This window comes from Dipodomys spectabilis, unplaced genomic scaffold, assembly GCF_019054845.1.
Source record: "Dipodomys spectabilis isolate Male_0828 unplaced genomic scaffold, ASM1905484v1 ptg000020l, whole genome shotgun sequence".
NCBI lineage: Eukaryota > Metazoa > Chordata > Mammalia > Rodentia > Heteromyidae > Dipodomys > Dipodomys spectabilis.
In genome coordinates this window covers 1,295,399-1,439,577 of record NW_024870697.1, presented here as the reverse complement: position 1 = coordinate 1,439,577, position 144,179 = coordinate 1,295,399, and the positions used below count along the sequence as shown (strand labels likewise).

The following is a 144,179-nucleotide window of genomic DNA, read 5'->3' as shown; positions in this document are numbered from 1 at the left end:
AAACTGTTGGAAGATTCATCTTCTTTTTTTGCTATTCTCTCGCCTTTCTTTGTAGAAAGGTTCTCGCTATGAAGTGCCAAGTGGTCTGGACCTTTCAAGCCTTGTCTCACTGACAGAAGTGATGGGATTAGGGACAAGTATTCCCATGATTGGCTTTTAGGAATTTCACAATAAAGCAATACCAGTACATATAAAGAAACATTTGAGTGTTGTGTATTCACTTCTTCAATTGCCAAAATTAAATTCATTGTCAAAACATCAAATTACTTACATTATAATGTATGCAGCACAACTGGCATCACTAACACCTCCATAAATCAAATGCAAACTAAAGCTCTACTTCAAAAACCAACATATAAGGAAGTTTTGGAAATACAAGAAGATACACAATAAATCTAAATCTTTAACACTGGCAATGAGCAATGATAGCTGAATTTTTAACCAGGCTTGAAAAGTTCAGGTGTCCACTAAGTATGTGATTAGGGTTGCAGAGCTGACCTTGGGATCAAGATTGGAGGTAAAATTCAAAGGCAGCTAAGGTTGCTCCAGTAGTGTAGCACGATACAGTGTGACCCTCCCTGATAATGGTAAAGCATAGAGTAGAAGCTAAGTCAGTAAAATATATGGGAAGAATTCTCCACTGAGAATAATTGTAGGGGGTGATCATCACTCTTGCGTTGAAAATGTAGAGCCCATCATTCTATTTTAAGCTCTAGCATATTTCTGATCTGAAGACAATTATAACACACCAATATGCCATGAGTGCTAAGCAGTTCAGGTGTATATTACTGTAATGTATGTAAAACCTTTAGAGGTATGGAATGGCAACAATGAGATGTACAAGTCGTTATGTCGAAAACGAACTTACAACTTTGGTGCGGGGAGGGGGGATCATTGGGTGGGGGGTGGTGGTGGATGGGAAGGGATGGGAAAAGGACACAAAGGAGGAGGCTACAATGCTTGATGAGAAATGTACTCATTATCTTGCCCATGTAATTGTAACCCCTCTGTACAGTATTTACACAATAAAAAAGAAAAGAAAAAAAATAAATAAATAAGAAAAAAATAATTATCAGAAGAAAAAATACTCCTGAATTATACTTTCTTCCTAGAAGATCACAGGATGACTGCTGATGTGTGGTATCTTTCCAGGTGCTCCTATATGGTTGTGAATCTTCTCTGAGGAAGTGTTTTTCCATAGTTTATTTTGAGGTGTTCAGAATATCAGCACTGTCACTAACCGCAACCATTGAACAGCAAAGATGATGGGATACATGGTCAAAAAATGAGAAATCACAGGAAGTTATAGGAAAGAAGACACCAGAGGACCCAAAGCCTCATTGCCAGCTTCTGGATCCCCAAATCCTGCTTAACATGCTTTATATACATTCCACTATAGGGGTGGGGGGGTGAGTGGCTACAGGTATGTCCACAAAATAAGGCATCAATCTAGCTTGTGGTTATAACTATTAAGATTAGGTACTGTTTGTATGTATAGTGATAATTGAATCCCTTATTTTTAGGGTACAGAAGGGACCATTACAACCGCAGCACAGACATCCATCTTGTCTTCAAAATCTTAAACTTTTAGTGTCCAACAGCTCTAAATTAAATACTCTTGAGGTAATAACCCCTGTCTTCCCTTGATTGTTTGACCCTTCCAGAGCATAGCTCTGCTTTTCATTGCTAATTGAGATGGCTTCCTAATATATCCCTTTTAAGATCTAACAACTTGACTCTAAAATCTCTCACAAGTACTGTTACAGATGTATTATTTTGAAAAGGATATTTTTCTAGGGTAGGTTCACTTCTTTAAATTCTATTTTATTTAAAATTACTGTACAGAGTGGTTACTGTTACATGAGTAAGGTACATTAATTGATGAATATTGTTACCCACTCCATTGTTGTTCTCCAATTCCTTCGATCCCTACACACCTCCCACCACCCCAAAGTTGTAAATTCATTGCCAATATAGTTTCTTGTGAATGTCATTTTTGCAATGGGTCACTCTTCGTACTTCATTCATCATTATGTTATTTCCCTTTCTTTCTCCAAATCAAATAATGTATATACAAGATGGAAGGTACCAGAATCAAGACAGAGATTGCCAGGGATAAACCAATGGAAAAAGACAAATAAAATAAAATAAGATCTAGATACACTACTTTAATGACATCAAGGTTGACATCTGAAAAAGAAAAAAGTCTTGTTTCTATGTCTTGGAATACATTTCAATTAGCATCATTTTTTATGATCAAATGTACATAGCTCTGTAGCGAGCAATTCCACTCCTGGGCATTTTTAGAAATGATCTCAAGCTAAAACGCACTAAATCTACCAGCACAACTCTTACTATAGCTAAGATATGGAACCAATCCAGATGCCCCTCGATAGATGAATTGATCAAGAAAATGTGGTATATATGCACAATGGAGCTTCATGTTTCTATCAGAAAGAATGACACAGCTCCTTTCTTAAGAAAATAGAAAGACTTGGAAAAAATCATATTAAGTGAACGAAGCCAGACTCAAAGAAACATAGGCTCTATAGTTTCCCTCATTTTTATTAAGTAATATATGCTTAGGATATTCCTGGCAGATAGGTTAACTTTTTAAACTCTTAATATTCCATTTTTTCTCTCCCTCTTCCTCTCTCATTCGATTTGTGTGTGTGTATGTGTGTGTGTGTGTGTGTGTGTGTGTGTGTGTGTGTGTTTGTGTGTGCAGTGATGAACCTTGACTCGGAGCCTCAAAATCTTGCTTGTTTTTTTTCACTTTTGACTGACTGAGTCTGCACTATTTGAACCAAGGTTTCACTCTGTCTTTGATTGAACAATTGAACATAAATGTCTCCTGCATTGCTACCCCAGCAATCTGTGAACCATGATCTTCCAATCTCAGCCTCGAGAGAGGACATACTGGCATCCAGTTATATTGCCAAGTGTCATTTCCTTTGTTTTGTTTTGTTTTTGTACATCCAAAATTTGTAAGGAAAATAGTTTATAATCAAAACTATTCACATAAAATGTGTTGCTTAAAGATTACCTTAATAATTTTTTCCTTTTGCATCCACATTATGTAACTTGATTTTTTGAACTCTATTGTTGCAGTCAAGTCACTTATATATAATTAGAATCTTTTGTCTTGGTTTTATAGTGTGTTAGGTATTTCAAAACAGAATTTATCAAGGTTTAACTGTGCACTACTCAAGCAGGACTTTTATGATTATTCAATGTCCTGTAAATCATAAGTTTATTACTTCTCGTGGCATTATTTGAGAACAATTAGTTTCCTATAATACCTCCACATATTTTAGACCTCAATGCCATGCACTCTTCTGCCAAATATGCAAGGGCATCCTTTGTAATTTTCCATGCATTTTCACTGTTCTTCTCTCTACTCTCCAGTGTTAAATCCTGTGATGGTCATGTTGATTTTCTCCCCTGTTATATTAACTATTGCATCTTGGGAACTACAGGTATGCACTAATGAACTTCTGTCCATTCTCCTTGTGCTCTGGCTTGTAACCCTCTCATCCTGAAGGGCCAGAAATTGGGGATATGTTCTTCATTCTTTATCTCAGACATCTATCTTTACTTTCTAGCCATACATTCATTGAATTCTTTGTGTAAAATATAATGCTTTGAAAATGATTATTGCATTTTCATGGCTTTATTATTTAGCATTAGGGAAGAACATAGGTCAGTAATTGTAACTTAGATAAAAGAAGATTGCAATCATGCCTCAAAAGATATTGTTCATTGGATAATTTTTACTTCAAGGTCTGCCTGCCTGCTTCCTTTTCGTTGTATTGTTTATTTTTCAATGCAGCCTTTTCTTCTGGAAAATATTTTTGGGCCTAGAGAGAATAAACTCCTACTGTAATTTGTCATTAATTATATTCCAACATCATTTCACAGATTGTTCTGAGTTTCTTCAGGGTCTCTATAGAAGTGCTTTACATTCTTAGATATGTTTTAACAGCGATGCATCCAATGATAAATACACATTGTTTAAGTCACCATTATGATGACTGGAAAAAACCATGCTGCAATCTCACTATATGGCAGTTTTATTGTTTTAAATTCTTTTAGATTAAAGTTGATGCTGGAGAACGAACAAGCTGTGTACAATTTTATATTTTCCTAATTAATTTTAGTATACCTTCCAATATTATGAAAAGTTAAAACATTACTACTACTTACATAGTTTTAGGATTTCTAAAATGGTCAGAGTAAAAGTTTCATTCATTCACAATTTTAAGTCAATAGAGTGTCCATTATGACCAAGTGACTCATTTAAAATTTTTTATTTGTGGTTCTTAAAAGTTGTTCTGGGGAATCAAATCCAGTGCTTCATTTGTCTTAGTCTACTGTGTGCCTCTGAGCCTGTTGTGAACTGTGGTTTTAGTTTCACTCAACTGGAATTAAGAAAATTTTCACTAGGAAAGAATTATTACTTGGTTACTTTCTCCAATATCTTTCGCATACATAAAAGTAATATAATTCTATACTGACAGAAATTGGTGTTCCTATTTGGAGTAACTGTTTATTTTTTGTCGCCCCACTCTTCACTAAGTCTTGCCACTTTCCTATCGCCCGTCCCATAAAACATGACTGGATCCACTGGAAACCAACTTCCAGTCAGCCTCCTCATTCAAAAGTCCAAACTTAACTAACCTACCCACTGGTAGTCTTGCTTTAAACTTTCAAAGGCCTGACTGCAACCAGACTACTTCCTGAAAGCCCTCCTCTGCTACAGGGAAAGCCTTCTTCAACTCCACCCTTTCTGGGAATCCCTGCTCTGTACCACCAGAAACTAGGCCACATCCATATCTACTCCATGTCCCTCCTTGCTCCACCAAGAACCCAGCCTACATCGGGATCCTCCCTCGAATCCTCACTTCGTCCACCAGATACCCAGCCCCTAACTACTCTATTTCCTCATAAAACCATTGGTCCCATAACTTAGTACCTCCAAGCTCCCCCCTTCCCTTTCATACCCCACCTCCACCCAGACTTCTCCCTCCAGCCCCTTCTGGTTTCATCAGAAACTCTTCCCCCCTCTGTCTGCTTCTAAGTGGCCTAACGTGTCAAACTCAGCCCCGAACCTACCTCTTCCCACAAAGCCCATCATGCTACACAAAAACCCTCCACCTCCGAATAACTGCCCTTGAAGCCCAGCCTTGGTTGGCCAGAAGCTTCTCACATAGCCCATCTCCTTCCTGGAAAACCAGCCCTGCTTCATAAGAAGTCTCTCCACCTCCCATACCTACTCTCTCAATACCTTGCATTGCTCCCCAGATAAATCCGACCCTATTGGATCCTCCCTCAGATCCACACACTACTCCAACAGATACCCTGCCCATAATTATCTTACACCTTTGTAGACCTTCCACTCCTTCTCAAAGCCCCTCCTCCAATTAGCCCCATAGCTCTAAGCCCTCACCGGCTCTAAAAAAACCCCACTAACAAACCGCCACCACACTATCCCATCTCATGACACCCACATTGCTCAACTGGAAACCACTGCACCAGTTGACCTCCCTCTGGAAGCCTCACCATGCTCAACTGTAAATCCCTGTCCCTCCGTAGTCCCTTTTTGAAGGTTGCCTTGCACTACTGGAAACCCTGTCCAAAGTCCTTGTCCGGCCTTGTAACACTGAAATCCCCACCCAACCTTACTCCTCTTTTTGAAGTGGTGACTGGCTACACCAGAAACCCGTCTTAACTTGTCTAGTCCATTGGATCCTATCCCTGCTTTAATAAAGCCCTGGTCCTGAAAAGCTTCTCTATACATTGTGAATACATCCTGCTCTGCCAGAAACCCCACCTTCTCCCTAACACACTTCCCAAAGGCCTGCCATTCTCCACCAGAAACCATGCCCCTTACTAGCCCACTTCTTCCTAGCACTGCCCTGCCCTCTTAAAGCCAGACTCTGAAAAGCCTCTCCCTCATAGCTCCGTATTCTTGCACCAGAAACTCCACCTTCTGTCAGCCTCTTGCCTCCATTGCGTTCCCTGCCTTATGGGAAATCCCACCATACATATCCTACTAGGGCTCACAGTGCTTCACCAGAACCCCTCCTCTAAGTAACCTCCTCCTTTGTAGCCTTGCTCTTCCTTTTCAAAGCTCTTCCCCAAACAGCCTTCCCCAGTGACCCAGTCTTCTTCCACTGAAAACCCGTCTACCTGCCAGCCTCCATCCTAAAGTCCCACCTACTCCACAAATCTAGTCCTTCCTGTCCCCTCCCTACTATCTCAAAGTCCTACGCAGACTGGCCTTCAGCCTCAAAGCCCCGCCCTGCTCCACCACAGGGACTGTGCCAATACCAACTCCTCCATTGAACCAGACAGGGCTCCACCAGAAACCCCACACCACCTCATAAATTTTATTAAATACCTTAGTCTAGTTGGGGGATCTGTTACCAAGCAGATACACATTGTGTGAAAATGTATGAAGATGATTCCTCTAATTGGAAAACATTCTTTGAAGTATTAGTAACATTTCATGAGTGATCATTTTATTTCTGGAAAATTCGTGCACATTTGTGCCCATTAACTTAAAAAAATATTAGTTATTTTAAATCCTCTGGCTTTGTTGAGGAAAGAGTTAGTGTGTATAAAAATGACTTTCAACTCATCTCTCTAATGGATAATTTTGGAGTTGCTTCCCTTACTATATACTGGAGTTTATAGAAACAGAAATTGTCTACCAGAATCAATGATTTTCCTCCTTCCACTAAAGTGCCCTTTGGAAAAGATTGAAGTGAGATTACTCAGGTAAAATTCCAGAAATAAAGACGCATTTTGAGATCATACCAAAATTTTTATGAAGACCCCAACCATTAGACATACATTCTTATTGGTCCAACAGTGTAAGCCAGACCAGTATTTTACAAAAGCTTTGTATGTGGTATGCTATGGCTTATTCAGGCTTGATACAAAATGTCTCTGCCCAGAATTCAATGATGACATTTATAGCTAAAATTAGTTAAAGTCATTATTAACATCTAATGCATGGTGAGGTTTTTGTTTATACTTCTCTTTTTCCCTTTCTTTTTCCCTCCTTATTTCTTTTATTTATTCCTTCCTTCCTTTCTTTCTTTCTTTCTTTCTCTTTCTTTCTTTCTTTCTTTCTTTCTTTCTTTCTTTCTTTCTTTCTTTCTTTCTTTCTTTCTTTCTTTCTTTCTTTCTTTCTTTCTTTCTTTCTTTCTTTCTTCCTTCCTTCCTTCCTTCCTTCCTTCTTTCCTTCCTTTCTTTCTTCCTTCCTTTTTCTTTCCTCTTTTAGGAAATGAGTATGAATTTAGATATTTTGTTTGCTGAACAAGTATTCTACAATTAGAACATTCTTTTTTGATTTAGTTACTTTGCTCATAGGTTATCAATTTTGCTGAGGGCAAAACAGAGGCTAAGTTCCTCATTTCTGTCTGCCAAGTAGCTGGGATCACAAATGCGTTCCAGCATGCCAGGATTTAGGATGATGACTCTTATTACTTTCCTTGCACACTGGTTCCGAATTGTGATGCTCTCAAGTTTTACCTCTTCAATTAGTGATGTGAGTTCCAGCAGCCTGCCCTCAGTATAAATGGTCTAAATGATTATAGGCAATTTCACTTTCATCTCTTTTTCTTTGCCAGTCCAGGGACTGTTATAGTTTTATTTCTAGAAAATTTTTGTTTATACATGCACATTAATTGTAAAATGTTACTTTTTCCTCCTTTTTTCCTTTTTTATTTTTCTTGGTCATGCGGCTTGAATTCTGGGTCTGGGCATTGTCCCTGGGCTCAGTGCCACTTCCGATTTTCTGGTAGTTAATTGGAGGTAAGAGTGTCACAGATTTCCTGCCAGGGATAGCTTTGAACTACCATCCTCAAATCTCAGCTCCTGAGTAGCTAAGATTACAAGAATGAGCCACTGGCACAAAAAGTTCTATGATTTAGTTGAGGGAGTAGCATGAGTGTGTTGAAAGGTAACTTTCAAGTCATCTCTCTAAATATTTTTTTCATTTTCATAATATTTATTTCAGTGATTAATAACCGAAGCTCCCAAAGTAACAATATGATCCTTCATTTTCTCCTTCCCATAGATACTATAGGAAGAGAATGAGTGAAATTTAAGTCTAAGACAATATGTACTTGAAATTATAAAAAAAATATTTTGATGATACACAAAGAGCCAGATAACACAACCTGCTTTTCATTTTCCAAAGAAAGGAATGTCATACAAGTATGTTTATTGGCAGGCTTTTTTCATCTGAAAAACAAAGAAAAAAACAATATCCTAAACGATCAGAAAACATGTAAATGTAATATAGCATTAGAGACTTGAAGACATGAATTGGTTCAGGTAAAATATTCTTTGAGAAAGGTATCTGTTCAATTAATTTATTCATTGCAAATTTTTTATTTTTATTTACATGTTAATATATAAATACATACAAGTGCGTGTGTGTGTGTGTGTGTGTGTGTATGTGTGTGTGTGTGTGTGTGTGTGTGTGTGTGTATCAGCAGTATCTGTCCAGTAAACTGTCTGGTTATGTATGGTTAGGTAATTTCATCATGTCAAGTTCATCAAAAGGATGGACTTCCATAAACCTTAACAACCCTGCAACACCACTGCACATGCAAACTTAAGTGTTCATCATTGATCATTGTAAGCTAGACCTGTGTTTTACCAAAGCTTTGTTTTTTTTTTTTTTTGTAGGTCGTGGGGCTTGAACTCTGGGCCTGGGCGCTGTCCCTCAGCTCTTCAGCTCAAGGCGAGCACTCTACCACTTGAGCTACAGCGCCACTTCCGGTTTTCTGGTGGTTTATTGGAGATAGGAGTCTCACGGTATTTCCTGCCCGAGTTGGCTTTGAACCGCGATCCTCAGATCTCAGCCTCCTTAGTAGCTAGGATTACAGGCGTGAGCCACCAGCGCCCGGCAAGTGTGCTATTTTTAATTTAGACTTGACGCAAAATATGTTTGGCCCTAGAAATAAATGATGGCATTTATTACTATGATAATTTAGTGTAAATCTTTACATTGAACACATGGTCAGTATGTTGTTCTTTCTTTCCTTTTCTTATTTTATCTTTAGGAAATTGATTTGAGTTTTGATGTTGTGTTTGCCAGACAGGTACTCCACCACTGGAGCCACTCCATCAATCCTTTCTCATTTAAGTTACTTTACTCTTAGAGTAGCAATTTTTGCACCCATCCCAGAAAGCAGGGATTATGATTGCATTCCAATATCCCTACCTAGTATGTTGATATGAGTGTTTCGTTTCCATCGTAGACTGATTCAGAACTGTGATCCTCTCAAATTCTACCACTTTATTTTATGGTGTGAGCTCCAGTTCTGCCTACTTCTAAAAGATATGACAGAAATAAATGATTACAGGTAATTTGAGTTAGTCATTGATTAATATAGGTGATTTGATATAAACATGAAGGTAAGGTTGAAAGTATCACAGTAATCAGATATTTTGCTAAGTAATTTTGTTTCACATTAAAAACACATCTCGACCAAAATTAAGGAATTACTTTTGCTGTCTGTCAACTTGTATGTCATTTTGGAAAATAAACTTCATGTCTTCCATGTGTGATAAAGGACTTTGAGTGGTCTGATGTGTTAGTTCACATCTATAATCCTGGTTAGCAATCAGAAATAAATGGATCACAATTTGAACATAAACTAACCAAAAAATTAGGAAGTCCCAGTCTCAACAAATTAGTGGATCATGTTGAAGCATGCCATTAATCTCAGCACAACAAGAGGCTAAGTCTCTGCCAAGTACCTGTGCCACTTAGGTAACTGGATCAAATAGAGACAGTCACCTCTCCTGATGCAGAAAAGGGGATGAGATTGCCCAAGAGGATGGAGGAGTCTGCCACACTTTCCCAGGTTGGACCTCACAGAATGCAGTGAGCATGCTTACTTTACTCCCCTAAATGCCTTAATATTCCATGCTGCTGAGTGTTCATTATTTGATTCCATTGATCTGTGGTAGAGGTATAAGGGAACATTAAATTAAAGTTCACATTCACTAATTGAGCTGCTCTTCCCAGCCTGTGAGTTCAACTCAGCAAGTGTTCTTTATTTGAGAGTTGAGAATACTGAGGTAGGGGAGAGAGGGAGGATGAGTGAAAGAAAGGAGAGAGATATATAAGGAAACATTAAATTAAAGTTCACATTCACTAATTGAGCTGCTCTTCCCAGCCTGTGAGTTCAACTCAGCAAGTGTTCTTTATTGAGAGTTGAGAATACTGAGGTAGGGGAGAGAGGGAGGATGAGTGAAAGAAAGGAGAGAGATAGAGAGAGACAGAAAGAGAGAGAGAGAAGGAAGGAAGGAAGGAAGGAAGGAAGGAAGGAAGGAAGGAAGGAAGGAAGGAAGGAAGGAAGGAAGGAAGGAAGGAAGGAAGGAAGGAAAAGAAAAAGAAAGAAGAGAAAGAGAGAAAGAAAATGATTGAGAATGAATTTTTTAGAGTCTTGAGCCACATGGCAGAGGTCCTACCTGTATTTAATATTAGGTCTGCCCCAGGCCATGCAGACCCTATGCAGATGCATTTTCACTTCTTGGCTAAGTTTCCACCCTTTATGTGTTATCTAGTTATGTGGCACACCTGGAGGAAGCCACCTTCCCCTCCCGCTAAGTCACGACCTGGTCAGCCTCTGATCACACTTTCCATCTGACCGGAGGTGAGTCCCAAGCCCTGAAGTCACATCTAAATACAGTATGGCTAGTCTTTCCCCCCACCTGGCCTCACCTCATCTGATCCTTTGCCTAGATACATCCTGGCCCGAGGTTGGGTCACCCTATTTTTTGTACATATGTTTCCACCAGGTATGGCATGGACAGCAGTTCAGTAAATAAACTACTTTACCTGGCTTAATACCGTGTGGTGTTCTCGTCATTGGCTACCTAATGAAATTCAACAAATTAGTATGCTTTACACTTCAGAATTTCTAGTTATGAATCCATGGATATTTTTGTGACACATGTGAGTTCAGTACTTAGAAAACACGTGCATTAACTCATCATTTAACAGTATAATTCTGTTGGGAATCTTTAATAACAGCTTAATTAACCATAAAGTCTATTTTGTTTGCTTTCCTTTATTTTGTGTTTTGCTTAAAGTAATAAAAGAGTTGTTGGGACAATCTGAAAGGATCTCTGGTTTTATATTTTCTAATCACCCTGGGCTACAACCAGTGTGCTGCCACCTCAGATGATGGTGCTTTGAAATCCTGGAAAATAGGTGCACATCATAAGGGCCAATGGCTACGGGATTTCTCAGATTTTTTTTAATTTTTATTATTTGTGAACATACTGTACAGAGGGGTTACAATTACATGGGCAAGATAAGGAGTACATTTGTTATCAAGCATTGCAGCCTCCTCCTATGTTTATCCTTCACATCCCTTCCGAGCCTCCACTTGTGCCACCCCACCGAATATCCCCCCCCCCCCTCCGCACCAAAGTTGTAAAGTTCGTTTTCTACATGACAACTTGTATTTCTCATTGTTCCAACGGGTCCACCTGTATCCTTAAACGACTTGTTTTTCCCCACCTCCACAACAAATTATACCGACATCAAATATAGTGAAATCAGGGGTTAAACTGTGGGGGAGGGACAAACAAAGCAACTAAGAAATAATTTTATAAATGCATTAGAAACAAATGAATGAAAGAAAAATACTTTTAAATACATATCTAAGGGTTCATTTTCCAAACATCACATTATCTGAACTTTTCTGTTTGACTTATACATATACTAGATATTGCAAATAAGGGAAGCCAAGGGACCTATGTTACTTTGGGCTTGGCTTAATTCACTTAATATAATTTTTTCCAAGCCTTTCCATTTCCTAACAAATACGGCAATGTCATTCTTTCTGATGGAGGCATACGATTCCATTGTGTATATATACCACATTTTCTTGATCCATTCATCTACTGAGGGGCATCTGGGTTGGTTCCAGATCTTAGCTCTGGTAAATAATGCTGCAATAAACATAGTTGTGCAGGTAGCTTTAGTGTGGTCTTGTTTGTAAACATTTGGGTAATTGCCCAAAAGTGGGATTGCTGGGTCATAGGGGAGCTCTATGTGAAGTCTTTTGAGGAACCTCCATACTGCTTTCTAAAGTGGATGAACAAGTTTACACTCCCACCAACAATGAAGTAAGGTTCCCTTCTGTCCACATCCCCTTCAGGATCTGTTGTTGTTAGAGTTCTGGATTTTTGCTATTCTAACTGGAGTGAGGTAGTATCTCAATGTTGTTTTGATTTGCATTTCTTTTATGGCTAAGGAAATTGAGCATGTCTTCATGTGTCTATCGGCCATCATTCTTTCTTCTTCAGAGAAGTCTTTAGCCCACTTATTTATTGGGCAGTTGTTTCTTTGAGGATTGGTTGTTGGGGGATTTAATTTTTTGAGTTCCAAGTATATTTTAGATATGAGACCCTTGTCCATTGTATGACTAGTGAATCTATTCTTCCAATCCGTGGGCTTTCTATTGATCTTGCTAGCTATGTCATTATCCTTGCAGAAGCTCTGCAACTTCATGTAATCCCATTTGTCCAACCTTTCTTTGATTTGTTGTGTTTCCGGGTCTCTATTCAGAAAATTTTGGCCTGAGCAAAGGACACCTAGGGTTTCTCCTATTCCATCCTATAATGTTTTCAGAGTGTCTGCTTTGACTTCGAGGTCTTTGATCCATTTGGAGTTGATTCTGCTGCAGGGTGATATATAAGGATCTAGCTTTAGTTTTCTACAAGTAGTTAACCAATTTTGCCAGCACCATTTACTGAAGAGGCTGTCTTTCTTCCATTCTATTGTTTTTAGCTCCCTTATCGAATATTAGATGGCTATAGGACTGTAGGTTCATTTCTGGGTTTTCAATTCTATTCCATTGGTCCTGAGGTCTGTTCTTATGCCAGTTCCAAGCTGTTTTGATTAGTATGGCTTTGTAGTAGAGTTTGAAATTTGTTATTGATATTCCTCCAGCAGTGTTCTTTCCGTTGAGGAGCATTTTACGTATTCGGAGTCTTTTATTGTTCCATATAAATTTTTGGATTGCCTCTTTTATTTCCTTGAAGAATGAGGTTGGAATTTTGATAGGTATGACATTGAATTTGTAGATAGCTTTGGGAAGTATTGCCATTTTCACGATGTTAATCTTTCCAATCCAGGAGCATGGGAGGTTTTGCCATTTTTTAAGTTCTGTTTTGATTTCCTTTTTCAAGATATAATGTTTTCGTCATAGAGGTCCTTCACTTCTTTGGTTAAGTTAGTTCCTAGGTATTTAATTTTTTGGGGGCTGTTACAAATGGAGTTGCTTTCCTAATTTCAGCCACTCTTTCCTCATTGTTGGCATACAGAAAAGCCATTGATTTTGGGGGATTAATTTTATACCCTGATATTTGCCAAAGTTTTGAATCAGCCTGAGTAATTTGGGAGTGGAGTCTATGAGATTCTTTAAATTCAAGATCATGTCATCTGCAAACAGGAGTTTTATTTCTTCTTTCCCTATTTGGATCCCCTTTATGTTTGCATCTTGTCTTATAGCTGTAGCTAGGCATTCTAATACTAGGTTGAAGAGAAGTGGAGAGAGTGGACATCCTTTCCTGTTCCTGAGTTAAGAGGAAATGGCTTTAGTTTTTCACCATTAAGTATAATGCTGGCTGTAGGTCTGTCATATACAGCCTTTATTGTATTGAGGAATGTCCCATGGGTTCCTAATTTTTCCAAAACCTTCATCATAAAGGGATGTTGGATCTTGTCGAGCGCTTTTTCTGCATCTAATGAGATAACCATGTGGTTCGTATCCTTGCTCTCTTGATGTGATGAATAATATTAATTGATTTGCGTATATTGAACCAGCTTTGCATCCGTGAAATGAATCTTGTTTGATCGTGGTGTATGATTTTTTGGATGAATTCTGGAAGTCGATTGGCCAAAATTTTGTTGAGAAGTTTTGCATCAATGTTCATCAAAGAAATGGGTCTATAGTTCTCTTTCTTTGATGAGTCCCTGCCTGGTTTTGGTATGAGGGTTATGATGGCTTCATAGAATGTGTTCAGTAGTGAACTTTCTCTTTCAATTACATTGAAGAGTTGGAAGAGTATTGGTGTGAGTTCTGCTTTGAAGCCCTTGTAAAATTCCGCTGTAAAACCATCTGGTCCTGGACTTTTCTTAGCTGGGAGGTCTCTTATTGCTGTTTCTATTTCAAAGCTTGATATGGGCCTGTTAAGATGGTTGAATTCATCTTGGTTTAGTTTTGGCATGTCAATATTTGCTAGGAAAAGGTCCGTTTCTCTCATGATCTCAAACTTATTAGCATAAAGTTTTGAGAAGTATTCCCTTATAATGTTCTGAATCTTGGTTGTTTCTGTGGTGATGTTTCCATTCTCATCTCTGAGTTTATTTGGGTGTGGTCTCTTCTTTTTTGATAAGATTTGCTAAGGGTCTGTCAGTTTTGTTAATTTTTTCAAATAACAAACTCTTTGGATTTTTTTTGGGGAGGGAGAGAATTTCTTTTATATCATTTTTTTTTGTGAGCATACTGTACATAAGGGTTACAATTACATGGGCAGGATAATGCGTACATTTCTTATCAAGCATTGCAGCCTACTCCTTTGTTTATCCTTCACATCCCTTCCTAGCCTCCATCCACCCCAAACCCAATCCTGCTCCCCCCCACCCCGCACCAACGTTGTAAAGTGCGTTTAAAGCTCGTTTTCAACATGACACGTTGTACTTCTCATTGTTGCAACAGGTCCACCTGTATCCTTAAACGACTTGTTTTTCCCCATCTCCTCCACAAGTTATACTGACATCAAATACAGTGAAAGCAGGTGTTATACTGTGGGGGAAGGACATACAAAGCAACAAAGAAATAATCTTATAAATGCGTTAGAAACAACTGCATGAAAGAAAAAAACATTAAAATACATATCTAAGGGTTCATTTTCTATCATCACATTATCTGACTTTTTGCGCTTGACTCATACATATACTAGATATTGCAAACAAGGGAAACCATGGGACCTATGTTTCCTTGGGCTTGGCTTAATTCACATAATATAATTTTTTTCAAGCCTTTCAATTTCCTAACAAATGGGGCAGTGTCATTCTTTCTGATGGACCCATAGAATTCCATTATGTATATATAGCACATTTTCTTGATCTATTCATCTACTGAGGGGCATCTGGGTTGGTTCCAGATCTTAGCTCTGGTAAATAATGCTGCAATAAACATAGTTGTGCTGATAGCTTTAGTGTGGTCTTGTTTGTAAACATTTGGGTAAATGCTCAAAAGTGGAATTGCAGGGACATAGGGGAGTTCTATGCGGAGTCTTTTGAGGAACCTCCATACTGCTTTCCAAAGTGGTTGAACAAGCTTACATTCCCACCAACAATGAAGTAAGGTTCCCTTCTGTCCACATCCCCTCCAGGATCTGTTGTTGTTAGAGTTCTTGATTTTTGCCATTCTAACTGGTGTGAGGTGGTTATCTCAATGTTGTTTTGATTTGCATTTCATTTATGGCTAGGGATGTTGAGCATTTCTTCATGTGTCTATTGGCCATCCTTCTTTCTTCTCCAAAGAAATTTCTCTTAAGTCATTAGTCCACTTATTTATTGGGCAGGTGTTTATTTAAGGATTTGTTCTTGGGGGATTTAATTTTTTGAGTTCCTAGTATATTTTAGATATGAGATCCTTGTATATTGTATGGCTAGTGAAGATCTTCTCCCATTCCGTTGGCTTTCTATTGATCTTGCTAGCTATGTCCTTTGCCATGCAGGAAGCTCTGCAACTTCTTGTAATCCCATTTGTCCAACCATTCTTTGATTTGTTGTGTTTCCAGTTTTCTCTTCAGAAAATTTTGGCCTGAGCCAAGGAGACCTAGGGTTTCTCCTATTTCATCCTGCAATATTTTCAGTGTCTGATTTGACTTCGAGGTCTTTGATCCATGTAGAGTTGATTCTGGTGCAGGGTGATATATAAGGATCTAGCTTTAGTTTTCTACAAATAGTTAACCAATTTTGCCAGCACCATTTACTGAAGAGGCTGTCTTTCTTCCATTCTATTGTTTTTAGCTCCCTTATCGAAGATTAGATGGCTATAGGTTTGTAGGATTATTTCAATTCTATTCCATTGTTCCTGAGGTCTGTGCCAATACCAAGCTGTTTTGATTACTATGGCTTTATAGTAGAGTTTGAAATTTGGTATTGATATTCCTCCAGCAGTGTTCTTTCCGTTGAGGAGCGTTTTACCTATTCGGGGTCTTTATTGTTCCATATGAACTTTTGGATTGCCTCTTCTATTTCCTTGAAGAATGGGGTTGGAATTTTGATAGGTATTGCGTTGAATTTGTAGATACTCTTGGGAAGTATTGCCATTTTCCTAATTTCAACCACTCTTTTCTCATTATTGGCATACAGAAAAGCCATTGATTTTTGGGGGTTAATTTTATACCCTGATACTTTGCCAAAGTTTATCAGCTTGAATAATTTGGGAGTGGGGTCTATGGGATTCTTTAAATACAAGATCAGGTCATCTGCCAAGAGGGAGAGTTTTATTTCTTCTTTCCCTATTTGGATCCCCTTTATGTCTGCATCTTGTCTTATTGCTGTAGCTAGGCATGCTATTACTGGATTGAAGAGAAATGGAGAGAGTGGACATCCTTGTTTTGTTCCTGAGATAAGAGGAAATGGCTTTAGCTTTTCACCATTAAGGATAATGCTGGCTGTAGCTTTGTTATATACAGCCTTTATTGTATTGAGGAATGTTCCATGGATTCCTAATTTTTCCAAAACCTTCAACATAAAGGAGTGTTGGATCTTGTCGAATGCTTTTTCTACACCGATTGAGATAACCATGTGGTTCTTATCCTTGCTCCTGTTGATGTGATGAATAATATTAATTGATTTGCGTGTATTGAACCAGCTTTGCATCCCTGAAATGAATCCTGTTTGATCGTGGTGTATGATTTTTCGGATGAATTTTTGAAGTTGGTTGGCCAAGATTTTGTTGAAAAGTTTTGCATCAATGTTCATCAATGAAATGGGTCTATGGTTCTCTTTCTTTGATGAGTCCCTGCCTGGTTTTGGGATGAGGGATATGATGGCTTCATAGAATGTGTTCGGTACTGAACTTTCTCTTTCAATTTCATTGAAGAGTTGGAGGAGTATTGATGTGAGCTCTGCTTTGAAGGCCTTGTAAAATTCTGGTGTAAAACCATCTGGTCCTGGACTTTTCTTAGCTGGTAGTTCTCTTATTGTTGTTTCTATTTCAATGCTTGATATGGGCCTGTTAAGCTGGTTTAACTCATCTTGGTTTAGTTTTGGCATGTCAATATTTGCTAGGAAAAGGTTCATTTCTGTCAAGTTCTCAAACTTATTAGCATAAAGTTTGAGAAGTATTCCCTTATAATGTTCTGAATCTTGGTTGTTTCCGTGGTAATGTTTCCATTCTCATCTCTAAGTTTATTTATTTGGGTGTGTTCTCTTCTTTTTCTGATAAGATTTGCTAAGGGTCTGTCAATTTTGTTAATTTTTTTGAAGAACCAACTCTTTGTTTTGTTGAATTTTTCTATAGCTTTTTTTGGATTCTAATTCATTTAATTCTGATTTAATTTTAATTATTTCTTTCCGTCTACTGCATAGGGGTTTATCTTCCTTCTCTTTCTCAAGGAGGTTTAGATGTGTCATTAAATTGTTGGTTTCAGATCTCTCCAATTTGTTGATGTGGGAGCTCAGTGCTATAAATTTGCCTCTGGGTACTGCCTTTGCTGTTTCCCAGAGGACCTGGTAATTTGTGTGTTCATTTTTGTTGAATAGCATGAACATTTGAATTTCCTTTCTAATCTCTTCCATGACCCAGTCTTGATTCAGCAGTGTGTTGTTCAGACTCCATGTATTACTGGACTTTCTTTGGTTGCTTTTGGGGTTGAGTTCTAATTTTCTTCCCTTGTGGTCCAAGAGAATGCAACGTTTAATTTCAATGTTTCTGAATTTGGACATGTTTGTTTTGTGGCCTAAAATGTGGTCTATTTTAGAAAATGTTCCATGTGCTGCTGAGAAAAAATGTGTATTCTGTTGCTGCTGGGTGAAATATTCGGTAGATATCTCTTAAATCTAGTTGATCTACTCAGCTGTTTGGATTTGCGTTTTTTCTGTTGAGTTTTTGCGGAGTTGATCTATCTAGTGGGAAAGTGGTGTGTTAAAATCCCCCAAAATTAATGTCTTTCGATCGATATGGGATTTGAGGGAAAGTAGTGTTTCTTGGATAAATTTGGTTGCTGTATTTTTTGTCGAATAGATATTTAGAATTGTGATATCCTCCTGTAGGAGAGATACCTTAATTAGTATGTAGCGACTTTCTTCATCTCTTCTCCCAAATTTTAATTTGAAGGCTTTTTATCTGATATTAGAATCGCAACACCCGCTTGTTTATGGGGGCCATTTGCTTGGTAAATTTTGTTCCAGCCTTTAACATTGAAAATGTGTTTGTTTTTATGGCCAAGATGTGATTCTTAAAGGTAGCAGATAGAAGGATCTTGTTTTTTAATCCAACTAGACAGTCTATGTTGCTTAATTGGAGAGTTAAATACGTTAATGTTGATAGAAAGGACTGAGAGGTATTTGGGAATCCCTGCCATGTTATCAAACTTCTTGGGGGCTGCGAAAACTGGGTTCATCCTATGGTTCTTGGATTCTCAGTTTGGGTGTAGTTTCTTGGCCTATATTGTGGTCTTGTTGGTTTTCTATGTGTAGGACATCTTTAAGAATCTTTTGTAGGGCTGGTTTTGTGGAGATGTATTGTGTCAATTTTTCTTTGCTATGGAAGGTTTTTATTTGGCCTTCAGTTATGAAGGAGAGTTTAGCTGGGTACAGTATTCTTGGTTGTTAATTGTTTTAAGGCATGGCATACATCATTACAGGCTCTTCTTGCTTTGATTGTCTCTGCTGAGAAATCTGAGGTGATTCTAATTGGTTTCCCTTCATAGGTGATTAATCTTTTCTCCTTGACAGCTTTAAAGGATCTTTTCCTTGGTCTGAGTTGATCCTGTTTGAATTATAATGTGATGGTGGGATGTCCTATTCTGGTCTGGTCTATTTGGCGTTCTAAAAACTTCTTGTATCTGAATAGGCCTATCTTTTTGCATGTTTGGGAAGTTCTCTGCTAGGATGGTGTTAAACAAATTTCCTAGACCATTAACTTCTCTTTCTAGGTGCTCCTCTACACCCATTATCCTTAGATTAGGCCTTCTGATGGTGCCTTGCAAGTGTTGGATAGATCTATCATATTTCTTGGACTTGTCTTGGATGGCCTTTATTTACCTTTCACATCCCTTCCCAGCTTCCCCCCCACCCCCCACTCAATCCTACCCCCCTCCCCGCTCCCGCACCAATGTTGTAAAGCTCCTTTTCTTTTTTTTAATTAATATTTTCATTTTTATTGTAAAGATACTTTACAGAAGGATTACAGTTTCTTTTTTTTATTTTTTATGAACACACTGTACAGAGAGGTTACAATTATATGGGCAGGTTAATGCGTACATTTCTTATCAAGCATTGCAGCCTCCTCCTTTGTTTACCCTTCACATCCCTTCCCAGCCTTCCCCCCTATTCCCCACTCAATCCTACCGCCTTCCCCCCACCCCTCGCACCAATATTGTAAAGCTCCTTTTCGACATGACTACTTATACTTCTCATTGTTGCAACAGGCCAACCTGTATCCTTTAACGACTTGTTTTTCCCCATCTCCTCCACAAGTTATACTGACATCAAATATAGTGAAAATAGATGTTATACTGTGGGGGAGGGACATACAAAGCAACAAAGAGCTAATCTTATAAATGCGTTTGAAACAAATGCATGAAAGAAAAAACATTAAAATACATATCTAAGGGTTCATTTTCCTAACATCACATTATCTGACCTTTTCCGCTTGACTCATACATATACTAGATATTGCAAATAAGGGAAACCATGGGACCTATGTTTCTTTGGGCCTGGCTTACTTCACTTAATATAATTTTTTCCAAGTTTTTCCATTTCCTAACAAATGGGGCAATGTCATTCTTCCTGATGGAGGCATGGAATAGAAAACAATTTTTTTCAAAAAAGGTAAAAATTAAAAAAAGTTTTAGAGAAGAAAAAAAACTTTTTTTAATAAAAGGTACCAAGAAAACAAAAAACAAAACAAAAAAAAGAAGAAGAAAAAAAAAAGTTCTTTAATTTTTTTGGGAGGGGTGGGAAACATCCTGTATCTCCCTTGTGTCTGTAACCAGCCTCTTGTTGGAATCTCTCGTCTGCTTGTGGTCCTGTGGCTTGGTTGATTTCTTAAGTCATTTTTTTCGAACAGGCAGAAAAATGCTCTGTTTTACCCAGGATTTTGCAATCCTCCACCCAGGTTAGTTCAATGGGAGGGAGGTCTGCTTTGAGTATCACAAAAGAGGGAGATGGCTTTTTCCTCAAGTTTGGAGATGCTGTGATGAGGCTAGGATCTGGGTAGAGTTGAGGCCTTTCATCAAACAGTAGCTTTTCCCGGGGGCTAGTTTGTGAGAAACTCACAGAGCCCAGCCTGGAGCCACTCTCAGGGTTTCTGTTTACTGAATTTCAATTGATTGTCAAGACTGCTAAAGGGAGGGGCAGCCTCTGGCTCTGATTACCCAGTGAAGAAAGCCACTCCTAGGGCTGGCGCCAGAGCTGGGTGACTTTTCCCTGAGTGTAGCTGAGTCTGGCAGGTCATTTTAGGCTCTTGTGACCTGCTAAATGACTCTAGTTTTATTCCCAGGCCTGAGTTGGAGCTAGCAGCTCCGCCGAGCTTTGTCGGTATCCAAGATGGAAATCTCTCGTACGAGGAGCGAGGAGTGGTGGCCTTCCCTCCTCTGCTCCCTGAGAAGGAGTGAGGACGTCAGGCTTCTATTGACGCCGAGTCTTGGTTCCTGGGTCGTCTCTGGTCTGTGAACTTCAGGATGAAGATGTTTGCTCCTTGTTGGTTTTTGCTGGTGTTGATTAGAATCCACTTGCCCACTGCGTCTGGCTCCTTTGGCCCGTGCTCTCTCTGTTTCAGATATGGCGGTACGGCCACTGTTGCCACCATTCCCGCTGCTGCGGCAGCTGCTGGCAAGAGCTCAGATCTGTCTCCTGGCCTGGATTTTCCTTCTCTGGCCTAAGTCTCTGTTCTGTGATGGCACACTTTGTGTGATTCTCTGGCTTAGGACTCTTCACTGGAAATCTAAACCTGCTTTCTATGCGAGAGCTTGTTTAGCCTCTAGCTTCTCCTCTGCCATCTTCCCAGAACCCCGAGTCTCTCGGATTTTTTAAAAATATAATTGTTACTAATTATACAGTGAGGTTACCATTTCACAATTCATGTAATGTATACATTTGTCTTGTAGACAACTCCATACTTTCCTGAGCTTTCTCGCAGTTTCTGCTTTTTGTTGTTGTTGATTGTTTTTGTTTTTGACCTTCTGCTTGAACTCAGGATTGGGTGCTGCCCTTGATGTTTTTTTGGGGGTGGTCTAGTCATGGGGCTTGAACTCTGGGCCTGGGCACTCTCCCTCGCTCTTCAGCTCAAGGCTAGTGCTCTACCACTTGAGACACAGCACCACTTCTTGTTTTTTTCTTTTTGCTTATGAGGTGCTGATGAATCTAACCCAGAGCCTCATGCATGCAAGACAAGCACTCTACCACTGAGCTACCTTCCCAGCCCCCACCTCTGACTTTTTGTAAGCAAGGCTACTCTACCTCTGGATCCCCAGCCCCATTTATTGCTTTTTGGTTGTTAATTGGAGAGAAGAGTCTCAGAGATTTTCTCACTCCAGCTGGCTTTGAACTGTGATCATCAGCCTCCAGAGTAGCTAGGATTAGGCGTGACTCCCCAGTGTCCAGCTAATAAAGAGTTGGTTTCAAGCTTTCCTGGTTGTGTTACAATTTTCCTCACCTCTTGGCACTACTACTACATATTGCCTGGCTCAAATCTAAATTGGTGGAACATGCTTGTATTTGAGGAAGGCAGGAATAGGAAACTATAGGCCATAGAGACATATAAGCTAAACAAATAATTTGGAATATCGCATAAAGACAAATAAGTTTACTGCAAGTTGACTGTGTCCTGTCTTTACTGTTAATTCTGCTTGACCTGTGAATGATGTCATACATATCCAAATAGCCATTGGCAGAAATAAGGTTTCTCATCCTATCTTAAAAACAAAACAAAAACCAACCAAAAATATTATGTATGAGTCCAGCAATTTCCTCTAATTAGGGACCAATCTGCCCTAGTTTATGAAAAAATGTCCTTTATTCAATTGCTGCTCCTTTTTCTAACCACAAATATAATGAAATCTGTAGTAGACTGTAGAATTGTATACCAGAGCTGTCATTTCAATTCACAAGAAATTCAAACATATATATGTTTATTTTTTTTTGTTTATTTTTCTTCCTGGGCTGGCTTTGAACTGCAATTCTCAGGTCTTAGCCTTGTGAGTAGCCAGGATTACACGCATGAGCCACTGGCACCTGGTTTCACATAGACTTTTTTTATTTTGAAAATAATATACAGAGAATTTACAATTATATGGACAAGGTATTGAATACATTTCTTATCAAGCATTGTTGTCCCATCCTTTGTTTCCCCTTCCAATACTTTGTTATCTCAATCACACACCTCCCCACTCCCCACCACCACTCTCCACCCCTCCTGGCCAAAGTTGTAAAGTTCGTTTTTCGACATAATGACTTGTACATCTCATTGTTGCAATGAGTCCACCTGTATCCTTATTTAAAAATGTGTTTTTTCATTCCCTTCCACAAATTATATCAACACCAAATACAGTGAAAGCAGGGGTTATACTGTTGGGGAGGGACATACAAAACAACAAATAAATCATCTTATGAATATGTTTGAAACAATCGCAAGAAAGAAAAAAAATATTTGAATTCTTCTCTTAGGGTTTATTTCATCCAACATCAACTTATCTGATCTTTTCTGCATGTCCAAGACATATACCAGTTATTTCAAATAAGGGAAACCATGGGACTTATGTTTCTTGGGCCTGGATTATTTCACTTAATATAATTTTTTCCAAGTTTTTCCATTTCCTAACAAATGGGGCAATGCAATTCTTTCTGATGGAGGCATAGAATTCCATTGTGTATCGAGACCACATTTTCTTGATTCATTCATCTGTGAGGGGCGTCTGGGTTGGTTTCATATCTTAGCTATGGTAAGTAATGTTGTAATAAACATAGTTGTGCTGGTAGCTTTAGTATGGTTTTGTTTGTGATCATTTGGGTAAATGCCCAAAAGTGGGATTGCTGGGTCATAGGAAGCTCTATGTGGACTCTTTTAATGAACCTCCATACTATTTTCCAAAGTGGTTGAACAAGTTTACACTCCCACCAACAATGAAGTAAGGTTCCATTCTGTCCACATCCCCTCCAGCATCTGTGGTTATTAGAGTTCTTGATTATAGCCATTCTATCTGGGGAGAGGTGGCACCTAAATTTTGTTTTGATTTGCATTTCTTTCATGGCCAGGGAGGTTGAGCATTTCTTCATGTGTTTACTGGCCATCCTTCTTTCCTCTTCAGAGAAGTTTGTCTTTAAGGCTTTAGCCCACTTATTTATTGGGCAGTTGTTTCTTTAAGGATTTGTTGTTGGGGGATTTAATTTTTTGAGTTTCGGGCATATTTTAGATATGAGACCCTTGTCCGTTGTATGGCTAGTGAAGATCTTCTCCTAATCTGTGGTTGATCTATTGATCTTGTTAGCTATGTCCTATGCCATGCAGAAGCTCTGCAATTTCATGCAATCCTATTTTTGTAACCTTTCTTTGATTCGTTGTGTTTCTGGGTGTCTTTTGAGAAAGTTTCGGCCTGTTCCAAGGAGACATAGGTAGTCTCTTATTCACGGACTCCACTCCCAAATTACTCATGGTGATTCAAACCTTTGGCAAAGCAGCAGGGTATAAAATTAACCCTCAAAAATCAATGGCTTTTCTGTATGCCAACAATGAGAAAAGCGTGGCTGAACTTAGGATAGCAACTCCATTCATAATAGCTCCACAAAAAATAAAATACCTAGGAATTAACCTAACCAAAGAAGTAAAGAACCTCTATGATGAAAACATTAAAAAACCTGTTAATGGAATTCAAAACAGAACGTAGAAACCGGAAAAACCTCCCATTCTCCTCAATTGGAAGGATCAACATCATGAAAATGGGAATAATTCCCAAGGCTATCTACAAGTTCAATGCGGTACCAATCAATATTCCAACTTCATTCTTCAAGGAAATAGAAGAAATAATCTAAAAATTCATATGGAACAATAGAAGACCCCAAATAGCAAAAATTATCCTTAACAGAAAGAACAGTGCTGGAGGAATATCAATACCAAATTTCAAACTCTACTACAAAGCCATAGTAATCCAAACAGCTTGGTACTGGCAAAATAACAGACCGCAGGACAAATGGAATAAAACTGAAATCCCAGAAATGAACTACAGACATATAGCCATCTAAACTTCGATAAGGTAGCTAAAAAAATGAATGGAAGAAAGACAGCCTCTTCAGTAAATGGTGCTGGCAAAATTGGGTAACTACTTGTAGAAAACTAAAGCTAGATCCTTATATATCACCCTGCACCACAATCAACTCCAAATGGTCCAAAGACCTTGGAGTCAAAGCAGACATTCAAGTAGTCATTTTATAATGATGAACTGCTTAGTGCCTCTGGCTCACATATATAATCCAAACTATAGTTAGGAATAAAGGTATAAGAAACAAACACTGAGTGTTTGTTGTTCCTGATGCTTTGCATTGGCATGTTTTAATGTTGTTTTTTTCTTATACTACAATGCTCTTATTTTTATTTTTACCTAGGTGGGGGAGATAGGTGCTAGCCAGTTTTGAACCTTCTTTGGTTGAGAGGGAGCCATGTGGAAATTCTTGCCTTGTATGGCATGTAATTGAAATCCTCCTACTTTCACGTCCCCATGGACCTGGGTGATAGAAGTATTCCATCACACACAGCCAGGGGTTGGGGATCATTGCAGGTAAAACTTCACTGGTCTTGAAATGATGTCCCAAATAGCTAGCTTTATTGGCATATGCCTTCAAAACCTTTTTGTATTCCGTTTCACTTTGAAGTAGTGTTTGTACATACTTAGAGATAAAATGATAACACACTCCATCTTTGATATATAGAATAGTCAATATAATTAGCAAGTTTATCTCCTAAAACATTGCAGCTAATATATTTTGGTAACCTCCTGACTCTGCTAATCATTTTTTTGAATATACCATAAACATGAATACATTGATAATGTGCACTGGAAGATTGGATGTTGATAGATATAGACAAGTTAGACTATGTTTAGTAAATATATATATTTATCTATTGCTGCTCTAAAGAACATTATCATATATTCATCATAACAATACCACCATATATTCACCATGACAATAATTTTCCTGCAGCGTAGAATTTTCCATTTCATAATCTGCCATCTTTTTATCTTTTTACATTCTCATAAGTATGAATTTTTTTCTTGTTTCTTATAATGTTTTGAAATTATTAAGATGGAATTAACAAATTCGTAGGGTCTCCTAAAATTAGCTCATTTTGTTTGGTTATGTGTTGCTAAATCTTTAAAACTAAGGTTTCCTGAAAGTTATGCTATCAGACTATATCACTAAATTGTATTGTAATTACAACTTATTATTGTATTTTGATATAGGGTTTTGCTGTTGCTGTATTATGATATAGAGAGTTGTGAAGCCGGACTGAAACTTGGAACCCCACTGCCTCCAGTAACAATGCTTTATCACCAGGTTCTGGAGGCTCATAATTATAACTCTAGCTAATCAGGAGGTTGATACTTGATATGTAGTTCAGACAGCCTGAGCAGGAAATTTTATGAGCCTCTCCTCTCCAGTTCACTAAAAAAAGCTTGCAGTTAAACTGTAGTACAATTGGTAGAGCACTAAGGTCAAGGGAAAGATGCTTGGGATTGTCATATAGTCCCTGAGTTCAAGCCCTAAGACACAAATATGCACAGACACACATTCATACACACACACACACACACACACACACACACACACACACACACACACACACACACACACAAACATGTACACGCACGCACAAAGTCCCAGGCAATGTTTTATCTTAAATTCTTATCCAGAGATTGCACAACAGCCTACTTATTTGTAAAGGTTTTTCCTTGATTATTTTGATGGAGGAGGATAGTTCATGGGACACAGACGACAAGACTTTAGTGAGGAATAGTTTATAAACGACTAGCTTATAAAAAGTGCAGGAGCACAGTTTTTATCTTTAACTCTTACATTCCTTCAACTATACTATTTTTAAAAAAAATAATCATTGAATTAAAAAAATGCAGCACCTCTTCCCTTTTCCCCTTCCCCTCTGTCATAAAATGTGACAAAAGATTCAAAAATACTTTTTTTTTTCTTACAAGAAAATACACCTGTAAAAATGTCTGACTATATGTGTAATGTTTGTTTTCCAATACTTGTTTGATTTTCCCACCGCTAAGAACTTGCCTTTTTTCCTGATGACAGCACACTGGGGCTTCAAGGGCAAATAAGATTAGGAAACAAAAACCTAACATTGTCTTAGGAAGTAGCTGTCAAAAATAGATGCAATAAGCACATGGCAGACCGAGGGGGCCCTGAGAGGCAAAATGATTTGTGCAGGATGAAAGGAATAGTGACAAATAAGTACTGGATCTGACCTAGGAAGTATTCCTTGAGGCTGAAACATACCTGTATCTAGGCCTAGCTGAGGATATTGGGATTTGACAATGTCCACATGTGTATAAAGTGATGTGGGAGGGGAGATTTCAGCCTCCAGTTTGTCTTTGGCATGGTCTTATGTGAGCAAGCAGCTTAGATCATTGGGCCCTGAGAGATGATACTACCTCCCTCACAATGGAATAGAATATAGAAGTCTGAGAGCCACGCAACTGTAAACTACAGTCAGCTCAAGCCAGCTCACTTGGCCTGTGGCTCAGGAACAAGAAAGATGTTCCTGTGTTGTTTCAAGTCAAGAGACTCAGGTCTCAGGCATGAGAAATGTGAGTGCCTCACTCGATGCTGCAGACATTGGATCAGTGTCAAACCACGAATCCAATGTCTCAGGACTTTTTAATAAGAAGAAACCAAGGAAATCACAAGGCAATTCAGGCCAGGAATAACTATGACAAAAAACCTATTTAATCTCATCCTAGCCCACACTAGAAACTTTTTCTTATGTGTTTTTATATGTGTAGCCAGAAAATATTTGCTGTGCACTTTTCAATCCACTCTATTACAATTACTCAGTTTGAAGTGTACTCCCATTTCCATGTTTCATAGATCCATTCTTTTTTACCACTTCAGTGTGACAATGAGTCAGCCCAAACTCTGAATGTGCGTTATAATATATGGAGCCTGGACTCAGGCTTTCTGGAAATTCTGGTAATGGACCTGGTCCCTGCCTACCAGAAAGGTGATCCCTTCTATGTTGGAAACTTCCTCCACAACTACACAGATAGGAGGACAATGGAGGAGTTGCTGGATATTCTGTTTAAAAAGTGATTGTTCCTGGGCTGGGAAGATGGCTCAGTGGTAGAAAGCTTGCCTTGCATGCATGAGGCCCTGGGTTCGATTCCTGAGCACCACATAAGCAGAAAACAAGCCGGAAGTTGTGCTGTGGCTTAAGTTGTAGAGCACAAGAGCTGAGGGACAGGGTCTAGGCCCAGAGTTCAAGCCCCATGACCGGACACACACAAAAAAAGTGAGTGTTCCTAAGCCAGGCACCAGTAATTTACGCCTGTAATTCTAGATACTCAGGAGGCAAAGGTCTGAGGTTCACGGTTCATAGCCAGCCCTGGCAGAGCTATGATACAGGGCTATGATACTCTTATCTCCAATAAACCACTAGAAAACCAGAAGTGGTGCTGTGGTTCAAGCGGTAGAGTGCTCGCCTTGAGCTGAAGGGCTGAGGGATAGTACCCAAGCCCAGAGTTCAAGCCCCATGACCAACAAATAAAGTGAGTGTTCCTCCTTCAAACCCAGGGCTGATGAGACCCCCTGGCAGAGTATTAGAATACTCAGTACATCTCTGAGACAGTTTCACTTGGGTCTTATCAAAGGAGCTTGGCTTGAGACAAAGAAGTTCAGTCCTTGGCTAATTCTTTAGGACTTGGCTGCCAGAACATTTCATTTGCCTCATAAGCTAGTGGAGCCTTAACAATTTGCTTGCTGAGAGACTAAGATTTAAGGAAGGAGCCAGTGGCACCCAATGTTCACGCTCACCTAGGAAATCACTATCTTGGAGGCCTTTGAAGGAATATAGACAGAAGAAAGGAGGCAACTTTAACTTTAATTGGGGGCTTGAGTGCTGTCCTATTTCTAGCACACTACCAATTGAGCCCCAGGTCCAATTCTGGCCTTTGGCTGGTTAATTGAAGGTAAGTATATTTAGGTTTTTACAAACTAGACTGGATTCAAACTGTGATCATCAGATCTCACCCTCCTGATTAGTAGGATTAGAGGCATGAGCCATTGGGCATTTATTTGGACAGATGCACATAAGAATCTTCACAGAATTACCATAAAGTTGTATAGACATATCTCCACTTTTGTCTGTCATGTTTACATTACCATGTGGGACTTAGCGAGTCCCATGTGTGTCCTGTTAGTTCAGAAAAGGAGAAGCATAGATTTAACTTCCTTCTCTCCTCCCATTGGTACAGATCTTTCTACCTTAACTGGGAGGAAGATGAACAAGTGAAGAAGTAAGTGGACGCTGGCACAAAGAGATGTTCTATCCTTGAAAACTTGGTATCTTTGAGGTTTCTGAATCAAAATCAACTTTCTTCTTTGCACACCAGTTGTGATTTTTCACCAGGGGTTTGAGGCTTGGCACTTCAGTGGACAGCAGATTAAAGAGTTGTGGTTTTGGTTGTGCTTTTGGACTCTCATGGATGACAGGGAGGGCTGTGTATAGCAAATCAGATCCAGTGGGGATACAAATTTCTCTTCCTATTACAGGGAGAATTTTAGAGGATTATGTTTGAGAAATTACTAGAAGTGGGTTGTGAGGAGCATCCTGCTTGCAGGAGTCTCTTTCCACTTCCTAACATGGGATAGGGAGGGTGGGCTTTCATTTTCCTTGTCATCAATCTGCCCACAACCTTGTTTGTTTCATCCTCCCTATGTGGATGGACTTCTTCACTGATGATTTCTATGAGCCCAAGAACAATGACACCCTGAAAGAACTTACACAGTATGTCAAGCTCAACATGCCCTCTCAGACCTGCTCTTCTGCTTACATATTTTTCTGGACCAGCTGGAGGAACCCATGAGACCAAGAAAAAGAGGAAGAAGTCCTTGTTTAGATGCCTCAGAGCTTATGAGTAGGGATGGAACCTGAGTCTTTAGGGATGTGCCTGATTGGCCAAGAGCCCTTAGTTCTCCCCAGCTTGGCAAAATGTCCTTTTATGGATATTCTTTGCCAGGTAATGTCTGTTCTCCTTTTGAAATAACTTGGAAGTAGCCACTCGTTAGAAACAGCCTACCTCCTAATCAGTGTTCAGTCCCAACTCAAATTCTAATGCTTCTCCCATTAGATCCTCTTGGAAGTTTAGTGACACCTTAACTACTAGGGTCTACTGAAAGACTCCTGTACCTATTTTCATTCTCAGGTTTGCATCACTGTAGAGAAGCTCCTGTAGAACTCCAGATAAAGAACCCATCAGTGATGTCGTCTATGGTGACTGATGGAGATCAGAAGCCATTGCTGATCTCCAGAAATCATGTGAAGGTAGAGGGTTTTTTTTCAATTTGTAGAAAGGCCCAAGTCGGTTTTGAGTCCTGTGGACATCCCACTGATTCTGAACCCCACATGTGATGCAGGTGTATCTACACATACCACCAAGGAAGAAGACGATACAGAATGTCTTCCATTGATGTTCACAATCCAGCTAGATCAGCTCTAAATCAGTAAAACAACAACAACAACAACAACAAAAACAAGTCTTGGTGTGCAGGGTAAATGTGTGCTAATGGAAAATGACCCCAGTATATGTTTAAGAAAACCAATAAGTGGCGTCTAAAATCTAGATTCAGTTGAGGAAAGGGAATCTTTCCTCACAGAATACCTAGATCAGTCTCTCCTCTTGAAAGGGATCCAATTTCCAATGGATAAATTAGAATCTGTCCCTCCCTGGACTCAGGAAGAAAATCCTGTATTTAATGAGAAAGTAGATCCCTTTAAAGACTCTGAGGCAGATTTCTGCCTGAAGGCAACTTAGAGGCCAATCTAGATTTTGAGATTCCTTCTCCCCATCCTGAGAAAATCCTTATTTTTCTTTTTGTCCTGACTTTTGTAAAAAGTTCATTCTATTTATTTTTCTAACTTTATTAAAATGTCAATGTTTTTAACATATTCTAGAATTCATGAATCCTAAATATATTTCTTTTTAAACCTACAATCTGAAGCATAGTGCATACCTGTTCTGGAGGTGGGGAAGCAGAGTGACAGGGGGCTGTAGAAGAGTGCTTACTTGATATAATGTGAGCTGTTAAATGCAAAAAGAGTGGTAAGGAAGCCAGGCCATGCCTGCATGGGGTGATAAGGTGGCTAAAAAAGCTCTAGGACATAGCAGATCAGATGTCCTAGAAAGCTATTCTGTCAATTGGGACAAATACCACAATACTTATAGTGGTATGTGTGACTCTGTTCCAACAATGAGTTCAAATCTGTATACATTTTCATTGTATTCATTTTCTTTGGGCAAATATGGAAGAAAATTTTGGCTCCAATAATATAAAAAGTCTACTTTGGGCTGAAAATATTTGACAAAATATATTGGAGGTATGTATGCTTGAAAGTAAAAGATATCATCAATAGAAGAAAGAAGGCTTACATAGATGAACTAACAAAAAATCAGGAAATATTTCCACAATTAAATCAGTTATATGTAAATACATATTATATTCTTTATGTATATATAGTATATTATTTAATATATAAGATTAAATATGATTTTTCAAACTAAAAAGGCATTTAAAGTTTTAGAATTGAGTGTTTTTTTGCACAAAACATTAGTGTAAATGTTATTGGAGAAAGTAGTGATATAATTTGATTATAATTATATGAATATATATTTGTTTGTTTCTAGATATAACACTGATTATAAATAAATATTATATACATATATTTGTACATATCTGTCTATATGGTGAATGTAATGAAAGAGAATATAATGAAACTGACTATAGTATGTATAAAAAAGTTGAGTCCATGAGACTCAGACCTGTAATCCTACTGATGTAGGAAGCTGGGTTTTGAGTTTTAGTATCTCTTATCCCCAAGCCTTACATTTTTCAGAAGAGGCATGGGCCCTCCAGTGTAGCAAACAGACACATATGCCATGGGATCACACTCCCTGACCCCCAGAGGAAAGTCTTGAGCTGAAGAGTTGAGGGACAATGCCCAGACCTAGAGTTCAAGCCCCACAACTGTCAAAAAATAATAATAGTAATAATATTAATTTCATTGTTACTATTAAGGTGTTCATGCATATTTTATATTGTTATTGGTTAAATATTTAAACTTAATGAATAAAAATATATTAAATAAGATTCCATGAAAAAACAAAAAACAGTTTTTTAGTAATTGTTTGAGAAAAAGTTATAGTCATTAATTTTAGGAAACTAAATTTCTATTTTCCTATGAAGCAATGATTTAAGTTTACTAATCTAGTTATTTTAGGGAACATAATTGGCATGAAAAACAACTAACTGTACATCTTGTTTCTTGAAAGGGTGATGTTTAAACATTGTCTTTCATTCAAATGAATACTTAGGTTTACTTTTCAAAATTATTGCAATTTTATCTCCTTTCAGAATAAGTCCCCTGCAATTAAATGTATCAGTATATTCAGGTATTTAAAAGCTAAAATTTCTATGTTTGGTACGTAACTCTACATATTCAGAATGACATGATTTTTGTATTCGTAAATGTCTAAATTCTGGGATTTTTGCTTCATTCATATAAATTATCTCATGAGGTTGTTGCAAAGGCTCCAGTAACCAGTGTGGTCAAAAACATTTCCTGAATTCTAAATTTTAAATCTAATCATTTTTAGCCTTTGATTATATCATTTATTGTCTCTTCAGAGCAATTAAGCTAAACTAAATACTACTTTTAAAACATTTTGCTCACATTGTAAATAATATCAACACAGTTCACAAAGAGACGGATTATTTGACTCATCCTATTTGGTAAAGTTAGTGTGAAGAATGTAGAGCACATAAGATTCTTATACTCAATAAATATTTTTGGTTAATTTAAATTAAGTTAAATATCTGAATTTCTAATTTGGAGGTTAATCACATTGAAACAGGAAAATAACTTTTAAAAAATAATTATTTTGGGACCATTTTTCTTCTTAAAATATGAAGCAAAAATATCTCTAAGAAATATATTTTTTTCAATAAAATGTTTCAACCCTTAGTAAAGTGCTCTTTACTTTAATATAAAGTCTGTCTCAAAATAGAAATTCTGCATCTAATCTAATGTATGTTTTTATGCACAAAATTCTGTGACTTCTAGTCTTATGTGATTTTAATTATATTTTATAGTTGTGACATGATCCCTACTTATATTTATTACAAACTTCTGTAATAATACAAACCATGCTGGTACACACTAACTTACGTAAGATAATATTCAAACAAAATTATCTTTTTTTCCTGTCTCCAACAGGGAAGGATGGTGTATATTAAATGTATATTAAATGAAAGTATATTAAATGAAAGCACTCTAACAAAGAGTCTTTATGGAATGGAAATTTGCAACATGAGGATGGGAACATGAGCACTTTCTATTTGGCTGAACAGGAATTTTTGTTTCTAGAGTACTTTCTTACCTTTTAATCACGCAGGGAAAGCCATAAAATTTGAAATTCTTATGAAGGAATTGCATTACTAAAAGATGTGGCAACCATGCTCAAAAGCTCGATCTTATCACTAATTCTTTGTGCTTGCTGGCTGATCTGTTTCTCTATCATATGTTTCATATTATTAAACATATTAGTAATTCATCAGTAAGTACATTACAAGAGATTCCCGAAAATCACAGCTCTTGCGGAAAAAGATTGTATTAATCTCCAATTAATCTCCAATTTCTCCCTTTGGCCTTCAATTTGCCAATTAAGTTTCAAAACAATCATGTAAGATGTTAGTTTATTTTTCTCTTTTTATTTAGAGATTAAGCAAATGTTCTTTTTGCAGTAAAAAGTGATGACAGTGGTATCAGAGCTGTGGTAAGGGCACTTTCTCCTTAACAAGTAATGTTCTATGGACTGTAAATATAGAAGCCACACTAAAATTCTTTACACACACACGCACACACACACACACACACACAAACACACACACACAAACACACACACACAAACAAGCACACACACACACACACCGCTGCCACCCAGACACATCAGAGACATGTTCCATTACCTTGTAATGATAGTTGATAGATGTTTGCTGCATTGCTTTATCTCAGCTTCAAGATATTGCCTGGACCCTAATCTTTCCCTGAGATCAAGTCCCTAATTCTTAGTATACCGTGTGTCTGTGCATTCACAATAGGTTCCTGGCTGCTTCAGGTAAATTAATACCCTGAATACACTATCCTCGAACTTCACATCCAAGTCAAACTCCATGAGTTTATACACCGTTGCAAAATACTAAAATTTATTTGATGTAGAAACCAAGAGAACACCCACCTTGTTACTTTAGTAGCAATTGACATCATGAAAATAGAAGAATATTGATCAAGAATTGAGGTAAGAGAATGGGAGTATGTCTAAAATGTAAAATACTGGATGTGTGTTACAGATATAAAATCATCATCTATGGGCTTATTTATTGAAAACGTCATCATATATTGAAAGCACTATTTACAAATACAGTTTTCCAGTTACTTTGTTTCCCTATCACTTCTGATCACAAATCCACTCATGAATTTTTATAGTATCTTTGAATAAATGACACGATTTGCATGTATGTATCATCTTAAGGAAATACAGTATGCTTTTACATCTTTCTTTCTATATGACAAGCCCTTATTTTTTGTTTCCCTGTTTGCTGAATAAATGTATTCCTGGAAACAGGATATTCACATCAAATCTGGGTGTAATTTTTATTTTTTAAATTTGAAATATAAACTTTGTTGTGACTAGTCATTTTCTAAAGATGAGTGATATTCATGAACACTAATATGTTGGTGCCTTTAAGTAAATTGAGACTTGATGTACTATGATACTTCTTGTGTCTAATTGACATAACCATTAGATGATTCATGTATAAACATGTGCATTGCACTTTTTTATTTTTTATATATAAAATAGTCCCTAAGGATATACTTTAAAGTGATAAGGGGGGGGATTCTCCATGTTCCATACTTTATATTTATTTCAGTAAAAGTACTAGAAATAAATGATGTTTTCTGGAACAATATAAAAGAACATATTTTTTTTAGAACATATTTCTAAAGATAATAGATTTATTGTTTAAAGAATAGAAAAGAGTAAAATATGTTTCTTGCTTGAGACTGCATCAATTACATATGAATGTAGCTCAAGATGAGATTCAGAGATAAATTCATATTAATATTACTGAGATTTATATCACAATATAAGCAATATAGGTAAATTAAGGAACGGGTCATTCTAAGCCCTAGATACCTAATGGATGAAGAATGGTATTGAAAATAGCACAGGAAAACAATTCAACATTCAGATGTTATGATTTTATAATACTAATTTGAAAAAATGGAGCATTTGCCTTTCTGAAGAAGAATGTTTAGCCAGTAATTTCAGTCAAAGGCATCAGTTGTAATCAGTCTAAAGTCTTTTTCTCCAAGATGTCCAAGAGTACTATACTCATACTCTGAAGAGTAAATCAGAGTTAATTAGCTTTGCTTAATATTAATTTACTTGTAGCGAATAGGTTAAAATGTCTGCACTCTTTCTTTCAATGTTATAACTTACATTTGTTTTACATAGACTCAAGACCCCCCGAAGACCACCAGAGACCTAGACCAATGGAAATAACAAAGGCGTCTTTTATTTGCAAGCTCCAGGCTGGTACTCTGTGTAATCGGTAACCCATGACATTAAGAGACCCCAAGCACAGAAACAGCACAGTTTTTAGAGTATTGAACAAACAACTTGAAGGAAGTTGTACATGAGAAATTACATGATTAATTAAAATTTAAACAAACTAAGCTATACATAGGTAATTGGCTAATATTATTGAGGTATTATTGACAGGAAGTGTCTGGCTAGTGGGTCACAGTGTCCTGCATGGCCACCCAAAGTTTGGTCAATGCATTTGGAGAAAATTCCTGTGGCTTTCCCAAGGAGTGTTTATGTCTCAGTTGTCCAGGAATTGTTTTACTTTTTGTGTCATTTCTGGGTCCAACCCATGGTTATTTTCATAATTCATACCTCACAAGATGGTTGCTAGCCTGTAATGGAGTTACTTAGGCCTTCATTGTGCCTCTTTAAGCTTTAAGCTCTTCACATTTCATATTATTACTGTCTCTTCATACATACTTTGAAATCACTATTTCAAAGTAACACAAACAGAAAAACAAAAATAACTTGATACAACCATCACACATCCTCAATTATGTGAAAAAATCCACAATATAATAAATGACCCAGAGGAATAGGGAAAACAGTAGCAGAATAACAACAGAAAATTATCCTAGATTTCTCTAATGAAACAGAGATTTAGAGTCTTAGAAGGTATTCCGTTCTAGAGTGTCACACCAAGTTAGGTATAATTTAATATAGATATACAATTCAAAAGAAGATATTATACTGTCTTCACAAGAAAACAGAAGTCTATGAAAAGTTACCCAGCCAGGAAGGTGACTGCTGTGACTGTGTTGGCCAACATTAAAAAACACAACTGCAGTGTGGAAATGAAAGGGCCCCATGGGAAAAAAAATCATGAACAGAGACAGTCACATATAAACACAAACATAATTCACCTTATCACTGAATAGTCGGAACTGTCGTTGGAACCACTAGTATTAATTTGACAACATCTCTCACAACTGATCACTTCTCCTACACTTAATGGTCTAGACAAAAACCTAATACCAGAAAAACAAATCACAACAGAAGACCAATGCAACACCTGGCAAATCATCCAAGAAAATAGATAGTCACCTATTAAGATCATAGATTTCACCAAATGAAAACCAAGAAGTACTTCAAATGGACAGAACAAATCAGAAAAATATGAGAAAACTCATGCCAAGTTAATATAATTCACATAGTAAATAAACAGGCATTAGAACAATCAATTACCTAGAAGATAGTTTTCAAAATACATTACAAATTCTGCTGAAAAACGTGATTAATGAAAAGATACAAAATCTCTACAAGGAAATTTGTGAACAAGATGAGACCAAGCAAAGATCAGCAAAATAATTCATGGATACTCCAAACACAAAGAAAAATATATTCTGAGAAGGCAAGAGAGTCCAAGCGAAAATTGGATGCATAGTTGAAAGATATGAGAGAAGACACAGCTAAAACACATACCTCCCAAGCCCCCACCCAATAAAAAGTTGTAAAGAAAATCCATACAAGACCTAAAATAAAGCTTTAATAAAGAGATAGAAGCCCTAAAACAATAGCCAATTGTAAGACAGGGAAATCAAAGAGATAGGCTCTCACAGATAAGAGAAGCCTTTAGAACACCAAACAGAGTATACCAGAACAGAACAAACCACCATCACATCATAATCCATTAGAGGATAATTAGACATCAATGAAGGGATTCTTAAATCTGTCAGGAGAAAAGACTGATTATTTATAAAGGATATAGAGTCAGAATAAATACAAATTTCTTTGCTGATATGGTAAAACGGGGAGCCTCGCATGATATATGACAAACATTAAAGGCAAACAACTACCAACCGTGAATATGGTCCCAAGCCAAACTCTCCTTTACATTAAAAGGATATATAAAAATATTTCATGACAAAGAAATCTTGAAACAATGTATCTCCACCAAATCAGCAGGATAGAAGTTAATCAAATATATCCTACATAGAGAAGATCATGAAGAACAGGAACTGGTTATATAAAATGCTCCCTACCATTGAACAAGGTAAATATATTAAGAGTAGATGAGACACAGAGCCTAACAGCAGGTGAATAACATAGCAGGACTTATGAGATATTTCACAGTCTTAACTCTCAATATCAATGGACTTAACTTTCCAATTAGCAAACAGACTAAATAGAAGTATAATAAAACAAGACGCATGCCTGCAGTATCTACAAGAGACACATTTTATTGACAAAAACAAACACATACTCAAACTGAAAGGCTGGAAGGAAAATTTTCAAGCAAATGAACACCATAAACAGGCCGCAGTAGAACTACTAACATAAGATAAAATAGAATTCAAAATAAAATTACTAGGAAGAGACATTATATATTGATAATTGCACATCTCCATTAGGTGGATATATCAAGTCTAAATATCAATGCCCTGAATCCTGGAGCACCCCATTTCATCAACCAAATACTACTTAAACTAAAAACACATCTCAACACATCATTGAAATTCATGGATAGGTCATCCAGAAAAAAACTCAACCAAGAAACTGAAGACTTAAATAACTACTTTGAACACCTAGCCCTAACAGACATCTACAGAATACACATTCACCATCAGTATACACATTCTTCGCAGCAGCTCATGGAAGAGTCTTCAAAATAGAACATATCCTATGTCAATAGAAATTCTATCCAAATTGAAAGAAAAATTATTTGAATTCCCATATCTTGTCAGACCACAATAGAATAAACTTAGAATTAAAAAGCTAAAGCAAAAAAAAAATCCCAAACCCATGAAGACTGAACAACACATTGCTGAATGCCCAGTGAGGCACTGAATACATTAGAATGAAAATCTGAAAGTTTCTGAAATTTAACAAATTGAACAGACAAAATACCAACACCTCTGGAAAACAGTAAGTGCAGTACTTAGAGGAAAATTTATAGCTCTAAGTGCCTACATCAAACAATTGGGGAAATCTGAAGTCTGTATTTTAATTATATACCTCAAAATTCTTGAAAACAGGATCAAACCCAAACCCAAAGCAGAAGACAGAAACAAAAAAAATAAGAAATAGCTAAATAAAGACAAACTAAAACATAAAAAGATCGACAAAACAGAATTGGTTGTTTCAATAAATTAACAGACTTGACAGACCCTTACCAAATCTAAGAAGAGAAATTACATAGATAGAAAGATAAATAGAAAGCCCACAGATTGGGAGAAGTTCGTTACTTGCTCTGCAACAGGCAATGTCCTTACATCTCAAATATATTTAGAGCCCCAAAAGTTAACTCCCCCCAAAAACAAATCTTCAAAGAAACAACCCTCTTAATAAGTGGGCTAAAGATTTAAAGAGAGACTTCTCTGAAGAAGAAATATGAATGGCCAACTGAAACATGAAGAAATATGCAACATTTCTGGCCATAGAAATACAAATAAAAGCAACATTGAGATTCCACCTCCCCTAGTTTGATGACCATTATGAAGAACACTAATAATAACAGATGCTGGTCTTGTGGGAATATAGCCAAAAAGGAATGTTACTGTACTAGTGGTTGAAAAGTAAACTTGTTCAAATACTCTATAAAAAAGTATACAAGTTCCTCAGAAGTTATTCACTATGACCCAGCAATCCCACCCCTGGGCATTTACCCAAATGACCACAGACAAGGCCGCACTAAAGTTACCATCACAACTATGTCAATTGTAGCATTATTTATCACAGCTATGATATGGAACCAACACAGATGCACCTCAGTAGATTAATCGATCAAGAAAATGTCATATATATTCACAACAAAATTCTATGCTTCCGTCAGAAAGAATGACATTGCCTCATTTGTAAGGAAATGGAAAGACTTGGAAAACATAATACAAACAAGCCACACCCAAAGAATCATAGGCTACATGTTTTCACTCATCTAAAAAAACTAGAATATGTCTAGGATATTTTTATAAAAGATCACAACAGCTCAATAGCTATATGCATGTCACCATAGAAAATGATGCTTATTGAAATGAGCTCCAAGAAATGGATACAAGATGATTGTATAGTGAACTGCTTTTAGTTATTTCTATTTACTTTTCCCCCTTTGGTATATTCCCTGTAGTCACTGTTTTTGATTTCTGTACCTTTTGTCTTATACATAAGGTTATCTGATTTGGGGAAGGGAAGGGAAATCACAGAAATGGTCAGACAAAGGTTAACCAGAGCAAAAGTGATATACACTAAAAACTATGTTAGAAATGAACTTTACAACTTTGGGGAAATGGGATATCAGGGTTGGGGGAAGCAGGAAAAAATGAGGAAGTGGTAACACTGTCAAAAAAAAGTACTTATTACTTATGTAACTGTAACCCACCCCTTGGAATATCACCTTCATAATTAAAAAAAAAAAAAACATAAGAGAGCCGACAGGAAGCTGTGCCTGACTTCTCTGCCATGCTCCCTAGGTCAATGGGTGCTATTCAGTCCACTTCTTCTGGTGGGAAATCCACTTCTTGTCAGTTGTGGGGCTTGAACTCTGGGCCTGGGCACTGTCCCCGAGCTCCTCAGCTCAAGGCTAGCGATCTACCACTTGAGTCACAGCACCACTTCCGGTTTTCTGGTGATTCTTTGGAGATAAGAGTCTCACAGATGTTCCTGCCCAGGCTGTCTATAAACCATGGTCCTTATATCTCAGCCCCCTGTGTACTTAGGGTTATTGCCCTGAGCCACCAGCACCTGGCTTAAGTGTAATTCTGAATCTCTCTCTCTCTCTCTCTCTCTCTCTCTCTCTCTCTCTCTCGATCTCTCTATTTCTCTCTCTCTCTTAAGAACTTATTTAATGGGTGCTGGAGGAGGTGGCCCAGCATCCCCATGTGGCTGGAACCAATGTGGCCCTCTCTTTCTGGAGGTGGGCTATGGGTCGGGAGTTGTCTCGCTCAGTCTGTTGTTCCAGGTCCATGAGGTAAGCCCCTCTGTGCTCTGACTAGACGGTGACGGTTATTCATTATCCATCTAACATTACTGGACTCAGTATTGTGTTCAATGACATTTTCTAGCAAAAGTTTCTGGGTAAAATTATGATACGTAGTTACGGAATGAAAAAGTAATGCCATCTTAAGACAGTCATTTAGGGCTCTGGGAATGTGGCTTCACAGTATGGTGATTGATTAGCATGCATGAAAACTTCGGTTCAATTCCTCAGTACCACATAAACGGAAAAAGAATCACTGGAAATGGTGTTGTGTCTCAAGTGGTAGAATGTTAGCCTTGAACGACAACAACAAAAAAAAAAGCTGAGGAATAATTCCCTATCCCTGAGTTTAAGCCCCAGTACTGGCAAAACAACAACAACAACAACAAATATTTTGCCAGTACTGGCAAAATAAACAACTCATACTTGGAATATATAATTGCTCCTTCCATACTGATATCTGACAGTAGTCCCTAATTCATGTACTTTACCTATATTAGTATACAATTTTGGGAAAAAAAAAAAAAAAAAAAACTTTTGTTCATTAAGTCACGGCAATTAATGCCAGGAATGTGCTTAGATGTCAGGTGAAGATTAATTCTGGAAATTCAAAGATTCCAGGGTTTTGAGTGGTCACTGCTAATCACAAACAGAAGGGTAGTATAAGTGAGATTTGGAAATCTTTTTGGTAAGTCATGGCACCAAAAAGGCAGAGGCTAATTAATAGTTTTTACAGAAGAGAAGGAATAACTCTAGATGGAAGGAATAAATGGTAATAACTAAATTATACGACAAAATGTTCTAGGGAACCATTCTTGGTTATTAAAGAACTATTCATCAACTAGGCTTATTCCTCATTGCCTTTAGCATTCTAGTAATCAGGCTAATTCTTAATCTCTGCGTGATAAGTTGTATACCCTTCTATGCTGTACTTTCGTACCTGAACTCCTTTGCTTTCTAAAATTCTCTGTCTTTTATATTTCTCTATGAATAATTTCTGATACCAAGTCGACAAATGCAGACAGCAGAGTGAATCATTAATGTAACAACATGGAATAGGAGGATAAATTTATTGCTACCTAGATTTTTCTGAAAAGTTGCAATATCATCATTTGATTCATATTTCCATTCTTTGTCTACATAGTGTCAATAAGTGCATATAAATGCAAATATAAGACTGATGCTGGGGTTCACACCTGTAATCCTAGCTACTCAGAAATTTGAGACCACAGGATTGTGGTTGAAAACCAGCCTGGTCAGGAAAGTCCATGAGACTCTTCTCTTTAATTAACCACATGAAACCCAGAAGTGGTGCTGTACCAAATGTAGCAGAGTGCTCAACTTGAGCTGAAGAACTGAGAGACAAGGTCCAGTATCAGAGTTAAAGACCCACGACCAACAAAAAAGTGCAAATATGACTTTAAGTTTCCCCAAGAGGAACGACAAAGTCAATAGTAATATTCCCAAGTAGAAAAAATAATTCCAAAATGATTCATTGCACCTACTTTTGTTGAGTTATTTAAGTTATGGTTTCTTTGCTGGACATATTCTCTTCTATTAAAAATTGTCAAATATTAGCTTTACAATAAACTTCATCTAATATTTTTTGGTTCAAAAGAGAAATCCGTACAGTTGAAGTGACTTGGGTTTATTACTATCTCAGTTCAAAGCCAACCCAGGCATGAGAGTCTGTCTAACTCTTATCTGTAATTAAACACTAAAAAAGCCAGAAGTAGAGTTTAGGCTCAAGCAAGATAGCCCTAGCTTTGGGGGCAGGTGGGCAGGAAAGACAACCGTATAGGGACAGTGTCCACCCTCTGGGTTCAAGCCCCCAAACCAGCACAAACTAAACAAACAAACAAACAAATGAAAAAAACCACATGTTTCCTTGTGACCATCCTTAAAGCACTGGTTTGAGAAGAGGCTCCTTTTGCTGATCGTACTCACTGGATCCAGCTTTTTGGAATCCTTATTTGGAGACCTCAGGACCAGACTAAAGAATTAGGTAACTGACTCCTGAAAGAGAAGAATCATCTCAGGAGTTAAATATCCGTGCATAAGTCTCTTTAAAACCCCCATATCTTTGTTTCTTTGCAGGAGAACACTTTTTAAACAAAGTTATTTCCAATTATTCTATGCAGGCCTTCAAATGGCATATTGTCTCCTTTTGTTATACTCTCAACTAGAAGTATACAGACAAGTTTTATATAAGTAAAGGACACACTTGAAAAAGTCAGGGACAGAGTTTCCTTCAGGCCTTGGATTCTTTTCTTGTACCCTAAAAAGGATAGCACAAATTACCCTGAACTTTGTCATTTTTTTATGTTCAATTCCTCTCTTGGGATCAGTTTCCAATTGCAAATAACAGTTCCTTCCACTTACTTCCAGTAATAATATATGGTGCTGCTCCAGGTAAAAATAAATGTTTTCTGGCTTCATTGAAATAGCACATGTATATCTTTGGACTTGCGTTTCAGAGATAACTTCATAACGAGAAAATACGGAATTTGCATGGCTTATAAAACCTTATTCATGTACATATGGCCATATAAGATGACGTTAAGTGAAATGGAACCCAAGATAGGGACACAAATTGCTTTATCTTTCTTGCTATTTTTTTAATGTATCTAACATGTTGTATGTGATTTTTTTTGTTTCTCTTCTATTTTCTTCCTCTATGTTATATAACCCCTGTTTTTACTGTATTTATTGTCAGCTACCTGCATCTTGCATATACATTTTTCTAATGAGGGGAGGGGAAGGGAAATAACAAAATGCTTAAACAAGTATACAGTATGACCTATTGTAACAATGAGTTGTACAAGGAACTATGTAGAAAATTAGCTTTACAACTTGAAGAGGGAAGAAGGGAATTGGATTGGTGGGGAGGAAAAGGATTGTAGGAGAAAAACAGAAGAGGAGGTAACAATACTTGATAGATAATGTACTCATTAACTTTCTTATGTAACTCTAACCCCACTTTAAACCATTTTTACAATAAAAAAAAAAACATGGAAAAAACATCCTGGACTACTTTAAGTTCAAATTTCCTAAGTGCTCTGTAATTAAGACCAATTTTATGTGGGAAGAATGTTCTCAGAAACATTTTTTGTGAGTGTGTGTTGTGCATTTTTTCCCAAGTGTACATAAGTTAGCAGTAGGAGAAACAATAGGAATAATAGGAGAAAAAGAAGTTTTGTGCTTAAGTATAATGGTTCAATACACTATAGAAGACTCTTCAAGTAAGACAACTTGAAAGAATAAATCCAAGGCCAGTATATAGATCAATGGGAATGATATAGAGAAAACATTACTACTAAGTGGAACATGAAGGATGAGGCCACTCTTGTTTTCTACTAGATCTAAATCATGGTAGATAATCATGCAAATTTGTAAAAGTAGAACAGAAGAGTAATTCTGGTTCCAAAACAAGTCAGATATAAGACCATGGACAACTAGAAAAAAAGGCCATGTTTAGAGAGCAGGAAATATAGTTGCAATGAACTGGTGATAAGATCACATGTCTTTTCTTATTTTAGTTTATTTTTGATGGTGTGGGTCTTGAACTCTGGGCCTGGGCGATGTCCCTGCCCTCTTCAGCTCAAGGCTAGAGCTCTACCATTTGAGCCACAGTGTCAATTCCTGTTTTCTGGTGGTTAATTGGAGATAAGTGCCTCAGAAAACTTTCGTACTGGTGCTCAATCTGAACTGCAATCCTCAGATCTCAACCTCCTGAGTAACTAGAATTATAGGTTTGAGCCACCAGTACCAGGCTTAAGATCACATTTCTAGCACTGTACACTCAGGATATGTAATATGTATGTTCATCTATCTTTGTATGAATTCTTGAGTTAAAATCCAAGCTACAGGTTACACTTTACATTCACAAAAATGTTTGTAGTTTAAAACCATACTCCTGGAAAAAATAAAAACTAAGAATGTAAAAGAGTCTGGATAGTTCAGTTTTCATCCAGCCTCGGCAGAACAGTCTTTGCAACACTACCTATAATTAACCAGCCAAAAGCTGCATTGGATGAATGGCTCAAGGGATGAGATACTAGTTATGAGCAAGAGTGCTGAATAATAGCCTGAGGATTTTGCATACATACATACAAACATTTACATACTCACAGAAGCACTAATTTGTGCAAACACACATATGAAACAACTCTCACAATGTGTAGAAAAGTTAGAAAATAATAGAAAATATGTCCTGAGTAAGACTAGAATCAAGTGATAATTTTCAACATGAGAAAGTCGTCAAGTGAACTTTCCCCCCAAAAGCTTGAGACTATTACATAGGTAGTGACCAGAGATAGTAAAAGAGCCAAGTAATAATTATTTAAGTGATCGGATCCATGGAAGAATGAATCAGGTGTATCTGAAAATGTTCATGTCCTGTGTCAAATGTTAGAACATTTTTGAAAATTGTACAGAAACAGTTTGAGCAGTCAGTCTAGTGGATAAGATCATTGGAGAAGTTCAGAATTACTAGTATGTTTCTCGATTAAATAAGCCAACAATCTATGGCAGGGCAATGTGATACAAGTCTGTCATTCTAGCACTCAGACTAATACAGTAGATTAGAGAGTGGATTAAATAGTAATACCTTCCCTGGACTAGGTAGTATAATTTTGCCTCAATAAAACAAACCAAAGAACAAGAAAGGAATTCACAGTTGGAAGTTTGGGCTAATTTTGTCATTACGTTTTGAGAAGTCAAGTTTCCTATTGAAATGCAACTCATATATCATCCTCAGTCATGTTTTAAATGCTCTCTTCATTACAGAATACTTCTAGATGCAAAATAGGTCATGATTGCGAACCAAAAATTTGAAAAATTTAGCATCATTCTGTTGGATTCCAAAGAATAATGAAATATTACAAAAGTTTAAGCCTGGAGAAACAGCAAAGTTATCTAATGTAGGACTTTGTAGACCTTACTAAATTAGAATTTAGATTTAAAATAAATATCTTTTGCTTATAATTTCATATTCTATAGGATACTACAAAATACTTTTTAAGTAGAAGGTTTAATTTACAAATTCAAAAATGATTCTGCCATTCTATTTGTCTAGAATATTCTTTCAAGAGAGTTGTAATTAGGATTTAGTTAATAGATAATTCCAACAGTTAATGTATAACATGATAATGTGAATAATTTAGAAAGAGTTCAGAATAAATGGATGCTATTATTTTATAAATTTAGAAAAAGAGCAATGTTTTGAGACATTGGTGTAACATGGTATGAAGAGAGTTACTGTTTGAAATCCGTTTTCTTCTACCTGTACATAACATAGGAAGAAATTTCCTTAATTATATACCTCTGTATTCAATGAGAAAAATGCTAGGTTTGGGGTTTGTTTTCATTTTGTTTTTGTTATTTTGTTTGTCCTAGGGCTTGACAACTGGGCCTGGGCACTGACCCTGAGCCTGTTTTTTGCTCAAGGATACTGCTCTACCAATTGAACCTCAGTGCTACTTGTGTCTGGCTTTTCCTGCACAGTTTATTGGAGATAAGAATCTAAGGAACCTTCCTGCCTGGGTGGGCTTTGAATCATAATATACAGATCTTTGCCTCCGGATTATCTGTGGTAGACGAAAAGATATGTATAAATAATATTTTCAGGTTTTCTGATCTCAAGAATACCACTTGAGGGAAAACGATACAGCAAAGTTTAGTGTAGTGTTCTTTCAACAATAAAAAGGGCATAACATTAACAGAAGTGTAGAATTTGTTCACAATAGTGATAAGCTAGTCATGCTGTGAATTTAGGGAATTTTAAGATGCACCTTACAAGGTGGAAACTGTTGGGCTAGAATGACTTTACTGCGTAAAATGTTGGGATTGATTGTCATTGAAATAATAGCTTACTATGATGAACAAATGTTTAATCTAGAGGAATTAATTATTATAGATACTTCATAGTTTTATCTTCTACCAGAATGTGGCTAGTTTCTCTGTTGACCTTTAAATATGTAATGTCTCATTGGAAACTTCATCTATTGCAGAATTAAATAAAATGCATACAGGCACTGTTGTAAATGTCTCTGGTATGGCATGCTCAGAATTTGAAAATGAGTAGTTAGTAGAACACATATATTCTGTCCTCTTAACAAATATTCAGTTTTAAAAATTAGGAGTTTCTAGAGAAGTGAACTATTTTCTATTTAGTATGAGACAATCCTAAAATAATGTTTTTTTAAATAATGGCAAGTATATTCTGAAAATTTTGTATAGTTTGATAACATTCAAGTTGATGACGCTCTGAAAAAGAAAGGGGCAATTAATTCAAATTAGAAGCCAAGTATTGTTAATTTTTTAAAAAATGTAATACACATAGAATATAATTTACTATAGAAATACAGTGAAATTATTTTTATGTAGCTTATTTTTAAATTTAATTTTATTGTCAAGGTGATATATAGAAGGGGTTGCAGTAATTGTAAGGTAGTGAATATCTAACAAGTCGAACTCTGTATTCCCTCCCTCATTTTTCTCACACTTTTATTTCACCCCAATACCCCTCACAAGTTGTAATGTGAATATCCTACATGTTGTCTTGTGAATATTGCTATTGCATTGGTTTGCCCTTTATCCTTTGTCTCGCCATTTTGTTGTTCTTCTTCCCTTGCCAAATTAAGATAAATGTGTATATAATACACAGGATACTGAAATCAAATACAGCAGGGAATAAACCATAGGGGAAAACCCAAAAGAAAAAAGAAATCACATAGTACAGTAAAAACAACAACCACAAAGAAAAACCTCTGTTTCCATGTCTAGGAGTTCATTTTGCTCAGCATCCTCTTAAATGGTTATATATACATAGCTATTGAGCCATTCTGCTCATTCGCTAGGACTATCTTAGACATTACCTAATTATTACACATGAGGAAAACCATGGAATCTGTTTCTTTGTGTCTTGCTAATTTTTCTTAGTAGGATTTTTCCAAGTCTTTCTATTTCCTTATGAATTGGAAGCATAGAATTCCACCGTGTGTGTGTTTAATGGATTCGTTGATCTTCTGAGTGGCATATTGGTTTAAATCATGAGTGCATGTAAGTGTCATTAGGGTCATTCAAAAATGGCAGAGGCCACCTCCCCAGTTATACTAAAATCATGATTTCTAAGTTAGATAGTTTTTTATGGTGGTACAACTGTTGAGATTCCTGGATAAGTATAATGTATTTCTTGCACTTAGTTTGGCAGAAAGACATCATATAAGATAAAAATGGTAGTGACAAAGTATTCCCTTGAGAAAGATTTAGGAGGCTTCCACAAATATGATGAAATTCAGATAATTTTGAAGTATTTAGAAATGAAAGCTCAAGTACGTCTCTTTAAATAAAAATTATGTAAGTGGAAGGGCAATAGAAGAGGAAGAGAAGAAATAACTGACAGCAGATCATTGTTCCAAGTTAGAGTATAAAAAGACATAATCTATAACTTCCCAGTTAAAAAGAGACCAATATAATAAGTCCCACTTAATTTAGGTACATGGAAAATATTTACTTGGCATTTTCCTACTTTGATGCTCCAAAATAAATAAATGCTTATAAGAAAAGTTATGTGATTGCCATTACTTCAACCAGAACACTAAGTGTGATGAGCCCTCTTTTTCGCACTTTGCACTTGGAAAATAGTCCCTAAGTTGATTATGTTGTGGCTAATTAGAGTCAGAGTTAGGGGCTTCTACTTTTAGAATTATCCCAAAATAGTTTAAAGCAGTTTTTCCCCCCAAGATATCTAACTGCATTGTCTGAAGCTGTACTTTGAACATACCCTTAAACGTGAGTACATAATTTGAAATTATAATTCAGCATTTCCTTGGCACATTCTACTTTGTGCCTTTGTCTTTTTTGTACATTCCTTTTGAGTTCGTAGATGCTCTATTTCAATTTCATCTTTATAAACTACTAAGAACATTGTTCAACTACCACTTCTTGTTTGCACACACCCAGTGTATGTATCAAGGTACTTTGCCTATGTTAAACAATCGGGTAGTACTCACTCTCTGAGGAGAAAAGTTCCACAGTATAACCCTATGCCCACATTAGAGGGTGTAGAATTTAAAGCATTTTGAAACAAACAGTGATATTAGAAGTGAAAGCCTCCTTAGGGACATTTGCTTGGAGCTCATTAGTTTTCCCAGGAGAAATATAAATATTCACAAAATTTGGAGCTAATTAGTAACTAACCAAATTAACACTAGATCCTAGAAGTTGTGTTATTTCAAACCAATATTGTATTATTGTTATATCAGAATTCTTCCCTATTTGACAATGTGCATGAGAAAAATGAAAGATTTGGATTAAATGGTGAGGGTGATGTGTGAACTCTTCCATTCCATAAAAGCTTGAAGTTTATTGTGGCACTTCATACATATAAGAATTTGTGTCAGGTTGATTGACAGGGTTATTTAAGCATGGAGATATCACTAACAAGAATTAGATTTCAATAGAGTATATGAGACTTATGATTTGTTAATATCTATTGAGGCATTTTCTGTTCTAAAGAAGAATCAATATAAGCAGTCTTCAGTCACATCAGTAAAGCTGTATGTTTAACCTAATACTTGGTGTTACTTGTCCTACATTTGTGATGATTAGGCTGATAAGATATCCAAACAAATCTAAAGTTATTTCAATAAAATCCCAAACGGATGTGGATACATGAGTAACTCATTGGAAATGTAGGACAAATTAGGCTTGTCTGTGCTGTAGTTCAATCTTTAATCTCCTGTCTAAACAGTCTTGAAAAATATTCACAAAATATCTCTAAGGAAAGTTCATGAGAGTTATATTTGTATAATTCTTCTAAGGTCAGGATAAAAGCACTTGTTCCCAGCATTTAAAACCAACAGGATCTGTTGAATTCATGGATCCAGAATTTTATAGCTTCGCATTCATATCACAAAATTTTATCAATATGACTTTCACCAAAATACTGTTCTTATTGAACTTGTCTATGTCCTTTTACTTTTCAAATCCAAATAGCATATTTCCTTCAGTATATTCCTGCAAATTCTTTCCTTCCTTTACTTCTGTAAATCTGTGTTTATTACTTGTTTGTTTCCTTATTTATCTTTCTTCCAATATTGTCCACACTGGTGCTCACGTTGCTCACACTTTTGTCAGAATTTTCCTTTTCCTCCTCCCTTTAATAATGCCCCCGCTTTTATTATTCTTTTGCATATTCAAGGTCGTGGATATTTTGATGATGTCTAAACAGACCTATATTCGCATCTCTTTAACATAAACCTTAGAACTGGGAGTTTTTTTCCTTTAAGTCCATATTTTCCACCTGTAGTCCTTTTCACCAAGAATATAACTAACAGTTGACAGCCAGAGATGTGGATGCATTTTAGATTTCTTCTTACCTTTCTTACCCTCCCCTTAGATAAGATGAATAATTAAGATTTTTCTCAGTTTCTGTCACTAAGACAATTTCTATGTACTCCTGTTTATGCCCATGAAACCAGCCTGTTTCAGGTATTTATCATTGGAAACTTAGTCCTAAAACAACCGTTTACAAAGTATGCTTTTTTCCCCCATAGTCTTTTCATATTGGTCCTCTCCATCACCAAATTATTCTGTTTGTAATCATACAGAGTGAAGAGCTCAGACAAAATTCTAGTATCATTATTTATTCACTACATTGACTGTTGGCCTTACATTTATCATCTGTAAATGGATGTAATCTACCAGAAATGTTGAAGAATATTTGTTGAATTCTAGAGCAAGGAAAAAAAAGGTGAAGAGTCCTCACATTTTCCACTTTAGCTTACAAATAAGGAAAGAGTCAAATTCAGTTGGTTGGTATAAAGTCACAAGTTGTTTCATGAAGAAATAAAAATAAATTTTAACTCCTGGCTCTATGGTCTCTGTCCTTTTATGGTAACTACAGATATGTAAGTGGTATTATGTAAATTGTGTCATGTGTTTACAGCTGTACTGAAGGACATACTCAATATAATTTGGAAACATTGGTTATTGAATACTATAAGAGAATGTAATTTGAATTAATCACACTGAGTTGAAAACTATATCTTAGTCCATCAAAATGTGGAAGTAAATGATTTTATTTATAAGAACACAATACCACAAAGAAAAGTGAGTATACATTAGAGAGACTGCAGGAATAACATTAGGGTTTTTACTGTCTCTACCTATTAATGTAATTTTATTTCTTGGTATTGAAACTCTCCCCTTGTTATTATTGTATGTAATCCAATTCAGTTTATAACTATGTATTCAATATGGGAAATCTAGCTTCCTTCAAAGAAGTGTAAAGTTTTTTTTCCTTTTCAATCACCTTATCATTGTCAGGCTACACTGTGGTCATCATCATCATCTTCTTCAAAATTATTAGCATCATAAGTGCTAATTAATGAAAGTCTTATATGTGCCTATGATTTTGCTATTATTTGTCTTTTGATTAATATTTTTAATGTTAACACTGTACATGCATCCATATTAAAAATCTGAACAAATAAAGAAAGAGAAAAACTAAACCATATCAGATAGCTTTACCATGTGCTTACAATAAATTATGGAATAAATTTTTGAAGCATTGCTAATTCCTAACCTTTATGAATTAACTTCTTCTCTCCCCCTCATTACACACAAATATTTAAGAGTTTGGACAGAACTTTTTCAAGTAATATACTGTAAATGTTACTACAATGTCATATGTATATATAAAATTCCCTTGAAAGTAAAAGCTCTACTTTCTATTGAAATATTAGTTATTTTATTCTAGGAAACTTTTACCAAAATAGACTGTATATCTTTGAAGTGTAAAAGGTCAAAAATAGTACCAAAAAATTTAAGATGGAGTCTGTCTTCAGAAATATTATGTATAAATATGTGTATATATATATATATATACATATATATGTATATATTAATGTTATGTGTAGAATGACATACATTTTTAGAGATTGTCATCAGAAATACATACATATATCTAAATTTATGTGTAGAATGATGTACTCTATTGTGAAACAAAAATCTTAAAACATAATTAAAATAAAAAAATACATCAAAACAAGTGCCAGTGACTCACTCTTATAATTCGACCTATTCTGGGTAATGAGATCTTAGAAATATGTTTGAAAGTGGCCCAGACAGAAAAGTACTTGTTAGTTTCTTATCTCCAATTAACCACTAAAAACATGAATTAGCTCTGTGCCTCAAGTTGTAGATTGCTGTCCTTGAGCCTAAAAACGCTTAGGGATAATGCCCAGGCCTTTCAGAAAACAACAACAACAACAACCAAATGTATCACATTAATTTCACAAAAGCATCTTTTAACTGCTCTGAACATTTCTTAGAAACATGAATACATGCCACTGGAAAATGTTAAGTAAAAAGTATAGAATATTTACGTTTATTTAAAGACATGACTATTTAGATTGTTTAAGATATATAGGTAATGATTAGGAATTAAGGATAATGATGGGTAGGTAATATATTGGGACTGGTTTGTTATTCTAATTTATGATAGTAATAGAATGATATTTATAATGATGATATAAAATTACTCTTGCTTCATATTTGAATTATAATCAATGATAAGCATTTTAAAATGTTTCCAATGGAAAGGAATATCAATTTTTATGTAATTTCAAAGCAATTAAGAAAATTATTCCAAGGGTGTTTGGCTCTAAGTCTATATTTCTTTTCTTGTTCTAGTTTTCATACGTTCATAGAAATTAAAATTCCAAAAATTCAATGGATTTTGGCATTCAGGAACATCTTCATAAATACTAATATTGGAGTCATTTAAGTGGAATTATTATATTTCATTTGTTGCTTTCACAAATCAAGATGATAGTGTATTTTGTTTCTTTTCACTGCTATTGGCTCTTATCTTGAGAATACTTTTTCTCCAGCAAAGTAGAGAAAAACAATTGGATTGACCAATTAATATATGGCTTTCATAAGATGCAGATGCATAGATTTGTGTCTTCTGTCATTTGCCAAAAGTTTCCTCCAGAAAATGTTATCAATTATTTATAAGTATTGCTTAATTCCTAGGTATTCCAGTTATCCCATACACTTTTTGATTGAGGTATCTCTGAATAAACTCAAATTAAACAAAAATCCTCAAAATGAACAGAAATCATATTATTGTTTTAAATGTTGCAGTTTACAAAGTTTTTAAGCAAACACAGAAAATACCTTTTTAGGTATTCTGCATTTTGTGTGAAGTATTTCAACAATAGTTTTTTTATTGCTGACATGTAATTCACTTGAAATATATTATCTCCTTTTATTGTATACATTTTAGTGCTTTGGAAGTGAATTTACGATCATAGGTTTTCCAAGCATAATTTTCACAAATTTGTTTTTCTTCAAATAGAAATGCTGTAAATTTTAGAACAGACATTTAAAGTAGATATACAATTCATTTACAGGAATTTGTCCAGCATACATCCCCTATAGTGAGCCTTTTCAAAATTTGTTTTATGGATTATTTCCAGGATCTCACGCAAAGTATTTAAGTGCATTCTCAATAACTACATTCCCTGTCCAAACAAGTTTTTTACTTCTCTTTAATACATACATAGACATGTAATGGATAGAACCTAGTCAATTCTCTTTGACCTTTTGAATACTTGCTTGCTTTAATGATTGAAGTATTATACAATTGATTCGCCATGTGTAGTATATCAATTTCTCCACAAGTGCATTATTATATTTTGTGTCATCTTTTTATATTATGGTCCTACTAGTGAGTTTTCTCTTTATTTATTCTTGGATAAGAAAGAGGAACTTATTTCACATGCTCCTACTATTTGCATATGTTTTTTAAAGAAATATTCCATTTGGGATAAAGTTATATAAAATTAGAAGATATAAAAATAATTAGACTCAGAATCATTGTAGCATTAACATTGTAGCATTAACAAATATGTGTCCTCTATCTGTTAGATATGTTTTCACTTCTGTTATATTGTCCTTTGAATTATGAAAGATTATAAGTTGATATTATCCAGTTTATTCTTGCTTTTCTTTACCCACTAATGCTTTCCATGTCATATTTTAGAAACCTTTAATGATCCAATGCCATGAATTTTTATGTTTATGTTTATATGTTTTTACATCTCACATTTAGTTTGATAATCATTTTTTATTTAATTTTTTTAAAATTTTTGTATAAGGATTGAGGTAGTAGTTTAAGAACTTTTTTTAAATCTAGGGAGGCAATAGTGGTACTACACCCATTTAAGATTCTATTTTTATTTCATAAAGTCATGGCATCCTTTTCAAAATCTATTGACCATAAAACTGAGATTTTTTTATAGTGAAAATACCATACAGAGGGGTTACAATTACACAACAGTATTAACCAAAGCATGCTATTTGCAGAGGAGTATTTAAAAGGTGCAATTTCTTATAAAATTGAACTTTTAATCCAACAAAATGAATACCAGCAATCTATCATTTGGATGATGTGAGCGGAAGTCAAAGGGAAGAAATAAAGAGAGTTATGGACGAAGAGAGTGAAGGCACAATATTCAATGCAGATAGTATGAAACTAGAAAAGATGAAAGTGGGGTGAGATTTGGGAGGGTATGGGAAAGTTATGTAAAGATCCATTGTACTTATAAACTGATTTGTGGAATGGAAATTCCTTTGAACAACTATTTAATAAAAACATAATTAAAAACAATGGAGACATCTGATCTTAAACTGCATTCTCTTAAACCATGAATCAATATAATAGTTTCCTCTTCAGAAATTTTCTTTGCATGTATTTTCCTCTTAATGTCAAAAAACTGACCAATGCAATGAATATCAATATATCACATTGCATATTGTAAATAGACACAATATAAAAATCACAGTAAAAATGTTAGACTTCATCACATGATAAAATAACAGGTAGAAAGTATCAAATGATGAATGATAGTTTTTCCAAGTACTTTACCTATTGTATCTAACTCAATCCTCAAAATAATCACAACAATTTGAACTACTTCCATTTTTAATTCTCGGATGATGTTATTGAAGTCTTCAGAATTGGAATTACTAGTACAGCATTGCACACATGGTAAGTGTTAGCCTGAGACCCATCTTCCGCTGTGTCAAATCATTTTATTTTATGACTAAAATGCCAGCACTTCGTCTACTAATTCTAGGAAAATTTCCCAGAATTACTGTGTACACTCTAATATTTGACTTTATCTTTGTTAGAAAATAGGTACCTGTAATATGAAAACTCCAAGTTCATAATCAATTTATACGTCCCTGTTGAAAGGAACTGCTAAAGTATAACATTCTTGATTTCTAGCTCAAAATAGTAGAAATCATATTCTATCCCTTCACTCAACACTGCACTGCTTGGGGACCCCATCTCTGTTTAACACAGTCATAACAAAAGAGTGTCCTGCCCAATTCCTGATGGAAACAGATTGCAGGTGTTATGGACCAATCATTTCCACATTGTAGCTCACCTAGGTTGTTTACCATTAGAAGTATTTTGATTGCTTTTTATACCCAACATTCTGAGGGAAATGTACTACTTTAAAATGTTATTAAAGCAAGACTCATATAAAAATCACCTTTGATGTCAGATAAATATTTTACCTTTCATATACCCCAAAATGCAGTCTGAACTCTCATTAATGTTAAGGAACAAGAGGTTAAAAATCATAGACACCAAGACCTAAGCATGAATTAAAGACTCGGCAACTTGTCGATACTATTGGTTTAAAAAGTCATCATACTACTAAATTTTTAAAATTTTCTTATGATATGAAGATTCAATTATAAACCATTAACACTTGAAAATAACTCATTTTCTTGGGAGTAGGACACAAAGCACAAGATTAATCCTAATCATTTTAAAGGACCTTTATTTATACTACAAATTCACTCCCATAACTACAATGATACGAAAAATAACTGAAGTACAGAAACACAAAGGAAATAATTTAACTGCATCATCTATATTCAAAGGACTGTGTTAATAGAAAACAGTTATACTAATAATTAGCTTACCAAATTCACTTACATACTTTTATTCTATTTCATTTAGTTTCATAAAAACTGGATTTTCATAAGATGATGCATAAAAAAGCCAATATGCCCACTTACATTTTCAGATCTTAATATTTATTTCAGAAATGTCTTTAGCTCTATAGTCAATGAACTGAAATAATACTAAAGGGTTTTCAGAAATTGCAAGACTCGCTTTGGGATGTTATTTATGTTGGAAAAAATATTCGAAAAGCCTTATTTGTTAAGTTGCCATAGTTACTCCCACAAAAGAGCCATTAGCCCTTTGCATGTACAAAACAACTTCAGATACATCCACTATCTGGAGATGACACATGCTTTTAGTTTGCTTGTTTTTGAAAGGAATATCTAACAAGCATAAAATCAATACCTATTTACCGTCAATATGATAGGATATTCAAACTTGATAAATATTGGGTTGATTACCTCTTAGTGTGAATAGATATGATCTTACAAAGAAAGTTATTTTCAACAAAAAGCCAGATAGAGCTTTCTAATGGATCCATTATTTATTCATACCCAACATTAGAAACAAAATATATAATGTAGTACTAAAATAGAAGTCCTTTACATGACTACTTACATTCCTTGTTTTTTTTAAAGACACTTGTTTTCATCTAATAATGTAGGCCTGTCTATTGTCTTCATGTGCTTTCAATGATTGAAGGTGCATAATGAGAAATCAAAATGTATTAATAATTTTTGCTATCAATTAAATCTCACTTTTTCTTTTTGGAGAATATAATGATCAAAGCAATAGTTGAAAATCAGCAAGCAATTGTTCAGAATCATGCTTCCAGTGCAAGTGGATCAACAGTAAGTAATGCTCAATACTATTTTACACAAAGTTTTGTCACAGATACAATCGGCCTGCCTTCTCTTGCTGCTTTCATAGACTGGACCTATACCTTCATTGTACATGAAAAGTGTGAATCAACTGATTTCATTCAGATCTGTTCCTAGAATTTTCAAGGATTTAGATTCTAGTCTGCAATATAATTAAACCTACGTCTCTTCATGTAGGCTGCTAAAAATGTATTTACAAAATTCAAATAAATACATAAATTCTATTTCCATCTTTTTTAAACATAAAATAAAATTCTGTTTGCTCTATAAATTGATCAGAGGCATGCATTTGTGGCTATCTAGGTCATTGCACATCTGTCCCTCTTCCTCTCTCTTTAATGTTTCTCATAGATAATAGGATTGCTCTATAATTATCCTAATTTATTTTGCTTTTATATTTTTGGTTGCATTATTTTACTTTCTACTCTGCCATTTACCAAATCATTTATATATAAGGCATTATTGGCATTACTTCATCTTTTCTCATTCCTAGAATTAGATGCACATGAAGACACCACTGGTCCTTATTTTCAGTCTGTATCTTTGAATACGGAGGAAAATCTTTCCTCTGATCTCCATCAATTCCCTATTCTCCAGTTAGAATAATTTCAAATAGTAAAAATGGAAAAAAGGAAAATAAATCATGGTGAAAAAACAGATGCAGAAAATTCACTTGATTTTTCTGAACAGTTCAAATAACCTGGACTATTAAGGAAATACATGGACACCTCATTCCCAGTGTCACTCAAAGTCTCTGGTTAGACAATTCTGATGAAGACGAGGAACATGATGAAAAAGTGAGGAATGGTATCAATTGCAAGAAAAAAATGAAGGATCAATGCAAATTTCTTCTTTGGGCTGCTGAAAATAATCAGGTTATTACAGTGCGGAGAATACTTTCCAAAAAGACCACTCATGTGAATACTAGAGATGACGATGAGTATACAAATATTCATCAGGAAACCTACAGTGGACACTTTTTTTAGACACTGTCCGTGAGTTGGTGGTTCAAGTGGCAGATATTCATGCAATAACTGTAGATGGCTAGACAACCCTGCGCAGTGCTTATATGTGGAATAATACTAGAGTGGCTTTTTTCTTACTTCATCATGATGCAGATACCAATGGCCCCCTTGCTGCTGGGAATAGAGATAGCAAAGACATGTTGGATCTGCTTCTGTTGAGCCATTATGTCAAATCAGGTCTGAAGAAAAACTTGGAAGAAACTGTATTTAATATTGCCAAAAGGATAAGTATGTATCACTACCTCTTTGATGTTTTGGAAGGCTGTATAAATTGCTCTCCTAAGTCATAGTGATTCGGTTAAGTTTCTTAAATTTCAAAAATGCCATTACATTCTTTGTTTCCATACAAAATATTTTCACAATCCAAATTACAATAGCTTACTGTAACAATTCATGGATTCTATGGAAGTCTTCCAAGTGAATTGCCTGACTTTGATGTCAAAATGTATTCAAGAGTTAGTTGTATATATCTATAATGATTCCTGGAGAGTTTTTGCTTTCTTTATTGTAATTAAGTGGTTACATAATTTCCCTAATTTCACAGTATTGTGGGATAGTGATGCTCAGTTAAAGTCACAAACACATTCTAACATTTCTGGAACAAATTGTCTATCACAGTCTATAACATTTGTGAGTTCTATGAGCTTTGCGATATAGTTATTTCTTCTACACTGGTTGGTATGTACATTTCTTTTGTTTTGCATAACATCAGCTGTTCCGTTTTTCCCACTAGTTCCATTCCTCCCATCCCTGCCATTAACTTGCTTAGTTCATTTTGGTCAATGTCCACTGCAGCTGATGGGTTTTTCCCTGATTCCCTCTAGTTCTATGTCGTCTTCCTGGTTCCCCTCCATTGTACACATATATACCATAAATGTGATCAGCAACACGTGGTAATTTAGTACAGATTCAACCAGATGAGTGGAAGTCCTTTGTTTCTTAAGTCCTGTTAATTTTGTCGTATTATCTAACATTTTGGTTTTAACATCCACTTATCAGGGAGACCATGTACTGTTTGTCTCTTTGCTCTTGGCTTACCTTGCTCAACATGATCACCTTCTAGCTACATCCATTTCCCTGCAAATGCCATTATTTTGTCATTTCTAATGGCTGCATAATATTCCACTGTGTATAGATACCACAATTTTGGGATCCATTCATCTGTGGTGGGACATCTGGGTTGTTTCCATATCCTGGCTATTACGAACAGTGCGGCAATAGACATGGAGGTGCATGTGTCCTTGTATACTGGTTGCTGTTGTTCAGGATGGATGCCTAGAAGTTGCATGACTGGATCATAAGGGAGGTCAATATTTAGCTTTCTTAGGACTCTCCAGACTGTTTTCCAGAGTGGTTGTATAAGTGTATATTCCCACCAGCAGTGTAGTAGGGTTCCTCTTTCTCCGCATCCCCTCCAAAATTTGTCATTGGCTGACTTGAGGATGTGGGACATTCTGACTGGGGTAAGGTCATATCTCATGGTTGTCTTTATTTACATTTCCTTCACAACCAGGGATGGTGAACATTTCCTAATGTGTTTCTTTGCCATTTTTATTTCTTCTTCTGAGAAGTCTCTCTTTAGTTCCCTTGCCCATTTACTAATTGGTTTGTTTGGTTTGGGAGGGCCTATTTTCTTGAGTTCCCTGTATATACTGGATATTAACCCCTTGTCAGATATATTGCTGGTAAATATTTTTTCCCAATTAATTGGTTGTCTTTCTAGCTTGGTTGCCATAGCTTTAGCTATGCAGAAGCTTTTTATTTAAGTTAGTCCCATTTGTCTTGTCTCACTCCAATTTGTTGTGACCCTGGGTCTCTGTTCAGGAAATTCTTTCCTGTGCCTATAAGTTCAAGTGTCTCTCCTACTCTGCCTGCAGTGGTTTCAGAGATTCAGGTTTAATGCTAAGGTCTTTAATCCATTTTGAGTTGATGTTGGTGTATGGTGATATGCTGGGGTCCACTTTTATTCTTCTGCATGTGGCCGCCCAGTTTTCCCAGCACCAGTGGTTGAAGAGGCTGTGTTTCTTCCATTGTTGGTCTTTGGTCCCTTTGTCAAATATCAGCTGACTGTAGGCATGTGGATTTATTTCTGGATCTTCTATTCTATTCTATTGGTCATCGGGTCTGTTTTTGTGCCAGTACCATGCTGTCTTTGTTATTATCGCTCTATAGTAGAGTTTGAAGTGAGGCATGGATTTCCCTCCCATGTTGTCTTTATTCGCTAGAATTGTTTTGGATATTCTAAGTCTTTTGTGGTTCCATATAATTTTTTTGGCCTGTTTTCTGTACTTCAGAGATGTACATCCTTGGGATTTTAATAGGAATTGCATTGAATTTGTATATTAATTTGGGCAGTATTGCCATTTTCACTATATTGTCTGCCTATCCCAGAGCTTGGGAGGTGTTTCCATTTCCTAGTGTTTTCTGTAATTTTTTTCTTTAAATTTTTATAGTTTTAATTAAATAGTTCTTTTACATCTTTGGTTAGGTTAATTCCTAAATATTTTATTTTGGGGGAGGTTATTGTGAATGGGGTTGCTTTCCTTTATTTCCCTCTCTGCTTGTACATTGTCAGTGTACAAGAAGGCAACTGATTTTATTGGATTGATTTTTGTATCCTGCTACTTTGCCGAAGTGATTTTTGATTTCTAAGAGTTTGGAGATGGAGTTTTTGGGATCGTGAAGGTATAGTATCATGTCATCTGCAAAAAGGGATAGTTTAATTTCTTCTTTCCCTATTCAGATACTTTTAATGTTTTTTCTTGCCTTATTGACCTGGCTAAGGATTCCAGGGCTATATTGAACAGGAGTAGAGACAGTGAGCATCCTGTTCATGATTTTAAGAGAATTGGTTGTAGCTTTTTCCCATTAAGTATAGTTTAGCTATTGGTCTGTTGTAAATGGCTGTTAATGTTTTAAGAAATGTTCCTTCTATTCCTATTGTCTCCAGAGCTTTTAGGATGAATGAATGTTGAGTTTTATCAAAAACCTTTTCTGCATCTGTGGAGATAATCATGTGATTCTTGACCTTGGCTCTATTGATGTGTTGGATTACATTTATTGACTTAGGTATGATAAACCATCCCTGAATCTCTGAGATGAAGCCTACTTGGTTTTAGTGTATTTTGTTAATGTGTTTCTGGATTCTGTTAGCTAGAATTTTGTTAAGGATCTTTGCATCTGTGTTCATCAAGGAAATTGGCCTGTAGTTCTTTTTTGGTTCAGTCTTTTCCTGGTTTGGGGATGAGTGTGTTATTGGTATCTTAGAATGAGTTTGGTATAGGTCCCTCCTTTTCTGTTTCTTTGAAGAGCTTGAGGAGTATAGGTATTAGTTCTTCTATTAAGTTCTTATAGAATTCTGTTGTGAATCCATCTTGTCCTGGGCTTTTTTTTTTTTTAGAAGACTTCTGATTGCTTCCTGTATCTCATTGTAGGATATTGGCTAATTTAATTGACTTACTTCTTCTTTGCTCAATTTGGGCAATTTGTATTTCTCTGAAAATGCATCCATTTCTGCCAGGTTTTCTTTCTTTAGAGAGTATAACTTTTGAAAGTAGTCCGTTAAAATTGTTTGGACATCTTGGGTACGTGTTGAGATTTTTCCCGTGGCATCGCTCATCCTGTTAATATGGGTTTCCTCTCTTCTTTTTTAATCTTGCCAAATGTCTATCAATTTTATTTTTTTTCAACCAGTGTTTTGTTTGGTTAATTTTGGCTATGATTCTCCAAATCTCTATTTCAATAATCTCTGCTCTTAGTTTGGTTATCTGGCTCTGTCTAGTAACTTTAGGTTCCATTTTTTCATGTTTTTCTAGCTGTTTTAATTGCAACATGAGATTATTTTCTTGGTCTGTCTCTATTTTCTTGATGTGGGCACAGAGGGCAATAACTTTGGCCCTCAGGACTGCTTTTCCTGTGTCCCACAAGTTTCTTTATGAGGTATTTTCATTTTCATTGAGTTGTAGAAATTTTTAATTTTTTCTTTAATGTTTTCCATTGCCCAGACATTGTTTAGAAGTGTGCTGTTCAATTTCCATGTATTTGAGTAATTTCTGCAGTATGCTTTGTTATTGAGAACTAGCTTGATTCCATTATGGTCAGATAGGATACAGGGGATTATGTCAATCCCCTTGAATTTGCTTAAGTTCCTTGCATGAACTATGATATAGTCTATTTTGGAGAAAGTACCACTAGCTGCTGAAAAGAATGTGTACTGTGTTGTTTTTAGGGTGAAATACTTGGTAAATGTCAGTACTGCTTGAAGTATGGCCTCACTTCATTTGCTAGCTTCTTTGCCAATCCTCTGGTTGGTAGACCAGTCCTTTGGTGAGAGTGGGGTGTTAAAGTCTCCTAGTATTATCATATTGGATCTATTTTATTCTATAAGTTTGAGAGTATTTGCTTAACATATTTGGGTGCACCAATGTTTGGGGAATGTAAGTAGATGATGGTAATATCCTCCTCTTGTATTGTTCCCTGTATTAATATGTAGTGTCCATCCTTGTCTTTTTGTATTGATTTTAATGACAAGTTTATTTTGTCCGATATCAGGATTGCTACACCTGCTTTCTTACTAGGGACATTTGATTGGTAGATCCTTTTCCAACACTTCACTCTGAGTTTGTTTGCATGTTTGGCTTAGAGGTGGGTCTCCTGAAGGCAACAGATGGATGGGTCATGTTTTAGGATCCAATCTGCAGTTCTTTTTCTTTTTCTTGGTGAATTAACCCGTTAATCTTAAGAGATAGTATGGAGAGATGCATTATGGTCACTGTTTTTCTTCTTTCCTTTCCTCCTGTGCTTGCTCAGATAGACTTTTATTAATGCCTGTCTGGGTGCAGGTCCCTGTACCTGGTTCTTTTCTCAGGTTGTGTTCCACCTCTTATTAGTCTTTCGAATGCTGGCTTAATGTTTATGTATTAATTTAATTTGCTATTAAAAATTTTCAGTTCTCCATGGAATGTGAATGCTAGCTTTGCCGAGTATATCAGTCTGAGTTGGCGGTTATTGGCTCTCAGGGCTCATATGGTACTTTCCCAGGCCTTTCTTGCATTCAGTGTTTGTGTGGAGAGATCTGTAGTGATTCTAATATTTTTCCTGTTGTAGTATAGCTCCTTCATTTTTGCTGCATGCAAGATTGTTTCCTTATCATTCAGATCTATCATTTATACTATGATGTGTCTAGAAGTATTTCTCCTGGCATCCTGCTTGTTAGGTGTTCTTTATGCTTCCGTTATGTAGGTAAGATTTTTTTTTTTGAGATGGGGAAAATTTTCACCAATTATCTTGTGGAATAGGTGTTGCATTCCCTTGCTTTGATATTCTTCACCTTCGTATATGAAGGTTAAATTTCTTGGCACTATCTGCTTGCACTTGAATTTCCCTTTGGCATAATTTAAGTGATTTTTCCATATCTGTCATTTTTTGGTCCAGTTGATGTATTCTGTCTTCTGCATTCCATTTTGTTCATTCTGTTAACTGTGGCTTCCATTGTCGTTTGCATGGAGGAAATGGACTCATTTATGGATTCGATGTTGATTTTCAAAATACTAATCTCACCTTTTAATGAGGTGTGTACTGCCTCTATTTTGTCACTTACCGCATGGCTTAGTGAGGTGTGAGCTGCCTCTGTTTTTGCGTGCTTCTCCTGTTTGATCTCCTGCATGCCTTTCAAAATTTCGACCCTTTTTTCTTTCAATTTCTGGTCTATTTCTCGCTTTATTTCTTGAGTCATTGCCTCCAGCATCTCTTGAATGTAGTGTTTGTCTTCCATTCCTACTTTGCTCCCACTGGGGCTATCCCCTGGGTTGCTGCTGGCATTTAGAGATAGGTTGCTATCCTAGGTGTTGATAAACCTTGTAATCTTTCCCTGTGATTTTCTCATGGGGATTCAGGGATTTTTTCAGACTAATCTGAAATTTTTTCTTTGTCAATAGGTGTCTGTCTTTGCTTGTTTACTGTTTCTGTGCTGGTAGACAGAGTCTGTACCTGATCTCGGTTCTGTTGGGGGCCGACCTCCAGCTGCTGGTCTGACCCACACAGGGTTCTCGGCTCTCTGCTGTAGATCACTGGCAGTTCCAGCCCTTAGAAGGGTTGAGCAGCTTAGACTGCTCCTGTTTGTTCCTACAGGTGCTCTTGTCAAGTTCGGATGTGCTGGATGTACTCTCCCAGATGGTGGAATCTGCTATGGGCTCCTGATGTTTTGTTTTGTTTTACTTTTATGGCTAGTTGTGGGTTTGAACTCTAGGCTTGGGTGCTGTCCCTCAGCTCAAGGCTGGCACCCTACCATTTGACCCATAGCACCACATCTGGCCCTTTCTGCTTATGTGTTGCTGAGGAATCAAATCCAGGGCCTCCTGCACCTAAGACAAGCACTGTACTGCTGAGTCACCTTACCAGACTAAGCTCCTGACTATTATCAGGTGCTGGCGGCCTGTGCTTTCCAATTCCCAGCCTAGAATATATGGGTAGGTTTCTTGTGGGGTTTGGGCTCCTCTTGTCCTGAACCCCCCCGGGTCTTTTGCTGTCACAGGCATGATTCCCAGGGGCTGCTCTTCCCTGTTTTTCTCCCCTTTGCTGAGGCGTATGCTCAGCTTCTGATTTCAGTTGGGAGGAGGTGGTTATGTTGCTCAGGCACCGGATCCCCAGGCCTGGTCCCGGCCCCCAGCCTGGGGCACACCGGTTGGACCTGTGCTGCTGTGTATCCCACCTAGATTACACAGCCTGGAGTGCACAATTCAAATTTCTTCCACCGTTGGGTGTCTTGACCCAGTGGTGCTGTTCCTGTCTTGGGAGTTTAAGCTCCCTTCCAGGGTCTCTCTTGTTCTAGCGTGGCCAGCTGAGTGTGCTCTATGGGCTAGTGGAGCTCTTGAACAGTTTCTGGTTTTAGTGGGTCCTGTGGTGCAGGTTTTGGGGTAGGGGGTTTGGGGATTCCCACTAGCTCTGGTCTCCCTTGAGGAATACACTGTCCCCTGAAGGGTACTCACCCTGGTGCTAGTTGTTTCTGTGTAATGTATGTTGCTGGTTTCCTTGCAGTCAGAGTTCCATTGAGGTGGTTTTGGCTGGGCTGAGAGGTGTTGGCTCTATGTGTTTCTCTTCTGTCACTGCCTCCATTGACGCTATTCGGGTCCACTACACAGGATGGGCCTCCGGCCTGCACTCGAGGGGTAGGGGAGGGGCCTTTGTGCAGGTTCTGAGTGCTGGGGTTTGTTTCTGTTTGCGCTCTCCGGATCAACACCAGTTCCTTTCAGTTCTTCTGCTCTGATGTTCTGTGGGCATCTCGTGTATCTCTGGGGTTCCTGCCATGGGGCAGAGTTGCTTTGGTGGCATGGAGCCTCTCTGCTCAAATGGAGAGTGAGGGGTAGGGGTGGGATGTTCGTGTAAGTTCCCTGCTCAGAGGTTTCTTCAGTCGTCATGATTAGCAGGTCTGACACTGGTACCTCAGGGGGCTTTGGTGCAGGTGATCTGCAAACAGCCCCCTGTGTCTCTGGGACACCGGCAGCTCCCACCAGGCGGGCTGGCCATGGCTTGGCACGCTGCTGTGAGGCCAATAGATGTTGGAGGAGGGGTGTTCATGCTTCTCTGTTGTGAAATTCTTCTGTTTAACTCTTTATTTTTTTGTTTTTCTGCCTCCTGTTTTTCAATGGATGTTGGTCTTTTTGTTGTTGTCGGTCTCTTGGGGAGATTAAACGTTGGAACTTGAATTCTCTTTTTGGTTGGGGAAAGCTGTGGCATTCTGCTACTTCCCCATTGCCATCTTGGTCCCCCCTCGAGTTTTTGCTTTTTTTAATCAGAAATAATTTTAATTTATCTGTTGAAGAGAGTACTAAAGAAACTAAAGATATTTCTGGTGTTTATCTGAAAAATTATACTTTAAAATATTCTGTATTCTGTTTGTATAATATCCATAATCTATTTTATTCTTTCCTAGATATGACTTTGAATACTACATTGTTTTATAATATATAGGTTCATTAATAAATGTGTCCTTTCAGATTGCGTTCCATACAGAAACAGTTTAAGATTCCTTTTTTACTAGGTGCTTATAGTATATTTCTTTGGAATAAAATGACAATGTTGTCGAATTTTAAAAGTTTTGTTAAGATTATGCTATGTAAAGGCCTTTCTAAGGTGAAGATTTAATACACTGATGTCAAACTAACTTATATATATGAATTACATGTATTGTTACACTTGTAATTTTGTAATCAACTTTTTAATAATTGTTTTCCATTTCTTGCATGTGAAGAATGAAAAATATGGCATAATTCACAGATTTTCATACCATCATGTGCAATTGCCATGTTTATCTCTGTATTGTTGTAATTTGGGTATATGTGCTGCTGAAGCATGTAATGTCTTATAAATTTAGATAGTTAATGATACAATATTTATAGAGGATTATATCCTTGGGTGCCTATTTGTAACAAGGAAACCTTGATGTTCCTAACAATGCTACTGATCTTATTTCCCTAAAATTCTGTGTATAATGGAAAATAATTATATTGTTCAGTTGATTGCTTACATTTGCAATTTTTTGTCAATGACTATTTTAAATCTTTTTCATTTTAGATTTAATCATACTTTGAAGCATTTTAAGCTAGGTCCAAAGGGGATGGCTTTTTCAAGTATTTATTTATCCAACTGAGTTAGCTCTGTGGAGCTAATGGATTCAAAGTTAGCTTTACTTAAGAGCTCCTTCTAAACTTCTGCAGCTGAAATTTTCCCAAATGAAGTCTTATTTGCACAAATGTCTACCTGACACTTTACCCTTCTTCCTTGTAGGATCAACCAGAATATCTTACCTTGACAGCATAAATTGTCTTACTTGAACAAAACAACTCTTAGTTACAAGGGATCCTAGAAAGTTGAACATTTCAGACAGAACTGCTCAGACTAGAAGGTTTTTATCAAAATATAATTGTTTATTATACCTACCATTTCAACCGTTGCTAAAGCCAAGAAGGTGAAAAAATTGTTCATATGCATGATTAACTAATTTCCTGGCCTGTCTACTTTCCAACCAGGCACGAACTTACACTACTGCCTTTCTATCACCAAATATTTTCATAGCTCCAGGAGAAGCCCATATGTTTCTCCTTGTTATTAGGCCTTAAATTGGTAATGTTTCCTCTTGCCTCCAGTCTGTAAATCTACAAAAGTTAAAGGTTTAAGTCTAACTCTACCAAACACTGAGGTAGAGATAATGGAATAATACTTTAAAACAGAGTTGCTTTTGATCCTCTAACCACAACAGAACAATGCAAAACATGTGCCCCTTTTTATTATATTATCTATAATTATATATTTTATATTTATATGTGCTGAATTTATATTTCACACAGTGAAACTTACTAAAATCAATTGATAATTTGACAAATAAATTGATATTTATTTATTCCAATAAATAGAATTGAAATATAAATAATTAAGTTTAGAATATATATTAGAATATAATATATATCAATGCAATGTCTTTGGTATAAACTTGTGAGATCTTCTAAGTTTTCGTGGTCTTCTGAATTCACATTGTTAAAAATCAATGTTGTTTTCCTCTAATCTATAAGAGATTTTACTCTGATGCTCTGTTTATTATTTTAACTCGCTGGTCCCAAAATGTTTTTGCCCACAATTCTGAAGCATTCCTACAGCTTACACTCCAATTGTGCTGATATGATATCTAAAAGACTTTATTCTTCTATAGACCCATTGGTCGTAGTATCTTATGGCTGAGTTCCCTGCATCATCAGATAACAGGGGCAAGACTTCTCACCTAGGCTTATGCAACATGCCAGCAGAAAGTAACTGAAAATCCATCCCAATTTTTCATTTCTTATAATATTTCAGGGCCCCATTTCCTTGAGACACAAGAATTGGCAGCAAGCAATTGTGTAATGGAAGGCAATTTAAAATGAAAGATGAGGTCACAGAATCGAGAGAAAGTACTGTATTTCAAACTCAATTTACAGATGACCAGCTCATATGAATGAACAAGATCAGAAAGTGTCACAAGATTATTTTTAATACCACTCCCCTAATGATTAATGTAATATTTCAGTCTAGCATAAGTGGGCCCAAAAAATAATTCCTGGAAGGACAGATCCGTGATTGATCTACCAAGGTCAGGAAAACTTGACTTAGAGGTCAAATGTAATTCAGCAAAACACTAATTGAGAAGATTGTTTGTGCTTCAAAACACTGGTACTTTAGTACAACTTGGTTCTGTAATATAAAAATGTTGTCATTCTCAAACCAACCTACATTTAATCTCCTGAAAGTGTATTCCTTTTCAAATAAACTTTTTGAAATCACACTTGACAAAATTACATTTGATAAGCAGATGACCCTTAGTGACATTACAAGTTTTTCAAGTATTAGGGAGCAAGTTACAATAGAGTTGATTTATTTACCCAGCACTAATGCCAAACAGGTTCAACCATTCATTAAAGTGTAGAAATAGTACCACGCATCATTTGTGTTGTTCAGTAAGTGCCTTTCAGAAATTTGTTAAATAGATCAACCTCCCATATTTCAACCCCAAACGTTAGCTAATAAAGTAAATTTTATCACTTAATAAGGGACATTTTAAAAAGTCACAAATACTTGCCTTATCATATGTTGTTTTGTTTTCCCTCTGACTAACATAGTAAGAAATATGTCTTCAAGGCTTGAATATGGGTACTCATCTGAGATGTGACAAAATCTATCTTCTATTTCTATCATATTCCTCTATAGTAGTAAATGTTAGTTTTCTTCTTTTTCCAAAACTTATAGGTAGTAGAAAGTCTTATCCCATGTAAAATAAAATAATCACACACCATTGTACAAAGCCATTTATAGAAATTGGTAGTTAAGAATACATTCAAAACCATTTTTAAACTTTCTTGTTGACTAAAGATTACTCTTCAAATGGATGATAATATAATCATGTCTAGGTGTTTCAAGTCTCCAGTCTTGCAAATTGTTACTGCAGATGAATTAATTATGGAAATATAAGTTGACATCAGTTCAAGTATATGCAGGACTGAAACTCCATGGAATGTATATAAACCTTTCAAAGTATTAACAGACAGTTTAACAGAATGACTGTCAGGAAGTTGAAACCAGAGAGGAATAATAGTAAAGACATAGAATGAATGAAAAATGGAACAAGGAGCAAGTACAATTAGAATACTCAATGTACACATTTGAGAAAAGAATTGGTAAATCAGAAATAAATCTTGGAGAAGGGGGTGGTTGAGAATGATAGAAGGAGTCACTGTGATCCAGGAGCAATGGATAATTAGGTGGACATATTTAATTGTAAGACACTGGCACAAACTTTGGAAATTCAGTTAAAAAACACAAAAACAAACAAAAACACAAAAAATCACAACCAAACAGCAATCTCTAGAGAGTATGAATATGAGTTCTCAAAAATTTTAAGCAGTTAATGGAGGAAGTCTTGGTAAAAGCAAACAAAACTGTTCCAAGAGGGCAGTTTGGCGTAGAGGAGGATTCTGAACAGATTTAAATAGATTATCTAAGGTTATAAATCACCTACATCTGCTGCAAATATTATCTTTCTTCTGTGAGTTCTCTTTGTCTGAACTGGATACTCCAGTACTGAGCCACAACTGATAGCTTGTGAAGATGGAATGTAAGAAACAACCTGAAGAACCCATTACTCCACTATAGAAAAACAATACTCTATTTTTTCTCTCATCTCTCTTCACTACTTTTTATTCATAATTTTAGGTCAATTGATTTTGAATTAAATTTTCCTTCTTTATTCTAGCAAAGTAATTGGTCAAATAATTCACTAAATATTATTTGCCATTTTTTGATTATGCTGTTTGATTGACTAAGCGAGTCCATTAAACTTTCCTCTTGCATTTGGTTACCATGAAACAATATCTATGTCAATGAGGACAAATCTAATGCAAAATTTGTCTCCAGAAAACCAGTCCAAGAAGCTGAGACACAAATACTTGGCTATTTTTTTTTCTTTTACATCGAAAGTCTTCTTGTGTTTAAATTGCCCAGAAAAATAAGTACTCCATCACTTTTTGTTTCAATCAATTTTAACCTCAAGGATATATTTTGCTAACAAGATGCTCAGAGGAAACCAAAAAATACTCCGTTTTTATCTTCTCTCTTAAGAATCTCCTTAGATACCATATCACGAACAGTGAAGTTATTCTTTGCAAAACTATTTCAGTATATTATTTTTCTCTTGTTCTTGCATTTGCTCACCAAGATGTATGGAGAAGAATAGAGTTAAATCACCCATACCTTGGAAGACAGGTTGGTTACAAAAGAACAACGCTTCTGTGTCCTAGTTCTATGTCCTCCTCTTAGCTCTTTCCTGATTTCCAATTAATCACAGCTTCTTGGCTTGAAGTCTAGTGAAGCCTCAGCCACAGCTCCATCTTCATAGTTTCTCTTTTAAAGCTCTTTTAAGTTGCCTCATTTGGATGTGGAATTTATTTTCCTGTCTTCATTCAATCAGTTCTGCATTGTAGTGAGCCAAATAGGCTCTGTAAAATGACTTTAGGTAGCAAAAATATTAAGACAATTTATATTGGCCTCCCTCTACTGCTGAAGCCAATACACTTAGCTAGGGCTTCTAAGAACACTATTTTCTAAACTTTCCCATTTGCTAAATTCTTTTCTGAACCCAAAACGTTTTTGGGGGGTTGGGGGGTCAGGTCATGGGGCCTGAAACTCTGGGCCTGGGCACTGTCCCTCAGCTCTTCAGTTCAAGGCAAGCGCTCTACCACAGAGCCACCTTCCCAGTTCCTGAACCCAAAACTTTTGGCTTATGTAATTAGAGAATTCTTCACTATCTCATGTTAATAAGGATATTATATTTTGTGAGCCACTTAGAAATATGAAATCATTGGTTTGAAGTACCCAATCACATCTTTTTCTGTATTTTAGTGCTTCACGTGCAAAGACATAGTGGAAAGTATTACAAACAGAAAAGTGTAAACCCAATACCCTCTTTCATTGTAGAGGGCATTTTCTCCCTAAATATATTGACCCAAATTATCTTTTTTTTTTTGTTTTTTTTTTGGGGGGGGGTCCGGTCCTGGGGCCTGAACTCTGGGCCTGGGTGCTGTCCCTCTGCTCTTCAGCTCCAGGTTAGCACTCTACCACTTGAGCAACAGCACCATTTCCAGCTTTTTCTTTTTGCTTATTTGGTGGTGACGAATCGAAACCAGGGCCTCAGACATGCAAGGCAAGATCTCCACCACTGAGCCACCTTCCCAGCCCGACCTAAATTATCTGTTTGATAATTAAAGGTTGATTCACAAATTTTGATGTCTTATTTTTTTTTTAAGAATTTGAATTTAAATTCCACTACAACCTTGTTTCACACAGTGAGAGTATATTTCCTGGGTAATGACAATTCTCAAGGGAACCTACAGGATTTATAGCAAGTTTTCTGAGGTTTGTTTGTTTAGTGGCAAAAAGAGCCATCTTTACCCACATTGCTTCCTCTCTACTAAGTCTCCATGGATTTGTTTGCATGAAAGCCTCTTTTCCCAGGCAATTTTAAATTTTCTTAATAGGCTAAGGTGATAAAAATTTTGAACAATTAAAATTTACCTGTCATAACTTTAAAACTCTTGAAATTCCTTTATCAGAATCGCGAATTCACCAATACCACATTAACCATCAAAAAGTTAACATGTCATTTTCATGATTTAGTGTTCATGCAACTATTATTTTCCAGTGGCATTGTTATGTGTGTATAAGACCATATAAGCTGATGCTGAGAAAAATGAACTCCAAGATATGGAAACAGATTTTTATTTGTGGTTTTTGTTTTTGATGTATTATATAATTGCTATTTTCTTTATGATTTCCCTATGGTTTCTCCCTGCTGTCTTTGGTTTTGGTACCCTGTGTATTGTGTATACATTTACCTTAACTAGGGAAGGGAAGAGGAACAACAAAATGGTGAGAGAAAACAGAAAGGCAAACCAATGCAATAGCAATACTCACAAGACAATATGTTGGAAATGGACATTACAACTTGTGAGGGGTGAAAGGGGTAAGGAAAACTGTGAGAAAAATGAGGGAGAGGTAACAACTTTGAAAAATTATGCATTCACTACCTTACAATTATTGTAACCACACTGTACATCACTTTGATAATAAAATTTTAAAAATAAGCTGCATAAAATATAATTTCACTGTATTGGTATAGTAAATATTATTCTTTATGTAGTACCTTTTTAAAAATCAAAACTATTTGGCATTTTATTTGAATTAATTACCCTTTCTTTATCCGAGGGTCATCAAATTGAATGTTTTCCATCTAGACAGTATTTTCACAATATACTTGCCAATATTTTGAAAAAAGAATAAATTTAGTACTTTCTCATACTAAAACTGAAAAGAGACTAATTATATGGAAACCCTTAACTTTTAAAAGTTCTGGAAAGAACGCCACAATAAACTGAGCTGCATCATTTTTCCCCCCAGTGGTATTCTTGAGTTCAGAACACTTGCAAATATTATTTATATTTTACTTTTTAACTATCATAAATATTCAGGATGCTAAGATCGGAAAATTATGGTTCAAATCCAGCTCAGGCAGGAAGGTTTCTTAGATTCTTATCTCCAATAAACTTCTCAGAAAAAGCCAGACACAAGTGGCACTGAGGTTGAAGAGGTAGGGCAGGAGCACTGAGCATAAATAGGCTTAGGAACAGTGTCCAGGCCCAGAGTTCAAGCTTTAGGACAAGCCAATAAAACAAAAACAGAAATGAAAGCAAACTCCAAACCTAGCATTTTTCTCAATGTATAAAGAGGCACGTAATTAAGGAAATGGCTTCCTGTGTTGCATATAGGAGGAAGAAAGAAGATATCACACAATTACTCTCTTCACAGCATATTACCACACCCTCAAAAAGGTGCTTTTTCCAAATTTATGAATTACTGTCATCCATTTGTTGGCAACTCTGTCTAGATTATTCACATTGTCATGTTATACATGAACTGTTGGTATTATTTATTCAGTAAGTTCTAATTATAGCTCTCTTGAAAGTATATTCTAGTAAAATAGAATGCCAGTATCATTTGTGAATTTGTCAATTAAACCTTCTACTTAAAAAAGACTTTTGTAGTAGCCTATAAAATATGAAATTACAAACAAAACCAAAATATTCATTTTAAATCTCAATTCTAGTTTAGCAAGGTCTACAAAGTTCTATGTTAGACATACTTTGCTATTTCTCTAGGCTTAAGCTTTTGTAATCCTTCATCAGTTCTTTGGAATCTAACAGAATGATACTTACTTACTTTCGCAATATTTGGGGAGGGAATCATGAGCCATTTTGCATCTAGGAATGTTCTGTAATGAAGAGAGCATTTAAAACAAGTGAGGATTATATATGTGTTGCATTTCAATAGGAAACTTGACTTCTCAAAACATAGTGACAAAATTAGCCCGAAGTTCCAACTGTGTATTCCTTTCTTGTTCTTTGGATTGCTTCATTGAGACAAAAGTATACTGCCTGGTCTCCTGTCTTAGTCTCCAGGCTTGTACCACATTGCCCTGCCATAGTTTGTTGGTTTATTTAATTTAGATAAAGACTAGCAATTCTGAACTTCTCCTATGACCTTATCCACTAGACTGACTGCTCAGATTGTTTATGTACTATGTTCAAAGATGTTCTAACATTTGACACAGGATATGAACTTTTTCAGATGTACTTGAAGGGGTTTCTGATTCATTCATCCATGGATCCAATCCCATTAATAATGATTACTTGAATCTCTTACTGTCTCTGGTCCCTAGCTATGTAATATTCTCAACTTTTTAAAAGAAAGTTCACTTGAGGGCTTTCTAACACTAAAAATTATCACTTGATTGTAGTCTTACTCAAGACATATTTTCTATTGTTTTCTAACTTTTCTACATATTCTGAGAATTGTTTCATTTTGTATTTGTGTGTGCACATATAAGTGCCTCTCCGTGTATGTGTATGTTTGTATGTATTTATGCAAAAGCCTCAAGCTCTTATTCAGCAATCTTGCTCATGACTGGGATTCCAGGTTTGGCTGATTAATTATAGGTAGTGTCTCAAAGCCTGTTCTGCCAAGGCTGGATGCAAACTGAACTTCCCAGAATCCTTTACACCCTTAGGTTTTATTTTTCCAGGAGTATCAACTTTTAAGATACAAACATTTTTTGTGAGTGTAAAGCCTAACATGTAGCCCACATTTTTAACTCAAGAATTCATATAAAGTTAGATGAACATACATATTACAAATCCTGAGTGTACACTGTTAGAAAGGTGATCGCAAGCCTAGTGGTGGTTGGATCTGAGGATTGGGATTCAAAGCCAGCCCGGGGAGGAAAGTACTGGAGACTCTTTTCTCCAATAATTACCAGAAAACTGGAAGTGGCACTGTGGCTCAAGTGGTAGAGCAGTAGCCTTGAGCTGAATAGCAGAGCGACAGCACACAGTGCCAGAAGTGAATTGCCACGACCAACAACAGCAAAAAAGAATATAACAAAATGAAAGAAATTTAATGTGATCTTATCCACCAATTTCATTGCTAGTATAATCCCTGTTCTCTCAATATGGACTCTTTTTTTCCAGTTAAGTCCATGATCATATATCTGACTTGCATTAGAAACGGGATCATTCTTCCACACTACTTTTTACAAATTTACGTGATTAGCAAGCATGATTTAGAAAGAGAGTTGCCTCATGCTTCATGTTCCACTTAGGAGTAATGCTTTCTCTATATCACTCCCATAACTGTACATGCTGTACTTGACTTTATTGTTTCAATGTTGTCTTATTTGTAGAGTCTTCTCTATTGTATTGGACCCTTATACATAAACACAGAACTACTCTTTCTCCTTTTATTGCTATTGGGTCTCCTACTTTTAACCCATGTACACTTGAGAAATTAATGCACAGCACATACACTCACAAAAAATGATCTGAAAACCTTCTTCCCATTTAAAATTCGCCTTAATTTACAGAGCACTTAAGAAGTTTGGACTCAATATACTCATGGATAATGTATTTATAAGCAATTTAAATTTCACATTTTCTATTTACTAAGTCGTCTCTGAAACACGTGTTACCACATGTCCAAAGGTGTCCTTGTGCTATTTCAATGAAGCCAGAAAACATTAATTTTATCTGGAGCAGCACCATAGATTGTTACTGGAAGTAAGTGGAAGTAACTATTACTGGAAGTGTAAACTGATCCCAGGAGAGGAATTGAACACAGAGGAATGACAAAGTTCAAGTTAACTTTTGTTTTTCTTTTTATTATACAAGAAAAGAATCCAAGGCTTGAAAGAAACTCTGTACCTGACTTTTTTGAGTGTGTCCTTTACTCATATAAAACTTGTCTATAAAATTCTTGTTGAGAGTATTACAAAAGGAAACAATATACCATTTGAAGGCCAGCATAGAACAAAGGATATAACTTCGTTTTACAAGTGTTCTCCTGCAAAGGAACAAAGGCATGGAGGTTTTAATGTATCTTATGGATGGATGTTTCACTCCTGAGATGATTCTCTTTTTGCAGGAGTCAGTTATCAATTCCTTTAGTCTGGTCCTGAGTTTTCCATAGCAATAAGGATTTCAAAAAAGCAGGATCCAATGAATAAGATCAGTAAAATGAGCCTCTTCTCAGACGAGTACTCCTATAAGGAGGGTCCCAAAGAAATACCTGGGGTTTCTTTTGTTTGCTTGTTTGTTTAGTTTGTGCTGGTTCTGGGGCTTGAAATCAGAGGTTGGAACCTGTCCTGTACAGTTGTCTTTCCTGCCCACCTGCCCCCAAAGCTAGTACTCTACTGACTGAACCAATACTCCACTTTTGCCTTTTATGGTTTTTAATTAAAGATAAGATTTTGACAGACTCTGCTGTCTGGGTTGGTTTTGAACTGAGATAGTAATAAATGCAAGTGACATCAACTTATGGACTTCTCTTTTGATCCAAGACATATTAGATGAAGTTTACAATAAAGCTAATATTTGACAATTTTTAAAAGAAGAGAATATGTTCAGCAAAGAATCCATAACTTAAGTAACTCAGCAAAAGTAGGTGCACTGAATCATTTTGGAATTATTTTCTTTGCTTGGGAAGATTACTATTGACTTAGTCGTTCGTTTTGGGGAAACCTAGTCATTTTTGCACTTTTTCTGTTGGTCATGGGGCTTGAACTCTGATCCTGGGCACTGTCCCTCAGCTCTTCAGCTCAAGTCCAGTGCTCTACCACTTTAGCTACAGCACCACTTCCAGATTTCTGGTGGTTAATTGAAGACAAGTGTTTCATGGACTTCCCTGACCAGCCTGGCTTTGAACCACAATCCTCGGGCTCCTGAGTAGCTAGGATTACAGGTATGGGCCACCAGCACCTAGCTCCTATTTGTATTTAGTGCAATTAATGACACTAAGTATACAAGAACGGAAATCTGAATCAAAAGATGTGACATTGCAGTTTTTAGAATAATTGAGGTAGCAAAAATATGTCTTCCTTCGCCATTTTGTTACATTAATGACAAAGGAGCTATGGGACCCTTACATTAGCAGCCTCTTCCATCTTTGTAGGTATATTTATTATCAGGAAATATCCATAGAGAAATTGAGAAAGACATATTTTTAGAAAGCACAGTATTTTCACAATAAAAAATAATAAAAAAGAAAGCAAAGGAGATCAGGTATGAAAGAACAGCATAGAAAGAGATATATTTATCACACAGAGATTAAGAACTAGCCTAAGAGATTTAGAATGCTAAAGGCAATGAGGAATATGCCTAGTTGATAACTAGTTCTTCAATAACCAAAAATGGTTCCCTAGAATGGTTTGTGCTAAACCTTAGTTACTATCATTTATTCCTTCCATCTGGAGTCATTCCTTCTCTTCTGTCACAACTGTTAATTAGCCTCTGCCATTTTGGTGACCTGACTGACCAAAGAGGTTTCCAAATCTCACTTAGACTACCCTTCTCATTGTGATTAGCAGTGAACACTCAAAAGCCTCGAATCTTTGAATTTCCTGAATTAATCTTCACCTGGCATCTAAGCACATTCCTGGCATTAATTGCCGTGACCTTATGAACAAAACTTTTTTTTTTTCAACACAGTATCCTAATATAGATAAAGTGCATGATTTAGGGACTATTGTCAGGTATCAGTATGGAATGAGCAATTATATATTCCTAGTATGGATTCTTTATTTTCATTTGCTAAATTGTTGTTGTTGTTGTTGTTTTGCCAGTCATGGGGCTTAAACTCAGGGATAGGGAATTATTCCTCAGCTTTTTTTTCCCCTCAAGGCTAACCCTCTACCACTTGAGGCACAGCACCATTTCCAGTGATTCTTTTTCTGTTTTTGTGGTACTGAGGAATTGAACTCAGGGTTTCGTGCATGCTGGGCAATCACCATACCATGAAGCCACTTTCCCAGAGCCCTAAATGTCTTTCTTAAGATGGCATTACATTTTCATTCTTTAACTATGTATCATAATTTTGGCCAGAATTTCTTTTTGCTAAAAAAGAACATTGAACGTAATACTGAGTCCAGTAAGGCTAGATGGACAATGAATAACCGTCTTGTTCTAGCCAGGCACAGAAGGGCTTACCTCATGGAGCTGGTACACAGGCTGATCAAGACATCTCCTAACCCACAGCACACCTCCAGAATGAGGGGGCCACCTTGGTTCCAGCCACATGGGGACGCTGGGCCACCTCCTCCAGCACCCATTCAACAAGTTCTGAGAGAGAGAGAGAGAGAGAGAGAGATTGAAAGAATGTCAGAATTACACTTAAGCCTGGTGCAGGTGGCTCAGACCTATAATCGTAAGTACACAGGAGGCTGAGAGATGAGGATCACGGTTCATAGCCAACCCGGGCAGGAATGTCTGTGAGACTATCTCCAAAGAACCACCAGAAAACCGGAAGTGTTGCTGTGACTCAAGTGGTAAAGCCCTAGCCTTGAGCTGAGGAGCTCTGGGACAGTGCCCAGGCCCAGAGTTCAAGCCCCACGACTGACAAGAAGTGGACTTCCCACCACAAGACCTGGACTGAATAGCACCCATTGTCCTAGGGAGCATGGCAGAGAAGTCAGGCCGAGCTTCCTCTCAGCTGGGAGTCATGAATAGGTCACTCGGCTACTCTGTACCTCAGTTTCCCCAGCTGCAAAAGTGAAAAAAGTGAAGGATCCCCTCCCTCATGCGGATAGGGTAATAATGAAAGAAACCATGTTTTGTTTCATAATCCCATGCCTGTCGCACGATTAATAACACACACCATCTGATCTCTTCCTGGGTATCTTCCTGTCATATGCTCACAGAATTGCTAAGAACTGTATCTGAAGACCCCTCCCTTTGTGCCTGGCCCTGCTCTAGAGATCCCTCTGTATTAATCCCTTGTTTCCTAACAACTGTCACATGAGGAGATTGAAGTCCAATGGTCGAGGCCCAACCCAGAGCTTCACTTGTGGTAAAGAATCAGCTGCCATGGACTGAGTTTGGGACAATCCATCTAAACCAATGACTGAGCATGGCACCACTTGTCTACCATTCTAATTACAGAGGACAAGGCCTGGTGGCGCATGCCTGTCACAGATAGGAGGATCATGATCCAGCCCAGCCTGAGAATATATTCAGTTTCCATCTCAGAAATGCCCAAGACATAAAAGCTTGGCTCAAATGTTAGAAGACCTGACTGGCAAGCCTAAGGCCTTGAGGTCAAACCCTAATATACAAAAACTAACCAGAGGCCCAGTGTCAGAGGCTCATGCCTCTAATCCTAGCTACTCAGGAGGCTGAGATCTGAAGATCACAGCTCAAGATTTAAAATAGGATTGGCCTCGCCCATCAGACGTCATGATGAGAAGACCTGGAGTCTGAGCTAAGCTGTTGCACTCCATACTAGCAGGGCTCATATCCTTACTATGTGTTGGCCAGTCTCTCTTTTCTCCTGGGAAGCCACCACCTTAGGGCCACACTCCCAGGTCCTCCCAAACTCCCACTGCCACCAACCAGGCCCAAGAGAGTACACAGCTCCAGGGAACAGAGATCCCTTGTTCTTGTAATTTAACAATGCTGAGTCCCCTTCAAGCCTCTCACCCTTCCAGGACCCCAGCCTTCAGCTGTGAAGCCCATGCACCTCCCAAAGATAGCAGGTAGAAGTTACCGAAGCATCCGGCTTCCTTGTTACAACCCACGTCTACGTATACACACACACACACACACACACACACACACACACACATGCACAAACACACACACACACACATTCAGACTGGTGAGAGAAAATTCTTCCTTGCAGCACCTGCAATTTGCAAACAGATCACTCACCTTAGTACAGTCAGGCTGTACAAAGAGAAAGATGACCTCTCTTTCTCTGTCTCTCTATATATGTCTCTGTCTCTGTCTCTCTTTGTCTCTCCCTGTCTCTGTCTCTCTGTCTCTGGTCTCTGCCTCTAACTTTCTCTGTTTCTGTCTCTGACTCTGTCTCTCTGTCTCTGTCTGCCTGTCTGTCTGTCTGTCTGTCTGTCTCTGTCTCTGTCTCTCTCTCTCTGTCTCTTTCTCTCTGTGTCTCTCTCTGTCTCTCTCTGTCTCTGTCTCTCTCTCTCTCTCTCTCTCTCTCTCTCTCACACACACACACACACACACACACACACACACACACACACACACACACTCAGAGCTGTGCATTTCCTGAGTTTGTTGGAGACCAGATGGACCGGGAGCACCAGCAGAAGCTTGTAAAGCTGGGAAATGTGATCACCTTGTGAGAACTTTTGACAGTTGGGAGCGGGGGATAGGCCGATTGTATGTGTGTGTGTATGTAGCGGGGGTCTTCCCAGATATTCACCTTCTGTTCTGACACCCAGTATCCTCCCCTCCCTACTGGGTTTTCTGGGACCCTCTTAAGTTGAAAAAGTTGACCAAGCACAGAAAACAAGGTCTCACACAGCAAGGGGGGGTGTCTATCTTCTGCATCCAACAACATCATCCCCAGGAAAAAGGAAAAGACCCCAGAAGGCAGGTATGGACATGCTGCTCCCCACCTCTGACTAAAGCCCCAGGTACACACCGGGGAGAAGAAGAGTGCAGATGTGTCGCTGTGTGGCTCCCACTGCCCTAGGCCAGGGGCTCTTTGGTGCCTACTCCTCACCCAAGCCTGCACCTCCCCGTTTCCTGGGACACTGGCCAGTAGGGATGGGGGTGGGATCCTGAGATCAACACCCACACTCACCCCTGGGGCACATTTGTGGCAGGGCCTGGACCAGAGTGTGGGGCACAGGAGAGGCGTGGGGTCCAGGTTAGGAGGGGGGAAGGGGGAATATGGGGTGTGGCCTCCATTCTTGTATCCCATTGCTCAGAAAGAACCATGAAAGAATGGGTGTGTGGCTGGAATCCTGTGATTCAGGCAGAATTGGCAGAGTCAAGTGACAGCAGAACTTTTCCCAGGAAACTCTGTCCAATCCAGTTGGGAACAAGAGGTTGACCTGCTTTAGCCTGATGGCTGCACAGATTGTTGTATATGGCTGTTTATTGCCAGTCCTGGATCTAGAACTCAGGATCTAGGCACAGTCCATGAGCTGCTTTTGCTCAAGGCTGTTCCTCTACCACTGGAGCCACACGGCTCTACTTCTGGATTTGTTGGCACAAGTTGGACAGGAATTTCAAGGACTTTCCTGCCTAGGGTGACTTTGACCATGATCCTCCTATCACAGCCTTGTAAGTATCAAGGAGGACTGGTGAGAGCCACTGGTTCCTGGCTAATCATGGGTCTTGCTGATGTTCTTGGACAGACCAGTGAGTTCTCTATCCTCAGATAAAGTAGTAGGAGCTGGAGCCCACAACTCAAATCCTGGTCATGCCACCTCCAAACGGCAGGAAATCCTAAGAAACTCACTTTTATCCATATGATTACCAATGGAATGTGATGTATGTCATGACTGAATGGATAGTTCTTGAATGATTCTAGGACAAAATTATGCGCTATTATATTATGGTACACTGATCGATTTTAATTAATACTTTATGAAGCATTTAAACAATCGCTGTTTCACTGTGTGGAAAGGCGAAGCTTGCCTCCTTGAAGTCAAGAAATTCAAGTCTGTTCCTTAGGCCTGAAATTGATCCCCACCACTAGAAAACATCCTATTTGTATATATTTTAAATATATGATTTATATTTATATACATATTTTGACTCCATATTACGTTCAGTGTAGTTATTCACTTTATTTTTTGTTTTATTCATGTATTGACTGTTCATTTTATTGACTATTATGACACATAGAATAGTGATTACATTGATTACATTGGATATAGGTTTGCATATGTATTCCACTTCATACCTGACACACAGGACTTTCACAGAAAAGGAAAACATGTGTCACCATCTGCTTCTTACTCCATGATTCATTTTTTGGGAGTGCTGGCATCTGAACTCAAGGCCTACAAGGCCCAATTCATGAATGGGTGAGTGTCAGCACGCCATCCTGGGGCAAACTGAGCTGACAGGCAGTTCCCAGGACCTGAGATAGAGCCCCATCAGTTGACAAAATAAGAACAGATTGACATGCAGATGGCAGTATGCTAATAAATATATATCTTTATACAGTGCCAGAGATGTCTGTACATTATTCAGTTATATGGACTACATTCCTACCAATTTTTGGGTATTTATTATGCCTCCACGTAATCAATGATATTGTTCTCATCATTAACAAACTATTAAGTAAATTAATCAGTGTCCTGAAATTATTGCATTCCTGTAATATTATTCTTTTAATGATTCATAAATATTTAAATAAAATCAGTCTCCTGAAATGATGCTGTTTAATTTTATAGGAGCATCATTCATGATCAACTCATTCAACCATGACATTGATAACATTCCATTCTTATTCCTATGGATGGGAACTAGTCGCTTAGTATCTCCTGCCATTGGTTGGTACCAGGACGGGGATTGGAAATCAGGACTTACCTTGCCATGTGGGCCTATGGCTTCTCCAATAGTCCAAGGTGAAGTACCCTTTGCAACAATGTTGTTCAGACCCAGGAGGGTCACCGGGCAATGAAAGAAAACGTTAAAAGGCCATCGCGCCACATTTTTTATGCATTTTTTTTCCACACAAGGCCTGTGCGCCTAGGATCTGAGGATCAGCTGTGGGCCCAGTGGCTGCACACCAGCATAGGGTGATTGATGCTGAGGCACAGTTGTCACGACCTGAGTTCAAGCCCCCTGCTGAGGAAAAAAAAATAAAAGAAATTAGCTCCCTTGCTTGCAATCCACCCTGTTTCTTCTGCCAGGCTTTGGATTTGAACTCAGGGTCTGGGTAAATCTGCAGCACTGTGGAAGAAGGGGAAGCTCACCATATTTAAAGATAAGGAAGTCAGGCCTGTACTCGGCCTGAATTCAAGCCACAGCCCTGGAAAACATACTATTTATATACATTGCAAAGACAGGATTTGTACTTACCTATGGATGTTCAGTCCATACAAATTTCGTGTGGTTGTTCCTTGTACTTTTTGTTTTATTCATTTATTTACCATTGATTTTACTATGATGATACCCATTCCATTTATTACATTGATGACATCCTATCTCATGGCATCTAGATTTGTAGACATGTACTCCAGCATGCCTGACAACCTGGACTGTCAGAGAAAAAAAAAAAAGTTGCACACTTGGCTTCGTACTCCATGATCCAATTGTTGGTAGTGTTGGGATCTGAACTCAGGGCTTAGCAGGACCAATTGGCGAATAGTTTACCATGAACACATCAGCCTGTGAGCAACTAAGGAGTTAGGCCATTCCCAGGATCTGACATTGATCCCCAGGATGGGCCACGGTAGTCATAAATTCATTATTTAAACATAGGATCTATATATACATGTGTGGACAGCATCTTGTATTTGGTGTACTTCTTCTCCTTATTTTCTGTCTTATCCATGGAAGTATTGTGTATTTTCCTGAGCATGGTTACAGATATAATAGTGTTTACATGGATGACAACCTATTGCTATGGCTATAGGACTTGCTATGCATTCTCCATCCTAGCTGACAACCAGGACTTTCACAGGACAGGAAAACAGGTGAATTGATGGGCTTCTCACATCAGGATTCATCTTTTGGCAGTGTTGGGATTTGAACTCAGAGCCTAGCAGGCCCAATTGGCGAAAGGGTCAAGGTGAGGACACCAGCCTGTGAGCAACGAAAGAGATAGGCCATTCCCATAACCTGACATCGAGTCCCTGGGAGGGCCAGGATAGGCATAAATTCATAATTTAAACATAGGATCTATATTTACATACCTGTGAGGACAGCATCTTGCATTTGGTGCACTTCTCCTTATTTTGTGTCTAATTCATGAAGGTATTGTGTAATTTATTGAGTATGGTGACAGGTATATCTGTGCTGACATGGATGACAACCTGTTCCCATGGTTATAGGGTTGCCTATGCATTCTCAATCCTAGTTGAGATCCTGGACTTTCACAAGAGAGGAAAACATGTTCAACGACTGGATTCTGACAACAAAATGAATCTTTTGTCAGTACTGGGATGTAAACTGAGGAATGGGTAGCTCTGTTGCACTTTGGGGGAAGGGGAGGGGAAGCTCACAATCCTAGAATGTCAGGCCTGACCCAGAACCTGATTTGAAGCCCCAACACTGAAAAAAATAACAAGCCCACCTTTTTTAAACATAGGATTTCTCTTTACCTGCAGGTGTGGTATGCTTGTTGCATTCAGTGTAGTTATTCTTTTTATTGTGTCTTATTCATGGATGTATTGTGTATTTTAATGAGTATGGTGATAGATATAACTGTGCTGACATGGATGACAATCTATTCCCATGGCTACAGAGTTGCCTCTATAGCATTTTCCATCCCTGCTGAGACCCAGGACTTTCACAGGACAGGAAAACAGCTGGATTGATTGGCTTTGCACATCTAGGTGAATCTTTTGGCAGTGCTGGGATTTGAACTCAAGGCCTAACAGGCCCAATTGCTGAATAGGTCACGATGAATACAACAGCCGGTGAGGCACTAAAGAGCTAGGCCATTCCCAGGACCTGAGAAGGAGCACTGGAGGGGGCCAATATAAACATAAATTCATCATCTAAACAGAGGATCTATATTTCCAAACATGGATGGGTAGCATCTTGCATTCGGTGTAGTCATTGTCTTTGTTTTGTGTCTTATTCATTGATGTATTGTGTATTTCCTTGAGTATAGGATGACAAATATAACTGTGGTGACCTGGATGACAACCTAGAGTTGCCTATGCATTCTCCATCCTAGCTGAAACCCAGGACTTGCACAGGAAAGGAACACAGGTGCAACAATTGGCTTTTGACAACAGGATGGATCTTTTGGCACTGCTGGGATCTGAATTCAGGTACCAGCAGACCCAATTGATGAATGGTTCCATGTGAGCACAACAGTCTGTGAGCCACTAAGGAGTAAGGCTGTTCCCAGGACCTGAGATGGACCCTCATCCAGCAGTCATCCATTCATAAGGTGAAGGTAGTATGCAAATAAGTACACATTTGTATGGAGTAGGTGGGACGATAACCTGTGATGGAATCCAAACTACCATGTGTCTACTGATTCTTGGATCTTTCCAGATGCCTTCTTTTCATGACTGTGATTATTATTGTCATGCTTAATCTACACTGCTTTACCAATAAGCGATATCCCATGAGTCTTGGCTATCATTTCCTAGTCACATCATGAATGAACTACTCATTCAAGGATGAGACCAATAGCATTCCTTGACTATTCCTAGTCCAGAAACCAGTATATCAGGATTTCCTGCCATTGCTTTCTCATGGGGGTGGGCTGAATTCAAGCCTCACACATGGAAAACATACTACCTATATACATTTTTAGGATAGGATTTATACTTGCATACATATGTCCAGTAGATCCGTGTTTGGTGTGGTGGATTTATACTTCCATACATATGTTCAGTACATATCGCGTTTTGTGTGGTTATTCATTTTTTTCTTGTTTTATTCATTTATTTATGATTTATTTTATTAGCTTTGATGACACCTATACCATTTATTAAATTGTTTACAATATATCACATACCATCTAGATTTGTAGATGTGTTCTCCATCATGCCTGACACCCTGGACACTCCCAGAAAAGGAAAACATATGTCATACTCGGCTTCTTACTGAAAGATTAAATTTTTGGCAGTGCTGGGATCTGAAATCAGGGCCTAGCAGGCCCAATTCATGATTGGATGAGTGTGAGCACAGAAGCCTCTAGCCAATGAAGCTGTCAGGTGATTCCCAGGCACTGAGATCAAGCCACAAGTTTGGCCAAAATAGCAATACATGGATAGGCAGAGGGTGGTATACAAATAAATATATATTGTTAAAGAGTTCCAGAGCTGTCTGTATATGAGAGAGTGACATCTACTACATTCCTACCAACTTTTAGGTATTTATTATATCGCCATTGAAATAATATTCTTTTCATGCTTAATAAACTATTAATTAAGTTCAATCAGCATCCTAGGATTATTGCATCCAATTTTAGACTAGACAAATGCATGAACTACGCTTTCAATCTGTATTCTTATGCATAGGAACGACTCTTTTGTGATCTCCTGCCATTGGTAGGTGTAAGGATTAGGATTTGAACCCAGGGCCTATGTTGACATGTTGGCTTATGGCTTCCCTGATAGCCTGCAAGCCATCAGCAATGTCAGGCCAGGTCTACTTTGTACCATGTCATTAAGACCCAGGATGGTCACCAGGCAAATAAAAAATTATAAAATCCTGAGCCCTCTACAGCTCCCTACTTTTTGTGCTGTTCTGGTTTTTTTTTAATTCCTGCAAGCCCTCGGGCCTAAGGTCACAGAATAGGCTGTGGGTCCCGTGGCTGCACCCCATCCTAGGGAGAGTGAAGCTGAGTCAGTGTTGCCATGACCTGAGTTCAAACCCTGTGGTTGGCAAAATTATTTAACTAATTAATTAATTAACTAACTAAATTGAAATAATAAAGCTCCCTGGTTTGGAATTTCTACCAGTTTTCTTTCCTAGCCTGGGATTTGAACTCAGAGTCTTGATGAATGCATAGCAACGTGACAGAAGGTGCAGAGTTGTCACTACTTGAGTTCAAACCCCATGCCAAGCCAAAAATAAATAATTAAGTCACTGACCTGGACAGGGAAGATTGGAGGGAAGGGATGGTAGCGTGAAAACAAACGAGGAGGCAACAATGCTCAATAGGAAATGTACTCATTAATTTGCTCATGTAACGGTGACCACTCTGTACAACATTTTTACAGTAAAAAATGTACAAAAATTATGTAGTGCTCAAGAAGCACTTTGGGGGTAAAGAAAGGATGTCTGAGTAGTTGTACAAAATTCTACACTGATATTTATTTAATGTTCAGTATGGAACTGAATAAACATAACTGCTTCTGTTACAAATATTAAGTCACTGTCTTGGAACTGGGGCCAGTATTTCTGCCATTGCTGGGATTTGAGCTCACTGTCCAAGTAAAACTTTTGCACCATGGGTGAAGGCTAAGTGCACTGTTCTTGAGGAAAAGATTTTCAAGCTAGAGTTCCTAGGGCCTGAATTAAGGCCCTGCAATAGAAAAAATATTTGTATACATGTATAATATATAATATATAGGTACATATGTATGTTTATTTCATATTATGATTATTATTATTGATCTTGTATTTAATTTTTATTTTATTCATTTTATTGTTTATTGTATTTAGTATTATTATACACATAACATTAATTATGGTTTGTACATCTATTATAAAATTATACCCAATAATTTAGTACATTGACTCATTTTTCATTAATACGTTATTAAGTGTTGAATCATGATACATAATTAAATGGAGGCATTTGTCAAGTCATCACATGGTTAGAGTATTTCCCCTGTATGAGCTTTGTCTTATTTATCTTTGGACAACTTCCTATAGGGATTTTTTTAGATGATTCATACTCAGAAACCTTTTCTTGAGGATAGGCAAATTGAGAGATAAAATCATAAGTTTGGGGATGGGAATGTGGCTTAGTTGTAGAGAGCTTGCTCAGCATGCATGAATGCCAGGGTTTGAATCCTCAGTGCCACATACTCAGAAAAAGCCAGAATCTGTGGTGTGGCTCAAGTGGTAGAGGGCTAGCTTTGAGAAAAAGAAGCTCAGAGACAGTACCCAGGCCCTAGTTTCAAGCCCCAGGTCTGGCAAAAACAATACACCAGATTCCAGTGGCTTTGGAAACCTACTTTCTCAGGAGGCTGAGATCTGAAGATTGCAGTTTGAAGACAGCCTAGGGAAGGAAAGCCTTTTAGACTCTTACCTCCAATGAACCATCAAAAAAACCCCATGTGGCACTGTGGGTCAAGTGGTAGAGTGTTTGCCTTGAGCTGAATGGCTCAGGAACAGCGCCTAGGCTTCAGTTTGGGACACACAACTGGAAAAAGAGTGAGAGATAATCAAAGTACTTTTCCTATTTGCTAATTATGAGAATATTTCTTGGAAAATGAATGACGTTGTACACCAGAATTGGAGTCAGATCTCAAGGTTCAAGTGTAGCACATCCATAAGCCCAGCCACTCAGACTCTAACATTATAAACTTGTGTCCTACAGGGTTCTGAAAGGACCATTGTTAAAAGGCTTAATATGCTCCCCAAGCCCTTTGTGATAAGCAGTTGACTTGTATTGTCAATGTCATTACAGTTCTGACCCTAGCAGAGAACCAATAGCTCACACCCATCACCCTAGTTCAAGAGGCTGAGGTCTCAGTATCACAGGGTGAAACCAGCCAGGGCAGGAAAGTCTATGACACTCTGAATTCCACTTCTGAAAGGTCAGATGCTCGAGAGATTCCCGTGTTTCCCTTGGTGACGAGAAGTTACTTGCACTCTAAATGTTCTTGGAGTTCTTGTGCTACAGAAGATAGAAATATTATTGATCTATCCTGGGTTCAAATGAAATTCTCAGGATCAAAGCCCTAGCCCTGTTCTTCCTAGAACTCCAGTGTATTTGAAGGAAAGAAAGCAGTTTCAAAAGCCAGGCTTGGTGCAGAGATCTAGGCCTGCAGGATTAGGAGGCAGAATGTACACACTCAACAGGGAAGTGAGCTGCAAAACCACTTCATTCATTCCAGGCACAACCAGTAATGGGGGAAACCTGAAACATTTGTTAGAGTTACAGCAGGGTCAGGCTTTTCTCAGCCTCTTCAACTGATGACTAATTAACCTTCCTCCCTCAGGTGAAGGGAGTCTCAGCCTATCTTTAGGTTACCAATAAAGAGCCAGTTTAGTGGGGGAGAGGGGTGGAACAGAGTAGAAAAACCCTGCTCTCTGGTCTTCGGGAGTGGGTTTTTGACTCTCCATCTGTCCGGTTTGAAGACCCTTCTATCTCTGCCAGTCCATTCTACTTACTTCATTCTCCACATCATTAATGGAAATCCCCAGTCCAAGGAGAGGCAGGGCCATTTCTCTTCTGTCTCCAAGCACCTGAGTTAGAACCTGGCTCTGGCCTCTTGTCTCTGGGGCTCTTTTTTGCCTTAGAAGAGGGACAGAGACAGTCATCCTGCTCTGCCGTTGTGTGAAGGCGATGCTGGTGTCGTGGCACACTGCAGAAAGCCTCATCACTGGGAAGTATTCCCTTCTTTCCTTCTGAGGTGAAAAACAGCTTCATCTATCAACTTTCTTTCTTTTCTTTTCACTCATCCTTCCTTCCTTCCTTCCTTCCTTCCTTCCTTTCTTCCTTCCTTCTTTCCTTCCTTCCTTTCTTTCTTTCTTCCCTTCTTTCTTTCTTTCTTTCTTTCTTTCTTTCTTTCTTTCTTTCTTTCTTTCTTTCTTTCTTTCTTTCTTTCTTTCTTTCTTTCTTTCTTTCTTTCTTTCTTTCTTTCTCTTTCTTTCTCTCTCTCTCTTTCTTTCTCTCCGTCTCTCTTTCTTTCTTTCTTTCTCTCTTTCTTTCTCTCTTTCTCTCTCTTTCTCTCTCTCTTTCTCCCTCTCTTTCTCTCTCTCTTTCTCTCTTTCTTTCTTTCTTTCTCTCTTTCTTTCTTTTTTTCTTTCTTTCTTTATACCTACCTACCTACCTAGGTAACTATCTCTTTGCCAGTTATTGGGTTGAACTCAAGGCCTGGGCCCTGTCTCTAGCACTCTGCTACTTGAGCCACAGTACATATTCTGGCTTTGTCTGTGTATGGGTGCCTGAGGAATCAAACCCAGGGCTTCTTGCATGCTAGGCAAGCACTCTCTCATTAATCCATATTCCCAGCCCCTTCATTTCGTCTTAATGGCAGTTTTTATATAAATATGCTACCATTTTATGTTCTCAAGTTTAATTTTCTGAATACCGGTTACTTGTAAGAAACCCGATCTTCTCTTCCCCTGTCTCATTTGTGACTGTTCCTGTATTGGCCTCATAATAAATTGTAAAGGATGCTGAGAGCTTCAGTGTGTATCATATAAAGACACAGGCCTAGAACCCTGGAAGAGAAAAGCAGTGGGCATGAAATGAAGAGAATGATGCAGTATGTGCAACTAGCATATCTGAAAAATAAAACAGTAAATAAAAGCAGAATCATTGCATAGGTCTGTTTGCACTAAGGGAGGTAATATACATACATACATAAGGAGGTAGGGCACTGATACATAAACTTGACCTTCTCTTTTTGATTTTTTTTGTGGCCATCTCAGGGCTTAAACTCAGGGCTTTGCTCATGGCTGAGGCTCTACCACCACCACAGCTCCACTTACCACCATCTCATAGTTAATTGGACATAAGCAATTCCCAGGCTTTCCTGCCTGGTCTGGATTGTATCTCCTGCTCAGTTTTCTCTCTCAAAGCTGGAGCTCTACCCTCTGGACCACTGCTCTACTTCTCGTTCTCTGGTGGTTTATTGGAGAAAATAGTCTCAGAGACTCTCCTGCTCGGCTGGCTTGAATGGGGATCTCCTGAGGAAGTTTCAAGTGGTTTCCTCAGGGATTCACTGAGGACCCGCTCCACACAAACCCTTTTTCTAAATCTCGAGGGGTACTAGAGAAAAATGGAAACATTGTTATACCCAAGTCGCAGGACCCCCACCAAAAAGACCACCAAGAGTCAGACTTTACAGCTGTTTTAAGGTTTTACTTAAATGAGCTGCAGCTCAGGCATCGTCCTACACTCCGACACAGCGGAGCCTAGCCAGAGAGCATCAAGCTGAAGATTTGCAGGGTTTATAAAAGCACACAACCAACCAGGTGTTTGGATTACTACCACGTGTTGTTCTGATAGAAACAAGCAACAAGTGGTCACTGCCTCAAAACTTTAACCCTTCATTCCCCCCACCCTTGACTTATGGTCCTGAGACACCAGCTTGTGGCTCTGGCCCAAAATTAAACTCCAACGGCTCTTGATCTTGAATGGGTATGGTTCCTCTCTGACATTAGCCATTCTTATTAAACAACAAGACCAATAACAATCTGTTCATTTTTCTTCTCTTGAGGCGTATGCGGAGTGGTTGGGTAGGATGCTTGGAGACTTCCCTATGTTTCCCCACGGTCATCCAGGGCAAAGCTGTCAGCCATTCTGGCATGGGAGAAGTGGATCCAAGCAGCAATGCCATCCACCTTAAGGGCAGTAAGTGTAGCCAGTAGCAACATGTAAGATCCCTTCTACCAAGGTTCCAGAGATCTCAGGTTGTGCCTTCGAACAAACACCCAGTCCCCTGGTTTAAACAAAATGGGGGTAGGAATAGAAGCAGAATCATATAAGGCTCTAAGCTGGGGCCACATTCTCTTATGCACCAGCTGTAAATACTCAAGCTTACACAGAAATTCAGTATCATCCAAGTCAGCAAGCAATTCAGTCTGGAGGCTAGGTTGGGGGGTGTACAAACATTATTTCAAAATGAGTAAAGCCAAGCTTATAGGGTGAATTTCTTACTCTAAATAGGGCAAAAGGAAGCAGTGATACCCAGTCTGCACCAATCTCCAAGGCCAACTTAGTTAAGGTCTCTTTTAGAGTCCGATTCATTCTTTCTACCTGCCCTGAACTCTGGGGTCTATAAGCACAGTGCAATTTCCAATCCATACCCAGTGCAGCGGCTATTCCCTGACTTACTTTTGAGACCAAGACCAGTCCATTGTCCTAACCGATGGTGGATGGGAAGCCATACCTGGGTAGGATTTCTTCCAGGATCTTCTTAGCCATGATGTTTGCGATCTCATGCTTTGTTGGGTAGGCTTTAACAGATCCTGAAAAGGTGTCTACAAAAACTAGCAAATATTTATATCCAAATTTTTCAGTTTTAATTTCTGTGAAGTCTATTTTCCAATACACACCTGGCCTATCTCCACGGAGGCAAGCTCCTTTTGTAACCAGTTGATTGGGGCCATTGGTGAGCTGACAGGCTTTAAAATTTTTAATAATGTCCTCAGAGAGTTGATTTCCTTGCCTGATTTTTACTTCTGAGTGTCAGCAAGTCCTGCATTCTTTGGGTTCCCATGTGAGAGACCTAATGGATTCTCATAAGAATTCCCTTGCCCAATCTTTGTGGCAATATAAGTTTCCCCTCACCAGTTTTCCATCAGTCTTTATTTCTTTCTCTATTAGGGGTTTATAGGCCATGGAAATTTTCTTTATTCACTCCAAGTCTTCTTGGAAGTACTGAGGCTCAAGAGGCATAGCTCGTGGCCCTGGGTCTATTTCCACTCTGGGCTGGAGGGCCGCCTCCTTAGCTGCCTGATCGGCCAAGTTATTTCCTTTGGTTATTGAATCAGTTACCTTTTGATGGCCAGAACAGTGCATAATGGCAATATTTGCTGGCTCCCATAAGGCCTGGATGAGGCTTAAAATTTCTTGTTTGTTTTTAATAGCCTTTCCCTCAGCTGTCAACAGCCCCCTCCCTTGGTAAATGGTTGCATGGACATGCACAGTGGCAAAAGCATACCGACTGTCCGCGTAAATGTTTAGTCTCTTCCCTTTTCCCATCTGTAGGGCTTTTGTTACTGCCACTAGTTCTGCTCTTTGTGCAGACATTACCTGGGGGAGTGCTTCTGCCCACACTATCTCAGTGTCTGTGGTGATTGCCGCACCCACGTACCTTTTTCCATCTTAAATGAAACTGCTGCCGTCTGTGAACCAGGTATTCTCGGCATGCGATAGTGGCAAGTCCAACAAGTCTGGCCTCTTTTCCTTGGCCTGGTTGCTCTTTTCACGCTCAATTTCACATTCTCTGTCCTTCCTTCCCTGTCTTTGCTCCTCTGACTCTCTCTTATTGTAAACCTTTTCCACTGCAGCTACTAGATCCCTAATAGACTTTTCACCAAGTCTATCTAGAGCCTGTAACTTTCACTTTATGTCTGGTGCAGCTTGACTTATACAGGCAAACATAATCATCTGAGCCGATTCCTGTGTCTCAAGATCATATGGGGTATATTCACTAAAAGCTTCTATGAGCCGTTCAAGATATGCTGCCGGACTTTCACATCCTCCTTGTCTAACATCATAAACTTTGGCCATATTAACACGTTGGCAAGCCGCCGCCTTGAGAACTGCCAACAGAGCCTAGCGATAGATGAGGAGTCGCTCCCTACCTTCAACCATATTGTAGTCCCATGTTGGTCAGATCTCAGGAAAATAGACAGTTATCAGGGCAGGATCCATGATAGGTGCTCCTTTGGGGCCAGGGATATGTTTCCGGGCCACATCTTAGATAAAATCTCTCTCTTCGGTGGTAAAAAAAGACCTGTAAAATCTGACTACAAACATCCCAAGTGGGCTGATGAGTAAAGAGAATAGTTTCAAGCAAACTAATTAAATCCTGGTGTTTCTCAGAAAAGGGGGCATTTTGGGTGTGCCAATTGTATAGATCGCTAGTAGAAAATGACCAATATTGGAGTTGCTGTTGACCATCTGCATACACAGGACCTATGGCGTGTAATGGAAAAACAGCTGTATTAATTAGAAGGGGGGTTAATCCCATGGCATCGTTGAGTGACTGGCCTCTCAGAAACTTTAAGGGCAGGTGCCGAGGATTCTGTACCTCCCTCCTCCTCTTGATTATTCTCAGATTCTGCAAAAAGAACCTGGAAAGGAGCGTATGGGGGAGGAAACATTTCTTCTTACAAGTTATCTCCCTGAAAAACCGGGGGTTACCTCATCTTTACCTCTTTCTCATTTTCTTTTGGTAAGTCTAGGGGGCTACATGGAGTGTTGCCCACGGTTTCCAGTCCCATCAGTCATACAGTCCAAAAACCAATAAACAGTACAAACAAAACACATGCAGGCCTGACAGTTATACAAAAAAAAAAAAGCTTACGAAGTGGAGATTTCCCAAGTTGGTCCACTGACTCCTGTCATGGTGGGGTTACACACCCACGCCCCACAGCAGAAGGAGCAGAGCCACAGTGGGCAGGTCGGGCCTCAGTTAGGAGGCCCTCTTGGTCAGTTCCGGCCCAACACCAAAATGACCCCAGTCACAGAATTTACAGGGCGGTATTCCAAGAACCCCCCGCCTGCCCCACACAGTGGGGTTCCAACTCCCTCCCCACACGGTGGGGTTCCAAGGACCCCCTCCCCACAAGAGGATCTGGGAGGTATCCCAGTTCCTCCAGGGTTGTTGTGCAAGCGTGCCCGCTTCGACAACCCTTTACGAATCAGAGGGGCCATCCTCACAAAGGAAAATGAAAGTATAACAGACAAATGACAGGACAAGACAAATTAACAAAGACAGCGCTATTTTACCTTTGGAGTCTGAGATCTCGGGGGTCTTTGGGGGGATCCCGGAGGGCCCCCACTAATGTTATACCCAGGTTGCAGGATCCCCACCAAGAAGACAATCAAGAGTCAGACTTTAGAGTTGTTTTAAAGTTTTATTTAAACGGGCTGCAGCTCGGGTCTTGTCCTACACTCCAACACAGGGGAGCCAAGGAGAAGAACCTTGAGCTAAAGATTTGCAGGGTTTATAAAGGCACACAACCAACCAGGTGTATGGATTGCCACCATGTGTTGCTCTGCTAGAAACAAGCAACAAGTAGTCACTGTCTCAAAACTTTAACCTTTCACATGAAGATGCTACTAGTGTGTTCTAGACACTTAAGGTTGGAGACACAAAACACTCATAATTATCAAATCATTTTATAGGCAAAAGGAGCAATGCAGACTCTATGAGGATCACTCCTCATATCCTGAGACAGTAAATTCACAACAGCTCAATACTAAGTGACAGGACTGGCATGTACTGTGGATATTTGCTCCCAAATCCTGTGACACTCGTTTCTCACTTTTGGCCTCAAACCTGTGACCAGAGGTTAAGATGAGGAGAGAAAATCTTTCTCAGGGAAAGCACCTATAAAGAATTTTGGGTAGATTACTTATAAATTCAAACCATGGGAATGACCCTGTTAAGAAGACAGATTGTTCAAATTAAAAAAGTGAAGAAGAGACGAAATAAGGTGCCAGTGGCTGCTGTCTGTAATCCCAGGTCCTCAGGAGGCTGAGATGTAGAGAAACTTAGTTTGAATCCAGCCAGTGTAGGAAAGTCCATGACACAGTTATTTCAAAGAGATCACAGAAATATCCAGAAGTGAGTCTGTGACTGAAGCTTAATGCACTATCCTTGAGCAAAAGGAGTTCAGGGAGCACGCCTAGGCTAATATTTCCACCCCCAGGACCTGCCCCCTCAAAAAGAGCCTGTACTTCCATGTCTTTGTCTATGTATTGTATTCCTATAGTTGAAATTCCTGAGTAGCTATGATGAATGGCACCAACCTAGGAAATTTTATTCAATACAATGAGTTCATAGCAGAGAGGCTTCTTTTAAGACAGTGCGTGTTCCGTGGCTCCCTTCACTCTTCACAGTGTAACCTGAGGGTTTCACTGCATCCCAGGCCTGCTGGAGGAAGTCTCTCATTGTCTGGACAGGCACACAAAAGCCCTCACTCCTGTAGAGCTGGGTAACAAACAACTCCATCTGGACCAGATAGTGAGGATGAGTGTGGGCGGGCTCTGAAGGTCAGGAGATAAAGGCCTGTTTGTACCCTTAGCTATCTCTCTCCCCGGTGCTCTGTTTTAACAGGAGGCCTTCATTTGTGCCACCTCCCATGGCAGGCCAAGTTCTGTGCACTTATCCTGACTTTTTGAGACAATATTCCGCTGTTCAATTACAGTGCCCAATAAAATTCAGGAATCCTTTAGGCAGTCAAGTAGGGCACTGAACATAAAGAAACGTTTCATTGCAGGCAATGTTGGCCCATGATGACTATCCTGTGTTTCCAGAAGCTTGGGAAATCCAAGCACATGTTGGATATCACAAAGCTTCCTGTCATCTAGGACTGGTGAAGCTTATCAGGTTTTGAAACCTTTGACTTCTCCTAGTTGGGCCCTGGGTGGCTAGGTTTTGGGGTTGAACACAGGGACTGGGTGCTGACCATGAGCTCAGTGCAGAAGCCCAGTGCTTTACCATTTTGTGTAACAACATCACTCCTGGTCTGTGAATGTGTGTGTGTGTGTGTGTGTGTGTGTGTGTGTGTGTGTGTGTGTGTAAACATGATGGTGTGTGTGTGCACGGGTGTGTGTGTGCGTGCACACACATACATGAGTCCTGAAGCTTGACCTCAGGACCTGAGCACTGTACCTATTTTCTCTTGTATAATGATATCCCTCTCCCACTTGAGCCACATAGCCACTTCAGCCTTTGTCCTAGTAATGTGGTCCTGAGAAATGAAGCCCAGGATTTCATATATGGAAAACACTCTACCACTAAAGCACATTCCCAGCCCTCTACTTCAGCTTTATTAGTTTATTTCTGTCTTTTTGTTGTTGTTGTTGTCAGTTGAAGGAGTTGAAGTCTTGGCCTGGGTGCTGTCCCTGACCTCTTCAGCTCAAGTCTTGTGCTCTACCACTTGAGCCACAGAGATACTTCTTGTTTTCTGGTGGTTCATTGGAGTTAGTTTCTCAAGGTTCATCCTCAGATCGCAACCTCCTGAGTAGGTAGGATAACCAACATGAGCTCAAGCACCCAGCTTCCCCTTCAGATTCTTAGTAGTGAATTGGAGATAATAGTGTCATGTTATCTTTTGTGTCTGAGATAGTTTGGAACTCAGATCTTTAGAACTCAGCTTCCCGAGAAGGCAGGATGACAGACTTCAGCTACTGACCCCTTGGCCATGGCCTCTGCTATAGGGGATCCATGGGTCCACATGGTGGAGTGCTAGCCATGAGCCCAAGAGGTAAGGCTCAGAGCCTAAGCCCTGAGTTCAAGGTTCATGACCGAGACAAAACCAAACCAAACAATTCTTTGCTGTAGACAACTCACTAGTCTTCAATAATACATAATTTTGTCCCTGATGGGGACCAATCTGAGCCTCAATATTCTTGTCTGTATAATCATCTAAGCTGTGGAGCTCTTACATAGAGAAGATGTAAGAATACACCTGGTTAAGGACACAGTACATGGACTCTTTGCACCATTCAGCACACAACATCCTGTTAAAGACTCAGCACCCAGCACCCAATGCAGGACTCAACACACTGCATCCTATGAAAGACTCAGCACATGGCACCCTGTGCGGGACTCAGAATGGAGCACCCTATGGAGGACTCAGCACATAGCTCCATGCCACAAGCTGTCATTAGAATTAGGGTGCTTTCATCAGTATCACCATTCTTCGAGGAAAAATTTACAAGCCATACAAGTTCACATCTAATTGTTTAGTGGGGTGCTTTTTTGGGGAGATGGTGTTAACCATGGGGCTTGAACTCAAAGCATGGGGATATTGTTCTAATAACATTTGCTCAGGGCTAGAGCTCTACCTCTTGGAGCCACATTTTGAGGTGCCTCTCAGACTTCCTTCCTGGACTGGGTTTTAAAGCCCCTGAGCAGCTAGGATGACGGGCTTAAGCCAGGATGACGGGCTTAAGCCAGGATGACATGGGTAACCCGTGGAGCTGGGTTGCAGCAGTTTACATGTGGCTAAGTCAGGTTAGGTGGCAGCTGTCAACACCAGACCCCTAGCTTGATCTCTAATGAGGTATTTGAAGTTCTGTACTTCTATAATTGCAGTAAGAACATTCTACCTTTTATTAGCATCAGACCTGGGGCTTGAGAAAGAGCTTAGACACTGTCCCTAAACGTTTGTGTTCAAGGCTAGCACTCAATTGATTGAAAGACAGCAGAACTTCTGGGTTTTCTGTTTTGTGGCACTGAAGAATCGAACCCAGGGCTTCGTGCTTATTAGGGGAGCACTCAACCACTGAGCCCCAGGAGTGAACCAGGTACAAATAGATAGAGATTGCTGTATATAAATATTACATATATACACAAAATAGATTTCTGCATATTATTAAATTATAGATAATATTACTACCAATTATTAGGTATTAAATTATGTCTCCATTTAATGATGTGTCCCAGTTAACAATTAATAAAGCATTAATTAATAATTACTCAATATCCTATAATTGTTTCTCATATATGTACATAAATCCATACATATAATTAGATATTTCATAGAATGAGACCAATGTCTACATATTATTAAACTATGCATCATGTGTTACTACCAATTATTAGTTATTTAATTATATCTCCATGTAATTTTTATTCTGTTAATGCTTAATAAAATATTAATTAAACTTAGTGCACATCCTACACTTATTGCATCTAATTTTATCCTAGAATGATTCACTACGAATTCTATCTGTTTATCATTTACTGTAGTGGCAATTCTTCTACCTATGTTTTTACCTTTATTACATCCTATTACATAGCGTATCGATTTGCATCCAAATTATACATCCTATCTGACACTGAGCACTTTCACAGAAAAGGAAAACATGTGTCACGCTCGGCTTCTCACTCCAAAATTACATTTTGGCAGTGCTGGGATCTAAACTCAGGGCAAAGAAGGCTCAGTTCCTGAATGGGTGACTGCCAGCACAGCAGCCACTAGCCAATTCAGCTGCCAGGTAGTGCCCAGGCCCTGAGATTCAGCCCTGTATGTTGACTCCAAATTGTGCTTAATGAAGTTATTCATTTTATTTTTTTTATTCAGTTACCATTTATTTTATTGACTGCTATAACACATGGAATAATTACTACATTTATTACATAGGAAATAGAATTGCCTATGTATGAAACTTCACACCTGACACCCAGGACTTTCACAGAAAAAGAAAGCATGAGTCACCCTGTGTCTTACTGCACGATTCAATTTTTGTGAGTGCTGGCATCTGAACTCACAGCCAACAAGGCCCAATTCATGAATGGGTGAGTGTCAGCACGCCAGCCTGGGGCATATTGAGCCAACAAGCAGTTCCCAGCACCTGAGATTGAGCCCCAGGGGTTGACAAAACAAGAACAGATTGACATGCAGATAGTAATACACAAATAAATATAGATCTTTATAGAGTGCCAGAGATGTCTATACATTGTTCAGTTATATAGGCTGCATTCCTACTAATTCTTGGGTATTTATTATGACTCCATGTAATTAATATTACTGTTTTCATCCTTAATGAATTATTAATTAAATTGACCACTGTCCCGAAACTATTGTGTCCATGTAATTAAAAGTATTCTTTTAATGTGCAAAAAATATCCATTGAAATCCATCGGCCTTCTAAAATCACTCTCTAATTTTATATTAGTATCATTCAGGAACAACTAATTCAACCTTGACATTCATAACTTTCCATCGGTATTCCTATGAATAGGAACGAGATCTTAAGATCTCCCTCCATTGGTAGGGGTCAGGACCCAGCTTCTAACACAGGACCTATGTTGTCGTGTTGGCCCATGGCTTCCCTGGAAGCCCGACAGCCTTCAGCAATGGCAGGTTACCAACACTTTTCAGCCCTGTCATTTAGACCCAGAATGGTCACCTTGAAAAGAGAACAAATGTAAAACCGTCAAACATCTGCAAGTTACTGTTTTGTTTTCTGTGTCGTTTTATTTATTTATTTTTCCTGTCAGCCTTTGAGGCCCAGGAAGCTAGGTTCGGCTGTGGGTCCACTGGCTGCAGCCCAGCCTAGAGGGATCAAAGCTGAGGGAGAGCTGCCATTGAGATTGACAAAATAAAAATACATAATACATTCATGCATACATACATATATAAATAGATACATTAAAATATTTAAATAATTATGAGGCTACTTGGCGTATTCGTGCTATTTTTTCTGCCGGGCCTGGGATTTGAACTCATGGTCTGGGTAAATCTGCAGTACTGTGAGGGAAGGGAAAGCTCAAAATGCTGGAAAACAAGAAAGACAGGCCTGTTCCCAGGGGCTGAATTCAAGTCCTAGCACTCACAAAAATAATATTCATATACATTTTAAATACATGATTTATATTTACATATATATGTTTACTGCATATTGCAGTTAGCGTAGTTATTCATTTTATTTTGTTATTTATTTATTTATTATATATTTTAGAGAGTATGATTACATGTATAACATTTTTTACATCCTATAAAATAGAACATAGATTTGCCTATGTATTATACATCATTCCTGAGACCCAGGACTTTCATTGATAAGTAAAACAAGTGGGACAATTGGCTTTTTCTACCAGGATTAAGTTTTTGGCAGTTCTGTGATTTGAACTCCGGACCTAGAAGGCCCACTTTTTGAATGGGTCAATGTTAGCACACCAGTCTGACGCAAGTGAAATTGTCGGGCAAATTTGAGGACCTGAGATGAAACCCTAGGAGTGGCCAATATATAAACAGATAGATATGTAGATTGCAGCATGTGTATTTGCACACGTATATGCATCTATAAATAAAGTTATATAGAGAGACAGATAGACATGTAGATTCTAGTGTATAACTCTATATAAAGAGTGATGACTATATCTTATTTTTATATATTCTATTACTATAAATTATTTGTACTAAAATTATGCCTCCATTAATTAATCATGGTGGGAGACTAAATAAAATATTAATTAAATTAATCAATGACCTATATTTATTAAGTACAATCTTATTCTATAATGACTAGCTAATTAGTAGTTCAATTGGTACATTACAAAGATTCTATTTTTGTTTCTATAGATAGGAATGAGTAGGTGGAAGTCCCAGGATCAAACTCATGGCCTAGGTGTCTTGGTTGGGCTCAGGCTTCACTGCCAGCCTGCCAGCCTTCGGCCATGCAAGGTCATGTACAATTTTGAAGCCGAGTCATTAAGACCCAGGATGGTCACTGTGCAAAGGAAACAAAGTTAAAACTGTTGTCTAAACCTTCTTGGTTTTTGCTCCTTCATCTTGGTTGGTTTAATTTTTTGTCAAAGCTGGGAGTTGAACTAGGGTCCTAGGATCCCTGGATCATCTGTGGGTGTAAAAGCTGCACCCCAGCCTAGGGTAATCAAGACTGAGGCAGAGTTGTTGTGACCAAAGTTCAAGCTCCGTGCCTGCCACCCAAAAAAGTTAAGGTCCTGGTTAGGAGTTTGGGTTATTTTATCTGCCATACCTGGAATTTGAACTCAGGGACTGAGTAACCCTATTGTGCTCTGAGTGAAGTGAAAGCTAATCTCCTAGAAGAAAAAAAACTCCGGAGCATTTCCCAGTGTGTGAATTCCAGCCTTAGAACTGGCAAAAAAATATTTATATACATGTATAATATATATCATATATACGTATTTGCATAGATATTACATATTGTACCTTGGACACAATATTTCCACAGAAAGGAAATCAGGTCAACATTGGCTTCTTACTCCACCAATTGAATTTGGCACTGCTGGGATTTGAACTCAGGGCCTGGAATGTCTAATTCATCAAGGGGTCAGTGTAAGCACAGCAGTCTCAAACAAATTAAATGCCAGGCAGTTCCCAAGACCTGAGTTCTAGCCCCAAGAGTCGCCAATATATAAATAGATAGATGTGTAAATTGCTGCAAATACATGTATATAAATATATATAGAGAGAGAGAAAGAGAGAGAGAGAGATGTATATGTATATTCCAAAGTACATTTAAATATAAATATATTTATAGAATGTGAGATGTCTACATATTATTAAATTACATGTAATATATTACTAATAATTATTAGGTATTAAATTATGCCTCCATTTAATGAAGTATAATGGATTAAGGCACAATAAAGTACTTCCTTGTGTAAATGGAGCTCAGGGACAATTTCTAGGTTCATAGTTCAAGCCTCGGGACCTGCACTAAAAAGAAAGAGCCAGTAATTCCATGTGTCTGTGTATATATGCATGTATTTCTATCAGAAAACATCCTAAGTCATTATGAAGAATAGCACCCAGCTAAGAAATTTGCTTTGAATAGAATGATGTCATAGCACAGAGAGTGTGAGGATATTATTAAGTTATATATTATTACAAATTATTAGTTATTAAATTATGCTTTCATTTAATGAAGTATTGAAGAGTTGAATTAACTTCATTTTGAGGCACCAGCCATTCTGTCCTTTATGTTAAATTATGAGTGACCCAGAGCAAACATAAATTCCAGGAACTGACCTGTCCATGTTGAAGTTAACCAGAGCTGACATAAATCCCAAGGACAGAGTTATCTGTGGCCATAAACTTCCCTTGCTTCACAGATAACCCCCTGCCCTTTATTGCCCTAGCGCAAAAGGTCTGATCACCCCCTGTCACCCCTTATCACCCTAAGATGTCCTGTTAACACATCTGGTTACTGTAATTTTGTAGTCTGTGCCTTTATAAGCCCTATGAAATTCCAGCTCGGGGCTTGCTCCTAAGCTCCACTGTGTCGGTATCTAGGACGAGGCCCAGGCTGCAGCCCAACTGAATAAAGCCTTGCTTTTGCATTTCGGAACGTCTGATTCTTGGTGGTCTTCTTGGTGGGGGTCCTGCGATGGAAGCACTTCAGTATCATCATCTAATATTATAAAATCATTAATAAAAAATCAGTCAATATCCTTAATCATACCATGGTGCTAGAATGGAAGATATATATTCAATAATTTTTGTGTGGCATTCTAATTGCAAATTTAATTATTACTTTCATAACATTCCATTAGCATTCACATGGATAGGAATGAGTTTGTCAGGATCTCCCATCATTTGTGGGTGGTAGTGCTAGCATTCAAATTCCAGGCCTGGGAAGTTTACTTCAAATGCAAACCATTGGAATGACACCTTGAAAATTTCATTGTCAAGAAAAAAAGAACAAAAAGAAGAAAAGGAAGCCAAGTTTCAGTGGCTCTTGCCTGTAATCCTAGCTCTTCAGGAGGCTGAGATGCAAATTTGAATTCAGCCTGGGTAGGAAAGACCACGACACTAATATTTCTTAAGAGATCACATGAAATAAAAACAAAATAACAACAAAAAAAACCCTGAGTGACCCTGTGGCTCAAGTTGCAGAGAACTACCCTTGAGCAAAAGGACTCAGGAACAGGGCCTGGATGATGGGCATTCAGCAGGTACCCATGCCCAGCCCCCCAACCTGGGCAAGCTGGAACAAGCCCTCAGAGAGTACTAAGTCTGAGCAGGCAGCTTGAATAAGCATCCTTCACTGCAGTTTAAGATCTGAAGCCAGGAAGGATTTGCCTGGGCTGGTGTGTGCAAATGGTGTGTACAACGGCTGCATTATGTCCGGCACTTCTGAAGGGAAACCACAATTCTTAGGCTGACGGAGTTGTCGAAGGCTGTGGCTCTATATCCTATATCCCTCATTAGGATGTGAGCCTAGACCTCTGGGGCCTGGTGGCCATCACTCATTCATAATACCTCATTGCTGAGTCTCAGGCTGGTCCCAAATCCTGGGAAAGATAGGAAATCGCCAGCAATTTATGTGCCAAAAGGAGTAATCCAATAAATCCCACCGTCATAACTCCCATAAGAAGTAAGCCGTGGGCTTCGAATGTGGCTTACTGGTAGACTGCTTACTTAGCACACATGAAGCCCTGAGTTCGATTCCTCCCTACAACAGAAACAGAAAAAGCCAAAATTGACACTGTGGTTTAACCAATAAAAGTGCTAACCTTGAGCAAAAGAAGCTCAGGAACATACCCAGACCCTGAGTTCAAGCCCCAAGATTGGCAAAAAAACAAAAAACAAAAAACCAGCAATAAAAAAATGTGAGCATAGTCAGACATATTCTTCTGGGACTTAGAGGAGGGCCATGGTTATGGGTAATCATTAGAGGTCAGGTGCTGTTTTCTCACCACTGTAACCTTAGCTACTCAGGAGGCTGAGATCTGAGGATCCCAAATGCAAGCAAGAAAGTCTATATGAGAATCTTTTCTAGAATTAAACACCCAAAAATCCAGAAGTGGAGCTGTGGTTGAAGTAGAAGAGTGCTAGTCTTGAGCACAAAAGAACAGGGATAGCGTACAGACCCTGAATTCAAACCCCAGGACATGCACACGTGCACACACACACACACACACACACACACACACACACACACACACACAATACACACACCAAGATATAGAATTTGACAGTCAGCCTGCAGAAATTCCACCTCTAGAAACTCAGTATTTTTTTTTAAAAGGGAGAAGGGAAGGAAAGTCTTGCTCCAGGAGGTGATATAATCAGTGTCAAAATTCCACAGGAGTTCTAAGATGTGGAACAGGACAGAGAGCCTCAGGTACAAGGTACAGCATGGGCAAAGGTCCTGAGGTGTGGTGTAGAGCAGGTGGTGTGGATGGAACGAAGGTTCTGTGGCTTCAGACAAGTCTGGCAGAACACTGAAGGCTGGGTCAAGGTTTGATCTTGAGTCACAGGTAGGGCAGAAGGTTGGGTCCCAGAATGAGGCCCAGGGAAAGATTAGCTTGACATTTCACCAAAGACCCCAGCCAATTTCTGTGTCTGGAAGCCTATTTATCACAGCTCGTGACCCTCAGGCTCTCTTTGCAAAGAGGAGTCATGGCAAATGCAGGGAAGAACTCTTGCTTAAGAAAAGCTTCTAGCTCAATCCCACCAGTGGCTCAACCCTTGTAAATCCTAGCTACTCAGGATATTGAGATCAGAGTTCGTGGGTCAAAGCCATCTCAAGGGAGCAACGTTAGTGAGACTTTCTTTCCCAAAAGCCAGAAATGGAGCTGTGGCTCAAGTGGTAGCATGTCCGCATTGAGAGAAAACGTTAAGAGACTACAGGCCAGACCCTGAGTTCAGGCCCCAGTACTGGCACCTAAAAAATAAAAAAAAGCTTTCATGAGCTAAAAGTCCACTGTGGTAAAAGTCCAGATCAGCCAGGCATGTGTGGCTTATGCTGGTCCTCCTAGCTCCTCAGGAGGCTGAGATGTGAGGATTGCCGTTCAAAGCCAGCCTGGGCTGGAATATCTGGGAGACTCTGATCTCCAGGGATCCAACAGAAAACCAGAAGCGGCGATGTGGCTGAAGTGCTAAGCTGAAGAGCTGAGGGACAGTGCCCAGGCCCAGATTTAGAGCCCCATGACCAATACCTTGCCTGCTTTGACCTCATGTTGTAGCTCTAGTCAGAGTACTTTCCAGTGGTCTCCTGATGGTCTTCCAATGGCTATGTGTACTAAAAGTCTTGAGAGCAGCCTCCTTGAAGGCCTTTGCCTACAGAGCAGGACACAGTACCAGATAAGGATCAAGCCTTGTGGCATGCAGGTCATCGGCCGGTCATCAGAAGGGCATCTGTCATGAGTGCAGTGTGGATCTGAGCATTAAATCGATGTCTCAGACCACGGTTCTTGGCCAGAAGGGTTGGACCAGTTAATGACAGCTCACAAGGGAATCACAAGAATGTGAATTTGTCAGGCACACCTTGGGCAGGTTTTGAGTTGGGCTCATGAAAGAATTGTAGGCTGAGGAATCCAAAGCAGGCTGCCTGCTGCTTGTAGCAGTCACTATGTTCCAGGAGTTCAGGGGCTCGGAGCTCTGCTCAACTCACCAGTGCACAGGGGCAGATGAAGGTCTGCAATCATGGGACAACTACAAAGGAGCATTCATAGTGTCCTTCCCTTGGTTTTATATCCCTGTGCTGGGATGGAGGGGCAGGTTCCATGGAACTTATTACCATAGCCCAGACCCCTCAGCCCAAGAAGGACTTAAGGTGAAATAACTGATGTGGCTTGAGAGTTTACTATGATTATGCCTCAGGACTGCCCCCAGTTCTAGCTCAGCTTATCATTACTACCTTCTTCTGAGTGTGTGTGTGTGTGTGTGCGCGCACGCGCGCACTTGTATGCACGTGCACATGAGTGCATCTTGGTAGTAGGGCTTGAATCCAGGGCCCATGCTTTGTCCCTTAGTTTTTTCATTCAAGGATACCACTCTACCACTTGAGCCACAGCTTTTCTTCCATCTTTCAGGTGGTTCTTGGGAGAGGAGAGTCCCACAGACAATTCTTACTGGGCTGCATCTGAATGTTAATCCTCCAATCTCAGCCTGCTAAGTGAGCTAGGAATATGAGAGCATGAGCCATTAGCATCTGGACACACTTTCCTTCTTGGATAAAACAGAATACTTATTTCCAGCCAAGCACCCATCTACAGTTATTCCTTGTACCTCTTCCCCTACCCCTCCGGGCTTCAGAGGAACCATAACCTCTCCTGAGGACAAATAAATAGAATGCACTGACAAGTTTGAGCATTATGATCTCCACACAGTCAGGGGCTGTTGGGAGCTGATATAGAGGTCAGCGATCTAGGCCAGGGCAAGTAGACAGCTGTTAGAATAAAAGTATGAAAAGACATCCATGCAGCTGGATATCAGTGGCTCATGCCTATAATCCTGGTCACTGCTTCATATTCATCCTAGCCCCTACTTCTTATTTATCTGAGGATTGGCCATATGGGTTTGGGGGTGGGGGATCATCCTAGCTGAAAATGTGACTCAGTGATAGAGTGGTCACCTAGGAAGCCTGAAGCTCTGGGTTCGATTCCACAAAGAAAAAGCTGGAAGGGGAGGTGGGGCTCAACTTGTACACCACCAGTCTTGATCAAATAGAGCTGAAGGACAGTCACACACACAAAACCCATATGCCTGCAAAATCAGAGATTTCTACACTGTAACCTTTTGGTATTCTCTACCTTTTTCCCACTAAGTCTGTGGTTGTTGGCCTAGGAGTTCGATGCATCCAACACCACCTGACATCTATAATTTTGGGGAACAGAATGGCTAGAATGTCAGCCTTCCCCAATCCCAGCTCCTTGATTGGGTCGTGGTCTATTCAGACCCTTTGGGGTTCCTTTTAGAGACTAGCCAAGATCCTTTAAAAAGTCATCACATGCTGGGCACTGGTGGCTCACGCCTGTCATCCTAGGTACTCAGGAAGTTGAGATCTGGCTTCCAAGCCAGCTTGGACAGGAAAGTGTGTGAGACTCTTGTCCTCAATGAACCATCAGAAAACAAGAAGTGTCCCTGTGGTGGCTCTGTCGCGACCGCCTCGACCCACAAGGATGATGCAACAACAGGTTCTTCTTTCAGGCGGTTTATTCAGGACCTTTTACAACATCTTCTCTCCTGCTTCTTCTGCCTGCTTTTTCCTGATTCTCTGTCCCACCGCCCCCCGCGCTCCGGTTATAAGCCTCCTGGATGGCCAATCCCGAAGCGCCACGTGGCATATACCGATAGGGCTGCAAACATGGAAGCAAACTAGGAGCCAAGTCATAGCCATATAAGGAGTTGTTTTTTACAGAGAGCACTCGTCACCGGGAAGACAGAAGGCGGGAGCCAGAGCCATCTTTGGTCGTAGCCGCACCAGCTACAATGTTGCTTTTGTGGCCGCGCCTTACGGCCGCGCCGTCTTTGGGCGCGGCTCCCGCAGCTCTCCACAGCTCCCCCTTTTTTGTTTTATTAAGCAACAGGTAAGAGTAGAGGTTGGGCCTCTGTCTAAAACGTTAATGAGAGGACCTTGCACTGGTCTTCGCCTGAGGGGCGCCTTCCCCAGTGATGACCAGGCCTGTCCGATGCCTTTTTTGCAGAGGTGGGATCTTGGGCATCAACCCACTTGCAACCCAACATGCTCTTCTTGGGCTCACGCCAGGGAGTGATTCCCAAGTGCAGTGCATTTGCCTCCCACCCTGTGCTATTCCTTTAACGTGGCAAGCCACACGTAGGGGGACTGTCTGGCCTCAATGGCAGTGAAGGCCTGGACCACCATAGCCATACTCCTGCGCTGCGAGCTCCTAATCAGGCATATGCACCACAGGCACAGCAAGATCACCAATGCCAGGATACCAATAAGGGAACCCATTCCCGCCCACTCCTTCAAATGATCCACAGCTGTCAAACTCTCCAGTCCAATTGCCTAAAAGATAAGGGCATCGGTCTCGGGAACACGGACAGGATCCCCCATCTCGGCACTGGTCTTACAGGCTGTATCGTTGTGAGGGCGATCAGAAGAATCATCACCACCCCTTGCATCTTGTGCTTCTTCTCCTTGGACCCTCCTAACGAGTCGTTCAGGTACCCAAACCGGATCTTGTTGGTCCTGTGGAAAAACACAAACAGAACCTTGTGCCCATGTTAGCACAGGATCAGTCCCGCGCCAGAGCCCTGTCAAAATATCTTTCCATTTTACCATTCCTTTTGTTAGACCTTGAGACTTGTTATGCCTGTCTGCCGCAGACAGGCCTTGAGCATCCAAATTTAAAAAATTAATAGTGAATAAAGCAAGAGAAAGCCTTTCCTTAGGGGTACGGCCATGGCCAATTCCCCCTTTTTGTTTTTGTAAAGTCTCCTTTAGCGTGCGATGTGCATGTTCTATGATGCCTTGACCTTGAGAGTTATAGGGCAACCCATGAAGAAGTTGAACATCCATTGCTTTGCAAAAGAGAAAAATTGATTTCCTGCATATGCAGGACCATTATCAGTTTTGAGCTGTTTTGGTTTGCCCCAAGCTGCCCACACCTCTAGGCAGTGGGTAATAACCTGATGTGCCTTTTCTCCAGTCATAGGGGAGGCATATATAATGCCAGAGCATGTGTCTACAGAAACATGTACGAATTTCTGACGTCCAAAATCAGGTACATGAGTCACAGCCATTTGCCATATTTTAAGAGGCAAAAGGCCTCGAGGATTAACACCAACACTAGGTAAGTGGTGATAAATTACACAATGAGGGCAATCTAAAACTATTTGTTGGGCATCCGCACGGGAAAGTCGAAATTGTTTTTGTAAAGCTTTTGAGATAACATGAAAGTTATTATGAAAAGTTTTTGCTCTATCCAAATTTGAACTAAAAAAAATCCAATCTTGACGGGTATAGCAATCAACAATATAATTGCCTTCGCTTAAAGGGCCAGGCAGACCAGTATGGGCGCGAATATGTAAGGGATAGAAAGGGTGTTGTCGTTGCCAAAGCAATCGTTGTAAGCGACAAAACAAATATCCAACAGGAGAGGCCTGTTTTATTGGCCCTGCAGCCTCCAAGACTCTTAAAGCATTTATAACATAAGCAGAGTCTGAAATTAAATTAAAAGGAAAAGGACAGGTTTGAAACACTTTTACAACAATTTGCAGTTCCACTAATTGTGGAGCACCGGCTTTAAACTGGTGGCGGACTGGGTCATGGCCTTCCACCATGTACACGCCGCATCCTGTTTTAGAGCCATCGGTAAAAATATTGCAAGCTCAAGCAAGGGGATTTTAGAAGGTAACTTTAGGAAAAACTACGGGATATTCTTTTAGAAAATTTAACAGGGGATGTTTTGGAAAATGGTTATCTTTCTGTCCTTTAAAACTACATTGTAAGACTGCCCAATCATCTACAGTAGCACATAATGATTGTACTTGATGATTAGTATATGGAACAATAATGAAGCATGGAGCATTGTCAAAATATTGGACGCACTGCTGAACCCCCGACAACGCCAGACTGGCTACCGCGGCAGGGTAATACTCAATGGATTTTGGCGGAGAAACTTTTGGGTAAATCCAAAGCAATGGGCCATCTTGCCAAAAAGCCCTGAAGGTTGAACACATGTAGGGAGAATACACAAAGTAATTGGCTCACCTTCCTTAACTCTTTTTAAACATGCCTTTTGTAACTCTTGCTCTACCTTGGTGTGAGTTGGTGTTAGTGAATCACGTGCCTCATCCCTAAGCTGTCTTGGAGAATCTAATGCAGAGTCTCCTTGTAGCACGTTATATAAGGGCTTAAGTTCATAATTTGGCAGATTTAAATAACATCGGATCCAATTAATGTCTCCCAATAACTTTTGATAATCATTCAGGGTTTTTAAATGATCCTTCCTCAATTCTACCTTTTTGGGGTACAATATGAGATTTATGTATGGTAGCCCCTAAATATTCAACAACAGAGTGTTGTTGTACTTTCTCAGGGGCAATAAACAAACTTTTAGCAGAGCTCTGCAAAATCGGGGTATAATTTTGACCTTGGCCTTTTTGCAGTGCCGCTAGCAACACTGCCTCTCTCTGATCTTTCTTCCTGCAGTCTCTCCCCAGGGGTTGACAAAATAAGAACAGTTTGACATGCAGATGGTAGTATGCTAATAAATCTATATCTTTATAGTGTGCCAGAGATGTCTATCCATTATTCAGTTATATAGATTACATTGCTAACAATTCTTGGGTATTTATTATGCCTCCATATAATTAATGTTATTGCTTTCATCCTTACTAAACTATGAAGTAAATCAGTGTTCCTGTGAGAAATAGTAGTCTTTTTAGAAACAGAAACCTTTTTTTTTTTTTTTTTTTTTTGTTGGTCGTGGGGCTTGAACTCTGTGTTTGGGCACTGTCCCTGCACTGTTCAGCTCAAAGGGAGTGCTCTACCACTTGAGCCACAGCACTACTTCCAGAAATAGTAGTCTTTTAATGCTTCATATATAAATAAAATCAATCAGCCTACAGAAATCATAATGTCTAATTTTATAAGAGTATCATTCATGAGCAACTCATTCAACCGTGACACTTACAACATTCAATCATTATTCCTATAAATGGGAATGAGTCGCTTAGGATCTCCCGCCATCCGGAAGTGACATGACTGGGATTCGACTCTAGGTTTATATTGCCCTGTAGTACTATGTCTTCCCCTCTACCCTGCCAGCCTTCAGCAATACAAGATGAAGTACCCTTTGGAACCGTGTAATTCAGACCCAAATGGTCATGATGCAAAATGTTAAAACTTCATCCCACCACTTCTTCTTTGCACGTTTTTCCCCTCCACAAGGCCTGGAGGTGAAAGATCCCAGGATTGCCTGTGGTTCCAGTGGCTGCACCCCAGACTAGGGTGATGGAAGCTGAGACAGAGTTGCCATGATCTTAGTTCAAGACCTTGCTTCACAAAAAAAATATAAATAAATAAATAAATAAATAAATAAATAAATAATCTCCCTGGCTTGCAATTGGTGCAGTTTTTTCTGCCACGTTTTGGATTTGAACTCAGGGTCTGGGTAACTGTGGACAAAGGGGAATCTTACTGTGCTTGAAGTCAAGAAAGATAGGCTTACTCCCTAGGCTTGAATTCAAGCCCCAGCCCTGGGAAACATACTATTTATATACATTGTAATGATAGATTTGTACTTACTTATAGATGTTCAGTACATATCCTGTTTGTTGTGGTTATTTATTGTATTTTTGTTTTATTCATCTATTTACCATTTATTTTATTGACTGTGATAACATGCATTCCATTTATTATTTTGATGACATCCTATTACATAGTATCTAGATTTGTAGACGTGTTCTCCATCATGTCTGACACCCAGAATGCTCAGAGCAAAGGAAAACAGGTGTCGCACTTGGCTTCTTACTCCACGATCCAATTGTTGGCAGTGCTGGGATCTGAACTCAGGGCCTAGCAGACACAATTCATCAATGGGTTTGTCAAAATGGCACCCTCTATCCCAAGAAAATGCCAGTCAGTTCCCAGACCCTGACATCGAGCCACAGGGGTGGACAAAATAGCGATACATTGATAGACAGGTGGTAGTATACCAATAAATATATATTTGTATAGAGTGCCAGAGACATCTACCTAGGATTCAATGACATCAACTACATTCTTACCAACTCTTAGGTAGTTATTATGAGCCATTGAAGGAATAGGATTCATAAGATCAACTATGCAATAAGATCAATGCATCCAATTTTAGACTAGACTGATGCATGCAGAAACTTCTCATTCATAGTTTGCTAAAATTCCATTGGTATTCCGATGCATAGGAATGATTCTCTTGGGAAATCTCCTGATTGGTAGCTGTCAGGACCAGCATTTGAACTCAGGGCCTACATTGATGCATGGGCCTATGGCTTCCCCGATAGCCCACTAGCCTTCGCCAATGCAAGGTGAAATACCATTTGTAGGCGTGTCATGCAGACCCAGGATGGTCACCGTGGAAAGGAAAAAAAATGTAAAAAAATCTCTCTCTCTCTCTCTCTCTCTCTCTCTCTCTCTCTCTCTCTCTCTCTCTCTGTGTGTGTGTGTGTGTGTGTGTGTGTGTGTGTGTGTTTCTGTGTATGTGTGTGTTTTCTTGCAAGACTTCAAGGCCTAGGATCCCAGGATTGGCTATGGGCCCATGACAGCCTGTCACCCTGAGGTGATTGAAGCTGAGGCAGAGTTATCACGAACTGAGTTCAAATCCTTTCCTTGTGAAATAATAATAATAAAGCCCCCTGGCTCAGAATTGGCACCATTTTTCTTCCACAGCTGGGTTTCCAACTCAGGTCTGGGTAAATCTACAGCATTGTGGAGGAAACGGAAGCTCACCATCCTTGAAGACTACAATATCAGGCTAGGTCACAGGGCTTGAAATGAAGTCCCAGTATTGGCAAAAATAATATACCCACCTATTTTACATATAGGATCTCTATTTACATACATGTGTGGAATGCCTCGTGCATTCAGTGTAGTTACTTTTTTTATTGTGTTTCTTAGTCATGTATGCATTTTGTGTTTTATTGAGCATCATGACAGACATAACTGTGCCGAAACGGATGACAACCTATTCCCATGGATATAGAGTTGCCTATATAGCATTCTCCATCCTCCCTGAGAACCTGGACTTTCATAGGAAAACAGGTGGATCGATGGGCTTCTCACATGAGCGTTCATCTATTGGCAGTATTGGGATTTTAACACAGAGCCTAGCAGGCCCAATTGGCAAAAGGTGAGGATACCAGCCTGTGAGCAACTAAGGAGCTACACCTTTTCCAGGACCTGACCTCGAATCCCAGGGAGGGCCAGCATAGTCCTAAATTCATAATTTAAACGTAGGATCTATATTGACATACATGTGCGGGCATCATTTTGCATTGGGTGCACTTCTCCTTAATTTGTGTCTAATTTATGGAGGTATTGTGTATTTTACTGAGTAGTGTGACAGCTATATAACTGTGCTGACATGGATGACAACCTGTCAACCTGTTCCCATGGTTATAGGGTTGCCTATGCATTCATTCTCCAGCGTAGCTGAGAAAAAAGACATTCACAGGAGAGGAAAACAGGTGCAACGACTGGCTTCTGACATCAGGATGAATCTTATGTCAGTGCTGGGATTTGAACTCAGGTCTGGGTAACTAGGTTGCACTGTGGGGAAAAGGGAGGCTCACCATCCTTGAAGACAAGAATGTCAGGCCTGGTGTGGGGCCTGATCTGAAGCCCCAGCACTATACAAAATAAGAAGCCCAGCTCTTTTAAACATAGGATCTCTATTTACATACAGGTGTGGTATGCATCTTCATTTAGTATAGTTATTCTTTTTATTTTGTGTCTTTTTCAAGGATGTATTGTGTATTTTATTGAGCATAGAATGACAAATAAAACTGTGCTGACATGGATGACAACCTATTCCCATGGGTGTAGAGTTGCCAATGCTTTCTTGATTCTTGCTGAGACCCAGCACTTATACAGTACAGGAAAACAGGTGCAAGGATTTGCTTCTCACATCAAGATAAACCTTTTGGTAGTGCTGGGATTTGAACTTGGGATCTAGGAAGCCCAACAGACAAATGGGTCCACATGAGCCCATCAGCTTGTGAGCCACTAAAGAGCTAGTCATACCCAGGACCTGAGATCGAGCCCCAGGGTGGGGATGGGGCACAATATTCATCCATTCATAAGCTGAAGCTAGTATGCTAATTACCTATATGGATAGAGTAGGAGATGTAGCGAGCTGTGTTTGAATCCTATCTACCATTTGAGAACCGATTCTTGGATCTTTCCCAATGCCTCCAATTCCTGAATGTGATTCTCATTGTCACACTTCATGAACTCTTAATTAAAACTAATTGTTGTGCCATACATCTTGCCTATCATTTCCTATGAGAATCATGCATGAACTAAACTCTTCCCTAGGCCTGAAATCAAGCACCTCATAACATTTATAGACATGTTAAATATATGATTTCTACTTACATCAATATATTCAGCCTATATCATGTTTTTTGGAGTGATTCATTATATTTTTTTATTTATTTAGCATTTATTTTATGGACCGTGAGTGCACCTATAACATTTATTACATTTATTCCCATCTATTCCATAGCATGTAGCTTTGCAGACATAATATGAACTTGTACAGAAAAGGAAAACAGGTGTCACCCTGGAAATCCTACACCAGGAAGAAATTTTTGGCAATGATGGGACCTGATGTGAAGGCCCGAGAGGCCCAATTCATGAATGGGTGAGTGTCAGCACCTCAGCCTCTAACCCATTCAGCTGCCAAGTGGATCTCAGGACCTGGGATCAAGCCCCAGGTTTGGCCAAAATAGCAGTAACTTTTATGACGATGGTGGTATATAAATAAATATAAATTTATGTATTTATTTTGGTGTCTGGTCGTGGGGCCTGAACTCTGGCCTTGGGCGTTGTCCCTCAGCTCAAGGCTATCACTCTACACTTGAGCCACATCGCCACTTCCTGCTTTTTTCTTTTTGCTTATGTGCTGCTGAAGAATCAAACCCAGGGCCTCAGGCATGCAAGGTAAGAGCTCTACAACTGAACCACTTTTCCAGCCCAAATATAAATTTAGATATTTAGGTACTGCCTGAAGTGTCTATCTAGTATTCAATGGCATATACCACCTTCGTACCAATTCTCATGTATTTAGTGAGAACTCCATTTAATCAGTAGTATTCTTTTAATGCATAATAAACTATGAATTAAAGTCAGTGATTATTGGGTTTAATTTTATGCAAGACAACTACTCATCCAAGCCTAACATTAATCACATTCCCCTGGTGTTCTTATGGACAAGCAATAGTTTCTTAGGCTATTCAGTGCCTTGTAAGTGGCATGACGGAGATTTGAACTCAGGGCCTTGTGTCCACGTTGGCCTATGGCTTCGCTGATAGAGCCACCCTTCAGAAATGCCAGATGACCAACAGGTTGCAGCCATGTCATTCACATCCAGGATGGTCAACATGCAAGGAAGGAAAACAGAAACTGCTGACCGTCTGCGGTTTGTGGCTTTTTTTCAGTGCTGTTTTCATTTTTTTTTCCTGTGAGCCCCTGAGGCCTAGGACCCCAGGATGGGCTGTGGGTCCAGAGGCTGCACCATCCCAGCCAAGGGTAACGGAAACTGAGGAGGAGTTGCCACAACCTGAGTTCAAACCCCGTGCTTGGCAAAATTTAATTAATTAATTAATTAACAAAACTTTTGAAGCTCCCTGTCTTGGACTTCGTGCCATTTTGTCGTCTGTCATTCCAGGGACATCACCTTGGGATCTAGGTAACTCTGATGCACTTGGGGGAAGGGGAGGAAAGGGAAGCTCTCCTCCCTTGAAGACAAGCAATTCAGACCTGTTCCCTAGGCCTGAATTCAAGCCCCAGCCCTGGAGAGCATAACATTTATAGACATTTTTATTTTATTATTTATACTTACATCCATACATTGTCTATATCTTGTTTGTTGGAATGATTCATTATATTTTATTATATATTTATTTGTTTACCATTTATTTTATGGACTGTGAGTGCACCTATAACATTTATTACATTCATTCAAATCTATTCCATAGCATGTAGCTTTGCAGACATATTATAAACATCATACCTGACACCCAGCACTTGCAGAGAAAAGGAAAACAGGTATCACACTTGCAGTCTTACTCCAGGAACACATTCTTAGCAATGCTGGGACCGGAACTGAGGGCCTAGAGGCCCAATTCACGAATGGGTGAGTGTCAGCACGGCAGCCTCTAGCATATTCAGGTGCCAGGTGGATCCCAGGACCTAGGATGGAAACACAGGTTTGGCCAAAATAGCAATACCTTTCTATGCAGACAGTGGTATACAAATATATATTTAGAAGTACCTACTGTCCTCACAGAAGTGAAGTTTTATTCAGAAATCCTACCTTTTGTGCTATGAGGACTCCCCTGGTGTATTTCGTGGTAGGCACTGAGGAAAACTCATATGACACAAATGCAGAGAGTTTATAATTGTAGAAATAACTCTAAATAGAAATAAATTCAACTGTCCCGACCTCCTAGGGAGAAATGATGTTTTTATTTTCATTCTCAGATGGTCAAAATAGAAAAACCAATGTGCTATGCTGAAATGTAAAAGTTTAGATCTCTTTTTTGAAAAACTCTCATGCTATAAAATCAATATGTATCAAATAAAGGCGAAGTGAACTTTAAAAATATTAAAAATGCTAAAGAAGCTCCCTGTCTTGGAATGTGTGCCATTTTTTTTTTTGTCTGCAAGTCCTGGAATTTGAACCCGGGGTCTGTGTAACTCTATTGCACTGTGGGGGAAGGGGAAGCTCTCCCTGCTTGAAGACCAGTAAGTCAGGCCTATTCCCTAGGCCTGAATTCAAGCCCCAGACCTGGAAAACATACTCTTTATATATATTTTAAAGATAGGATTGAACTTCCATAAAAATGTTCAGTCTATATTATGTTTGGCGTGGTTATTCATTGTATTTTTTATGTATTTTTATTTATTTACCGTTTATTTTATTGACTGTGATGACACCTAACTATGTATTACATTGTTTACATCCTATCACATACCATCTAGGTTTGTAAATGTGTTATCCATCATGTCTGACACCCAGGACTCTCCCAGAAAAGGAAAACAGGTGTCACACTTAGCTTCTTACTCCAAGATTAAATTTTTGGCAGTGCTGGGATCTGAACTCAGGGCCTAGCAGGTCCAATTCATGAGGGGTGAGTATGAGCATAACAGCCTATAGCCAATGAAGCTGTGAGGTGGTTCCCAGGTGCTGAGATTGTGACCCAGGATTGGTCAAAACAGCAATACAAGGATAGGCAGACAGTAGTATACAAATAAATATATATTGGTAAAAAACACCATAGCCTCCTATCTTTGATTGAATGACATATACTACATTCCTACTAACTCTTAGGTATTTATTATACCACAATTAATTACTATTCTTTTCATGCTTAATAAAGCATGAAATTAAGATCAATCAGTGTCCTGGGATTATTGTATCCAATTTTAGGCTCGACCAATGCACAAACTTCTCTTTCAATTCATATTCCTATGCATAGGAACGAGTGTCTTGTGATCTCCTGCCATTGGTAGTTGTCAGGACCTGGATTTGAACCCAGGGCCTATGTTGACAGGTTTGCCTATGGCTTCACTGTTAGCCCGTCAGCCTTCAGCAATGGCAGGTCAGGTGTACTTTGCACCCGTGGCATTCAGACCCAGGATGGTCACCGTGCAAAGATTAAAAAAAGATTAAACCTCAATTCCTCTGCAGCTTGCCACTTTTTGTGCTATCTCACTTTTTTTTTCTCTCCGCAAGCCCTCTGGGCCTAGGATTCCAGGATTGCATATGGGTCCCGAGGCTGCACCCAGCCTAGGGTGATCGTGGCTGAGGCATAGTTGCCACGACCTGAGTTCAATCCCCACGGTGGGCCATAAAAAAGAAAAAAGAAAAAATGATTATGTAACTAAATAAAAAAAAATAGAGCTCTCTGGTTTGGAATTTCTGCCAGTTTTATTTCCTAGACTGGGATTTGAACTCAGGAACTTGCAGCAATGTGAGGGAAAGTGCAGACTTGCTACTACCTGAGTTCAAACCTTGTACCAAGCCAAAACTAAAAAATTAAGTCACTGAGCTTGGTAGGGTTAGTAGTTATGGAGATGGGAGGTAAGGGATGGTAGTGGGAAAACAAAGGAGGTGGTAACAATGCTCAATAGGAAATATACTCATGACCTTGCTCAAGTAACTGTGACCATTCTGTACAATATTTTTACAATTAAAAACATACAAAAAAGAAACAATGTAGTATTCCGAGAAGCACTTTGGGATATGGGAAGGATGTCTGAATAGATGTACAAAATTCTACACTGCTTTTTACTTAAGGTTTAGTGTGGAACTGAATAAACATAATTGCTTCCATTAAAAGATTAAGTCACTGTCTTGGAACTGGGGCCAGTATTTCTACCATTGGTGGGATTTGATCTCAGCATCCAGGTAACTCTTTTGTACCATCGGTGAAGGAAAAATTTGCTGTCCTTGAGGAAAAGAAATTCAGGCTAGAGTTCCCATGGCCTGAATGAAGGCCCTGCAATGGAGAAGATATTTCTATACATGTGTAATATATGATATATACATCCATATGTATGTTTATTACATGTTATGATTCTCATTATTGATTTTGTATTTATTTTATTTTTTATTTGATTCATTCTTTAATTGTTTATTTTATGTAGTATTATCATTTCCATTTACATTTTGCACATCTATTATAAAATTCTACACAATAATTTAGGACCTTGACTCATTTATCATTAAAACTTTTAGGGTTGAAACATGATACATAATTAAATGGAGTCGTTTGTCACAATCTTCTCAAGGTTAGAGTCTCTCCCGAGAATGAGCTTTGTCTTATTTATCTTTGGACACTTCCTATAGGGTGTCTTTAGATGATCTATGCTGAGAAGCCTTTTCTTGAGGACAGGCAAGTTGTGGGATAAAATTGTAAGGGGGAGGCTAGAAATGTGGCTTAGTAGTAAAGAGCTCACTCAACATGCATGAATACCAGGGTTTGGATCCTCAGTGCCACGTACTAAGAAAAAGCCAGATGCAGTGAAGTGGCTCAAATGGTAGAGTGCTAGCCTTGAGAAAAAAAATCCCCAAGACTGTCAAAAACAATAGGCCAGATGAAAGTGGCTCACACCTGGAAAACTACCTTCTCATGAGGCTGAGATTTGAAGACCACAGTACAAAGACAACCTAGGCTAGAAAAGCCTGTTAGATTCTTATCTCCAATGAACCATTAAAATATCCAATGCGGAGCTGTGGCTCAAGTGGTAGAGAGTTAGCCTTGACGGAATTGCTCAGGGACAGTGCCCAGGGTTGATATGAGACTCACAACTGGAAAAAAATAAAGGGTTAATCAAAGTATTTTTCCTATTTGCTAATTACGAGAACATTCTCTGGAAAATCAACGCTGGTATACTCCAGAATTGAAGTCAGACCTCCAGGCTTAAATGTAGCAGATCTACATGCCCAGCCTCCCAGACTCTAGCATTGTAACCTTGTGTCCACAGGGTTCTGAAAGGTCCAATGTTGAAAGGCTTAAATGCTCCCCAAGCCCTTTGTGATAAGCAGTTGATTGTATTGTCAATGTCATTACAAGTCTGAACTTAGCAGAGCAGCAGTAGCTCTTGCCCATCACCCTAGCTCAGGAGGCTGAGGTCTCAGGATCACACTGAAGCCAGCCAGGGCAGGAAAGTCTATGACACTCTGACTTCTACGTCTGAAAGGTCAGATTTTCAAGAGCTTCTTGTTTTTCCGTTGGTGATGAGAAGTTACTCTAAATGTTCTTAGTGTTCTTGACCCATTGACCCATCCTGGGTTCAAATGAAGTTCTCAGGATCCAAGCCCTGGCAGAGTTAGCAGGAATAACTCCAATGTAACACTGTATTTGAAGGACAGAAAACAGTTTCAAAAGCCAGGCTAGGTGAAGGGAACAAGGAGGCAGAATATATAAACTCAACAGTGATTTGAGCTGCAAAACCACTTCATTCATTCCAGGCACAGATAGCAATAGGGGAAAACCTGAAACATTTGTTAGAGTTACACCAGGGTCAGGCTTTTCTCAGCTTCCTCAAATAATGACTAACTTTCCTCCCTCAGGTGAAGGGAGCCTCAGGCTATCTTTAGGTTACCAATAGAGAGCCAGTTTAGTGAGGGAGAGGGGAAGAACAGAGCAGAAAAGACCTGCTCTCTGGTCTTAGGGAGTGGGTTTTTTATTCTCCATCTATCAGATTTGAAGGCCCTTCTTCTACATCTGCTAGTCTTTTCTTCTTCCTTCATTCTCCACATCATTAATGTTAATCCCCAGTCCAAGGTCAGGCAGAGTCATTTCTCTTTTGTCTCCAAGCAGCTGAGTTAGAACCTGGCTCTGCCCACTTGGCTCTGGGGCCTTCGGCTGCCTGAGAAGATGGAAAGAGACATTCTTCCTGTTCTGTGGTTGTGTGAAGGTGATGCTGGTGTTCTGGCACAATGCAGAAGCCTCATGACTGTGAATTGTTCCCTTCTTTCCTCCTGAAGTCCAAGACCAGATTCATCTATCATTTTTCTATCTATCTATCTATCAATCTATCTATCAATCTATCTATCTATCTATCTATCTATCTATCTATCTATCTATCTATCTATCTATCTATCTATCTATCTAGGGATCTTTCTTTCTTTCTTTCTTTCCTTCTTTCTTTTCTTTCTTTCTTTCTTTCTTTCTTTCTTTCTTTCTTTCTTTCTTTCTTTCTTTCTTTCTTTCTTTCTTTCTTTCTTTCTTTCTTTCTTTCTTTCTTTCTTTCTTTCTTTCTTTCTTTCTGTCTGTCTTTCTTTCTTTCTGTCTGTCTTTCTTCCTGTCTTTCTTTATCTATGTATCTATATATGTATGTATGTATGTATGTATGTATGTATGTATGTATCTATCTATCTATCTATCTATCTTTCTATCTATTTATCTGTCTGTCTGTCTGTCTATCTGTCTATCTATCTATGTACCAACCAACCTAGGGCCTACCTACCTACCTACCTACCTACCTACGTACCTACCTACATAGTTATCTCTTTCACATTTCTTGGGCTGAACTCAAGGCCTGGGCACTGACTCTAGCACTCTGCTACTTGAGCCACAGCACCAATTCTGGATTTTTCTGTCTATGTGTTACTGAGGAATAGAACCCAGGGCCTCTTGCATGCTAGGTAAGCACTCTCCCACTATTCCACATTACCCGCCCCCTCATCTTTTTTTATGGTAGTTTTTCCATATATTTGTTACCATTTTGCATCCCTAAGTATAATTTTCTGAATACCGCTTATTTCTACAAACTCTGATCATCTCTTCCCCTGCCTGATTTGTGACTGCTCCAGCATTGGCCTCATAATAAAGTGTAAATAAAGGCTTCTGAGAGCTTTAGTGTGCATTATATAAGGAAACAGGCCTAGAACCCTGGAAGAGAAAAGCAATGGGGCTGAAATGAAGAGAATGATGCAGTATGTACAATGAGCATATCTAAAACATAAATCAGTAAATAAAAGCAGAAATTTTCATACAGCCTCTTTGCATTTAGGGAAGTAATATACACATGTAAGTAAGTAGGACACTGATACATAAACTTGGCTTCTTTTTGAATTTTCTTTTGTGGCCATCCCATGGCTTAAACTGAGGACGTGATGCATTCCTCAGCTGTTTTTCACAAGTCTGAGGTTCTATCACTGCCACAGCTCCACGTCCAGCTATCTGATTATTCAATGGACCAGATTGGTCCTGGTCTGGCCTTTATCTCCTGCTCGGCTTTCTCTCTCAAAGCTGGAGCTCTACCCTCTAGGCAACTGCTCCACTTCTGGTTTTCTGGTAGATTATTGGAGACAATAAACCTTTCCTGCTAGGGCTGGCTTTGAATGGAGATCTCCTGAGGAGGTTTCAAGTGGATTTCCTCAGGGATTCACCTAGGAGCCGCTCCACCCAATCTTTAGTCTAAATCTCGAGAGTTACTAGAGAAAAACAGAAACAGGACATGCTTCTAGTGTGTCCTAGATATTTAAGGTTGGAGATACAAAACACTCATAATTATTAGATCATTTTATAGGCAAAAGGAGCAATGCAGATAGTATGAGGATAGCTCCAGCTTTCGGTCCTCATATCCTGAGACAGAATATGAGCTCAATGCTAAGTGACAGAACTGGCATGTCCTGTGGACATTTGCTCCTAAATTCTGTAACACTCATTTCTCACTTTTGGCTTCAAACCTGTGACCAGAGTGTAAGATGAAGAGAGAAAATACTCTCAGAGAAAGCAGGTATAAAGAACATTGTGTAGTTTACTTATAAGTCCCAACCATAGGGATGACCTTATTAAGAAGTCAGTCCAGATTTTAAAGCAAAGAAGAAAAGAAAGAAGGTGAAAGTGCCTGCTGACTGTAATCCCAGCTCCTCAGGAAGCTGAGTTGTAGAGAATTTGAATTGGAAACTAGACAGTGTAAGAAAGTCCTTGACAATATTATTTCTAAGAGATCACAGAAAAACCCAGAAGTGGGGCTGTTACTCAAGCTTAATGCAGTACCTTGAGGAAAAGGAGCTCTTGGACCAGGCCTAGGCTCATAGTTCAACCCCCGGACCTGCCCCCTCAAATAAAAAAAACTGTACCTCAATTTCTTTGTGTATGAATGGATGTATTCCTCTTGGTGAAATTCCTGAGTAGCTATGATGAATGGCACCAAGCAAGGAAAATTGTTTCCAATGCAATGGGTTCATAACACAGAGACTGCTTTTATGATATTGCAGGTTCCGGGGATCCCCTCACAGCTCCCAATGTATCCTGAGGGTTTCTCTGCATCCCAGGCCTGCTGGAGGAAGTCACCCTCATTGTCTGGACAGGAACACAAAAGACCTCACTCCTGTACAGCTGTGTACAAAATAACTTCATCTGGGCCAATTAGTGAGGATGTGTGGGCGGGCTCCGAAGGTCAGGAGAAAAAGGCCTCTTTTTACTCTTAGCTATCTCTCTTCCCAGTGCTCTGTTTTAACAGGAGACCTTCATTTTTGCTACCTCCGATGGCAGGCCAAGTTCTGTGCTCTTATCCTGCCTTCATGAGACTATATTCTGGTGTTCAGATACAGTGCTCAATATAATTCAGGATTCCTTCAGGCAGACAACTACAGCACTGAACATAATGAAATGTTTCATTGCCAGCAATGATGGGCCTATAATGCCTGTCCTAGGGTTCCAGAAGCTTGGGAAATCCAAGCACAAGTTGGATATCACAAAGAGCCTAAGTCTAGTGCTTTACCACTTTGTCACACCTTCACTTCTGCTTTCTCTCTCTGTGTGAGTGTGTGTACGTGCATGTGTGTGTGCATACACTAGTCCTGGAGCTTGAACTCGACATGAGCACTGTACCTAGTTTCTCTTGTACAAGGTTTGCCCTCTACCACTTGAACTACAGAGCCCCTTCAGGTTTTTTCCTAGTGATGTGGTTCAGAGAAATCAAGCCCAGGCTTTCATATATGCAAAGCACTCTACCCCTAAGGCACATTCCCTGCCCTCTACTTCAAGTTTGTTAGTTTGTTTCTGTCTTTTTTGTTGTTTTTGTCATTGTAGGAGTTGAAATTTGGGCCTGGGTGCTGTCCCTGAGCTCTTCAGCTCAAACTTGTGCTCTACCACTTGAGCCACAGAGACACTTCTGGTTTTCTGGTGGTTCTTTGGAGCTCAGTGTCTCAAGGACTTTCCTGCCCAGGCTAGCTTTGAACCATGATCCTCAGATTTCATTTTCCTGAGTAGCTAGGATGACCGGCATGAGCCACAAGCACCTAGCTTCCACTTCAGGTTTCTTAGTGGTGAATTGGAGACTATTATCTCCCATAATAGTCTCATAGTACCTTTTGGTCAGGGATAGTTTGGAACCCAGATCTCAGCTTCTTGAGAAGGCAGGAAGACAGACCTCGGTTATAGAACCCTAAGCCGTGGCACTCTGCTGTAAGGGTGTCCTTGGCTCCATGTGATGGAGTGTTAGCCATGAGCCCAAGAGAGATGGGTCAGTGCCTGGGCCCTGAATTCAAGGTTCATGACTTAGAAAAAACAAGACAAAACAATTGTCTCCTGTAGACAACTGACTAGTCTTCAGTAATACATAATTTTGTCCCTGCCATGCGGACAGATCTGAGACTCAATATTCTTTTCTGCATAGTCATGTCAGTTTTGGAGTTCTTACAAGGACAAGATGAAAGAATGTACCCTTTGAAGGACAAAATACATAATACTCTTTTTTTTTTATAGGTCATGGGGCTTGAAATCTGGACCTGAACACTGTCCTTCAGCTCTTCAGCTCAAGGCTAGTGCTCTGCCACTTGAGCTACAGCGACACTTCCAGTTGTCTGGTGTTTTATTGGAGATCAGAGTTTCAGCGAGTTTCCTGCCAAGGCTGGCTTTGAACCACTATCCTCAAATCTCAGCCCCCAGAGTAGTTAGGATTACAGGCGTAAACCAATGGTGCCCGGCTCCAAATAACCCTCTTTACAGGACTCAGCACACAGCATCATGTGAAAGACTCAGCATCCAGCACCCAATGCAGGACTCAGCACACTGCACACTGTGAAGGACTCAGCACATAGCATCCTGTGCAAGACTTAGCACACAGCACCCCATGAGGGCCCCAGCACCCCGGAAAGGACTCATCACATAGATGTATCCCACAAGCTGTCATTAGTATTTGGGTGCTTTCATCAGTATCACCATTCTTTCAGAAAAACATTACAAACTGCACAAAGTTCACATGTAATGATTCAGAGGGAATCAGCCACAGGGATTGCACTAAAATGTTGGGCGTACTGTCCTAAGATCTTTTTCTCAAGGCTAGAGATCTATCATTTGACCCACAGCTCAGAGTTTCACAGACATCTCGCCATGGCTGGGTTTTAAACCCACCAGTGTCAGATCTCAGCCCCTGAGTATCTTGGATGAAAGGGGTGAGCAAGCCAGCAGCATCTGGATCTGTGGAGCTGAGTTGCAGTCATATACCCCTGACTAAGTCAGGATAGATGGCAGCTGTCAGCACCAGACCCCCAGCTTTCTCTGTGATGAGGTATTTGGAATCCTATCCTTATGGAGTTGTAGTCACAAAATTCAATATTTTTTTCATGCCCATCCTGGACCTTGAGTAAGAGTCTAGACACAGTCCCTAAGCATTTATGCTCAAACTAATGCTCGACTGCTTGAGCGAGAGCACAACTTCTGGATTTTTATGTGCATGTGGTAGTGAGGAATCGAATCCAGGGCTTTGTATGTACTAGGCATCATTGTACCACTGAGCCCCAGGAGTGACAAGTGTATGAACAGATTAATGTGTACATTGGCATATATGTATATATATGTATAAAACAAGAGAAAGATGTCTGTATATTATGATATTACATATATTATATTACTACCCATGTATAAAACAAGAGAAAGATGTCTGTATATTATGATATTACATATATTATATTACTACCCATTATTGACATTCAAATTATTCTTTCCACTTTTAAGTATCATGGTTGAATACATAATAAAGTATTAATTGAAAATGAGTCAATGTAATAAAATTGTTGTGTATAAATTTATAGTGTACTGATACACTAACTACTAATTTGTTACTTTTATAAAATTCCATTCATATGGATGTACATGTAAATGAGTTTCTTAGAATCTCCCGCCAATACTTAGTGGCACCCTGGGATTCGGCCTCCAGGCCTAAGATTTGGTTTTGGTTATGGCTTCCCTAATAGCCAGCCAAATATCTGCATGCAATGTCATGTACACTTTCTGGGCTTTGTCATTTACATGCAGGATGGTCACAATGCAAAGGGAAAAAATGTAAAACCACCTTCTTGAATTTCTCCATTTTATCCTTTAGCTTTTTATTTTATTTCTTGCCAACCCCGAGATTTGAACTTGGGTCCAAGAATTCCAGGGCCAGTTGTGGCAGAGATGCAAAGACCTGAGTTCCAGCCCTGTGCTTGGCAAAAAAAATAATAATAAAATAAGGCCCTGGCTTGGAATTTGCACCATTTTTCTGGCAGGCCTGGGATTTGAACTCAGCATCTGGGTATCTCTGTGGCACTGTGGGTGAAGGGGAAGCTCACCGTCCTTGAAGACAAGAAATTCAGACTAGTTCCCCAGGCCTGAATTGAAGCCCAGCACTGGAAAAAATACACACATGAGTTCAGTGAGTATAACGTTTATTACCCTTATTCATTTAGTATTATTACACATATAACATTTCATTTATTACATCCTATCATATAGGATATATTTGCATATGAATTATACTTCATACTGAGACACAGGACATTTTTTCAGGAAAAAAAAATGTGTCAAAAGTGGCTTCTTAATACATGAATAAATTTTTGGCAATGCTGGGATTTCAACTTACGGCCTACAATTTCCAAACCATAAATGGGGTCAAAGTCTTAGCACTCCAACCTCTGGCAAACTGAGTTGCCAGGAAGTTCTGATGACCTGTTATCAAGCCACCTTAGTGCCCAATATATACATATATATATGTATATATATGTGTGTGTATGTGTATATATATATATATGTGTGTGTGTGTGTGTGTGTGTGTGTGTGTGTAGATTGCTGTATATATATATATGTAGAGAGAGAGAATGTGAGGATATTATTAAATCATATATATATATATATATATATATAGTTACCAATAATTATTAAGTTATGTCTCCACTTAATGAAGTATCATGGTTGAATACTTATAAAAGCATTAATTAAAAATTAATATCCTTCCATTAGGGGAATCATAACATGGTGCTAGAATGGAAGATATAAATCTGATGATTTTTGTGTGGTGTTCTAAAATAGAATCATGAATAACTGCAAATTTATTTACTTTTATAACATTCCACTAACATTCACGTAAATAGGAATGAGTTTGTCAGGATCTCCCTCCATTTGTGTGTCGCAGTCCTGGCATTCGAACTCCAGGCATGGGTAGTTTACTTCGAATGCAAACCATTGGAATGACACTGAAGATTTCAGATTGTCACAATTAAAAAAACAACCTCAAGAGGAAAAGAAAGCCAGGTGTCAGTGGCTCCTGTATGTAATCCTAGCTCCTCAGGGGGCTGAGATGTAGAGAATGCCAATTTGAATTCATCCAGGGCAAGAAAGTCTGCAACACTCTTATTTCTAAGAGATCACAGGAAAATATCCCCATGGGTTTGGGCTATGGCTCTAGGGCAGAGTGCTACTCTTGAGAAAGAGGAGATCAGGGATAGGGCCTAGGCTCATATTTCAACCTGAGACCTGCCAAAGAAAAAAAGAAGGCAGTAACTCCATGTCTCTGTGCATTTATGGATGATGTATGGATGATGGGCATTCAGCAGGATGCCCATGACCAGACCCCCAACCTGGGCAAGCTGGGACAAGCCCTCAGAGAGTACTAAGTCTGTGCCAGTAGCTTGAACAAAGCATCTTACTCTGACATTTAATAACTGAAGCCCAGAAGGCTTGCCTTGGCTGGTGTATGCAATGGGTTCATTATGTTCTGGCTGAGGTGTCCCATTGGGACATCTATCACCCAGCCACTGCCTCCAGGGAGACCACTGTTCCTAAGCTCTAGGAGTTGTGGAAGGTTCTGGCTTCATATTCCCTATCCCTCTGTAAGACGTGACCATAGATCTCTGGGGGCTGGTGGCTATCACTCATTCATCATTCCTCATTGCCGAGTCTCACACTGGTCCCAAATCCTGGCAAAGATATGAAATGACCAGCGATTTCTGTGCTGAAAAGAGTATGCCAATAAATCCCACCCTCATAGTTCCTGTTAGAAGTAATCCTTGGGCTGTGAATGTGGCTAAGTGGTAGAGTGCTTACAAAGCATGCATGAAACCCTGGGTTGGATTCCTCAGTACCACATAAACAGAAAAAGCCAAAAGTGTCACTGTGGCTTAAGTGATAGAATGTAGCCTTGAGCAAAAGAAGCTCAGGAACATGCCCAGACCCTGAGTTCTAGCCACAACACTGGCAAAACATGTGAGCTTGGTGAGACAAGCTCTTCTGGGACTCAGAGGAGGGCCGAGGTTATAGGTTAGAGGTAGAGGGCAGGTGCTGGTGGCTCACCCCTGTAATAATAGCATTCAGAACGTTGAGATCTGAAGATTATAACTGCAAACCTGTGTAGGCAGGAAAGTCTATATGAGACTCTTTTCTCTAATTAAGCACCAAAAATACCAGAGCTGTTGTACAAGTAGTGGAATGCTAGCCTTGAGCATAAAAACTCAGGGATAACATCCAGGCCATGAATTCAAACCCCAGGACTGGCACGCGCGCGCGCGCGCACACACACACACACACACACACACACACACACACACACACACACACACACACACACACAAGATAGAGCATTTGACAGTCAGCCTGCACAAGTTCAATCTCTAGCAACTCAGAATTTAAAAAAAAAGTGAGAGAAGGGAAGGAAAGACTTGCTTCAGGAGGTGATATGACCAGTGCCAAAATTTCACAGGAGTTCTATGATGTGGAACAGGACAGAGGGCCTCAGGCAGAAGGTACAGAGCATGTGCAAAGGTCCTGAGGGGTGGTGTAGAGCAGGTGGTGTGGGTAGAATGAAGGTTCTGTGGCCTCAGACAAGTCTGGCAGAACACTGAAAGCTGGGTCAAGGTTTGTACTTGAGTCACAGGTAGGACAGAGGGTGGGGTCCCAGAATGGGGCTCAGCTTGACTTTTTACCAAAGACACCAGCCAATTTTGTGGCTGGAAGCCTATTTTTCACAGCTACTGTCCCTCAGGCCCCCTTTGCATGGAGGAGTCAGGGAAAATGCAAGGAAGAACTCTTGCTTAAGAAAAGCTTCTACCCAATGTCTCCAGTGGCTCAACCCCTATAAATCCTAGCTATTCAGAAGTCTGAGATCAGAGATCGTTGGTCAAAGCAAGCTCAGCAGAAGAAAGTTAATGACACTCTTCTGGCCAATGAACTACCAAAATCCAGAAATGGGGCTGTGGCTCAAGTGGTAGAGTACCAGGTTTGAGGGAAAAAGTTAAGAGACCAGAGCCCAGACCCTGAGTTTAAGCCCAGATACTGGCACAGAAAAAAAATAAAGTTTCAGGAGATCCCAGTCTACTGTGGAGAAAGACCATTATCAGCTGGGCACCAGTGGCTCATGCCTGTCATCCTAGCTACTCAAGCCTGAGACCTGAGGATCAATCAAAATTAAAAGCTAGCCTGGGCAGACTCTTTTGTCCAATGAATCACCAAAAAGCTGGGAAGCAGAGCTACTGTAGTTCAAGTGGTTCAGCACCAACTTTGTGAAAACAAGCTAAAGGATAGAACCTAGGCTCTGAATTCAAGTCCCGGTAAACACACACACACACACACACACACACACACACACACACACACACACACACACACACACACATCCTTAACAGGTGCCAGTGACTTATACTAGCAATCCTAGCTACTAAAGAGGCTGAGATCTTAGGATGGCAGCTTGAAGCCAGAACAGGAAGGAAGGTCCATGAGACTCTTATCTCCACTAAACTACTAAATAAAGATGAAAGGTGAGCTCTGGTTCAAGTTGTAGAATGTTAGCTTTGAGCAACGGAAGCTCAGGGACGTTGCCTATGCCCTGAGTTCCAGCTCTAAGATTTTTTTAAAAGACATCGTTCGCCACCCCCACAGGCCATAAATCCTGATTTTGGTCATGCTAGACCTCACTTCCACTCCTGCCACTTCCACAGTATTGCCAATAGTGGCCGGTGTGTGGCCAAAACTGGGTTAAGAAGTGAAAGTACACAAGGGCATGCATAGCCAGGTCAACACTAATACCCTAAAACAATGAGGTATTGGCCATACCAGTCTCTCATCCCCCATTTCCCTGGCCCTGGAATCTAAAGTCTGTGCCTCTGTATTCTGATCATCTGTAATTGTCTAGAAGGACCTTAGAGGCCCAGCTGGGGCAAGAAGATAGACTGTCCTGTGATAAAGTACATTTACATTTCCTAGACACTGATCTATACTTCCAAGCCACCTTGGCCTCACCTCCCATGTAGCCCTAGATCCTCCTTGCTTGGGCAGCCTTCAGTCAGCTGTCAAGCTCGAGTTGGCCAGAGGCACCAGCAATTCCCCATTCCCCACTCCACTGCCAGCCTGCTGAGAGGGGTGTGGAGTCAGAGACCCAGCTGAGGAAAAGGATAGGACATCGCATGACTGAGGCCCTCCCTCTCAGGCAGAGGAGACCCTATGCCAGCTGGCATCACTGACCCAGAATCCCCTGGAGGCGGCCAAATATTGGGACAGCCAGACTTGTGCCCCAGAGAAAAGTTGGAATACAGGCCTGTGGCAATTTAGGACTCATTGTAGACCCTGATAGGGGCCTAAAGGCTGGTTGGTGTGAAGGAGGGGCACCATCTGAGGTCAGAAAGAGGCAGACCAGCAACCCGGAAGGGGACAGAAAAAGATAAGGGAAAATTACACACACACCAACACACACACACACACACACACACACACACACACACACACACATACACACACAAAAACACGGATATTCCAAGCCCTTAGCAGTTCCTGAGAACAAAACCATGAACTACCTCTATTAGGATCACATCCAACCCGTGAGAAGATGGCACTATCATACTCAGACTAACTGTAGACACAGCATTGAGCCTCTCATATCTGGAATGTCTCATAACCCAGCATGGAATTTCCTTCCGTACACACTGCAAGGTGGAAAACTCAGCCAACCTCTTTGTTTATTGTTGGTCATGGGGTTTGAACTCTGGGTCAGGGCGCTGTCCTTCAGCTCTTCAGTTGAAGATGAGCACTCTACAATTTGAGCCACAGTGTCGTTTCCTGTTTTCTGGTGGCTCATTGGATATCAAGACCCACAGACTTTCCTGCTCAAGCTGGCTTTGAACCGTGGTCTTTACATCTCAGTATGAGTAGCTAGGATGACAGTTGTGAGCCACGGTAGGCGCCAGACTTCAGCCATCTTCATATACCCAGAGGAAACCCAATTCATCAGGCCACAAAATTCTTGCAACCCTTTATTTCAAACTTTGACACCCAGCATCCAAATCCATCCTTCATTATGGAGAATACAGACACAACAATCCCACCCCTGCACCCAATTGCCAAATCCCTGCCTGCCATAGGCCTTGACCACTTGAATTCTTGGTAAGGCACCATCCATTCTACTGTGGCTGCAAACTGGGGAAGGTCTTAGAAATGTCTGTAAAGTGAGGCCAGCACCTGGTCTCTCAATCACAGCCCCCTCCCACACACACCCCCACATCTTTGCAGCGAAGATGGTTTACTTCCTTTCTTTTTTTCTATTGTAGGCTTGAACGCTGGGCCTGGGTGCTGTCCCTGAGCTCTTTAGCTCAAGGCAAGCACTCTACTACTTGAGCCACAGCACCCCTTCCAGTTTTCTGGTGGTTTGATGGGGATAAGAGTCTCAGGGTCTTTCCTGCCCAGTCTGGCTTTGAACCGTGATCCTCATATCTCACCTCCTGAGTACCTAGGATGACAGCCATGAGCTACTGGCACCCAGCAAAACATACTTTTCAATGCCTGTCATCCTATCCTCTCAGGAGACTGAGATCTGAGGATTGCAATTAGATGCCACCCTTGGCAGCAAAGTGCATGAGAACTCTTTATCTCCAATTAAACTCCCAAAAAACCTGGAAGTGGAGTTGTGGCTCAAGCAGTAGAGGGCACGCCTTGAGCTGAAGAGCTAAGGGATAGCGCCCAAGCCCAGAGTTCAAGCCCCATGCCTGACCAAAAAAAATTCAGTTTTCACTAAGAAGTAGGAGCAAAAATGTCAGATTGAATAGTAACTATAGCATTATCATTATATTTATTTCTCAGTGATCATTCTTGTAATGATTAATGAGAGTTTTCCAACCATGTTTAGCTTGAGAGTTAGTGTTAGGTAATGGATTAGATGGTAAGTAAATCTGAAATTGATTTAGGGTACAGGGGTTCAGGAAAAGGTAGGATCATTGGAAACTACAGTATTTTGCCTGATAAGAGAATTTCAGGACAAATAATATAATACTTCATGTTAGGGAACAAGATAACTTCAGAGGAAGAGTCCGAAATTTTGTGGGAATTAGGGCAAACTGAAACTCATTTCCAGAGTGCAAACTGGAGTATCCATTAGAATGATTAAAAACTAGAGTCTTTTTCTTAAACATTAGAATTGGACTATCATTAGAGTGAAAGTTAGGTTTCAGTTCCAGCTGGAATTAGAGTTAGCCTTAGGGAAATGGAAAGTTTAGGGTCAAACTGAAAGTAAATCTTTGAATAAAAAAGTCTAGTTAGAATTAGGATGAATGTGAAATAAGAAACTGCTAATAATATTAAGATTAGGGTATGATTAGTGTGAGGGTTAGCCTCAATATTCCAGTTAGGGTTAGGGTTACAAGAATGGCAAGATACTGAGTAAAACTACAAACTACTTTTAGAAAGTTGAATTGAATCAAAGTTAGGATGAATAAAAACTAATGTATTTGTATGGCTTTTAGAATCCAAAGGCTATTAGTTCTAGGGTTAGGCTTATTGTTCTAGTTCAGGTTAGACTTATGGTTAGGGAAGGGTAAGCTTTATGTTAAAACTGAGTTTTCTGCTAACATTTTCAAGTAAAATAAGGTTGCAATTTAACAAAAACTACAGTTGTTCTAAGTTTCCTATTCAAGGTTGAATAGGGTTAAATTTAGAGTTAGGTATCTAGTAAGGTTTATATATAGTTAGGGTTAGCTACTAAAGTAGATTTTAAATAAACCTGCAATTTCTTTTGGAGATATAGGAGTTCAGTAAACGTTAAGATCAGTGGAAACTGTGATAGTTTTCATGATATGAAGATTTGAGGTTAATGATTCATAATAGGGAAGGATTTCAGAGTCCAACACAGGGAATCTGTAGGATATGGAGCAAATTGCAAATCATTTAAAAGACAATGAGTATCTTTTAGAATGTGTCTAAACGCGAGTATTTTCCATTAATTTTAGGATTGGGTTACTATTATCATCAAGATTACTAGGGAAATGGAAGTTTGAGAAATTGAGTGACTTACTTCCTTTGTGTATGTATATGCACTATTCTAAGGCTTGAACTCAAGGCTTGGGTTCTGCCCCTGAGCTTTTTGGTGTAGGCTAGCATTCTACCACTTGAGCCATGAGTCCACTTCCAGCTTGCTTTGACAGTGAATTGGAGATGAGAGTCTCATAGACGTTCTTATCTAAGGTGACATTGAACTGAGATCCCCGGATCTCTGCCTTCTGATTTAAGCTAGGATTAATGCATGAGCTACTAGTGCCCAGGAAAATGCCTGAATTATACTGATTGTTTTTAATTTTGTTCGAAATTGAGACTTGAATTCGTTATCTGACAGCTTTGCTCACTTAGTAGCACTCTGCCACTTGAGCCATATCTTCAAAAATGATTATTTTAAATAGCTGGAAATCATTAAATTTTCTTCAGATGATATATATCATTAATGTTGTTCTAAAACTTATCCCAACCAAAAAAAGATTTATTGATCCTAGAAATTATCTGAGCAGATCCTCATGCTTTGCTTCTAATTGCATAACATTTTAGGGACATGATTTTTAATTATTATTTTAAGTAGCAAAGCAGTTATCATTAAACAAAGAAGTTTATGCATACAATATACCTTGATCAATGCCAACCCTTTCTACATTTTCATGCATCCCGCCCCTATACACCTCTCCCTTCACTCTTCTTAATTTTGTAGGATATTTACTGGATTCCTCTCTGCATTTTACACCTTTTCTCCTATTCAATCTTCTACCTTTTCCCACTTCACTCCTCTTTTGACTACCCACTTCCATATGATCCAGCCATTCTACTCCTGGGCATTTACCAGAAAGATTACAAACCAGGATATAGTAACGGTTTCAGCACAACCATGCTTACTGAATCAGCCAAGATACTCCTCAAGAGAGAAATGAATCAAGTAAATGTAACACACAAACACACACACACACACACACACACACACACACACACACACACACACACACACTGGAAATTCTACTTACCCATCAGAAAGAATATTGTATCATTTGTATCTCTCATTTCTCATTTCATCTGCCTGGTATCTCATTTCCATCGTATTGTCCCTGTAATGCACTAACTGACACATGCAAACTGATGTAAAATATTTTCAGGGTTATGGGATAACCATAGATTCTTGAGTATGAGTTCTCTGCTCATTCTCTTTGTCTATTCATGCCTTTGAGTAGTGATTGTACAGATTCATTTGTACCATTTGCTACACAGAAAAGAGATGAACCATACATATATATGTACGTATATATATGAGTATATGTATACACATATATATACACACATGGATATATGCACACATAATATATATATTAAATACTTGAGTACATTTTATGTTTTCAAGAATTATAGAGCTAACAAAAATCACATGGATTTTCCTACCTTTTCAATTTTTTCAAAACCTAAGGAACTTTGTCCCTTTTGATTACCTAATTTTTAAGATAATATCACCATCTCTGATCTGTCAGTGTCCTTGAAATTAGATGTTCAAATAGGACAAAGTTATATAGGTTTTTGGGTGGAAGAAAGGAATATTACTAGGGTTCTATTCAGGGGTTCTCTGCTAACTAGACAGGACTTTGTCTATATAGCACCAAGCATCTCAAATACTTTGCCATACTTCTAGTACATTTTATTTACTTGAGTTCTTGAACTTTTGCCCTGGATGGATCCTAGATTGACTGAGACTTTGCTACCTATGCCTCAAAACATAATTACCTAGGATTACAAATGTGACCCACTATGGCCAGCTCATTTGTTGAGATGGCTGTCTTGGCAATTATTTCTTTGGCCTAGCCTCAGACCAAGATTCTTGTCATTTCTGCTTCCCAATCAGCTGGGATTACAGATGCGGCTACTATACTTGGTGTACATGACACCTTCTGTTTTTGGGGGGTTATTTTGTCAATAGTGGGGCTTGAAATCTGGGCTTGGGCACTGTCCCTGCACTCTTCAGCTCAAGGGGAGTGCTCTATCGATTGAGCCACAGCACCAGTATCGGTTTTCTAGAGGTTTTATTGGAGATAAGAGTCTCACGGACTTTCTTTCTCAGGCTGTCTATGAACCGTGATCCTCAGATCTCAGCATCTGGAGTAGCTAGGATTACAGGAGTGAGCCACCGGTGCCCGGCATACCTTCTGTTTTTTTTTTTTTTTTTTTTTTTTTTTTTTTTTGGTCGGTCGTGGGGCTTGAACTCTGGGCCTGGGCGCTGTCCCTCAGCTCTTCAGCTCAAGGCGAGGGCTCTACCACTTGAGCTACAGCACCACTTCCGGTTTTCTGGTGGTTTATTGGAGATAGGAGTCTCACGGTCTCTCCTGCCCGGGCTGGCTTTGAACCGCGATCCTCAGATCTCAGCCTCCTGAGTAGCTAGGATTACAGGCGTGAGCCACCAGCGCCCGGCATACCTTCTGTTTTTTAAAAGAGGTTTTCATTGTAAAAATGCTGTGTAGAGGGGTTATAGTTACATGAGAAAGTTAATGAGTGCATTTTCTATCAAGCATTGTTACCTCCTCCTTTGTTTTGTTTTAAAATACTTGTTCTCAGTATTTCTTTAACCTGTCTAGAAGAATGTTTTAAACTTAGGGATTTTTTATTTCATGTTGTCAGAATTGATTTTGAAGATGTTCAGAGAAAAATTATTTATAGTAAGAACTAGTTTGTATTGCTTTGTATTACGTTTTGCTTCTACACCTATAGATCAGCTGGAAAGTAGATGGCCAAACCTCTCCTCCCCCCACCAAAGTTGTAAAGTTCATTTTTCGATATAATGACTTGTATAGCTCATTGTTGCAATGTGTCCACCTGTATCACTCGTTAAACCATTTGTTTTGCCCTTCCCCTCCACAAATTGTACCAACATCAAATACAGTGTAAGCAGGGGGAGAGACATAAAAAGAAATATAGAAATTATCTTATACATATGTTAGAAACAACTGCATGAAAGAAAATAATTGAATACTTATCTTGGGGTTCATTCCCCTAGCATCAATTTATCTGACCTTTTCTGCTTGACTCAGACATATACTAGATATTGCAAATAAGGGAATCCATGGGACCTAAGTTTCTTTGGGTCTGGCTTACTTCACTTAATATAATTTTTTCCAAGTCTTTCCATTTCCTAACAAATGGGGCAATGTCATTCTTTCTGATGGAGGGATAGAATTCCATTGTGTATATATACCACATTTTCTTGTTCCTTTCATCTACTGAGGGGCATGTGGGTTGGTTCCATATAATAGCTATGGTAAATAATTCTGCAATAAACATAGGTGTGCTGGTAGCTTCAGTATGGTCTTGTTTGTGATCATGTGGGTAAATGCCCCAAAGTGGGATTGCTGGGTCATAGGGGAGCTGTATGTGGAGTATTTTGAGGAACCTCCATACTGATTTTCACAGTGGTTGAACAATTATACCCTCTCACCAACAATGTAGTAAGTTTCCCTTCTGTCCACATCCCCTCCAGCATCTGTTGTTATTAGAGTTCTTGATTATAGTCATTCTAACTGGGGTGAGGTGGTACCTCAATGTTGTTTTTATTTGCAATTCTTTTATGGCTAGAGAGGTTGAGCATTTCTTCATGTGTTTATTGGCCATCCTTCTTTCCTCTTCAGAGAAATTTCTCTTTAAGTCTTTAGCCCACTTATTTAATGGGCAGTTGTTCCTTCCTTGTTGAGGGATTTAATTTTTTTTTTAATTCCAGGTATATTTTAGATATGAGACCCTTGTCTGTTGTATGGCTAGTGCAGATCTTCTCCCAATACATGGGCTTTCTAGTGATCTTGGTAGCTATGTCTTTTGCCATGCAGAAGCTCTGCAATTTCATGCAATCCAATTTGCCCCATTTGCCTTTGAATTTTTGTATTTCTGGGTCTCTATTAAGAAAATTTTGGGGAATTCCGGAAGATGGCGGAGGAGAAGCTGGAGTCTAAGTAAGCTCTCCCATAGAAAGCAGTTTTAGAGTTCCAGTGAACAGTCCTAAGTCAGAGAATTACACCAAGTGTGCCATCACAGGACAGTGATTTAGGCCAGAGAAGAAAACCCAGGCAAGGAGACACTTCTGAGCCCTTGCCAGCAGCTGCTGCCCGAGCGGCAGCTGTGGAGGTGGCGGGCGAGCGCAGCCGCCATACCTGAGCAACAGAGAGTCAGGGACGAAGGAGCCAGATGCAGCGGGCCAGCGGATTCTACTCAACACCAGCAAGAACCGACAAGGAACAGACATGTTCATCCTGCAGTTCGCAGACCAGAGACGACCCAGGAACTAAGACTTGGCGTGAGTAGAAGCCTGACGTCCTCACTCCTCAGGGAGCAGAGGAGGGAAGGGAACCCCTTCTCTCCCCCAGCAACGGTGATCTCCATCTTGGATACCGACAAAGCTCGGAGGAGCTGCTAGCTCCAGCTCAGGCCGTGGAATAAAAGAGTCATTTAGCAGGTCACAAGAACTTAACTGCGGTGTGGCCTCCCAGACTCAGCTCCACCCAGGGAAAAGTCACCCAGCTCGGGCGCCAGCATGAGGAGTGGGTTTCTTCACTGGGTAATCAGAGCCAGAGGCTGCCCCTCCCTCTAGCAGCCTTGACAAGCAATTGAAAATAAGTAAACAGAAACCCTGAGAATGGCTCCAGATTGGGCTCTGTGAGGTTTTCACAAACCAGCCCCGGAAAAGCTACCAGAACCTAGCCTCATCACTGCATCCCCCTCTTTTGTGATACTCAAAGCAGATCTGTCTCCCAATGAACTATCCTGGGAGGAGGATCGCCAAATCCTGGGTAAAGCAGAGCATTTTACTGCCTATTGGAACAAACTGACTTAAGAAACCAACCAAGCCACAGGACCACAAGCAGACCAGAGGCTGCAACAAGAGGCTGGTTAGGGACACCAGGGAGACACAGGATTTTTCCCACTCCTCCCAAAAAAAATCGAAGAAGTTTTTTGTTTTTTTTTGTTTTTTTTGATTTTTGTTTGTTTGTTTTTCTTTTTTTCTCTTCTTCGTCTTCTTTTTTTTTAGTTTTCATTTTTGGTAACTTATATAAATTTTTTTTTTCTTTCTAAAACTTTTTTCAAGCTTTAATCTTTAACTTTTTTAATAAAAAAATTGTTTTCCAGAAACTTTCTTTTCCTCTTATAATTTTATTTTGGGGATAAGGGAGTGTGCATTTTTGCTTTCTTTTTGGTTTTCCTTCTCTTTTTTTTTTCTCTTTTTAAATTATCTTTTCGTTTTTTGTTTAGCTCTATTGAACTTCTCATCTTTTTCTTCTTCCTTTCTTATCCTTTTCACCTTCTCCTCTCTTTCGTTCTTCTTTATGTGACTTAATTATTGTCCTGCATACCTTCAGATAAACCCGTAGTTAACTATTAGACCCAATCCCCCATTGTGTACACACTTAATCCACAAATTTATTACTCAAGTCAAAACCTCTAAGACTTAAATTCCTTAATAGCAGTACTACCTCTTTAAACCTATATAATATTTTAAGCATTTTTATTTTTAAGTTTTTCACATCTCCTTTATATCCCTCCACTTCTCTCAATAAATTAACGTTCTTATCTAAATAGATTGTTATCGTGACTACATAATTTTATTAATTTCTACCTTTCTATTTTTTCTGGTCTCTTTTCTTTTCCCGTTCCCTTTCTTTTTTTCTCTCTCTCTACTTTCATCCTACCCAACCTATTTCCTGCTTTGAGATTAAGACTTAGTTAACTCCCCCTGAGCCTCCCCACATCAATCTATTCCTCTTATTTTACCCACATCTCTCCCTAACCCTAATAATTTCTGGTCTTCCAAATTCTTCTTTGCGGTTCGTAACTCATTACCGTATAGTTGCTTGATGTTGAATAGATGTATCTGTTGAACTAGATTATATATGTAGACTACTGACTGTGCAAATTCAGACTTGGGTTGATGCTTGCCTTAAGATAGTATTCTAGCACAAAACTGGGGCTATTTTCATCTCAAATGGGCAGAGTAAGCCGGAAAAACACAAGAAAAATGGCAAATCCGAGTATCTCAATTCCCAATCCGATAATCAGGGGACAGAACAGACAATGAATAATCCAGAGGAGAATTCCCAAATAGCTCTACAAACACTGCTGGCAAACATGATGAATCAAAAGATTGAAAGCATAAAAAGGTCTCTGTATGAGCATGATAGGGAGAGAGAGGAGGCATACCAAAAGTTTATACAGGAATATCATAAGCATGAGGAAGCTACTCAAAAGCTGATACAGGATTTGCGTGAGCAGCTTGAGAATACTCAAAGAGAAAGGCAGGAATGGCGTGAACAGACTGAGAACATTCAAAGAGAACAACAGGAATCCCATGAACGGGAGGAAGCTTATCAAAGAGTAATACAGGAATTGAGAGAGCAGGAAGAGAATACACAAATATTACTAAAGGCATTCATGGAATCCATTAACAAAGAGCTGAAGGAAGTCAGGGAGACCACAAAGAGAATGCTGAATGGAACCCAACAGAAGGAATGGGAGTCCAAGGTAACCATAACCAATCAACTAAGTGATCTGAGAATAAACATTGAACATCAAATTAGGAAGTAAAGAAATTCATACAAGATCTAAAACAAAGATTCAACAAAGAACTTAAAGCCATCAAAACTGACCAATTAGAAGGAAAAGAGATAAAAAACAAAGTAGAAAGTCTTGACAGCAGGTTAGACCATGCAGAAGATCGAATCTCAGGGATTGAAGACAGCCTAGATATTATAGAGAAAGAACATACAACCATCCAAGACAAGTCCAAGAAATATGATAGATCTATCCAACACCTGGAAGACACCATCAGAAGGCCGAATCTAAGGATAATGGGTGTAGAGGAGCATCTAGAAACAGAAGTTAATGGCCTAGGAAATTTGTTTAAAAGGATCCTAGCAGAGAACTTCCCAAACATGCAAAAAGATAGTCCTACTCAGATACAAGAAGCTTTTAGAACTCCAAACAGACCAGACCAGAATAGGACATCCCACCATCACATTATAATCCAAACAGGATCAACTCAGACAAAGGAAAAGATCCTTAAAGCTGTCAAGGAGAAAAGATAAATCACCTATAAAGGAAAACCAATTAGAATCACCTCAGATTTCTCATCAGAGACAAACAAAGCAAGAAGAGGCTGGAATGATGTATTCCAAGCCCTAAAAACAAACAACTATCAACCAAGGATACTGTACCCAGCTAAACTCTCCTTCATTACTGAAGGCCAAATAAAAACCTTCCATAGCAAAGAAAAATTGAAACAATACATCTCCACCAAACCAGCCCTACAAAAGATTCTTAAAGAAGTCCTACACATAGAAAACCAACAAGACCACAATAAAGGTCAAGAAACTGCACCCATACTGAGAATCCAAGAACCATAGGAAGAACCCAGTTTCACAACCCCCAAGAAGGTGGATAACATGGCAGGAACTCCCAAATACCTCTCTGTCCTTTCTCTTAACGTTAACGGACTGAACTCTCCAATTAAGCTACATAGACTGTCTAGCTCATTAAAAAACAAGACCCTTCTATCTGCTGCCTTCAGGAGTCACATCTTGCCCATACAAACAAACACCTTTTCAATGTTAGAGGTTTGAACAAAATCTACCAAGCAAATGGCCCCCATAAAGAGGCGGGAGTTGCAATCCTAATATCAGATAAAATACACTTCAAATTAAAATTCTTGAGAAGAGATAAAGAAGGTCGCTTAATACTAATTAAGGGATCTCTCTTTCAGGAGGATATTACAATTCTAAATATCTACTCGCCAAACAATGGAACACCCAAATTTATCCAAGAAATACTACTTTCCCTCAAATCCCATGTAACTCCAAAGACATTAATTGTTGGGGATTTTAACAAACCACTCTCCTCACTAGATAGATCAACTCGGCAAAAACTCAACAGAGAAACTGCAGATCTAAACAGCTGCATAGATCAACTAGATTTAACAGATATCTACCGAACATTTCACCCAGCAGCATCGGAATACACGTTTTTCTCAGCAGCACATGGAACATTTTCTAAAATAGACCACATTTTAGGCCACAAAACAAAGTTGTCCAAATTCAGAAAGAATGAAGTTGTACCTTTCATTCTCTCTGACCACAAGGGAATAAAATTAGACCTCAACACCAAAAGCCACCAAAGAAAGTCTGGTATCACATGGAGGCTGAACAATACACTGCTGAATCACGAGTGGGTCATGGAAAAGATTAGAAAGGAAATTCAAATGTTCATGCTATTCAACAAAAATGAACACACAAATTACCAGCTCCTCTGAGACACAGCAAAAGCATTACTCAGAGGCAAGTTTATAGTTCTGAGCTCCTACATCAACAAATTGGAGAGATCTGAAATCAACAATTTAATGACACATCTAAACCTCCATGAAAAATAGCAGCAAGATAAACCCCAATCCAGTAGACGGAAAAAATAATTAAAATTAAATCAGAATTAAATGAGTTAGAATTCAAAAAATCTATAGAAAGAATCAACAAAACAAAGAGTTGGTTCTTCGAAAAAATTAACAAAATTGACAGACCCTTAGCAAATCTTATCAGAAAAAGAAGAGAACCCACGCAATTAAATAAACTCAGAAACGAGAATGGAAACATCACCACGGAAACAACCAAAATTCAAAAGATTATAAGGGAATACTTCTCAAAACTTTATGGTAATAAGTTTGAGAACTTGAAAGAAATGGACCTTTTCCTAGCAAATATTGACATGCCAAAACAAGATGAGTTAAACCAGCTTAACAGGCCCATATCAAGCGTTGAAATAGAAACAGCAATAAGAGACCTTCCAGCTAAGAAAAGTCCAGGACCAGATGGTTTTACAACGGAATTCTACAAGGTTTTCAAAGCAGAACTCACACCAATACTCCTCCAACACTTCAATGAAATTGAAAGAGAAAGCTCACTATCGAACACATTCTATGAAGCCATCACAACCCTCATCCCAAAACCAGGCAGGAACTCATCAAAGAAGAGAACGATAGACCCATTTCTTTGATGAACATTGATGCAAAGCTACTCAACAAAATATTGTCTAACCGACATCAACAATTCACCCAAAAAATCATACACCATGATCAAACATGATTCATTTCAGAGATGCAAAGCTGGTTCAATATACGCAAATCAATTAATATTATTCATCACACCAACAGGAGCAAGAATAAGAACCACATGGTTATCTCAATAGATGCAGAAAAAGCATTCGACAAGATCCAACACCGATTTATGATGAAGGTTTTGGAAAAATTAGGAATCCATGGAACATTCCTCAATACAATAAAGGCTGTATATGACAAACCTACAGCCAGCATTATACTTAATGGTGAAAAACTAAAGCCATTTCCTCTTAACTCAGGAACAAGACAAGGATGTGCACTCTCTCCACTTCTCTTCAATGTACTATTAGAATGCCTATCTACAGCAATAAGACAAGATGCAGACATAAAGGGGATCCAAATAGGGAAAGAAGAAATAAAACTCTCCCTCTTTGCAGACCACATGATCTTGTATTTAAGAAATCCCATAGACTCCACTCCCAAATTACTCAAGCTGATTCAAAACTTTGGCAAAGTAGCAGGGTATAAAATTAACCCCCCAAAATCAATGGCCTTTCTGTATGCCTACAATGAGAAAAGTGTGGCTGAAATTAGGAAAGCAACTCCATTTGTAATAGCCCCACAAAAAATAAAATACCTAGGAATTGACTTAACCAAAGAAGTGAAGGACTTCTATGATGAAAACTTTAAAATCTTGAAAAAGGAAATCAACACAGAACTTAAAAAATGGCAAAACATCCCATGCTCCTGGATTGGAAAGATTAACATCGTGAAAATGGCAATACTTCCCAAGGCTATTTACAAACTCAACACGATACCTATCAAAATTCCAACCTCATTCTTCAAGGAAATAGAAGAGGCAATCCAAAAATTCATATGGAATAATAAAAGACCCCGAATAGCAAAAACGCTCCTCAACGGAAAGAACACTGCTGGAGGAATATCAATACCAAATTTCAAACTCTACTATAAAGCCATAATAATCAGAACAGCTTGGTATTGGCATAAGAACAGGCCTCAGGACCAATGGAACAGAATTCAAAACCCAGAAATGAACCTACAGACCTATAGCCATCTAATCTTCGCTAAGGGAGCTAAAACAATAGAACGGAACAAATACAGCCTCTTCAGTAAATGGTGCTGGCAAAATTGTTTAACTACTTGTAGAAAACTAAAGCTAGATCCTTATATATCACCCTGCACCAGAATCAACTCCAAATGGATCAAAGACCTCGAAGTCAAAGCAGACACTCTGAAAACATTACAGGATGGAATAGGAGAAACCCTAGGTCTCCTTGGCTCAGTCCTAAATTTTCTGAATAGAGACCCGGAAACACAACAAATCAAAGAAAGGTTGGATAAATGGGATTGCATAAAGTTGCAGAGCTTCTGCATTGCAAAGGACATAGCTAGCAAGATCAATAGAAAGCCCACGGATTGGGAGAAGATATTTACTAGCCAGACAACGGGCAAGGGTCTCATATCTAAAATGTACTTGGAACACAAAATATTAAATCCCCCAACAACAAATCCTCAAAGAAACAACTGCCCAATAAACAAGTGGGCGAAAGACTTAAGGAGAAACTTCTCTGAAGAAGAAAGAAGGATGGCCAATAGACACATGAAGAAATGCTCAACATCCCTAGCCATAAAAGAAATGCAAACCAAAACAACATTGAGATACCATCTCACTCCAGTTAGAATTGCTAAAATCAAGAACTCTAACAACAACAGATGCTGGAGGGGATGTGGACAGAAGGGAACCTTATTTCATTGTTGGTGGGAATGTAAACTTGTTCAACCACTTTGGAAAGCAGTATGGAGGTTCCTCAAAAGACTCCACATAGAACTCCCCTATGACCCAGCAATTCCACTTTTGGGCATTTACCCAAATGTTTACAAACAAGACCACACTAAAGCTACCAGCACAACTATGTTTATTGCAGCATTATTTACCAGAGCTAAGATCTGGAACCAACCCAGATGCCCCTCAGTAGATAAATGGATCATGAAAATATGGTATATATACACAATGGAATTCTATGCCTCCATCAGAAAGAATGACATTGCCCCATTTGTTAGGAAATGGAAAGACTTGGAAAAAATTATATTAAGCGAAGTAAGCCAGGCCCAAAGAAACATAGGTCACATGGTTTCCCTTATTTGCAAAATCTAGTATATGTATGAGTCAAGCAGAAAAGTCAGATAATGTGATGTCAGGAAAATGAACCCTTAGATATGTCTTTTAATGTTTCTTTCTTTCATGCATGTGTTTCTAATGCATTTATAAGATTATTTCTTTGTTGCTTTGATTGTCCCTCCCCCACAGTATAACCCCTGCGTTCACTATATTTGATGTCAATATAACTTGTGGAGGAGATGGGGAAAAACAAGTCGTTTAAGGATACAGGTGGACCTGTTGCAACAATGAGAAGTACAAGTTGTCATGTCCAAAAGGAGCTTTACAATGTCGGTGCGGGGGGGGGGGGGGGAGAAGGATTGGGACTGGCGGGGGAGGGGGGAAGCTGTGAAGGGATGTGAAGGGTAAACAAAGGAGGAGGCTGCAATGCTTGGTAAGAAATGTATGCATTATCCTGCCCATGTAATTGTAACACCTCTGTACAGTATGTTCACTAATAAAATAAAATAATAAAAATAAAAAAATAAAATAAAAAAAAGAAAGAAAATTTTGGCCTGTGTCAAGGAGACCTAGGGTTTCTCTTATTCTGTCCTGTAATGTTTTCAGAGTAAGACTTCAAACTTTTAAAGTTTCAAATATTGCAGGAAGATCTTTGATTCATGTTGAATGGATGTGAGTAGATTGAGCTGTTGCATATATTCGTGTGTGTGTGTGTGTGTGTGTGTGTGTGTGTGTGTGTGTGTGTGTGTAAGGGGGGTTATGTGTATCATTGAAATCAAGGATAAGGAAATGGTTTCTTTTTCTGAGATATACATTATTGTGTTTCTTTGTCGGTGGTATGCTCTGATTGCTTGCGTTTGCCTGATGTGCACATTCCAGCCCAATTTTTCAATTAAAGTTTCTTAATTATTATTGAACATATTATGTTCTGATATTGCTTTGTCTTTTTCTGCCATCTAGGATCTTCTTTTTCTGTTAAATATTAACATTCAATATGAATTTTACCTCCTGAATAATTTTCTCTTTAATTTGAATTTTAAAATAAGAATTATAATACTTTTGATCTCTGTATTCATGAAGAAAAACCATTTTGAATTATCTGTTTAATGTAGTAACACCTGGACAGATTTGTTAGCACCAAGTCCTTAAATTTTCTTTTGTAGTTTTAGTTTAAATAACCCTCCTCCATGCTTTTAGCATGGGTAGACAAAGAATTCCCACAATGCCTCACAACTTTTATCATTCACTTTGTCTCTGCTTCCTTGTCACTGCTAAATTGTTCTGGATGCCTGTATTAGCTACCCCAACCCCTGCAAAGCTGTTGCTGCTACCCAATTTTCTGCCACTGCAACTCAGCAATTACAGTCACAATTACCCTTTCCCTGGTACTCCCTTTCTATGCTACTCATTTTGGTACCCATAATTGTTAACACCATGGTTCCAGCCACCTGCTCCCTAACACCCCTGTCTCTGCTACCACATTCCCAAACAAAGCAAGGCAAGAGTAGGCACAGACAGTCGACTTGGGTACTCCTCTTGCAGGCACAATGGGACGTTATTCCTCAGGCATTTAACATGAGGGACTAACTAGTGGTGGAAAGAAAAGAGGTTACTCAGAGGGGACTAAAATCCAAGGATATCAAGTTATAACTTGTTGCTAGGAAAAGCAGGCCCTAAGATGAAAGTTAATGAGAAAAGAAAATTTGACAAATATATTGGGGATAATATAAAAAAAATAAAAGTTTTAGCTTAATCTCTTTTACCAGTTATCTGAATTATTTTTATGACATAGATATGTAATTACTTTGCATTTTAAAAAGTATATGAAGATGCACATTTATGTGGTACTTATTTAATTTATGGAATATTTGCATATGATCATGTTAAAATGATATTCAATACTTTATGCTTTATGATATGCTCATGAGTCTGCCTTTGGCAATATGAATTGAGCTCTCTAACA

At 38.9% G+C, this 144,179-nt stretch overlaps 1 pseudogene; it reads right to left on the bottom strand.

Annotated features, from left to right (window-relative positions):
• Positions 1 to 65,294: 65,294 nt before the first annotated feature.
• On the bottom strand, positions 65,295 to 65,393 carry LOC122104052 (annotated as a pseudogene).
• Positions 65,394 to 144,179: the final 78,786 nt, after the last annotated feature.